Source organism: Ranitomeya variabilis, chromosome 4 (genome assembly GCF_051348905.1).
Source record: "Ranitomeya variabilis isolate aRanVar5 chromosome 4, aRanVar5.hap1, whole genome shotgun sequence".
NCBI classification, from domain to species: Eukaryota; Metazoa; Chordata; class Amphibia; order Anura; family Dendrobatidae; genus Ranitomeya; species Ranitomeya variabilis.
The window spans coordinates 483,223,017-483,367,195 of record NC_135235.1 but is presented as its reverse complement, the minus strand read 5'-3'; the positions used below and the strand labels follow the sequence as shown (position 1 = coordinate 483,367,195).

The following is a 144,179-nucleotide window of genomic DNA, read 5'->3' as shown; positions in this document are numbered from 1 at the left end:
AAACTGTTGTACTATACCGTAGGCGAGTCCATACATTACACACATATAATTGTCCCAATTCCTAGGGTATTACCAGGTAACAAGCAGCTGGTTTAGAAAGGCACGCCAGTAGGTAGATTTATAGAAAGTATTGTATGTACAAATTATTTAGGCCCCACGCTGTGCAGCATAAGGGTCTCAGCTTCCCGGCTGAATATCTGTATAATGTTTTGAATGTTTTCTATTTTCTGTTTGAGTCATCCACATAACTAAGTAAAATAATTACAGTAAGTGAACTGTGCTGAAGTCAGTTTTTTCAATCGTGTTTTCGCTGTATTCTGAGGAACACACCCCGGTACACGACTTACAACTTGGCGGCAGGATACAGTGATCGTTATGGATAGAGCACGGTGGAATGCAATTCCCCGATGTCGGCTCAGGGCCCAGTTCAAGTTGCCCCAGCCCAGCTTGACCCAGCACAGCTTAGCCAACCAGCACCAGTGTCGCCTGTAAGGCCTGCCTTCGCGGTGTCATCCTTCCAGCAGGGATCTGTTCATCACATGCCAAGTTCGACAGTAGTAGCATGGGCCTTCAGGATTGGATGGAGAGGGTTCGGAATGTGGTCAAGGTGTGTAACCTCACCCTGGAGTTACAAGCAGAGGTAGCTCTGAATGTGCTATAGGTTAATGCCAGGCGGACATTGATTCTGGTTAAATCATCCACATAACTAAGTAAAATAATTAAAGTGAGTGAACTGTGTAGGAGTCGTTTTTCTCTCCAGTTAATTAGCTATATCCTGAGGAACACACCCTGGTACATTACTTACACACCATCCAACATAACGGAGGCCCTAAGTATATAACATTTCATGGAACATTGCAGCCTTTCCATTTTAATAGCTATGGATAGTTATATAAGGAGTCTGCTTTTTGATTACTTTATATATGCTGAAAATCAACTGATATTTACTTACCCAACTTTGGATTGTAAGCTTGTACTGTGGATAAGTAGCGCCATCTAGCATCAGGATGGTAAATAACACATGTAGATGTGTGTTACACAGGAAAGATTGCCTTCCCAGTATAAATGAGCATACTGCCTGCAGATCATTTTGCATGTTCAATGTTACTTTAATTACCTACTGTTCTGGTTGCAGTATCTTTCTGGTTCTCAATACTTCAGCACTCAGGAATTCTGTAATATTTTGGGCCAGCTGCATTAGTAAGGCCGGTTTCACATTTGCGGTTGTGTCCACAGCGTTTCTTCCGCAAATATCCGCATGCGTTGTGTATTCCTATATTTAACATTAGAGACGCATGCGTCTGTGATCGGTTGCTTTTTGCCGCGTTTGACGACGCATGCGTCGTTTCGTCGTCTGCGGTTTGTCGCGGAAATGCTACATTTTTAGAGGCGTCAATTTGCCGCCTAGAAACGTATGCGGTCGATTGCGTAAGGAATGCGCCAAAAAAACGCATTGCTGTCTATGTGAACGCATGCGTTTACCAGCACATGCGTTTGCTTGCATTCGTGAACGCATGCGTTGCACCAGAAAAAAACATGTCTAGACACTGAAAAGCCACCCCCACATACAAGGTGATAAAGGGAGGGAGTGGACATTTGCAGGTCACTACTCAGCAGACAGCCAAGCAGAGCAGACGGACCACAGCACCTTGGAGCAAACAAGCCTCTGAACAATGTGAATATATCCTAGCCAATGCCTTCATTTTCTATTTTCTGTCTCTACATGTCCTAATTTCTGCCATTTCTTTCTGCATGCATGCATCAGAATGTCTTCTTCTGATGAGGAGCAACGTCCTGGGCCTTCTGAAGTAGAACATGTCAGTGAAGTGAGTACTCACCTCCTCAGATTGGTAAGTATTCACTGTCACATCTACACATATGACAATTTTTGTTTTTCATTTTTTTAGAGCACTTCTTCTACTGCGGCAGAGACTGGGAAGGAGCAGCGGAGTCACGGTCGGGTGGCAAGGTGTACGTATACAAGGCTGACTGTTTACTGTATCCTCACTGTAGTATTCTTGAATCTTCCTTTCTTTACATTCCTATTTCTTTACATTTTTCTTCTGGAATCCTTTTGTATCTTGACTTTCCTTATTCATGCCATTTCTCAGCCTCTGTTTTCTTTCTTTTCTTCTTTTCCTTATGTTAATGTATCCAACATTAATGTCTTTATTTAATTTTTAGGTTCCAGAATGGGATGAAGACCTAATAGAAAATGACCTCCTCATCTACCTGGTCCAGGAGCGAGTCCCGTTGTGGGACACCCGGGTTCCACAGCACTCGGACAATGTGACAATCCGGCGCCTATGGAATGAGATGGCCAAAGAGATGTGGGATGGCTGGGAAAACGCCCCCTTCTCCATCTTTCGCGATTTCTGTATTGCTCCCAAGCAAACGCACAGGCAAGAAACAGCTTGATACTTAAATCCAGGTTGAAATAAAAGCTCTCCATGCGAAGATCCATCATGACACAGGATACCGGAGCAAAATCTGAAGATTTCAGCTGTTCAAGTGTCTATATAAAGATATCCAATAATACACGCCCTCTGTAGTCCCATTGGCGGTGTCTGGTTATCTAGATTTTTCTCCTGTAAAATTTGTCACCATGCGCACCAAAAACGTAAACGCAGGAAAAAACGCATTGAGAAGCGTACAAACGCGGCGTTTTTTTAACCGCATGCGTTCCCGTATGCGTCTAAAAAACACAGCGTTTGGACGTGTTTCTATGCGTTTTTTCCTGCACTTGCGCATGCAGATTAAACGCTGCGGATTCTAACGCAAATGTGAAACTAGCCTTAACTGTTGAGATATTAGATCAGAACATTACTATTTAGTAGCAAATTAACAAAACGGCTGACATATTAAGCCCTTATAGTGTTATCATATGGGTTAATTACAGTGTCTTGCGAAAGTATTCGGCTCCCTGAAACTTTTCAACCTTTTCCCACATTTGCTTCAAACATAAAGATAACAAATGTAAATTTTTGGTGAAGAATCAACAAGTGGAACACAATTGTGAAGATGAACAAAATTTATTGGTTATTATTGGAGCTACCCAGCATTTTTTTGGGGGGGGAAAGCTGTGGTACTCCAGTAGGCTGTTACAGTCTGTCGGTTTAGTATATTGATCCGTTATAAGTAGGCCCGAGTCGTCCTTGATAACCAAGGTGTCCAGAAAGTTTATCTGTTTTGAATCTTCTGTCATAGTGAAGTCAAGACCTGGCCATGATGTTCTGAGGATCTGGAAGGTTTTTAAGGATTCCCGTGAACCACCCCAGATACAAAAGATATCGTCAATGTACCTCTTCTACATCAAGACATTGGCGTGGAAGAGGTCATTGACATATAAAATGCTCTCCTCGAAGTAAGCCATGTAGCAATTTGCATACGGCGGTGCGGCGTTCGAGCCCATTGCTCTTTCCTTCGTCTGCACATAGTAAGTGTTCTGAAAAAGGAAGAAGTTCCGAGTTTGTATTAAAAAAGAAAGGTCACAACAGAGATCTATTTGGTCATTGTCCATTCTAGAAGTGGTAAGAAGACGTTGTACAGAGTTGACACCCTCTGTGTGGGATATGGATGTATAGAGGTCCTTGATGTCAAAAGTCACCAAAATAGCCTGTTTGGGGATCTCATGAAACGCTCCTGTATCTAGGAGGAAGGAAGATGCCTGTTTGATAAGTGGTGTTGAGACTTTTTTCAAATATACTGAAATGGGTGATAAGACAGAATCAGTTGATGCAACAGTAGGTCTTCCCGGGGGATTTTGTAGGCTCTTGTGGATTTTTGGAAGAATATAAAATACCGGTGTTATTGGGGATTTTTTTGTGAGAAAATCACAGGTTTTCACGTCTAATACCCCTATGTTAGTGAATTTAGTTAATACCTCCTTGATAAGGTTTTGTGTTGTACAGGTGGGGTCGCCAGGGAGTATGGCGTATACTGTTGTATCTCCTAATTGTTGGTAGACCTCTTGTGTGTATGTGGATCTATCCATGGCCACTGTGGCTCCACCCTTGTCTGCCGGTTTGATAATTAAATCTCTATCCTCTTGAAGCGATTTTAGTGCTTGTCTGTCCAGGGGGGGAAAGATTGGGAGGGTAATGGAGTTTACCCCTGTCTATGTCCTTTCTCAAGTTGTGAAAAGAATCTTCTATAAAACCGATAAAGGTTTCTAGTGCATAGGACCCTGGTGGTGGTCTGTAGTGGCTTTTATTCTTCAAACCTAAGCTATCTGACGTAAGGAGTTTGGCGTTAGTTTATGTGGTTGTACGTATTTCAGGAGTGTCATGCTCCGCAAAGGGAAGCTTCAGTCTAAGTCATCTATAGAACATTTGTAGGTCTATATCTAAATTGAAAGTATTATATTTGTAGCTAGGGCAGAAAGAAAGGCCTTTTTGAAGTAACCGGTACTCAGCTATCCCCAAGGATTTGGAAGAAATGTTTATCACTAGGGGATTAGTACCTGGGATTGGGTCACACGTATGTAGTCCATGTACCTGTGCGTGCCGCTTCCCTTCTTACCTTCTCCTTCTTCTTACCGGTCGCCTCTGCTCTCCTTAAAAACAGCCTCGGTTGGGGTGTCTGTCTGGTCTCTCCAGTCTTTGCATTGGTTGCCCATCCGATACAAAGATCAATGAAAGCTTTGTGTTCTTAGGCCAGAGTCACACTTAACGTATAAGAAAATCGGTCCGATTTTGACAGACGAGAATCGCACAAATGTTCTCCGAACAGTGATCCGTGTGAAATCCGTTTGCTATGCAATGATGCGATTTCCTCTCATCAAGTAATCGTGTGACATCCGTATGGCATCCGTATGCAATGCAATTTTTCTGCATACCATGCGATTTTAACATAAGCTTTTACATACAGTTCATTTTCCCACGCTCCAAAGTTAAGAGTGGGTCAGGCTGTGAGGCAGCGCAGCATCAGTGACGTCAGCGCTAGACACTGATGCTGCCACAGGCAGCTTCTCATTCATTCATCAGTGGTTGTAAACTATATATCCCCAGATATGGATTACGGCGTGGAACTGAACACCGGACAAGTATGGTATATTGTTGTTTTTTTATTTTTTCTTTATTACAGAAGAATGAGATCGTTGCATGGATTAGCAGAATAATAAAGATGGCAGATTGTGTTTAGTGTCTTATTTCATTAAAAGACGTTATTCTGGCTGTATTTATTTAACCCTTTACCAACTCTAGGATTAGTAATTTATAGGTGTCTTATTGACACCTCTCCATTACTAAGCCGGGCTTGATGTCACCTTACAATACAAAGGTGACATCAACCCCCAACTATTACCCCATATGCCACTACAGGGCAGTGGGAAGAGAGTGGCTAAGTGCCAGAATTGGCCAGGAGGGGGCAATAACCATGGTCTCTTCCTAGGCTATGAATATCAGCCCGCAGCGGTCTGCATAGCCTTTTCTGGCTATTAATTATAGGGGACCCCCATGTCATTTTTTTGGGAGCCCCCCTATTTTAATAGCCAGTAAAGGCTAAATATACAGCTCCAGGCTGATATTCATAGCCTGGGAAGATCCATGGGTATTATCCCCTTCTTAAGCTATAAACATCTGCCCCCAGTCACTGGCTTTCCCTCTCTGGGGAAGAAAATTGCGCAGAAGCCCACACCGTTTTTTTACCCCAAAAATAATCTTTTATTTAATACATACAAGTCCCATAATTTGCACACACACTATACTAATTGTATTGGTCACACATCTATATATCAAACTATTCAGCATGGATTTACTGTATGTAAACCATGTCTCCTATCCTGTTGGCTCCTGCATTGATTTTACAGAAGCCAACAAACAAATTACTGGCTATTCTTCCATCTATATCTCTATGCAATATGAATATATATATATATATATATATATATATATATATACACACACGAGTATCACTGACATTATATATATACTGCTCAAAAAAAATCAAGGGAACACTAGAATCCCACATCCTAAATATCACTGAATGAAATATTCCAGTTGTAAATCTTTATTTATTACATAGTGGAATGTGTTGAGAACAATAAAACCTAAAAATTATCAACGTAAATCACAACTAATATCCCACGGAGGTCTGGAGTTGGAATGATGCTCAAAATCAAAGTGGAAAATGAAGTTACAGGCTGATCCAACTTCACTGGAAATGCCTCAAGCCAAAGAAATGATGCTCAGTAGTGTGTGTGGCCTCCACGTGCCTGTATGACCTCCCTACAATACCTGGGCATGCTCCTGATGAGCTGGTGGATGGTCTTCTGAGGGATCTCCTCCCAAACCTGGACTAAAGCATCTGTCTATTCCTGGACAGTCTGTGGTGCAACGTGACGTTGGTGGATGGTGTGAGACATGATGTCCCAGATGTGTTCAATCGGATTCAGGTTTGGGGAATGGGCGGTCCAGTCCATAGCTTCAATGCCGTCATCTTGCAGGAACTGCTGACACTCCAGCCACATGAGGTCTGGCATTGTCCTGCATTAGGAGAAACACAGGGCCAACTGCACCAGCATATGGTCTCACAATGGGTCTGAGGATCTCATCTCGGTACCCAATGGCAGTCAGGCTACCCCTGGCGAGCACATGGAGGTCTGTGCGGCCCTCCAAAGAAATGCCACCCCACACCATTACTGAACCACTGCCAAACCGGTCATGCTGAAGGATGTTGCAGGCAGATCACTCTCCATGGCGTCTCCAGACTCTGTCACATGCTCTGTGTGAACCTGCTTTCATCTGTGAAGAGCACAGGGCGTCAGTGGCAAATTTGCCAATCCTGGTGTTCTGTGGCAAATGCCAAGCATCCTGCATGGTGTTGGGCTGTGAGCACAACCCCCATCTGTGGACGTCGGGCACTCAGACCATCCTCATGGAGTCAGTTTGTAACCATTTGTGCAGACACATGCACATTTGTGGCCAGCTGAGGTCATTTTGCAGGGCTCTGGCAGTGCTCCTCCTGTTCCTCCTTGCAGAAAGACTGAGGTAGCGGACCTGCTGCTGGGTTGTTGCTTTCCTATGGCCCCCTCCATGTCTCCTGGTAGTGCCTCCAGTCTCTGAACACTACGCTGACAGACACAGCAAACCTTTGTAGAGGTACAACACGGCACTCGTACTATCATGCGAGTTAAGTTATCAAGTAGGGCATCCAGCCCAAAGCAATCCAAACAATAGAAGAACTTGGCATTCAAAAAGAACTTTAGCGTGGATAGTTATTTATTAAATGTGCATCCATAGAGACAAAAGTTGAACGTTTTCGGTCCACATCCGGACTTTCATCAGAACAAGTACACTGGTATACTGGCAAATACATATATCCTGTCCAAACTGGTTCCAAACAGAGTTTTCAAAAATTGACTGTGTGTGGACTGTGTGAAATAACACATTAAAGGAACGTTTTGTGTTTGAACTTTGTGGGTCACTGCCTCTTCACTGGGTACGGTGCTACCAGTGCACTACAATACATATAATATAGATAGATATAGATAGAAAAAATAGGAACAGCACCAGACCAGATACCTTATTGCGTGCACACTTCCCTGACCAGCAGTCAAATGGCCTCCCAGACAATAAGCAAAAAAAGGGAAACAGCACAAAAGGATATAAAAAGTGGACTTTAATGCCCAGTGGCGTGGCAACGCTTCGAATAAAAGAAATGAAAAAGGATTTTTTCTATCCGAAACGTTGCCACGCCACTGGGCATTATAGTCCACTTTTTATATCTTTTTTGTGCCGTTTCCCTATATATATGTATATATATATATATATATATATATATATATATATATATATATATATATATATACATACACATACACAGTACAGACCCAAATTTTGGACACCCCTTCTCATTTAAAGATTTTTCTGTATTTTCATGACTATGAAAATTGTCAATTTACACTGAAGGCATCAAAACTATGAATTAACACATGTGGAATTATATACTGAACAAAAACGTGTGAAACAACTGAAATTATGTCTTATATTCTAGGTTCTTCAAAGTAGCCACCTTTTGCTTTGATGATTGCTTTGCACACTCTTGGCATTCTCTTGATGAGCTTCAAGAGCTAGTCACCGGGAACGGTCTTCCAAAAATCTTGAAGGAGTTCCCAGAGACGCTTAGCACTTGTTGGCCCTTTTGCCTTCACTCTGTGGTCCAGCTCACCCCAAACCATCTCGATTGGGTTCAGGTCTGGTGACTGTGGAGGCCAAGTCATCTGGCGTAGCACCCCATCACTCTCCTTCTTGGTCAAATAGCCCTTACACAGCGTGGAGGTGTGTTTGGGGTCATTGTCCTGTTGAAAAAGAAATGATGGTCCAACTAAACACAAACCGGATGGAATAGCATGCCGCTGCAAGATGCTGTGGTATATCTATGCTGATGACATGCAAATCTACATCTCTGGACCAGATATCACCACCCTACTAACCAGAATCCCTCAATGTCTGTCCGCTATTTCATCCTTCTTCTCCGCTAGATTTCTAAACTTAACATAGACAAAATAGAATTCATCATCTTTCCCCCAATCTCACGCGACCCCCCCAACAAACCTATCCATTACAGAAAACGGCAGCCCACTCTCCCCAGTCCCACAAGCTCGCTGCCTTGGGGTAATCCTTGACACTGATCTCTCCTTCAAACCACATATCCAAGCCCTTTCCACTTCCTGCCGCCTTCAACCGTACATTCCTAAACCAAGAATCTGCAAAAACACTAGTCCATGCCCTCATCATCTCTCGCCTTGACAACTAACCTCCTGCTCTGTGGCCTCCCCTCTAACACTCTCGCACCCCTCCAATCTATTCTAAACTCTGCTGCCCGACTAATCCACCTGTCCGCCCCTAAAACTATTCCCCAGCCTCTCCCCTGTCAACCCTTTCACTGGCTCCCCATTACCAAGAGACTCCAGTACAAAACCCTAACCATGACATACAAAGCCATCCACAACCTGTCTCCTCCATACATCTGTGACCTCGTCTCCAAGTACTTTTCTGCACACAACCTCCGATCCTCACAAGATCACCTTCTCTACTCCCCTCTTATCTCCTCTTCCCACAATCGCATACAAGATTTCTCTCGCGCATCACCCCTACTCTGGAACTCTCTACCACAACATATCAGACTCTCACCTACCATCGAAAGCTTCAAAAAGAACCTGAAGACCCACCTCTTCCGACAAGCCTATAACCTGCAGTAACCACCGATCGACCAAACCGCTGCACGACCAGCTCTACCCTCACCTACTGTATCCTCACCCATCCCTTGTAGATTGTGAGCCCTCGCGGGCAGTGTCCTCTCTCCTCCTGTACCAGTTGCGACCTGTATTGTTTAAGATTATTGTACTTGTTTTTATTATGTATACCCCCTCACATGTAAAGCGCCATGGAATAAATGGCGCTATATTAACTATGTATATATATACACACACACCCCCCTAATCTATGTGTATATGTATTCTATATATTCTATTCTAACCTGTTTACCGTACACCACACATGAATTGCCGGCTTTTCAAAGGACACCGGTGCGTATTTCTCGCAAGTCACACTGGTGGTCCATGCGGTGTGTGATTTTTTTTCTCGCACCCATAGACTGCATTGGAGAGTCTCCGCCGATATACACTGCAAATCGCAGCATGCTGCGATTTCACTTGCACGCATAATACGGCCGAGAAAAAAAAAAAAAAACGGTGATGGGAGCAGTCCCATAGATTAACATCAGTCCGAGTGCTATCGATTTTTCCCCACATAGCATTCCTCGCTAGTGTGACTCCGGCCTTAACCACAAAGCACTTGATGGTTCAGCACCTCCCTTGTCTCAGTCCAGCACCTACCTTGCCCTCCGTTCTGTAAATGATGTAAAATTAAAATGCTCAATCTGAACATCCCAATCCCATCTCTAAGACTTCTTGCGTGCTGCGCCAATTCCCAGGATAATTCAATTCCCAATACCCACACTTTCAAGCATGGCCTGAAAACTTTTTTTGGGGGGACAGATCTATCGCCCCACCTCACTTGTCTAGCTATCCCTGTTTTACCCACAGAAATTTTTCTTCAAAATCATGACCATTGTAGCATCAGTTAACACACCGTCCATGTATTTAATAAACCTGTGTATCTGTACTGTACACATATTGGCTGGTGACCAGTTCATGCAGCATTATGTGCATACTAGTGATGAGCAAGTGTACTCGTTGCTCGGGTTTTCCCGAGCACGCTCGGGTGACCTCCGAGTATTTATGACTGCTCGGAGATTTAGTTTTCATCGCGGCAGCTGAATGATTTACAGCTACTAGCCTGCTTGATTACATGTGGGGATTCCCTAGCAACCAGGCAACCCCCACATGTACTCTGCCTAGCTAGTAGCTGTAAATCATTCAGCTGCCGCAATGAAAACTAAATCTCCGAGCAGTCATAAATACTCGGAGGGCCCCTGAGCGTGCTCGGGAAAACCCAAGCAACGAGTACACTCACTCATCACTAGTGCATATCCTATTATATTATGGTTATATTGCACAATATAAGCACATTTTATCATTTACCTTTTGTGTCTCCCCTATTTCCCCATAGATTGCAAGCTTGTGAGTTATCGTGTATACGCTGACCTGAGTATAAGCCGAGGCACCTAATTTTGCCACAAAAAACTGGGAAAACGTATTAACTCGGGTATGCATCGTCTCCTCATCCATATTCTGGTATGCATGGTTCCTCATGCCCATCCTTGTCTGCATAGTTCCTCATCCCTTTCCTTGTATGCATGGCCCCTATGAGAAAAGCATTAACAAAAAAAAACAAATAAAAACAAGATTTTTGGTTGCTTACCGTAAAATCTGTTTCTCGGAGCCTTCATTGGGGGACACAGGAACCATGGGGTGTATGCTGCTGCCACTAGGAGGCTGACACTATGCAAAGAAAAAAGTTAGTTCCTCCTCTGCAGTGTACACCCCACAGACAGGAAGTAGGATATTCAGTTAGTGAGAAAGCAGTAGGAGAAGCAACGTGTAAAGGAGAAAGAATAATATTCTAATAATAATAATCTTTATTTATATAGCGCCAACAAATTCCGCAGCGCTTTACAGTTTAACAGTTTCAAACACTCAAAGAGTGTTCCAAAAACTCAAACAGTATAACACAATAAACAGAGCTGTTCAACTTGGGAGGGTGCTGTGTCCCCCAATGAAGGCTCCGAGAAACAGATTTTACGGTAAGCAACCAAAAATCCTGTTTTCTCTATCGCCTCATTGGGGGACACAGGAACCATGGGACTTCCCAAAGCAGTCCCTGGGGTGGGAACAGCAGAAAAACTCCATTCAGGTCGGAGGACTCACCACTGCCGCCTGCAAGATCCTTCCGCCTAGGCTGGCAACTGCCGAAGCGTAGGTATGGTGCTTATATCATTTGGCAAATGAGTGAACGGAACACCAGGTTGCAGCCTAGCAAAGTTGTAGGGCAGATGCCCCATGGTGTACCGCCCAGGAGGCGCCCATTGCCCGGGGCAGAGTGAGTCTTAATCCCAGGAGGAGTCACTCTGTTCTTGACCCGGTAAAGCCTCCAGAATGGCAGGTCTGATCCAGAGAACAATCATAACCTTGGAGGCCAGCAGGCCTCTTGGCGTACAGTCTGGAATGACAAAAAGATGGTCCGTCTTCCTAAAGAAGGCGGTCCTAGACAAAAAGATCCTCACCGCCCTGACCAGGTCTAGCCTGTTCAGCGAACGCCCCAGAGAATCGGTCGGAGCAGGACAAAAGGTGGGAAGGACAATCTTATTCAAGTAAAAGGAGGACACCGCCCTGGGAAGAAAAGGCGATGAAGGCCGTAAAACTACCCTATCCTGGTGAAGAACCAAGAAATGGGGCGACAGGAGAGAGCCACCAACTCCGAGGCGCGCCTAATGGAGGAGATAACCCCCCAGAAACGCCACCTTGTAGGACAGAACAGACAGTGAGGCCTCATGGGGAGGTTCAAGGGGGGAACCCCACTGAGCCTCCAGATCAAGATTGAGGTCCCAGGGATCCACGGGAGTCTGGTACGGGAGAGCCGCATGCGCCACTTCTTGAAGAAAAGTTCTGATCTGAGAACAGGACGGATATAAATCTTTGTACCGTGATAGCCAGTAGCTAAGGACTTCTGAAAGGGACTTCAGAAAAAGAATAGAAAGGGTTGGTATCTGACCCTTTAGAGAACTAAGGGCAAGGCCAGCATCAAGTCCTGCCTAGAGAAAACGGCCAAAATGGAAGGTTTCAATGGCAAAACTGTTAAATTGAGCCACCAAGAACTCTGTGGCAGATGGGTCCTTGGTACAGAAGATCTGGCCTGTCTGGGGGCCTCCAGCGGGAGTCTGCGAGGAGATGGACGATCTCAGCGAACCAGAACCTTCTGGGCCAATCTAGTGTGGTCAGAATGACCGGCACCCCCTCCGCATTGATCTTCAACAGCCTGGGAAGAAAGGGAAGGGAGGAACAGATAGGGAAGTACAAATTGCGACCCAGGAATGGTCAAAGTATCGGTATCCACAACAAGAGGATCGCAGACGTGGAAAAACAGTGAAACCTTCCTAAGCAATCGGGACGCCAGGAGATCCGCATCTGGAGTTCCCCATCAAAGGCAAATTTGAAGGAAGACCTCCTGAAGCAGGGACCATTCTCCTGCCGCAAGGCCCTCGTGGCAGAGAAAACACTGCGGCCTAGTTGTCCACGCCGGGGATATGCACTGCGGATAGTGCCGAAACCATAGCCTCTGTCCAGAGGAGGATCTTGGATACCTCCGCCATTGCCAAGAGACTCTGATTCCCTCCCTGGTGATTGACATATGCCACAGCCGAGGCATTGGACGTCTGGATTCTGACTGGCAGACCTCTGAGAAGCCTTTCCCAGTGACTCAGGGATAGAAGAATGGTCCCTATCTCAAGGGTGTCAATCGGCAGAGAGGACTCTTGCTCCAACCAACGCCCCCTTCACTGATGGATGGCGAGAAACCGCGCCCCAGCTGGGAAGGCTGGTGACCATCGTGACCACCTGCCTTGGGAGGACCGGATCTGGGGAATGAGAGGGGATGACAGCCACCAGTTGAGAGGCTATTAGAATCGGACGGAAAGCCGGATCGGAGGATCTAGAGAGAGCACAGACGTGTCCCACTGAGAAAGGATGGCCTGCTGAAGTGGTCTCAAGTGGAACAGCGCAAAAGGGAACGCTTCCGATGCTGTCACCATGCGTCACAGGACCGTCATTGCTGAACGGAAGGAAGGTAGCCGAGGGTCCTGCAGAGAGCGAACTCCGTATGGAGAATTGCCCGCTTCTCCTCGAGAAGAAAAACCCCCGACTGATGGGTGTCGAACAACATGCCTAAGAGGACGAGACGCTGACTCGGAACAAGACAAGACTTTGTTCTGTTGGCCAGCCACCAGAAACGGGACAGGGAGGCCATAAATGTAGCCATGATCTTTATGAAGACACTGGGAGCGGTCGCAAGACCGAGCGCAGGGCGACAAACTGGAAATGACTCTTCTGCGTTGCGAAACGCAGGAAAAACTCAGGTGTGGGACATGGAGCAAGGCATCTTGGATATCCATGGAGCACAGGAATTCCTGTGGCTCCATGGAAGCCAGGACTGAACAGAGGAACTTCATCCTGAAATGCTGCAGGCGGAACCTTCTCTTCACTAACTTCAGAGACAGGATGGGTCGAACTGCGCCGCTCTTCTTCGGCACTACAAGCAGGTTTGAATAGAAACCTGTGAAGCGTACCTGCTGTGGGACGGAAATGATAACCTTCGAACAAAGAAGGAAGGTAATGGACACAAAGAAACTGGGATCAGAGGAGGATTTTTTAGAGGGCAGGATTCGAAGAAGCGATTCCGGGGCCGCGAAGCGAACCCTACCTTGCATCCAGAGGATACCACCTCCATGATCTAAGCATCCTCCACCGAGGCCAGCCAAACATCCCTGAAAAAAACAGGAGACGCCCGCCCAAACTGGAAGAAACGCTTGGCCCTTAGCACGAGTTATGCCGAGGAAGATCTGCCAGGTCTAGGCCTGGTGGACTGTTATGATCCAGTGACCTAGGAGCCGCATGAGAAACGTTCTCAGGAGTAAGTGGTATCTGTACTGACCGCGAACCCTAAACTGACACTGCAACTAGAAGTAGCCGTGGGGTGTGCCTGACCCGTCCTAGACACCTCGACACAGCCGGAGGACTAAATACCACTTTGTGCATTATACGTCTGCACTAAGCACTCAGCACTTTACAATTGTCAGCTGGTATATGTATTGTGTGATTCATTTGATCACGGTTTACCATTCATCATGTGGAGAGCGTTTACCATGTTATCTTTCATAAAATGATCAGTGCTGTTCATTCATTATTTTGTTTTGTGATGCACATATATTATTTTGGTTCAGTATTTTATGCACACATAGATCATTTACTTTTTTGCTATTCACCATATTTGATAGCTTGCATTAGCATTGGTCATTCAGGCGGGTGCATTTATTTTCATGTATTTATAGTATGCACTGGACACTTTATTAGCATTTGCTAGTTGGCACTTTTTGTAGCATCATTTTGCACATATAACCACCACCACCACCATAGCCACCCAATCATCCTGATCAGCAGACACAAAGCATCTCAAATAAGTTTCCAAAGTCTGATTAGTTCGCTCGGTCTGGCCATTTGTCTGCGGATGAAATGCGGAAGAAAAAGACAAATCAATGCCCAGCCTAGCACAAAAGGCCCGCCAAAACCTAGAAACAAACTGGGAACCTCTGTCGGACACAATATTCTCCGGAATACCATGCAAACGAACCACATGCTGGAAAAACAACGGAACCAAATCAGAAGAGGAAGGCAATTTAGGCAAAGGTACCAAATGAACCATCTTAGAGAGAATCGGTCACAAACGACCCAGATAACCGACATCCTCTGGGAAACCGGAAGATCTGGAATAAAATCCATAGAAATATGCGTCCAGGGCCTCTCAGGGACCGGCAAAGGCAAAAGCAACCCGCTAGCACGGGAACAACAAGGCTTGGCCCGCGCACAAGTCCCACAGGACTGCACAAAAGAACGCACATCACGCGACAAAGAAGGCCACCAAAAGGACCTACCAACCAAATCTCTGGTACCAAAAATACCAGGATGGCCTGCCAACACAGAACAATGAACCTCAGAAATCACTCTACTAGTCCATCTGTCAGGAACAAACAGTTTGCCCACTGGACAACGGTCAGGTTTGTCAGCCTGAAATTCCTGCAGAACCCGTCGCAAATCAGGGGAAATGGCCGAAAGGACCACCCCTTCCTTCAGAATGCCGACCGGTTCCAGTACCTCAGGAGAATCAGGCAAAAAACTCCTAGAGAGGGCATCAGCCTTAATATTCTTAGAACCTGGAAGATACGAGACCACGAAATCAAAACGGGAGAAAAACAAGGACCATCGAGCCTGTCTAGGATTCAGCCGTCTGGCAGACTCGAGGTAAATTAGATTTTTATGATCGGTCAAGACCACAATACGGTGCTTGGCTCCCTCAAGCCAATGTCGCCATTCCTCAAACGCCCACTTCATAGCCAACAACTCCCGATTGCCGACATCATAATTGGGTTCAGCAGGCGAAAACTTACGAGAAAAGAAGGCACACGGTTTCATCAAGGAACCAACAGAATTCCTCTGAGACAAAACGGCCCCTGCCCCAATCTCTGAAGCGTCAACCTCAACCTGAAACGGAAGAGAAACATCCGGCTGACGCAACACAGGGGCAGAAGTAAATCGGCGCTTAAGCTCCTGAAAGGCAGAGACAGCCACAGAGGACCAATTCGCTACATCAGTGCCTTTCTTCATCAAATTGGTCAGGGGTTTAACCACACTGGAGAAGTTAGCAATGAAACGGCGATAAAAATTAGCAAAGCCCAAAAATTTCTGAAGGCTCTTCACGGATGTGGGCTGAATCCAATCATGAATGGCCTGAACCTTAACCGGATCCATCTCTATAGATGAAGGAGAAAAAATGAAGCCCAAAAAAGAAACCTTCTGCACTCCAAAGAGACACTTAGACCCCTCCACAAACAAGGCATTATCACGAAGGATCTGAAATACCATCCTGACCTGTTTCACATGAGACTCCCAATCATCGGAAAAAATCAAGATATCATCCAAATATACAATCATGAATTTATCAAGATAACTCCAGAAGATATCATGCATGAAGGACTGAAAAACAGATGGAGCATTAGAGAGTCCGAATGGCATCACAAGGTATTCAAAATGGCCTTCGGGCGTATTAAACGCAGTTTTCCATTCATCACCCTGCTTAATACGAACAAGATTATATGCCCCACGAAGGTCAATCTTAGTAAACCAACTAGCCCCCTTAATCCTGGCAAACAAATCGGAAAGCAAAGGCAAAGGGTATTGAAACTTGACCGTGATCTTATTCAAGAGGCGATAATCAATACAGGGTCTCAAGGAGCCATCCTACTTAGCAACAAAAAAGAATCCCGCTCCCAATGGTGAAGAAGATGGCCGAATATGCCCCTTCTCCAAAGACTCCTTAACATAACTCCGCATGGCGGTATGTTCCGGCACAGACAGGTTGAAAAGTCGGCCCTTGGGAAACTTACAGCCTGGAATCAAGTCAATAGCACAATCACAGTCCCTATGCGGTGGAAGGGAACTGGACTTGGGCTCATCGAATACATCCTGAAAATCAGACAAAAACTCTGGAACCTCAGAAGAGGTGGAAGAGGAGATTGACATCAAAGGAACGTCACTATGAACCCCCTGACAACCCCAACTAGTCACAGACATAGACTTCCAATCCAACACAGGATTATGTATCTGCAACCATGGAAAACCCAGCACAATAGCATCATGCAAATTATGCAACACCAGAAAACGACAATCTTCCTGATGGGCTGGCGCCATGCACATGGTCACCTGTGTCCAAAACTGGGGTTTATTTTTAGCCAAAGGTGTAGCATCAATGCCCCTTAAAGGAATAGGGTTCTGCAAAGACTGCAAGGGGAAACCACAACGCTGGCAAATTCAAAGTCCATTAGATTCAAAGCGACGCCTGAATCCACAAACGCCATGACAGAGAATGTTGACAATGAGCAGATCAAGGTCACAGATAACAGAAATTTAGGTTGTACAGTACTGATGGTAACTGTACTAGTGATTCTCCTTGTACACTTAGGGCAGACTGAAATGACATGAGAAGCATCGCCACAATAAAAACACAACCTATTCTGACGTCTGAATCCTTGTTGTTCCGTTCTAGACAGAATCCTATCACACTGCATAGGCTCAGGCATCTGCTCTGAGGACAATGCCACAGCGCGCACAGTTCTGCGCTCCCGCAAGCGCCGATCAATCTGAATGGCCAGAGACATAGAATCACTCAGACCAACAGGCGTGGGAAACCCCACCATAACATCTTTAACAGATTCAGAAAGACCCTTTCTGAAAATTGCAGCCAAAGCTTCATCATTCCATTTAGTCAGCACAGACCATTTTCTAAATTTCTGACAATACAATTCTGCCGCTTCTTGACCCTGAGACAGGGCCAACAAGGTCTTTTCCGCTTGATCCACAGAATTTGGTTCATCATATAATAACCCTAGAGCCTGAAAAAAGGCGTCTACATTAAGCAAGGCCGGATTCCCAGATTCCAGTGAAAATGCCCAATCCTGAGGGTCACCATGCAACAGGGAGATGACAATTTTAACCTGTTGAATGGGATCACCAGAGGAACGAGGTTTCAGAGTAAAAAACAGTTTACAGTTGTTTTTAAAACTCAAAAATTTGGACCTGTCCCCAAAAAACAAATCAGGAGTAGGAATCCTAGGCTCTAAAAGCGGAGTCTGAACAACATAATCCGAAAGACCCTGTACCCTAGCAGCAAGCTTGTCTACACGAGAAACTAATCCCTGAACATCCATGCTAGCACAAGTCTCCTCAGTCACCCAGAGGAAAAGAGGGAAGGAAAGAAAAAACAGGCTACAGAAAAAAAAATGGCTCAACACCTGTCTTCCATTCTTCTGAGATGCATTTAACTCATTGTTGGCCAGTTGTACTGTTATGATCCGGTGACCTAGGAGCCGCATGAGAGATGTTCTCAGGAGAAAGTGGTATCTGTACTGACCGCGAACCCTAAACTGACACCGCAACTAGAAGTAGCCGTGGGGTGTGCCTGACCCGTCCTAGACACCTCGACACAGCCGGAGGACTAAATACCCCTATAGGTGGAAATGGGAATTCTATCTTGCCTCAGAGCAGAGCCCCCAAAGGATAGACAGCCCCCCACAAATATTGACTGTGAGTATAAGAGGAAAGACACACGCAGACAGAAAAACAAAATTTAGCAAAAGAGGCACTTCTAGCTAAATAGAAAAGGATAGGACAGAATTCTAAGCGGTCAGTATTAAAATGCTAAAAATATTCACAGCAGAAAATACAAATATACTACATCTAACTAAAGACATAGCAAGTATATCTGCAACTCCTGAGAATCCAGCATGACTGAAAAATCCAGACAAGTCTAAGCTGGACAAAAACACAAATGAATTGCACTGAATTACAAGCACACTGCATGTGTGCACAGAGACAAAAAAACAGACACTTATCTTAGATGAATTGGCAGCAGAGCATGAGGAACCAGAGAGAGAAGCAATCCCTCCAAGAACAATGGACAACTGGCACTGACTAATGAATCCAGCAGCCCTAAATACCCCAGTCAGGCCTGCAATCAGGAGGAACACCTGACCATGATTGCAAGCCAGGGACAGCTGCAATACCACCAACAACCACCAGAGGGAACCCAAGAACAGAATTCACAACAGTGGACCAAGCATGGGAGTCGTGGGAATGCCGGGAAGGGGTTGACTTAAAGGAAGCCTTTTCTCTAGCCAGACGAGATCGCGGTCTGTGTTAGCTAGAGGAATCTTCCGACGCAGCAAAACAGCAAAAGGACAAAGGGAACTCGTGCCTCCCGTGGCGTCCTTAATAATTTGTTCCAGCATGTAGCCAAAGAAACGGGCCCCCTGGAAGGGGAGGCTGGTAAGGGAATTCTTGAAGACAAGTCCACCTGCCGTGTGTAGAGCCGAATATTCAGTCGGATGGCCACCATATTGCTGGACACATGAGCTGCACAAGCCGCGCATCTAGGGAGGCAGATACCAAATATTTCTCTGCATAGGAAATCTGGTCCATCAGGTCGGCTAGCTCCCCCAGAGGAGCTCCAGCTGGGGTGCTCTTACAAGGCTGTTTGGTCCATCTAGCTATGGTCCTTGAGACCCAGGTAGAGGCAATGGCCGAGGCACAAAGTAGAAGCAGCCGTTTCAAAGGCTGATTTATCCAGCGATTCTATAATTGTATCCTTGGAACCCATGAGGGAAGTGCAGGGGCCAAGTTGGTAGACAGTCTGGGAACTGACGAGTCCAGAATTGCCCGCTTCCTGCCGAGGAATCAGTCCAGTTAGCAATGAGCTCAGGGGAGAAGGAATATAGGATGCCGAGATGCTTCCCTGTCTGAAAGCATCTGGTATGGTTCGCCTCTCCCCTGGCAAGTACCACCACAGATTCAGTGTGTGGGGCAAAGACCTTGGAAGGTAGTTTGACAGTCTAAATGAAACCGCCTATTCTGCGGGTTCCGTAGAGGTATCCATGATGCTTAAGGTCTGGTTGATCGCAACAATAAGGTTATGTACCTGTAGTGAAACCAAGTCTGAAACTTCCTCTGCAAACATGACCGAGGACGCCTGTCTCTCTCTCTCTCTCTCTCTCTCTCTCTCGAGAGAGAGAGAGAGAGAGAGGAGGATCAGGAAGAGGGATCTCACCATTCCAGACCAGAGGGCAAGATGAAGCGGGAAAGAAAAGTGTCAGACGTCCATGGAGCCGATAGTGGACGTCCTCATCTCCTCCAACCAACAGGCTCTGGAGGGCGAGTGGGTGGGGGATGGAGCTGGGACCGAACTTCTAAGCACGCTTGTGTGCTAGGATCATGGTCCTGCTGTCGGATCTATGAGGATATGGGGTGGCAGTACATACCGTACTCATCGTCCATAATGTGGGATTACAGGTGTGACTGTTCACCCTGTATCCCTCCTAAAAAAAGGAACCTAGAATTCCGCTCCTGTCTGGATCTCTTGTGGCCTGAGTTGAAAAGGCCGGATGGAGAATCCTGTGACCCACTAGCAACTGCGGTCAGGCACGGACACCAGGATCGTGACATCCTGGTGAGGTCCGCCCCAGACTGAGACAGAAGGAAAGACCACCCAGGGATAGGGGTCTCGGTCTCACCCGGGGTAGGGACTCCTGGACGGGGAGTTGCTGCAGCTGACAAGCGGAAGCAGGAGGACAGGAACGCTCTCCTTTTAGGATTAGGCCTGGGAGCAGACCCACTAAATGATGCCCAAAGGTTAGGGGAACAGGAGAGGGGAGTAATAGACTGCATTGCAGAGCTACTCACAGCCATAGTAGAGTCCTGTAGACTGCTCCCGGCTGTAGCTGCGACCGGCATCATGGCACAGGTCCAGGGCACCAGCAGGAGACGGCGACCTAAGGAGGATGCAGGGGACCCAGCCGGAGAGAGCGTGCGCTGGGGAAAAAGGACCCGCTCTCAGGGGGGGGGGCGGATTAGCCACCGGGTCTGGAGGAGCAAGATGGCGGCAATCCCAGGGTGACTGGGTAGGATAAGAGTAGTGGGCGGAGCCAGCGCCCTGCGCAGGAGGAGATAGGGAGAGTGACGGGCGGGAATAAAGCCCCCCCGAAGAAAAAGGAAATGGGCGGAGTGGTGCCGCCGGAAGTAGGCCCGGGCAGAAGCCGGGCCCTAAATTAGATGCCGGGACCGCCGGAGAGGGCCGCTGCGCTGAAGAACGAGCGGTGCTGCCGGCGTTAAGGAACAGCACGACTGCCGCCAAGGTCGCCACGCTGGACGACAGAGGAAGTAGGCAGCGGGGCTGCCTGTAGAGACCGCAGCGCTGGAGCGAGGAGGCAGAGCGGCCGCCTGCCGCCGGAGTACAAAGCAGCGTGGCTGCAAAAGTCCCCACGCCGGAGGAAGATAGGGCAGCCCCCCGGAACAAGGAGGCGGAAGCTAACTGGGACGGGTGGGGGAAATACTCACCTCAAAACTCCCACGCCATCCATTACTAACCTTAAACCGAGAAAGGTGTCAGACGTCCATGGAGCTGATGGTGGACGTCCTCGTCTCCTCCAACCGACAGGCTCTGGTAGGCGAGTGGGTGGGGGACGGAGCTAGGACCGAACTTCTAAGCACGCTTGTGTGCTAGGATCATGGTCCTGCTGTCGGATCTATGAGGATACGGGGTGGCAGTACACGCCGTACTCAGTCCATAATGTGGGATTACAGGTGTGACTGTTCACCCTGTATCCCTCCGGAAAACCTGAAAGAAAACGACGCACATTGAGGTAGATAAGGGTCTAATGAAAGACCCGTGTCCACCTCCTACTGACACTAAGCTAAACTGAATATCCTACTTCCTGTCGGTGGGGTGTACACTGCAGAGGAGGAGCTAACTTTTTTCTTTGCATAGTGTCAGCCTCCTAGTGGCAGCAGCATACAACACATGGTTCCTGTGTCCCCCAATGAGGCGATAAAGAAAACATCCTACTTCCCTTCCCTGTGCACCCTTGCTGCATCTTGTTTCGGTGCCAGCAGCTCCTGCGACCGAACAATCACTTGTCTCTACTCATTAAGGTTATGAATATTCTCTCCTCTCCATCCCTATGGGAGTGGAGAGGGGTGAATATTCATAACTCTTAAGTAGCGCCCGACAGCTGCTGGAAGCCGGCGGCTGTGGCTGACACTGTGCATGCTATAAGAGTGCAAATAATATTCATTTCTCTTTAGCAGCGGGCACAGGCTTTAATAGCAGCCTCCGGCTCCTGTGACCCACTGATCCGTCGCTTCCCCTCCCCCGCCGTCTTCTGGGACAATGACTCGAGTATAAGCTGGGGGGGCATTTTCAGCACAAAAAAATGTGCTGACAAACTGTTTATGCACGAGTATACACCGTATATTTATTCTGCAATGTCTATTGTCTGTACAAGTCCCTTTTAAAATTGTAAAGTGCTGCAAAAGCGCCAACAGCTATAAAAATTCTAATTATATTAGCAATTTCAAGAGTGCCACATCCCTATGTAAGACTTGTAACAATTTTGGACTTTACAAAATCAGTTACCATATATACTTGTGTATAAGTCGACCCGAGTATAACTCGAGGCACCTAATTTTTCCCTCAAAAAACTTGGAAACAAACTTTTTGACCTGAGTATAAGCTGGGTATGCATTCTCCCCTAATCCCATCCTTGTATGCATGGGCTTCTCATCCCCATCCTTGTATGCATGGGCTCCTCATCCCCATCCCTGCATGCATGGGCTCCTCATCCCCATCCTTGCATGCATGGGCTCCTCATCCCCATCCTTGCATGCATGGGCTCCTCATCCCCATCCCTGCACGCATGGGCTTCTCATCCCCATCCTTGGATGCATGGGCTCCTCATCCCCATCCTTGCATGCATGGGCTCCTCATCCCCATCCTTGCATGCATGGGCTCCTCATTCCCATCCTTTATGTCACGATTCACACCGTGACCGTCACCCCTACGTCACGGATTGGGGTGACTTTAGGCCAACAGACAGCTATCACATGTGCAGGGGGGCTTATCTTAGGTATCCCTCCACTGCTACAATGTGATGAAAAAAAAAACACACACAAGGCTATTGACCTCTTAGTTTACAGCAGGGGCTTATTTTAGGTATCCCACTGCTCTTCAATAGACCACGGACTGCAGGGATTTGTGTATATCCCGCTTACAGTTCCACTCAACACTTGCAGCTCTCTGGCGCCCCCCTTTCTGTCAGGTCAGATTAGGTACTGCACCTAGGGTAATTAGTCGCCAGAAAGGCTGCCTGCTATGTACTGGCTATTGGGCACGCTGCAGTGACGCGATAAACTACTCCCGCTCAGGCAGGAACAATAATTATCAACGCCGCAGTCACTACAACACCCAAAGGCCTGCACACGGTATTGCTGCCACCAGCTTCGATTAACCGGGTCCGAAGCTAACCCAACACAGAAGCATAATTCCCTTCAAGAGACAGGGTACGTTTTAGAGCAGGAGAACGAATCTAGTATTAATTATTATACTCCATAAAGTTTAGGCAGTGCTTTATCAAAATATTTTATAAAGATGTTACAAAAAGAGACAATTGCAAATATGTACAAGGTAATTATAACATAAAAGGATTAAAGGAGAAAAGATAACACTCACATGTTCTCAGAGCATTGCAGGCAACCAGGCTAGTGGAGTTCCCATACGTCCCAGTGCATTAGGACTTGCTCAGGGATCTTCAGGTAAAAAACTGAACTGCCTGCTGGAAGCCTGCCAGAAACTTATAACCTGCAGCCTGTGACATCACAGAACGGGCTGGCTTATCCAGACCCTCCTCTCTCTTCAGTCTGAGTAATTCAACCTTAAATTTGTCTAATTTCTATAACTCCGCTACAAAACATGTCATAGTCATAAAAAACCCAGCATTCATCTCATATTAACGTTGGCATTCTAATGAGATCAAATATGTCCTATGTGTGATGCCTAATTACAGAGAAATCCCTACTTCTTTACCAGATGGAGTTAGAAGCCCGTGTTAAAGTGATGGATAGATGCTCCGATGGACTTTAAGAATATGCATTTTCCTGTTCCTATCTTAATTGGTTTGCCTAATATCTTACCAAAACAGAACAAAGGACTTTCATGGATTCTGGAAGTTTCTCTACCAGTTTAAGCTCGTACAACTGTCTATGCAGCTACGTTTAGTGGTCGTAAACATTCTTTTGGGACGGGTATGAGGGATTTGGGAGCTGAAAGTCAGGAATTTGCAGCTACCAGCCATAAAAGCTGTTGCAGAATCACTCCAAGAAGGGGGGCTTAGCCCACAGCAGGCTAGCAAGAGAAACTAAACTTATATGATATTTCATACAATATCGTGACACTTGTATACGTGGTTCCTCATCCTCATCCTTGTATGTCAGGCCACCATGAGAAAAGCATAAAAAAAAATATCCTACTTCCCTTCCTTTTGCATCCTCGCAGCATCTCGTTCCGGCTTCCAGAGGCTCTTCTGTCCGGGCGATCACGTGTTCCCACTCATTGTTATTCACCTCTCTCCAGCCTATGAGAGTGGAGAGAGGTGAATATTCATTACCTTAATGAGCGGGCACCCCTTAGAGTCCCGGTAGCTGCTGGAAGCCGCACTTGCACCTTCACTGAAATGATGAGTCATCGGTGACCATGGTTTCAGGGACTGGGCTAGTCCCTCATATGTGACTGATGTGCACAATAGCAGCACACACTTTTTCCAGCTCAGATCAGTAGCAACGAGCAGACAACAGATCACAATGTCAGGGCACATGGTAAGTCGAAGGGCACACACGGTGCATTAATTTTGTGCAAAGTGAAAAATGGTCTCTCTTTCTGTCTAGCAGTTCTTGCAAATATTTAAAAAATAAAAAAAAAAAAAAACACAAAAAGTCACAACTTTTTCAATTTGCGACTTATTGAAAAGCCACGAATGATGGAATCAGGTGAAAACATCTGGAAACTAAACTTTGTTCACTGTGGCAAACTTAAAGGAAAAAAAACAACAAAACAACAAACATAACAGTAAAATGTAATTAGCGTAAAGAAAAAAAAAAGGTGCAAGACAACAGAAACAATACAAAAGAATAGGTGCAAATGCAGCAATGAATTGTGTCCCATGTATTTCTAGTAATTTCCAGGGCCAGTGAAATTCACTAATATCCGGTCATGAAATACATGAATCCATAGATGTGTACTCACACTTGGGCATAATATTAATCAATATGCTTTCTACAATGTATCTGTGTTTAAGTCATTCGTTTTATTCTTATGACACGGTCTTAAATAAAAAAAACAAACAGACGGTTGATCATATTTAGATATTTTATTAAGCATTTCTATGAAAAATAGAAAAACAAAATTGGATACTACAAAATAAAAAAAACAACAACACCACTTGATTATTCTAGCAGTCTACTTTATAGGTCCAGTGCCCGATCAGAGTATAAAGTGAACTTGCATAATACAAATGCTAAATACAGCGGCACATTACAATAAATGGATATATGAACAAACGGAAAAGGGCAAGAACCATACGGATAGATTTCTAATGACTGCAAGGAATAGTAAGTACGATTATATTTATTTCTAACGTTAATTTAGTAGCAAAAAAAGGCACAAAGCATTTCCAAGGAGAGAGAGTGCAGAAAATATGGCATATGCAGAAAATATTAGTCTCATTACCTTGGAGCTCAATAAAAAGGCACATATTACAAGCCAATGCATACAATAAAGTGTAACCTAAGCCTCAGAGCATAGGATTAAGAAAAAGGCACCAGCTAACCACTATATTCAGGCAGGATACAAGCAATTCTATGTTGCTCAGTCCAATAAATTGAGATATACCAATATCAGTCCAGTTGCTAGATTTTGTGTACCTCTACATGAAAGTGTTAAACGAACAAGCTTTTGTGAGCACCATATCTCGGATGGGCCAGTCATAGACCAGTCATCTTATTTTTCAGCCATTTTTCAGACCCCTTAACTAACCTGAAGGATATAGTTTCAGTTCACAACCCTGTAGTTCAGCATGCAGATTTGGTTTAGGTAGAGAGTAGTGATGAGCGAATAGCATTGTTGCTCGGGTCTCCCGGAGCACGCTCGGGTGATCTCTGAGTATTTGTTAGTGCTCGGAGATTTAGTTTTCCTCGCCTCAGCTGCATGATTTACAGCTGCTAGCCAGGCTGAATACATGTGAGGAATGCCTGTTTGTTAGGGAATTCCCACATGTATTCAGCCTGTCCAGCAGCCGTAAATCATGTAGCTGAGGCGACAAAAACAATCTCCGAGCACTACAAAATACTCGGAGATCACCCGAGCATGCTCGGGGAGACCCAAGCAACAATGCTATTTCGCTCATCACTAGTAAAGAGACATTTTGTAGAGATGTCATGCATGTTTTAGGATAGACTCATAACTAGAAAGTCAATATGTGATCATCAGCCATTACAAAATCTAAAAATGTATGGAATGAAATATGGAAATGGGGTTTTGGTCAATTAAATTGGTGTCTGTCATAGATTGTTGGAATACCCCTACCCCCCCATAGATGGAAAACTCTTACTTTCATTTCTGAGTGCATCTGCACAACTACCCCTCTGCCACCACAAATGATGCCCCCTGGATCATATCGGAGGATGAACTTCAATAGATGAGGTTTTTGGTCTTCTGCAGCCAAGGAATGATGACATGTCTAACCTCTATTATGTAGGAGTAGCTGGAGCATGAGATGCATTTACTAAAACAGCTCTCTCAGCATTGTGATGGGCAATGTCCCTCACTGGTTGTGTCATATTCATTATGTACCATAATTGTTACTTCTAACTAGTGATGGACGAATGTGCTCAGATAACCTCTTAGCCAAGCATGCTCGGTCCTTGGTGTGCCAGTATATTATGGTCGTGTCCCTGAAGCTGCATGATTCGCAGCTGTTAGACAGCCTCAACACGTGTGGGGATTCCTTAACAAACAGGCAATCCCGGCATGTGTTGGGTCTAACAGCTGTGAATCGTGCAGCTCCAGGGACGCGAACATAATATACGAGCACACCCAGATGCTCGGATAACACGTTATCTGGGCATGTTCGCTCATCGCTAGTCCTAACCCATGGTGTAGAGTAGGAATGCTGAGAAAAGGTTTTAACCTGTCCAGGATATAAGTTTCATTGTAGCCATTAGTGGATATAAACCATGAATTAGCCTCAACTTCCTCTGCGTGGAAATACACCCAAAGCCACCCAAATGATACCCTTTACCAAAAGGAAAGCAAAATAGGCAAAACCCCGCAGCTTCAGTGGTATTGTAAGTAGGAAAGTCCATTAAATGAAGATTGTCCTGCCACTACAGAACTTGAGTGACAAAATAACAGGCAATACCCTGAGAAAAGTCTTAATACGGATGATGAATGTAAGCAAATTCTGTATGGTAACTTCTGGTTGTAGCAGCACATTTCATGTGGGGTCATCCATATTCTTATGCAGTTTTCTGCTGTGGAGGATTCACGGGGGGCATTCCCAAAAACTTGAAATAAGAGACCAGTTGTTTAGGGATCTCGGCGAGTACCGCTTGAGTTAGGGCTTCACGTGGGGCCTGTAAAAGCAGGGGAAAAAAAAGTGACAGGTTTATATGGACAGGTAGGTACAGTATATGAAAGTATCAAAGTAAAAATGAATCCACTGCCCTATACAGTTTGCACCTCATATCGGAGATGGTCTGACTGTCCAACTGCCGGCCACAGAAGGTGGGCTTATAAAAAAAATGCCATTTCCATTTGGCCACAGTCACACGTTCAGTATTTCACATCAGTATTTGTAAGCCAAAACCAGCTACCAGCCAGGGCTCAAATACTGAGGACTACGTAACAGAAACGCATCAAATAGAGGACTATAGCGGAGCTACAGTAACCGCACATAAAACATGTTTTATCAAAACTACAGCAAAAAGCCAGGTAAGAGACACATGGCTGGAATCTGGGATCTCCATTGTATGCTGCCCTCATATTGTGAAGCATAAACCGGTTATCAGATGGTCTTCAAATTGTGGACGTCACACTTAGAAAACATATTTATAAAATTTATATGCAACGACTTATTTAACCTCTCAGTGACCGGTCCACATTTTTTAAATCTGTCCAATGTCAGTTTGTGGTAACAACTCTGGAATGCTTCAACAAATCCCAGCGATTTCGAGGGTGTTTTTGTGTGGCACATTATAAATTTATGATAATGGTAAATTTAGGTTGACATATTTTGTGTCTATTTATAAAAAATATCAGAAATTTGACAAAAATGTAAACAAAAACAAAAAAAATAGCAATTTTCAAACTCACAGCCCCCACGAGGAAGCCCACGTGAAACGTGCTATGGGGCTGCGGGCATGGAACCCGGAATGGAGACTATGGCTAAGACCTTGTGCTAAAGCAGCAGCCATAGATACTACCTACTATTACCACTTTTCCTTCCTGAGACTCTTCGTATGAGCTCCTGAATTATTATTACTAAGCTGGGACGGTGTGACATTCATTTGTCTACTGTACTATCTGTTGATTATTTCAATTCGCGCATGCGTATTCCCGCTAAACACTAGCGTTTTCCAAGCGATCTGTAGCATCGCTTGGAAAACTGATTGACAGATTGGTCACACTTGTCAAACAGTGACAAGTGTGACCAACTTTTTACTATTGATGCTGCCTATGCAGCATCAATAGTAAAAAGATTTAGTGTTAAAAATAAAAATAATAAATCGTGATATTCTCACCTTCTGGCGGCCCCCGCAGCGTTCCCGCTCATCGCGATGCTCCCGTTCCCAATAATGCCTAGCGGCAATGACCTCAGATGACATAGCGGTGTCACGAGACCCACATCATCACAGGTCATTGCCGCAAAGCATCACTGGGAAAGGAAGAATAGCGAGGAGAAGGAACGCTGCGAGGGACGCCGGAAGGTGAGAATATCACGATTTATTATTTTAACTTTTTTTTTTTTTTTTAACAATTATATGGTTCCCAGGGCCTGGAGGAGAGTGTGTATGTGTATTTTGTTTATTCTGATGATAAATATTGAGGATTTTATTTTACAGTTACTCTGTCTTCCTGGTCCCACAATAGAGTATGTGGAGATACTGACCTCTGGTGGTTTTTTCTGCACTGTTTGCATTTTATTGTTGCTCCATTAGTATTCTATTTTATTATTAATGTAATGTTTGCACATGCACTTTACATATACATTTTTGATTGGATTTTTGTATTTTGAGCATCATTCTGTAACACGATATTTTTTAACTCATGTATGAAGTTTGGGCACCACATGTATTAAAATTGTGTTTATGGATTTCTATTCACATAATTTTGAATCTGAGGGTATCCCACATATATATTCGTTTAACTCTCTGTTACGGAAATCCCGCGTCACTGACTGTCGCGGACGGCTGGTGCGACCAATCAGCGACAGGCGCAGTCTGGCCATGAATTGGCGCGGGATTTGAACCACACTTCGCTGATTGGTCGCACCCGGTGCGGGATTTAAATAAACTACATACATATTCTAGAATACCCGATGCGTTAGAATCGGGCCACCATCTAGTGTGAGTGGGTGAGAGTGTGAGTGTGTGAGAGTGTGAGTGTGAGTGTGAGTGTGAGTGTGAGTGTGAGTGTGAGTGTGTGTGTGTGTGTGTGTGTGTGTGTGTGTGTGTGTGTGTGCGCGTGTATATATACACATACATATACACACTGGATTCTGGCGTTCCTGTAACAACATACAGATAATTGTTTTTAATTTGTTATTTTCATTATAGATATTTTTTTGATCTCATTGTTTTTAACCTGGTATTTAATAAAAATTATACGACATAATATTGAAATCATTTTTTGGACTTTCTGGTCAGTCATTTTTCTTCTTTTGCAGTTATTGGATGTGGTATTTCGACTGTCCTATTTATTAGATCCAGTTCCCAGTAATACATATGGTTCACAATAGGTGATATAATTTGTGTCTCACTTGTGTCACTGATTCATGTTAATTAATATTTTAAAACAGACCACACATGAACTCATGTGCCCAGTCCAAAAAAGGGGGAAAAAAATATCCATCCTGTCATATTTTAGTCGGTAATTGCAGATGAGACCATTTTGAACTATGGCAGTGATAAAATAAAATAACACACATGGAAGATCTCCATTGTGGATACATATGGTCATGTGAATGGAGCCAGAGCACTACCACATCCTGAAAATACTAACAGCGAATTCATTCCAAATACTGGAGCGAAGATAGAAAATCTCAACTTACATTTTGGAATTGTCGGAATGGCACAAACTGGACAATGTCTCTGGCAGCAGGCTCCCCGCTGGAAGATTTCAGGACCCCGTTGTCTCCATCAAGAAATTCCATGGCTTTAAAATCTGCACTTCCTACACCAATGATGATGATCGACAAAGGAAGCTTAGAGGCTTGCACAATGGCATTTCTGGTGTCATTAAGATCAGTGATCTCTCCATCAGTGATGATTAAGAGTACAAAGTATTGCTGGAAAGGATAAAAAAAAAAAAAAAAAAAAAAAAGCAAATCATACATTTAATGGCACAATATTAAAAAAATTATATTAAAAAAGAAAAAAAAAAAAAAAAGTATTTTGTACTAATTGACTACATACAGCAGAAGCGGTAAAGGTATTGTTTATGTAGCATTTGACTACTGCCCCCAGTGATTGTTCATCAGAGTCTGGGGTCTTAATTTAATTTGGAGGTCTGAGTATTGTGTCTAAATAAAGCTTAAAGGGAACCTGTCATCAGAAATAACCCTATTAACCTGTAGATATGGGGTTAATATGCAGGTTAACAGCGTTATGATGCTGTCCGGTGCCTGCACGCAGCCGAATTAAGCTGGGAGAAAATCATCTTTATCCTCCCCGTCAGCATTCGGTTTTCAGTCATGGAGGCGGGGCGACGCTGGTTCAGTGACCTCTGAGTACACAGAACAGCCGCTGTAACTGCGCCCCCGACCCTGACTGACACCGGCCGTACATTGGGGCTAAGCTTTCAGTCAGGGCCGGGGGCGCAGTTACAGGGGGCGTTCTGTGTATTCAGAGCGGTCACTGAACCGACACCGCTCTGCCCTATGACAAACCTGAATGCTGGTGGGGAGAATAAAAATAATTTTCTCTCCACTGAGTTCAGCTCCATGAAAGCACTGGACAGCATCATAACACTGTTAGCTTGCAGATTAACCCCATATCTACAGGTTATTGGGGTTATTTCTGGAGACCGGTACCATTTAAGGGTTTGGACTCATTTTGAATTACTTCTGCTAGAGATAAAGATAATAATTTTAACATTGGTGTCTGTGTTAAGTCCTTTCCCTTTGCTAAAATGTTAAATATGTCCAATTGTTGCTCCTGAAAGACAACAAACCATCCACTCCTTGTTTATAAAGGAACAGGTGCATTCTATTCAGCAATAGGACAACCCACAGCTTTTTCGGAGGACTTGAGTCTATCATATCTTCCACATAAATTTGAGTACGTAAAGTTGCATGCAAAGTGACAAAGTCAAAACTGCTTTCTTTCTCCTGAAACAGCAGCATCTTGCCTGGTACAGCAGTCACCCTGGTTCATGTGCTGTATCTGACATCACCTCTCATCTGAACATTAGCGGTACAGCTATTGAAAACGATGGGTTCGATTCATTAAGACTGGCGTGGTTCTTAATGTGGGGCCATTCATGTAGAGGCGATTCATGAAGAGGCGTACGCCAACTCATGAATCAGGAGCACAGGACAAGTGGCATATACCTGTGTGGACCTTTCCACAAGTCCTACTCCAGTCCTTGCCAAAAGAAGATTTGTGGTGTAGTGAACGTGGCCATTCGTCATGAATTTGACAAGTAGCGGTCGCCACACCTCCGTCCAGCCCCAGCCCCACCCACTTCGGCAGAGCTGGGAGAAACTGCCAACAGTCACAAAATTTAAGAGTTGTTTCTAAATTTTGGAGACTTTTCAGAGCTTTTATCCCAGAATTCTGGACCTGAAAAGGCTTTGATGAATCGGGCCCTTTGGATTTTCTCAGATAATCCCTTTAAAAGCACAACAAACATTTTTCTAGCAATGTTATCGTATACTCACAGATGCAGTTTTCTGCTGTGCCCCAGCAGCCGCAAACCTGGTCACATGGTTGATAATTGGAGAGAAGTTTGTTGGGCCGTACAGACGGACCTGCGGCAAAGCTTGGCGGTATGCATCTACAATGCCTTGTATACCTGATGACAAACGCAGTATAAATCAACATCCTCAGTGGAAAATATTTCTACATCTTTCACCCGCAAATGTGCAGTTGGAAGAGGTTTATGCTCCTATAGGTGTCTGAAAGAAAAAATACTAAACCTACACTGAACTCTTAGCATATTGTTCCATAGTAGCATAGCTGGAAGCCTTTGAGCCCCAGAGGAAGCTTTTCCCAATCTCCATTTCCCCCAAATGATGAGCCAATTTGATCCCAAGCACAACGCTGGGCGGATATTGCGGATGCAAGCAAAAAAAAAAAAGCTGCTTTTGGCGATGCAGTCATACTCCACGCGACACTCCTGGTCACATAATTGACCATGTCCTTCCTCAGACATTTTTTGTCCTTCAGACAATCAGTAAATTTGTATTTCTAGCCTGAAGTATCGATTCAAATAATTGTGGCATAATGCTTACTGGCATCTTACCTGCACAATAAGGATTGCTGGGGTTGAAGTTTAGGGCGAACTCATGAGATACCTGAAAGTTAAAACAGATGTTAGTCAATGTAATAACTCAAAGGACAAAACGAGTATTATTGGTGGGACTTTGTATTACTGCGCACGGAATCCTCTGTATAAAAAAAAAAAAAAAAAAAACTCAAACTGGGGAGATTTCTCAATTTCATCTTAAATTGTCTAACATTTCTGGTGAGCCCTAAAATATTGCAGTTTTTTTCTCCGTGGCTTATGGCTGCTGTACTTTAAACAAATATTTTGGAACACAAAAAGAAGACACGCACTAGTAATAAATATGCCACTTTTCCATTTTTTTGGTGCAAGATGTTGTAACAACCATTAACATTTAGGACTCATTTGTATAGAACACAAGAATAATTATCGGCAGCACCAGAGAACGGGCCAAGGATGTATCGCTCTCGCTCTTTAAGCCTATGGGCTTTATGGAAAAATAAAAATACAAGAGCGCTATTATGCTTTCCTTCACCTACAATGTACATAGACTGTGTTAAAGAGCATAACTCGCTACTCGTCCTGCTGTCCTCTTCATCCCGCAGTCATCTGACTTGCCTCCAATAGCAGGGAATGCCCGAATGTTATAAAAGATCAATGGCCAACATACCCTTTAAGTGAATATTATAGTACAAGACGGATACATGGTACTTTCAGTTAGAATATATGTAGTGTGAAAAATAAAGCAAAATTACTACAACCCTCTTACCTGCCAGTTTGGTGGGACCTGGGCTCCAAATCCAAAAGCTGGAAACTGTTTGTCTCTGTAAGCAGGAATTATTACATAACATCTTAAGATCACAGAAAACTAGTTCAAGTGCAAAAAAGGGTCAATATATGGAAGAATATAATCCCAGGTGGACCCTTCTGTTCTGCAGATGCACATTTACAAAGCTGGGCTCTACATGGTAATAAGTACCTTGGTAATCACAACCAGTTTACTGTTACATGGCAGTCAGACATAAAAAAGGATCTAATTAATCGGATAATATCACAGCTAGTGGAGAGCCATGTCATAATATTAACCCCTTCACGCCACGGCTATTATCCGTTTTTTTTTTTTATTCCTCCTTTCCTTCTATCAATATAGCCATGTTAGGGCTTGCCTGTTGCGGGACAACTTGTACTTTTGAATGACAATTTATTCTACCACATAGTGTATTGGAAAAGGGGAAAAAATTCCAAGTACACTGAAGTTGCAAAAAATGTGCAATTTCACAATCTTATTTATTTTATTTACCAGGTTTACCATTTGGTAAAATTGAGGTGGCTATATTTTTTCCCCAAGTCAGTACGAGTACTCAGATACCATACATAGTTCATTTTTTATTTAAGTGGTGGAAGAAAAAAATCCAAAATTTGTATGAAAAAAAGTTTGTTTATAGCCATTTTCCGAAACTCGTAGAGTTTACGTTCTTCGGACTTTTTGCGGCTTGAGAGGACATTTTTATTGATGCTACTTTGAGGTAGATACAATGTTTAGATTGCCCCCCCCCCCAAAAAAAAATGTAGTGTTTAAAAAAAAATTTTGTTACGCCGTTTACAGATGGCATCAATTTATTTTATATTTTGATAGATCAGACATTTCTGAATGTAGCAATACTTAACTTTATTTAATAGCCCCTTTAGGAGCTGAGATCATCCAATCACTTGCACTATACATAGCAGTGCTTCAGTCCAGCTATGTTTAGCAGAAATCACAATCTCCTATGAACGTTGCCTACAAACCGGTGTAACAGGCCAGATTATACCCCCAGGCCAGACTATACCCGGGGTTAAAGTGGCCTAGGCTAGATTATACCCCGGGTATACTTTGGCCTAGGCCAAACTATACCCCGGGGTATAAAATAGCCTAGGCCAAAGTATACCCCTCCAGGCCAGATTATACCCCCCAGGGTAAGCTGAGGGAAAGCTGCTCATTCTTCTAGGTCACAGCTCCCCCTCCCATCGGGCACTGCTCCTTTTCAAGCTCCTCCACCTCTGGTGACGCCAGGGATCTCCCTTTCTAAGCCCCACCCCCTCCCTATAGTCACATGTGACATGAAATCTTCAGCCCTGCTCGTGCCAGCTCGTTGTCTTGGCGCCTTGGATATGCTTGGAAAAGGGCTTTGTATACCTAGGGGGCACTGACGAGCACTGAGGGGTGGGTGGGGAACCCCTTTACTGGTTGCTATGGGATATAGCATGATCACTCTATCCTAGCAACACCTTGGATACGCTTGGAAAAGGGGTTTATCTATCTTGGGGGCACCATTGCAGCACTGCGGGTGGGTGGGGAAACCTTTTACTGGTTGCTATGGGGATTGCCCCAGATAATTGCATTGCATGATAAGTGACTTATAGCTAATGAGAAATTATTGCCCCCCCTCCCACCGCTAGGTGGTGCTGGCTCTGCTTCTACAAGCTCCAACGGCACTAGCCAGGTGCCGCTCTCCTCTATGGCGCCTGGCTGTGACGTCGGCGCATGGAGAGGCAGCGCCACCTAGCGGCAGGAGGGGGACCCCGTCTACCAGGAGACGGGCAGCGGCGGTTAGCGAGGGGGGGTAATCGGGCAGCCCCCCTAAGGTAACTATAAAATGGGGGGGTATTTGTAATGCATATGCATTACAAATACCCCCCTTTACAACTACTTTTGCCATGGGCAAAAGTTTTGTATAGTGGGAGGTACTCTTTAAGAATTGTCAGTTTGGTTTCTCAATAAAATGTTGAAGCATTAAGTAATTCTTGTGTATATCACTCAATGCAAATGATTTCATTGGGGTATAATATGAGCTGAGAGGTATAAATTGGGCTAGGCAACTTTAACCCCAGATTAGTTACATAATCTGGCCTGGAGGGGTATAGTTTGGCCTAGGCTATTTTACACCCCGGGGTATAGTTTGGCCTAGGCCAGTTTATGCCCGGGTATACTCTGGCATAGACCAAATTATACCCGGGGTTAATCTGGGACAGGGTTACTTTGGCCTGTTACACCGAGGAACCCTTTTACTGGTTGCTATGGGATTTTACATGACCACTTTATCCTAGCAATGCCTTGTATATGCTTGGAAAAGGGGTTTATCTACCTTGGGGGCACCCTGCTTGCTATAGGGTTTTACATGGTGTAAGTACCTTAGATTGATCATTTGAAATCGCTTAGCAACCAGGAAAAGAGTTCCCCAGCCTCCATGCAATGCTGCGACAGTGCCCCCAAGGTAGATAAGCCCCTTTTCCAAGCGTATCCAAGGCGTTGCTAGGATAAAGTGGCCATGTAAAATCCCATAGCAACCAGTAAAAGGGTTCCCCGGCTTCCCCGCAGTGCTGTGAGGGTGCCCCCAAGGTAGATAAACCCCTTTTCCAACCGTATCCAGGGCGTTGCTAGGATAAAGTGGCCATGTAAAATCCCATAGCAACCAGTAAAAGGGATCCCCACCCACCCCGCAGTGCTGTGAGGGTGTCCTCCAAGGTAGATTAACCCCTTTTCCAAGCGTATACAAGGCGTTGCTAGGATAAATTGGTCATGTAAAATCCCATAGCAACCAGTAAAAGGGTTCCCCGGCTTCCCCGCAGTGCTGTGAGGGTGCCCCCAAGGTAGATAAACCCCTTTTCCAACCGTATCCAGGGCGTTGCTAGGATAAAGTGGCCATGTAAAATCCCATAGCAACCAGTAAAAGGGATCCCCACCCACCCCGCAGTGCTGTGAGGGTGTCCTCCAAGGTAGATTAACCCCTTTTCCAAGCGTATACAAGGCGTTGCTAGGATAAATTGGTCATGTAAAATCCCATAGCAACCAGTAAAAGGGTTCCCCGGCTTCCCCGCAGTGCTGTGAGGGTGCCCCCAAGGTAGATAAACCCCTTTTCCAACCGTATCCAGGGCGTTGCTAGGATAAAGTGGCCATGTAAAATCCCATAGCAACCAGTAAAAGGGATCCCCACCCACCCCGCAGTGCTGTGAGGGTGCCCCCAAGGTAGATTAACCCCTTTTCCAAGCGTATACAAGGCGTTGCTAGGATAAATTGGTCATGTAAAATCCCATAGCAACCAGTAAAAGGGTTCCCCGGCTTCCCCGCAGTGCTGTGAGGGTGCCCCCCAAGGTAGATAAACCCCTTTTCCAACCGTATCCAGGGCGTTGCTAGGATAAAGTGGCCATGTAAAATCCCATAGCAACCAGTAAAAGGCTATAGTCTGGCCTGAGGGTATAGTGTGGCCTGTTATAGTTTGGCCTAGGCTGTTTTACATCCTTAGGTATAGTTTGGCCTAGGCCAAAATATACCCAGGGTTAAATGTAGCCTAGGCCACTTTAACCCTGGGGGGTATAATGTGGCCTGGAGGGGTATAGTTTGGCCTAGGCTATTTTACACCCCGGGGTATAGTTTGGCCTAGGCCATTTTATGCCTGGGTATAGTTTGGCCTAGGCCAGTTTATACCCCGGGGTATACTCTGGCCTAGGCCAAATTATACCCGGGGTTAATCTGGGACGGGGTTACTTTGGCCTGTTACACCGGCATTCACAGGAGTATCATAACGACAGGCACAGGGCTCTTCTGCAAACCCCCAGCTGTCATGACAACCCATCGGTGTCCCACGGTAACATGACAGGAGTGCCGATGGGTGGGGTTGATGAAGCACTTTGTGCCGTGTTAAAATCAGGCTGTCAGAGATTGACAAAGGGATTTAACTTGTTCACAGCTGCGGGTGGCACGCCGATACACCCACAGCTGTTAAAAGCACATGACATCTGATTAAATCAGCTGTCACGTGTGCGGGAAAAAAATGGTGGTTCGACGTGTGAGCCCACATTAAAGGCAGGGACACGACATGACGTAAATATACGCCATGTGTCGTGAAAGGGTTAATATTTTCATTTTCTTCGACATACAAGAGATACATTTTTAGTGAAAATTGCTTTCTTGCGTGGACATAGACGAATCATTGGGAATAGGAGAGACTCTTACGTGTCATAGTCCTGGACCACGTTACCCACGCACCATATTGCGGTAAGATATTCATTGACACCATTTGGGCTGATGTAGTGTAAGGAGTCGGGTGATTTGGGATCTCCATTGGAGCCAGTGAAATCAATTCCTACCTGAAAGCATTAAAAAAAAAAAAAACACATGTAAATGCTGAGAAAATGTTTAAATATCTTAAAGTTATACAAAGAAAACTATATACCAGGTTGGTATGATTATTCCTAAGGACAAGAGTAGGGATGATTCTGGGACAAATAAAAATTCAGACCCTCTTTAACCTTGTCCAACTCGTTTCTAGGCCTCATACGCACACCAGTGTTTTGTGCAGCATCCGTACTTAATAGGTAAAACCAGGGGTGGATGATACAAAAATAAACCACACAACAGGGATATCTTTCCACTCAACGTGCTATCAGTACGTTTCATTCCTAGTTTTGGCATTTTTTTTCCTTTGGCACTCAAAAATGTTGCCACCACAAGTTAAAGTCTGTAGTAAATATACTGTAACGTCAGCTACATATAGATGTTTTGCTGCTGTTTTTTTCCCCCAAAATACGGCCCATGCTGTACAAAGACTTAAAAATGACCTTTGTCAATATCAGGGCGAGGGGGCAATCAATTCTAAATGTATTTCTTTGTGATAGATTTCTCCAGTTATCTGACAAGTCTGTTTATAATGGCATCTATGATGCAGTGTCAGTTCCTTTGGGCTTCATCCAGCAGTATGTGGTTTGTTACTTCTGATACGGATATGACCGTAGCCTTCGAGGCAGCCTCCGGCATCAGTTTAATGGAAGTGGTCGCTGCAGCTGAGCTTTCATGCCAATTATAATGTGTGAAGTCACTTACTGTAAAGTTGATCTGGCAGCCACCCATCACATAATCCAGGAAGGAATACTCTACATCAATCTAGAAGACAAAATAAAAAAAGAGGCGAAAACAGAATGACACAATAAAACTTTGTACAAGGCATTACACTACATCTGTACAACACGTAACATTATAGCAGATGAATTATTGCTGGCTAATCACGCAATATTTTTTAAAAGGAAATCAGTCAGCCCTGGCCGTGTAACCCAAGCACATATCCTTGTGGGGGATATATAGACCCCCAACCCCATCAAAAAAAGAGAAAACGCACCTTAAGTGGTCTGATTGCTGCATTCATCTTGTAGAGACAGAAGTTAAATAAAAATATGCCTATAAGGATGCTCAATGAACTCTTCTCTGCACACAGTACTCGCTTCATGTAAGCCAACTATGCCAATTACCAGTAGGAGAAGCAGTGGCAAGCAAAGATCAGTGGGCTGAACAGGGCGCAGAGTCTCTTGGCCAGACCCAGGGTGCATCCAGCACTCTAATTTGCATATGTGATTAACCCCTTAACATCCGATGATGTGTAGTGTCCGTCATTGGATGCCTCCCTTTTGGTGCGGGCTCCGGTGATGAGCAAACACCTTTTCCGGCACATGACAGCTGATCTGATCAGCTGACATGTGCCCCTAACTGCCGTGGGTGGAATCGCAATCCACCCGTTGCTGTTAACATGTTAAATGCCGCTGTCAAACTGACAGCGGCATTTAACATGCACGCACAGGAAGCACGTCATTAACCACGCCCATCAGCAACCGTGTCACATGACCACAGGTCGCAGATGGGTTGGCATGATAACCCGGGGTCTGCAGGAGACCCCTGTGGTTGTCATAGCCGGATAGCTATAAGCGCCGCCCAGCAGTTGGCGCTCATAGCAACTGAGCATTTCAGCTGCATAGAGCAAGGCTGTAGCCCTGCTGTATGTAGCACAAGCAAGATGATCGCAGCTTCCAGTCTCCCACGGAGACTATTGAAGCAAGTAAAAAAAAAAAAAAAGTTTAAAAATATTTAAAAAATATAAAATGTTCAAATCACCCCCCTTTCGCACCATTCAAATAAAACAATTAAAAAAATCAAATATACACATATTTGGTATTGCAGAGATCAGAATCGCCCAATCTATGAAAAGAATTAATCCGATCGGTAAACAGGGTACTGAGAAAAAAATCAAAACGCCAATGACATTTTTATCGTCACTGCAACATTGCAATAAAATGCAGGTGGCAGGTCAGTTTTAGCATTTAGTGAACATAGTAAAAAAAAAAAAAAATCCAAAAAACAATTATGGAATTGCACTTTTTTTTAAATTTCACTGCAATTGGAATTTTTTTCACATTTTCCAGTACACGATATGGTAAAATCAATGGTGCCACTCAAAAGTACAACTCATCCTGCAGAAAACAAGCCCTCACATGGCCATATTGACGGAAAAATAAAAAAAAGTTATGGCTGTGGGAAGAATGGAGCGAAAAACATGGAAACGCAAAAACGGAAACAGCCCTGGTCCTTAAGGGGTTAAAGAACTGCAGTTTCTGCAGAATGGAGTGATCAATAAGTGCTTCTGAAATCCACCTGAAAAAAATCTAACAAGACACTCAAAAGAATGAACAGATTCATTTTTATGTAACCACTACTTGACTTATACTTCTATTGTTCATATGCTCAGATCATTTGAGCGTTTTCGCTGCTTCAGGTTTCCGACACGTGGATAAATGAAGGGAGCGAACCCTTCTACAGGCATTTTCTGCTCTGATGACACTCGATGCTGTACTATGCAAGTCAGCGGGAAGGACTTCAGCATTTGTGGTGCAAAAAAAGGCTAGCAGTGTCTGCATTGTTCTATGGAGCGTAAAGAGCAGAAAAGAGCAAACACACCGGCTGTGAAAAACATGTACTCAAAGTGGCCAAAACATGCTTCAGGTTTGCAATAACTGAAAAAAAGCGATTCTTGAAGCATTTTCCACTTGAAAAATTGATGTTTATCAAGAATTGATATATATTTTTTAATCACTTGAAGAAGACTCCAGGATGTTTGAGTCGAAACGCGTTGTTTTATCCTGTAACTCCTAAATAAATGATTATATTTGACATCCACGAGAATCTTGTGACTGAAGCGCCGACAGCTATCTGGGTGTTTTTCGGTCTATTGAATATACATTAAAAGTGAGGGGAACTTGTCAAATGTGTTAAAATCAACTTCAGTGTGGAGTATCGGATGTTACTCTGCCATCTTTAAGCCCCAAATATCTCCTTAGTTTATCAGGCATCTAAAGTAACTTACTTTGCAAGTCTTGACCCGAACAATCCCAGAGTTTTTATAACCCTTCTTCTTCTGCTTCTTCTGGGGATTAATACATTCAAATTCCACCTACACATAAAAAGGATGTTAATGATTAAAAAGTCACTGACAACTAGAAGAAGCTCCGTAAAGGTAAATTACAACATGCAAAAACAGAAGAGCAGCACCATACACCTATAGAGCACTCATATCTGCATGATTAAGTCAAAGTCTTCGATTAAGAGAAATAGTTTGTTCACTGGCCCCATAGCAAAAAAAAAAAAAATAAAGTGAAGTTATTATCAGGAAGTTATGAGTAAAAACATTGAAGAGAGCTCACCGGAGAACCTCCTCCTGCTTTCTGCAGCTGAGACATGTTAGTCTCAAATATCCCTATTAAGTCATGAGAGCCATCGCTATCATAATCAGTACAGTGCACCTAGAGGAAGAGAGGTAGGCAGTGAGAAAGGTTATCGGGCTCACCGCTTGCTCCTGAGCTCCCAGCAGCTTGGATGTCACGCACTCGAATTCTCCTATGAGATCAGAGCTGGAGCTGTCATCATGATCGCTAACTGAGACCTGACATTAAAACACAGCAGTGAGCCAAGCTACACATTTCATTGTCATTTTGTTTTACCTTCAGAATGTTTTACTTCTATAGCATAGTATTCAGTCTATGAAAATGCTAACTTTTTTTTTTTTAGGGCTCATGCAGAAGGCCATTTTAATGCTTTGCTTTGTATGAAGATAAAGTAAGGCTTCCAAAAATGCTTTTAATATATTATAGCGCTAAGCTTTCTAACAGAAGCATATGGATATCTTATCTGTTGGATCCCATATGAATCTGACAAAAATCATTAGACCCCGAATATACATAGGTATGGTCCCCTAAAAGCGTTTACTTTAGGGGAAGAATCTCTCTATTAGAGTTGAGCAAATTTTTGAAAATTCGGTTTGGATTACGATCAGCAGCAAATATTGAATTTGCGATATTCACCGAACACAGCTGAATGTCATTGGAGTCAGTGGGAGTTGAAATGACCCAATATGTTCAGACCCGATCTTCAAACAAATTCGGCACGAATATGGCAAATTCAGACTCGGTGATCATTTCCGAACAAATTCGCTCACCTCAAATCTGTCACACAAAGCCTGTATGGCAATGCACGGAGAGTGGCTCCATACTAAAGGTGCATAAGCCCCAACTAGAAATGAACACTGAATAACATATGCAAGTTTCTTCTTTGAGCAGAGCTGTACATTTTCCTTACACCCCCCCCACCCCCCTTAAACAATACAGTTTGTACTAGCAAAGAAAATTATTCCTCAATGAAAATTGAAACAAAACATTGGAACTAATAAATTTGATCAGCATTTGATAACAGTATTTCAGTACTAAATAAAAGACAAAACTTGAGAAAGAACAAAAAAAAATAAAAATCTATGATTCAGATCATCAAAAGGTTTACCCCAGCCTGGCATAAAACACTTTGAAAAGTCGCAAAATTTTTGAGCAGCAATTTTAAAACACATTGCATTTTCTCTCTAGTTTTGGGAAGCCCCATCAGAATGGATGGAGCTGGCATGGGGAGTGGCTATTCCTATGCATCAAGTTTTTCAAAAGTAGTGATGCTTCTTACACCAGAAGTATTACTCCAGTCCCTGACAAGAGAGGCATTTCATGGCAAGGCGTAGGGCACACCGCTGATAAGATGCACCAAATTCATTAAGAATCGCATGTCACTTAATAAATTCAGCCCAACCTTTTCCTACACGCCCATTATTAAAACTGGCATGTATAAGTCTTAATGAATCACGGCCTATGTTTTTAGTACATTTAAATGAATAAAATTTGAATTCCGATTATTACAGAAAATCAGGCTCATCCGAGAGTTTTGAGGTCGAACATGCTTTCCCAATTAATCCTCATTGCTTGGGAGCTATGGGTCACATTTTTGGATGAATTGTCATTCTGAAATGCTTATGTGACACCCCCTCCTATCAGAATGTTCAGTTCTGAGAATTAATTAACTTTGGTGAAATGCCCAAACACTACCGAGTATTCAGAGTTCTTACTTTGATGGGCTTGTTCAAGTCCCCGCCACATAAGCTCTGCAGGGGGACGCTGAACTTCTTCCAGCAGGGATTGAGGTTGTTCTTGATAACCTGTTGCAAATCGGAGATAAATTATACATGGAGCACATTTTAGCAATACACAAATTTGGCAGAGAAAATTGCAATAAGAATTGCATATCAGCAAGGATAAGATTAGTAAGTTTCCCTACACGAAAGGCAACGTGTGAGGATTTATTTTCTGATCATTGGCATCTCTAGCTGCCATGGGGAAGAGATTATCACTGCAGGAAGGACACCTGGCATCCCCAGAAAACAGAAGAATTTAAAAATGGAAGATCATGGTCAGACAGGCTTTTTCCCCAGATGAGGTTTCCTATTTAGTGATGAGCGAGTATACTCGTTACTTGAGTTTCTCCGAGCACGCTCGGGTGGTCTCCGAGTATTTGTTAGTGCTCGGAGATTTAGTTTGTGTCCCCAAAGCTGCATTATTTGCAGCTGCTAGGCAGCTTGAATACATGTGGGGGTTGCCTGGTTGCTATTCATAAACTAAATCTCCGAGCATGCCGAAATACTCAGATCACCTGAGCATGATCGGAGAAACTCGAGTAACGAGCATACTCGCCCATGACTCTTCCTATTGTATGGTGGCCATTCAGATGATTTAAAGTGAGTAAGTCAGTAGGATAAACCCTCCTAAGTTGTCTATATGGGCATGTAGGTCAGACTCTCTGGGAAATCTGTGTCCAGCCCATAGATCTTAACAGCTCATTTGCATATTACAAAAAATGTGGATTTCTCAGGAATAAGACATCAGATCGCAAATATCAAGGTATAATTTGGGTCACGTTTTTATGACCTGCCTGTCCATATAGATAAATTGGGATAGTTGATCCGTCTAACAGACTGCCTAAAATTACATGAGAAGGTCAAACACTTGAAACTATGGCTTAAAGAAGGGGGTACCAGATAGGAGATCTTACCCTCTATGACACCCATATGTTATCTTAATAAGGCCATACCAACCAGGTAATAAATATCTATTGATATCTGCAAGCAGTAATAACATTGGAAGTAAGTAGGCAGACATGTTACTGTACCTCAGATCGGTAAGCCAACTGCCAGGAGCCATCATCTCCTTGCCTAAATAATTCCAGAAATGGATCAGATTTGCCAAGAAAATCCTAAAGCGGGTCAAGGTAAAAAAAAAAAAAAATAAATAAAATAATTCAAATAAATAATTTAAAAAACTGGTAGCATACTAATTTCCAAACTATGAATGTATAAAATACACCAGGATACCACCGTGGTGGCAACGTTATTGTAATGTGATGAAATAGAAGGAAAGAAGCTGTCCAGGACTAACGTACCAATAGCAGATAGCATAGGTCATCAATACGAGATTGCTGGGTCTTACACCTGACACCCCAACCAATCAGCTAATATTTGCTCCGGCAGAAGGCCGGATATAAGCAATGTAGAAGAATGGAATATCACAGCTCCGTAAAATATTTAGGAGCCGCTACCAAGTACTGCAGTTTACAATGTTCCACTCTGTACATAAATAGACCAGATTGCCCCAGCACAAATATCAGTTGAGCAATGGCAGTGCCAGTGATCTAATATGGATGACTTATTCTATGGATAGACCTTTAACAGATTAGTATGGAAGAATGGGGATGGAGACTGAGGGAAAACAAGCAAGTAGGAAGGTATGTATATAAATGATTGGCCCCTCCGTGAAGCATCGGGGACCCGTACTTGGTTTCAGTCATTCAGGGCTGACAGTCAATTAATAACAATGACTTTACAACTTCCTAGCTTATTATTCTTCATCTCACCTTTTTATCTAGATTTCTAGCTTCCACTTCAAGATTTACAACTCGAGTGTCCTTAATTTCTTCAGCACTGATCTAGTAGAAATAAAAGGGAAAAGCTAGATTTTTAGCCCATATGAAGAAAAAAAAAATAAAGACAAGAGAGTGCATACACACAACTAAAATACACTGCTCAAAAAAAATAAAGGGAACACAAACAGAATATAACTCCAAGTACATGAAACTTCTGTGAAATCAAACTGTCCACTTAGGAAGCAACACTGTTTGCCAATCAATTTCACATGCTGTTGTGCAAATGGAATAGACAACAGATGGAAATTATTGGCAATTATCAAGACACGGTTCTGCAGATGTGGACCACAGTGGTTCTGCAGGTGGGGACCACAGACCACATCTCAGTACCAATGCTTTCTGGCTGATGTTTTGGTCACTTTTGAATGCTGGTTGTGCTTTCACACTCGTGGTAGCATGAGACGGACTCTACAACCCACACAAGTGGCTCAGGTAGTGCAGCTCATCCAGGATGGCACATCAATGCGAGCTGTGGTGAGGTTTGCTGTGTGTCAGCGTAGTGTCCAGAGGCTGGAGGCGCTACCAGGAGACAGGCTAGTACACCAGGAGACGTGGAGGGGGCCGCAGGAGGGCAACAACTCAGCAGCAGGACCGCTACCTCAGCCTTTGTGCAAGGAGGAACAGGAGGTTAACTGCCAGAGCCCTGCAAAATGACCTCCAGCAGGCCGCAAATGTGCATGTGTCTGCACAAACTGTTAGAAACAGACTCCATGAGGATGGTCTGAGTGCCCGACGTCCACAGATTGGGGTTGTGCTCACAGCCCAACACCGTGCAGGACACTTGGCATTTGCCACAGAACCCCAGGAATGGCCAATTCACCACTGGTGCCCTGGGCTCTTCACAGATGAAAGCAGGTTCACACTGAGCACGTGACAGTCTGGAGACGCCGTTGAGAGTGATCTGCTGCCTGCAACTTCCTTCAGCATGACTGATTTGGCAGTGGGTCAGTAATGGTGTGGGGTGGCATTTCTTTGGAGAGCCGCACAGCCCTCCATGTGCTCGCCAAAGGTAGCCTGACTGCCATTAGGTACCGAGAGGAGATCCTAAGATCCCTTGTGAGACCATATGCTAGCGCGGTTGGCCCTGGATTCCTCCTACTGCAGGACAATGACAGACCTCATGTGGCTGGAGTGAGTCTGCAGTTCCTGCAAGAAGAAGGCATTGAAGCTATGGACTGGCCCGCCCGTGCCCCAGACATGAATCCGATTGAACACATCTGGGACATCATGTCTCGCACCATCCACCAAAGTCACATTGCGCCACAGACTGTCCAGGAGTTGACGGATGCTTTAGGCCAGGTCTGGGAGATCGCTCAGGAGACCATCCGCCGCCTCATCAGGAGCATGCCCAGGCGGGAGGTCATACAGGCACTTGGTGGACACACACACTCCTGAACATCATTTCCTTGTCTTGAGGCATTTACGCTGAAGTTGATCAGCCTGCAATTTGATTTTCCACTTTGATTTTAAGAATCATTCCAAATTCAGACCTCCATGGGATATTAATTTTGATTTGCATTGATCATTTTTAGTGTATTATTCTTCTCAACGCATTCCACTATGTAATGAATAAAGATTTGCAACTGGACTATTTAATTCAGTGATATCTAGGATGTGGGATTTTATAGTGTTCCCTTTTTTTTTTTTTGAGCAGTGTATATTACTGGAGGATTTACACATTTTATGCTTTTCCCCCATTTTGCTCTTATGCATTAGTCCCTCGGCACATTTGCTGAACGCGGTTTCTCTTACACAAACAAGGAATATATGAAAAATCACAGGTGATGTAAGCCAACTTGCAATTTTCATTTAAAATAGGCCTTTGAGGAAAGTATTTTATTCCCATTTAGTTTTTAACCTCAAAGTTCCTTAAATTATTAAGATGCACTCCAGTGAGATAACATGAGGAAAATACTGGGACATCGGCCAAAAATAAGGGCTGCAATAAAAGCACATAAAAGACTCAGCCATTATCTGTGGCTACTTAGATTAACAGGCTTGCAAGTACAAATGTCTAAACTTACAGTTATTGTTCCCTTCCCGGCAGGCTTTCCCTTCTTCAGCTCCAGTGGCCCCTTAAACTTACGATTGGACACAATCTAAAAGTACATTACAAAAACAGGCTTCAGGTATGCCTAATAATCAATAATTTTCACCAAAATTATATTTCTTCTTTATAAAGGGTGATTATATTATTATGAATTATCTAGATTGAAAAGAGTGATTAAATATGTACATATATGGTAACCTACAGTACTGTGCAAAAGTTTTAGACAGGTGTGTAAAAAATGCTGCAAAATAAGAATGCTTTAAAAAAATAGACCTGCTAATAGTTTATTTTTATAAATTAACAAAATGTTAAATAAATAAAAACACCCAAGTTAAAATAATTGGTGTGACTACCCTTTGTCTTCAAAAATAGTAGTTACTCACCGATAACGGTGTTTCTCTGAGCCCATGACGGCACCACGGAGAGAGAGGGATCCGCCCACCAAGGACAGGAACCTACAGATAAAAAGGCGGTACCTCTCTCCCGCATCAGTTTGTTTACAGAGCATAAAGGGAACATCAGGTTAACGATCACAAATGTTTCAACATGACTAAACCTTAATAAAAGATACCGCGTGCTTAATGATTATATACATAACTAAACATTGTAAGAATGTGCACACCCACGCGTGAGGGAGGGAATGTACGGGTGCCGTCATGGGCTCAGAGAAACACCGTTATCGGTGAGTAACTACTATTTTCTCTGTCCCCCATGACGGCACCACGGAGAGAATTGCAGAGACTGTCTACATTAGGGAGGGACTACCGCTTCCAGAACCCTTCTACCAAAGGTAAGGTCTGAAGAAGAATTTAAGTCCAACCGATAGTGCCTAAAGAAAGTTGAGGGTGAAGACCAAGTAGCAGCTCTACATATCTGGTCTATTGTCGCTCCGGCTCTCTCTGCCCAGGAAGCCGCCATCGCTCTAGTTGAATGAGCTTTAACTTCCCCTGGAGCTGGCATCCCACTTGAAGTATAGGCGAGGTTGATGGCATCCCTGATCCACCTTGCCAATGTACCCTTGGAGGCCTTCTTGCCTTTCCGAGGGCCCTGAAAACACACAAAGAGAGAACCTTCCTCTCTACACTCCCTAGTAGCCTCCAGGTAATGGATGAGACACCTTCTAACATCCAATGTGTGTAGTGATTTTTCCCCCTCGTTTTTAGGGTTAGGACAAAAGGAGGGAAGAGAGACTCTTGGGACCTATGGAACCGGGAGGCCACTTTTGGCAAGTATGCCGGATCAGTTTTTAACACCACCCTGTCCTCCAATATTTGCGTGAAGGGTGGCCCGGCTGACAAGGCTTGTATGTCGCTAATTCTTCGGGCTGAAGTGAGGGCTACCAAAAGGGAGGTCTTAAAGGATAGAATCTTTAAGGGAAGTTCTTTTAAGGGCTCAAAGGGTGCTTTGGTAAGGGCCGTGAGAACTAGATTTAAGTCCCACTGTGGGGCTCTACGTGAGGGTAGAGGCCTAGATCTTTCTGCCGCCTTAATGAATCTGGAAACCCAACGATTCTTTGCTAGATTGTAATTAAACAGTGCCCCCAGTGCGGCAATATGAACCTTCAGTGTATTAGTGGCTAGGCCTTTTTCCAGCCCATTTTGCAGAAATTCTAACACCAATTTGAGAGGGATTCCTTCGGAGACTTTAGCCCCTGAGGAAGAGAGAAATTTCTTCCAGATTTTACCATACTGCCTAGTAGTTGTTAATTTTCTACTTTTTAAGAGGGTTGACACTAGACCTTGAGAAAAGCCTTTCTCTATCAGTAACCCCCTCTCAAATTCCAAGCTGTCATGTGTAACCTCGCTACCTGCGGGTGTGATACTGGACCCTGGAATAGGAGATTGGGCAGGTCTGGGAGTATCCAAGGGTCTGTTATGGACATCCTTCTGGCCCAGGAAAACCAAGTTCTCTTCGGCCAGTAAGGGGCAATCAATATCACCCGGGCGCTGTCCTCCCTTATTTTCCTCAGAACCGCTGGTATCAGTGTGATAGGGGGAAATGCATAAGCCAGTTTGTGCTTCCAAGGAATCATGAAAGCATCCAGTGCCACCGGGTTCCCTGCTGGGTTTATGGAACAAAAGGTGGTCACCTTCCGATTTAGATTGTTCGCGAAGAGATCTATTGTCGGAACCCCCCACATCTCCGTTATCCGATTGAATATGGTCTGGTTCAGTTCCCATTCCCCCTGTTTTAGGCAGACCCGACTTAGGTAGTCTGCCTTGAAATTGTCCACCCCTTTTATGTGAAGTGCCGTCAAGGATGCTAAATTTTCCTCGGCCATCTGTAAGATTGAATGTGTGACTTCCATCAGCGGTTGAGAGTGTGTTCCCCCCTGATGGTTTATGTAGGCCACTACCACTCTGTTGTCTGAAAACAGTCTTACATGATGTGAGTGAAGGGGTTTTTGGAATTCTGTAAGAGCGAATTTTACTGCCAGTAACTCCCTCATGTTGGAGGATGTTTCTTTTACGTCGTCTGACCATGTCCCCTGAACCACTAGATCGTGTAGGTGAGCCCCCCAGCCGAAGGGACTTGCGTCTGTGGTTACCACCTTTGACACTGGGATCATCCATGGTAGACCGCGGCCCAAGTTGCTGTCTTTTGTCCACCAATCTAGCGAGAGAATTGTGTTTGATGAGAAGGTGAACAGACTTTCTAAATTTCCCTTCAGGGAAATTTCTTCCGCTAATGTCTGCCATTGCAGTTCCCTTGTATGTGACTGGGCCCATTGGACGGCAGAAATGCAGGCTGTCATGGACCCGAGGAGAGACATTGCCTCTCGAAGTGATATAGAGGGGAGATCTCTTGCCCTGGACACTAACCCCACCATCTTTTGGATCTTTTCTTGGGGTAGGCGACATTCCTGGGAGATGGAATCCAACGTGATCGCCAGGTACTCCTGAATTTGACTCGGTATTAGTCTGGACTTCTTCAGATTCAGGAGCCACCCCAAGCTTTCCAAAGAGTCCATAACTAACTGTAGCTGGTTTTTGCAATGTTGGGGAGAGTTGCCTATTATCAGGAAATCGTCCAGGTATGGGACGATTAGGGTGTTTTGTTTCCTCAGGTCTGCCATGACTTCCGCTATCAATTTGGTAAATACCCTTGGGGCTATTGCGAGACCGAATGGTAGGGCTGTAAACTGATAATGCTTTACCATCCCTCCTATTTCGATTGCCACCCTGAGGAATTTTTGTAAGTCTTTGTGAATGGGGACGTGGTAGTATGCGTCCTTTAAGTCGAGCACTACCATGAAACAATGCGGAAACAACATTTTGACTGCTGTCTTTATTGTTTCCATTTTGAAAGGTTCCACAATCAGGTGTTTAAGTTTTTTAAATTGATAATTGTCCTGAAAGACCCGTCTGGTTTTCTCCTGAGAAAAATCGGAGAGTAGAACCCTCTCCCTTTTTCCTGGAGGGGAACCTCCCGAAGAACCCCTTTGTTCAATAATGTTGAGACTTCCTGTTCCAGAGCTATCCGTTCCTGCGGAGAAGCTCTCTGAGATGTCACCAGGAAGGACGGCTGAGGGAACGTAAGAAATTTGAATTTCAGTCCCGATTGTACCAAGTCCAGAATCCAGGCACTGCTGGTTATCTTTTCCCAGGCTGAGAGGAATAGGGACAATCTTCCTCCCACCTGGGGCAAAAGTTCATTGTGAGGGTTTTTTGGGATCGGTGGGGCTTTTGTTGAAAATAAACCCTTTACTCTTAGGGTACCGTCACACAGTACCATTTTGATCGCTACGACGGTACGATTCGTGACGTTCTAGCGATATCGTTACGATATCGCAGTGTCTGACACGCAGCAGCGATCAGGGATCCTGCTGAGAATCGTACGTCGTAGCAGATCGTATGGAACTTTCTTTCGTCGCTTGATCACCCGCTGACATCGCTGGATCGTTGTGTGTGACAGCGATCCAGCGATGTGTTCGCTTGTAACCAGGGTAAACATCGGGTAACTAAGCGCAGGGCCGCGCTTAGTAACCCGATGTTTACCGTGGTTACCAGCGTAAACGTAAAAAAAACAAACAGTACATACTTACATTCCGGTGTCTGTCCCCGGCGTCTCAGCTTCTCTCCACTGTGTGAGCATCTGCCAGCCGGAAAGCGAGCACAGCGGTGACGTCTAACGTCACCGCTGTGCTTTCCGGCTATGGCGCTTACACAGTGGAGAGAAGCAGAACGCCGGGGACAGACACCGGAATGTAAGTATGTACTGTTTGTTTTTTTTACGTTTACGCTGGTAACCACGGTAAACATCGGGTTACTAAGCGCGGCCCTGCGCTTAGTTACCCGATGTTTACCCTGGTTACCGGGGACTTCGGCATCGCTCCAGCGCCGTGATTGCAACGTGTGACCGCAGTCTACGACGCTGGAGCGATAATCATACGATCGCTGCGACGTCACGGATCGTGCCGTCGTAGCGATTAAAATGGTACTGTGTGACGGTACCCTTATTCTTTTTATCTTCCCATCTGTCCTGTGGCCTAGGGGGCTTCCTACGGAAGAATTTGTTACTCCGAAAAGGACGTTTGTAAGATGGGTATTGTAGGACGGGAAAGGACTTCTTTTTGTCCCCTGCCTTTTCCAAAATATCATCCAGAGTAGAGCCGAAAAGAAATTCTCCCTCACAAGGAATATTACAAAGTTTTGCCTTTGTCTGGAGGTCTCCGGGCCAACATTTGAGCCAGAGGGCTCTTCTGGCTGCATTGGAGAACACCGCTGACCTGGCCGAAAGCCTGATGGAGTCTGCCGACGCATCGGCCAGAAAAGCGGCTGCCCCTTTCATTACTGGTAGAGTATTTAGTATACTGTCTCTGGATGTCTTATCCTTGAGCTGGGATTCCAGCTGGTCAAGCCACACCATAAGGGAGCGGGAAGTGCAAGCTGCGGCCACCGCTGGTTTTAGACTCCCCCTGCTGCTTCCCAGGAACTTTTCAGGAAAGCATCCGCTTTTTTATCCATGGGATCCTTTAAGACCCCCATGTCTTCAAAAGGTAGGGCAAACTTTTTTGACGCTTTAGCGATTGCAACGTCTAATTTGGGTGCTTTCTCCCAAAAGGAGCATGCAGGGTTTTCAAAAGGGTATTTCCTTTTGGGTGTAAGCAGGGCCTTTCTTAAAGGTTTTTTCCATTCTTTATTTATTAAGGCTTGTATTTTATCCTTAAGGGGAAACACCCTTCTTTTTTTCTGCTCCAGTCCACCGAACATGATATCTTGGACTGATTTTTTAGTGTGGGAATCGGCAAGCCCCATGGTACTTCTGACCGCTTTAATTAGGGAGTCCGTTTCTTCTAATGGGAAACAACTACGACCTCCCTGAGAAGAGGATGATGAAGAGGATGATGAAGAATCAGAGGAATTTGAACTAATCTCCCCACTATCCGAGTCACTAGGGTCAGATATAGGGGCTTTTTGTTTAATTTTTTTACGTTTTTTACCCTCCTGGAGAGACTTAAATGTATCTTCCACCTGAGTTTTAATTAGTGTTTTGAGTTCTGTGGCGAACCCTGGAAGCCCTTCACAGAGAGTCTCTTCCATACAGGATTTACATAATCTCTTTTCCCAGGAGGCAGGTAAATCTTCTTTACAAAGTGCGCAGATCCTATGTTTGGTTTTCCCTGCGCTCTTCCTTCCCTAAAACAACAAGAGAAAGGTAGGCTCTATTAGCCGGAGCATTCACGGAGATCACTCACCACCTGGTGTACCCTCAGTACCGGCTGTGGATGGTCCGTATCAACAGTATGGTGCTCCTTTGATCCGGATGCAGCACTCGAATTTTTGCTGCGCTGAGATCCAGAACGTGCTCCCGCTCCACGCCGTTGGACATGAGAGGTCCCTTGCCCCTGCTGCCGGCGTTTCTGCTGCTGCTGCTGCTGCGGTGCCTGCGGTTGCTGCGCTGGTGAGCCCTGCAATTCGGGGTCACTCATAGTTGCAGGGGAACGCTGGCCGTACTCCATTAGAGCAACTAGCCAGGGAGACAGGCCCCATTTAAATATCCTGCGCGCCGATTTCCACGCGCTTCCCGACGCTTACAGTGCGCATGCGCGAATCCCGGCATGCACCGCGTTGTCCCAGCAAGCCCTGCGCCGCCCAGAATGCCCTGCTTCGCCCAGCAGGCATTGCGGCACCCGCGCATGCGCGTTGCAAATCCGGAAGTCCGACACCATGCCTGATGCTTCCGGGTGCGCCGTTCCAGCGCGCATTGCCGCGCCGTGCTCCACCTATGGAGGGACCCCTCACAGTGGCGTGCGGGTGTGTGCCATCTGGAATCCCCACGTGGTGAGGATTCCTCTAGGAGCCGCAGCGCTGCTGCTGCAGTCCCCCGCTCACCCTAGAGACCTACTGATCCCAGCGGTGGCGCTTCGGGTGGCCCAGCCTAGCCGAGGCAGGGAACCCCCGCTGCCTGAACCGGTCTGACTGGCCCCGGAATCCAACGACGATCTGAGGTAAGATCTGCTGCAGGTCCCGTCAAGGACAGGAAACCAAAACTGATGCGGGAGAGAGGTACCGCCTTTTTATCTGTAGGTTCCTGTCCTTGGTGGGCGGATCCCCTCTCTCCGTGGTGCCGTCATGGGGGACAGAGAAACGGCATCAATTTCGCTTGTAGGCAGTTTAATTAAAATCGGCATGCAGATTGTTCCAAACATCTTGGGATCTTCTGTGGATGTCAGCTTGGGCCACTGTCTCAATGTAATCCTAGGCAGATCGGTGATCTTGAGATCAGCGTTCTATGTGACATATCATTTCCAGGACTCCTTGTTTTGTTTTGCTGAAGATAGTTTTGAGCCGTTGCCTAGCTGCTGAATAAACCTGAAGACAATCAGAAAACCTTCCTGATGGAGAATAAGTATCTGCCTCTATTTCTCAGCATTGAAGATACAATTATTTTTGACCAAATACCCAATTCCATTTACTAAAATACAGCACCAAACTTACAAAGAACCTTCACAATCCTTCAATGATGCCTGTAGGCATTCATTATTGTACCACTCTCTGGCCCTTTGGTGAGCAAATTGCCTTCTGTTGTACCATGGCTTTTTTTCCTCCATGAAGACCACACCTGGGCAGACTTCTCAGAACAATAGCAGGGTATGGCTGGGTCCCACTAGTTTCTGCCAGTACTAAGCTAACGGCACTGCTGGACATTTTTAATTTTGAATGGAAGCAAGCACGAAGTGTCTTTCATTAGTTGCATCAAGTTTCCCTTGCTGACTACTGCATCTATGGTCCATAACGTTGACCATTTCTTGGCGTTTCTTGAAAAGAGCTTGAACATCACATCTTGAAACCTCAGTCTGTTTGGAAATCTTAGCCCAGGAGAGACCAATATGATTCAGCATTGTGAATGACTTATAACATGAAAAGGTCTCATCACAACCTTAAATTTGTATCTGTTCTTCAACCAGTTCAACGTACATATGAAACTGATGATCACTATCATCTACTTAGTATAAGGCCGGGATCACACATACGCGAGATACGTCCGAGTCTCGCAGGTGAAAACCCAGCTCTGGTGCCGGCACTCCGGGGCGGAGCGTGCAGCTCCATGTATTGCTGTGCGGCTGCACGCTCCGGAGTGCCGGCGCCAGAGCTGGGTTTTCACCTGCGAGACTCGGACGTATCTCGCGTATGTGTGATCCCGGCCTAATTGGTTACTCCTACACCTGACTGTAATCCTATACAACTGTACCTTAGGGAATTGATAGTTTGTTTGTTTTTTTTCCTTCAAAAGAGGTGGTCAAGCCAAATATAGATTTTATATCAATTTCTCTTTTGCTCACTTTTATGCTTTGTTAATTGATAAAAATAAACTATTAACACTGCAATATCTCTAAAGGCATTCTTACGTTGCAGCATTTTTTCTACACCTGCCTAAATTCTTTGCAGAGTACTGTAGCAAATCCATTTCTTGTGTACATCTTGTCCACAGATTAAAGTCTTATGTTTGTACATCATCTTGGACAGGGTTGCCAGCTTGAATTTTATTTTATTCTTGACATCTTAAAAAAAAAAAAATTTACAGGCAGCCAACATTTTTTTTTTCATTCAGAACTTGGAAAGCTAGAATTAACTAAGATTTTAAGCAGTCACTGTAAAATAATTACAATCAATCTGTACAAACTTCACCTTCACAAATATAAAGACTAGTGATGAGCGAATATACTCGTTACTCGAGATTTCTCGAGCACGCTCGGGGGTCCTCCGAGTATTTTTTTAGTGCTCAGAGTTTTAGTTTTTCGTGCCGCAGCTGAATGATTTACATCTGTTAGCCAGCATCAGTACATGTGGGGATTCGCCAGCAACCAGGCAACCCCCACATGTACTTATGCTGGCTATCAGATGTAAATCATTCAGCTGCAGCAAGAAAAACTAAAACTTCGAGCACTAAAAAATACTCGGAGGACCCCCGAGCGTGCTCGAGAAATCTCGAATAACGAGTATATTCGCTCATCACTAATAAAAGACATCAATATTTTTTTTTTTATATAGTGGAGGAAAAAAAAAAAAAAAAAGTGCTTTATTTTTATGGACATCCAGGACTTTCTGGGACGTTTCTCAACCCCGATATTGGGGCATATAAAAACACAAGCAATTAAAGAGAATCTGTCACTAGATTCTTGCTCCCTGAATCACTAGCAACATGAGATAACCAGGCTGTGCGAGTGTGCACATGTAGGAGAGACTGGTCAGAGACCTAGAGCGGGGCAGAGAGAAACAGGCAAAGGAGGAGTTCTGCCGGACTAATCAGGTTGCACACGGTGTTCCCCAGCCGGCTTTAAAAACTAGGTTTTCTCGGAAACAGAAGATCATGGAAATGGAAGATCATTTCAGACACACAAACCTGGCTGTAATTGCGCCCCATGATTGAGGCAGAATGAATATACTGACAGGTTCCTTTTAAAGAAGTGTTATAATTTTGACAAAGGTTATCCTTAAGATCCGAATAGTTTAGCAATTTTCCAGTATACTATGGCCCTGATTCATCAAGACTGATAATTTTTGGGCTGGTCTTGACGAGGGGGTGGTGTGGGGTCAGACACTTCTGAGTCAGGTAGAAGTGATGGTCTCTTCATTAATCAGGACCATCCGATGAGTAGCGTGCGCCTCCGTGTGGCACGCCAGAAGTCTTACGCCAGAAATCTTATCCAGGCAGGGTCTGAAGTAAGGAACATTGCCATCGCCCCCCATCCTGCCCATTTTGATTGAGTTGGGAGAAAATGGTCATGAAAAGTTAAATATTTTGATGCTTTCCAAAGAAATTTACATCAGAGTTTTGGCAAAATTGCTTTCATAAATTTGAGCTTATGCCTATGTCAAATCTACATGTTTTTTCAAGATTTCTGCTTGTAGTTATTCTATATGAAATTTCCTCACTTTCTTCCAGTGAATAAAAATAGTGTCTTCATGTCAGACACAAACGCACCGCTCAATGCAAACCGTACCATTAGCCAACCTGTAACGAATCAAGCATCTGTGAGATGTTCAATTGACCAGGGCATTTTGATCCACTGAATAACAGTCTTAAAAGAGATCTTGAAAATAGTGAGCAATTAACACTCAAAGTATAGTGGAAAACTGTACCATTAACCCCTTAACGACCAGAGGTATTTTTGCTTTTGCATTTTTTGCTCCCCTACTTCCCAGAGCCATAACTTTTTAAATTTTTGGCCATGTGAGGGCTTGTTTATTGCGGGACGAGCTGTACTTTTGAACTACATCATTGGTTTTAACGTATCGTGTACTGGAAAACACTAAAGAAATTGAAAGTAATTTACTCATTCACCCTGGGTCCAGAGCTAAGGCAGAGTCTCCACCAATGGCTGCTCCCAGTGTCAATTATTGCATACAGCATACTTCTCTGCAGCCAATCAACAAGCCAAAATGGCTCTGAGTGTTTCATGCCTCCTAGTTTGATAGGGCCACTGAGCTCTCTGATTGGCTGCAGCACTGTCGACGTGACATCCGCGCAACAGACAATCACAGATACCAGGAGCAGCGATAAGGACTGCTTGCTGGACCCGGGGAGGGGGAATAAAATATATATATATATTTTTTTTTTTTTTTTAACATGTCAATGTGATAATACAGACTGCATACTTTATTGGCTAGCTCTATTAACTGATGAGAATGGTGTAGTTACTTTTACAATCCATGTCAAAATGGTTGTTTAATCTCGATTTTTAAGATGAGCATTTTAGGAATCCACCTATAGAATGAGCTGTGAGAGATCTCAACAGGTAGGAAGTACACTGAGGAGCTGTCAACCAGGCTAGGTGGGTGGAGACAGAGTTAAACTTTTATATATGATTATAGAGTCATTCTGACTTGGATTTTCAAAGTAAAAACAGCATCTTCTATAGATCTGAGAGATCTATTTAATAATGTGCACAATTTGTTTTGTGAAATCTGGTGAAAGAACCATTTGAAATCCATTAGAAACACAGCACAAAATAAAAAAGTCCATAAATTGTGCAAGCTACACACCATGATATTTAATTATACATTTATACACTACTACATACTTGACCAAGAGTACACTCAAAGCCTCCAAGATAATCATCATCATTCAGGTCCACCGACTTGTTGTCAATGTCATACACGCCGAACTTGATGCTCTGCACTTTCTCAAAGTAGTAATCAATGACCGGCTTTGTGGAGAACTCTGGACTCTGACAGTTCTTCACCTTCTCTGTTCGAGCCAACTAGAGTGAAAAGAATAGAATGTGACAATTAAAAATCTGAGCCAATCCTCTTGGCTGGCTTAAAATGTAGAACTTGTTGCTAGATTCTCGCAGTGGGAAAACAAATGAATAAAATGAAATTAATAAATTGAAGAAAATTATAGTGACCCCCCCCAAAAAAAAACACACACAATTGCATATATTCTTTTGCTAAAGACATTTTCAATAAGTTTCCACTAAACATGGTCCTACTTGGTGAATGTGTGCACATCGAGAACTGTCAGTCACCAACATGGATTATCCCATTTATTACCAAATCCAGAATAAGCAGGGACTTAAATTAATAATATACAAGTTACGGTACATTGGTATATAAACTTGAGGGAAATATTCAATATGTTCAGTTCTATTACTTGGTGCTCATAGATTGGACAGCATGTCCAAGCGAACAGGTTCGTTTTATGAAAAATGTAAAATTTACTGTACCTCTGACCATTTTCCATCACCAATGCTTTGCAGAACTACACATAAGGGATCAGATTTGGATCCAATATCCTTATCCAAAAGGTCTGAGCAAGAAATGGACAGCTGGATCTTGGTGACACACTGAGCCATCTGTAAAAGGAACAGCATTGTTGTAAATGAGGACTACACATAAAATACTAAGCTGATAAAAGCAGTAAAATATATACATGACTGCAGTGAACTAGAAGAGAGCCCCATCTATTATGATGGCTGGTGAGCTGCTGCACATTAACCAAATCCATGGTTTGGTTAGATTGATGCGTGCAATCCTCCCAACACCAACTTTCATCTCTCCGCAAGGAGAAAACTTTACCCTTTAGACCTGATGCCATAACATTACGTGGTAAGGATATCCCTTCAAAAGAATGACAAAGCCAGCCGTTTCCTAGACTAAAATGGCCAACAGCAGGCAAGAAAGACATGTAAAAGACTGATGTGCCAAGTTCACTTACGCCAGTCGAATATCAAAAACTGTAATAGAAAGCCAAATTGGCAGACCAATTCAATACAAAGAAAATGAACACTCGCTTTCAAACTGCAGTAATACTGATTCAAAGACAAGACCGGTCACAAAGAAGCTCTCTTACCCTATAAAGTCAAATGTGCCATCTACCGTACTGAGAATGGGACAGTTTTATATGAATAATTGCAGAAGTACCAGTTTCCGTAAAACAAGCTGGCAGAAGCTGCATAACAATAGGTTTAGTGTGTAATATAATAGACTACGTGTCCCCAAGTACTTGCATATAAAAACCTGATTATTCATCAAACAGAGAAATATATAATCTGCTATCAATTCATATGCATGATCAAAATGAAAAAGTTCAGGTGTTTTTTTATTTTGCACAGGTCAATCTCCTAGTTTTGGTTCAGGACATAGCCCACCACATCCAATATCAGCATCTTTCTACTAGATATTACCAGAAACCATAAAAAAGTGATTTTCACAGAAGGTGTGGAGCAGGACACCACTCCTGTACCTGCATTGATGGAGCTCAACATTGTAAGATATTTAAAATTTATGTTTTTGGGATCTGAAAATAATTTGAATCTCACTAACCTAAAAAAAAAATAAAAAAATTTAGGTTTCAGTTTTTGCGCATATAACTTTAGCCTCCTTGCACTACAAAGCCTAACCAATTCTAGTTTAATTGCAGTCTGTAGTTACTGTATCTGACAGTACATTGGTAATTGATTAAGGAGAGTTTCACATGTCTGACATTCATGGCCTGAGTATCGTATTTACCATGCGTGGGATTTCCTGACCTAAACTCAACAGCTTCATAAGCATACATGGAGGTTTTTCAATTTTGATCAGAAGACCCATGGTCAACTTGATCCTATTGGTCCAGTCTCTGACCCTTAATGATGGACGTGTGAAACCAAACCCTTCTAAATTTTTCCTGAATATGTTCAATTTCATAAAAAGTAGTATAGTAATAGGGGTGCACAAGGGTTATAAAAATCCAAGTGCTTCGTGCTAAAAATCTAATTTGCCTTGATTAAAGGTATAGAACAGGGAACAATCTTTTCCCGCGTTTAAAGAAAGCCTAGTTATGACCTCGAGTGGAAAATTTTTATTCATATACGAAAGACGCGAACAAATTATTGGGTGCACTTCCTAACTTAAAAAATGTAAAAATGTATTTAGAAACAAAAAAATTGAGGAAGAACCTCTTTCCTAAGCCATAAATTGGCACTGCGTTACAATCCACATAGCAGGCATGATAACAAATAGAGCCATGTAAATGTGGTGGGTATCAGACACAAGTATGAATGGACACTATGGAATACTATATAAAAAAATATCAGCAAGAGATTTGTGCAGTAAAGTGCCATGTGCATAGTCATCAGGTAAATTGGCTAATAGAAAAAGCATGATATGGGATTGAGAACCACACGCGTATCGCCACAGGAGGCGGCTTCCTCTGGTGTGATATCCACCACATTAAATGGCTCTATTAGTTATCATGCCTGTTATAAGTTGTATTCCAGTGCCAATTTTTGGCCTAAGAAACAGCTACTAACAAAATATGCACAATTTTAAATGATTTTATTTGTCTAGTCTAGGCTTGTTTGTAATCATAGGTCAAAATGTCATGCTCAAAAAGGTCAGTACTGTTCACCCCATGGAAACCTAGGAATGTAGTACATCATAGATACAAATGGAAGGACAGGTTTTGATGGTAAGAGAAGCATTACTAGCCCACTGTAACTGCCCTGCTCGTCCTAAAATATGTGATGATGAGATACAAACCACATGACAGCAAGCTCAGTCAGTTATCTTCTCCCAGCACATTCCCCTACCATGACTCATGTTCACAAACTAAGCCTAACTCCGCTTTTATATTTGGTTGATGAGAAGAGAAAGAAAACCAACTGGACAGGATTATGGCAAATATCTATGAGTACAAGGTTAACGGTGATAATAAAGAGGGGATTCACAATGGAAATCAGTGACATGACCCTAGACAAGGGGTAGGCCAGGGCCGGACTGGGACTAAAATTCAGCCCTGGCATTTGAAGTCACACAGGCCCACTTGTCACATGGTGACTGTATAATATCTTTGTACACTTGTAGGCTACAAAAAGTAAGGGGAGTGTAACACGACTATATAACATAATTACAGCTGTATCCAGCATTACAGCTTAGTCCCCATAGAAAGTAATACAGCACAGCCCCCATAGACTATAATACAGCACAGCCCCCATAGAATGTAATACAACACAGCCCCCATAGAATGTAATACAACACAGCCCCCATAGAATGTAATGCAGCACAGCCCCCATAGAATGTAATGCAGCACAGCCCCCATAGAATGTAATACAGCACAGCCCCTATAGAATGTAATACAGCACAGCCCCATAGAATGTAATACAGCACAGCCCCCATAGAATGTAATGCAGCCAGCCCCATAGAATTTAATGCAGCACAGCTCCCATAGAATGTAATGCAGCACAGCCCCATAGAATGTAATGCAGCACAGCCCCATAGAATGTAATGCAGCACAGCCCCCATAGAATCTAATACAGCCAGCCCCCATAGAATGTAATGCTGCACAACCCCCATAGAATGTAATGCAGCACAGCCCCCATAGAATGTAATGCAGCACAGCCCCCATAGAATGTAATACAGCACAGCCCCCATAGAATGTAATACAGCCAGCCCCCATAGAATGTAATGCAGCACAGGCCCATGGAATGGAATGCAGCCAGCCCCATAGAATATAATGCAGCACAGGCCCATAGAATGGAATGCAGCCAGCTCCATAGAATATAATGCAGCACAGCCCCATAGAATGGAATGCAGCCAGCCCCATAGAATATAATGCAGCACAGGCCCATGGAATGGAATGCAGCCAGCCCCACAGAATATAATGCAGCACAGGCCCATGGAATGGAATGCAGCCAGCCCCACAGAATATAATGCAGCACAGGCCCATAGAATGGAATGCAGCCAGCCCCATAGAATATAATGCAGCACAGGCCCATGGAATGGAATGCAGCCAGCCCCATAGAATATAATGCAGCACAGGCCCATGGAATGGAATGCAGCCAGCCCCATAGAATATAATGCAGCACAGGCCCATGGAATGGAATGCAGCCAGCCCCATAGAATATAATGCAGCACAGGCCCATGGAATGGAATGCAGCCAGCCCCATAGAATATAATGCAGCACAGGCCCATGGAATGGAATGCAGCCAGCCCCATAGAATATAATGCAGCACAGGCCCATGGAATGGAATGCAGCCAGCCCCATAGAATATAATGCAGCACAGGCCCATGGAATGGAATGCAGCCAGCCCCATAGAATATAATGCAGCACAGGCCCATGGAATGGAATGCAGCCAGCCCCATAGAATATAATGCAGCTGCCCGATGGCCAGTCCGGCCCTGGGGTAGGCAATTAATTTTCCTGAGGGACCACATGAGAAACCGTGACTGTTGTGAAGGGCCGAACCAATAGGCTAAAATTAAAGGTCAATATTAATACCAACATATAATTATGAATATAATATTTATAATTAATATTATCACTCAATATTGAGTAGAATTAAGTATGCCGACATTACCCTATATAGCGTTTGAACCTGAATGCAGCCTCTTCTATATACAGTTAGGTCCATATATATTTGGACAGAGACAACATTTTTCTGATTTTGGTTATAGACATTACCACAATGAATTTTAAACAAAACAATTCAGATGCAGTTGAAGTTCAGACTTTCAGCTTTCATTTGAGGGTATCAACATTAAAATTGGATGAAGGGTTTAGGAGTTTCAGCTCCTTAACATGTGCCACCCTATTTGTAAAGGGACCAAAAGTAATTGAACAGATTAAATAATTTTAAATAAAATATTCATTTTTAGTACTTGGTTGAAAACCCTTTGTTGGCAATGACTGCCTGAAGTCTTGAACTCATGGACATCACCAGACGCTGTGTTTCCTCCTTTGTGATGCTCTGCCAGGCCTTCACTGCGGTGATTTTCAGTTGCTGTTTGTTTGTGGGCCTTTCTGTCAGAAGTTTAGTCTTTAACAAGTGAAATGCATGCTCAATTGGGCTGAGATCAGGTGACTGACTTGGCCATTCAAGAATATTCCACTTCTTTGCTTTAATAAACTCCTGGGTTGCTTTGGCTTTATGTTTTGGGTCATTGTCCATCTGTAGTATGAAGTGACAACCAATCAGTTTGGCTGCATTTGGCTGGATCTGAGCACACAGTATGGCTCTGAATACCTCAGAATTCATTCGGCTGCTTCTGTCCTGTGTCACATCATCAATAAACACTAGTGACCCAGTGCCACAGGCAGCCATGCATGCCCAAGCCATCACACTGCCTCCACCGTGTTTTACAGATGATGTGGTATGCTTTGGATCATGAGCTGTACAACGCCTTCGCCATACTTTTCTCTTTCCATCATTCTGGTAGAGGTTGATCTTTATTTCATCTGTCCAAAGAATGTTATTCCAGAACTGTGCTGGCTTTTTTAGATGTTTTTTTTTTAGCAAAGTCCAGTCTAGCCTTTTTATTCTTGATGCTTATGAGTGGTGTTGTGAATTTGGATTCTGGGCTCCCCCGGTGGCTACTGGTGGAATTGAACTGGTGTCTTCATCTTCTCTGTTCACCTGTTCCCATCAAGATGTGGGAGTCGCTATATAACCTTGCTGCTCTGTTAGTTTCTTGCCGGTCAACAATGTTATCAGAAGCCTCTCTGTGCTTGTTCCTGCTCCTAGACAACTACTAGATAAGTTGGACTCTTGTCCATGTTTGTTTTTGCATTTTTGTTCCAGTTCACAGCTGTAGTTTCGTTACTGTGTCTGGAAAGCTCTTGTGAACAGGAATTGCCACTCTGGTGTTATGAGTTAATGCCAGAGTTTTAAAGTAATTTCTGGATGGTGTTTTTGATAGGGTTTTCAGCTGACCATGAAAGTGTCCTTTCTGTCTTCTGCTATGTAGTAAGTGGACCTCAAATTTGCTAAACCTATTTTCATACTACGTTTGTTATTTCATCTCAACTCACCGCCAATACATGTGGGGGGCCTCTGTCTCCTTTCGGGGTATTTCTCTAGAGGTGAGCTAGGACTAATATTTTCCTCTGCTAGCTTTATTTAGTCCTCCGGCTGGTGCTGGGCATCTAGAATCAACGTAGGCATGCTACCCGGCCACTGCTAGTTGTGCGTTAGGTTTAGTTCATGGTCAGCTCAGTTCCCATCTTCCAAGAGCTAGTTCCTATATATGCTTATGCTATGTTCTCTTGCCATTGAGATCATGACAGAGTGGCTTGCACCGTGCAGTGAACCCTCTGTATTTACTTTTATGCAGTTTTCTCTTTATGGTAGATTTGGATATTGATACGCCTACCTCCTGGAGAGTGTTCTTCACTTGGTTGGCTGTTGTGAAGGGGTTTCTCTTCACCGCGGAGATTATTCTGCGATCATCCACCACTGTTGTCTTCCATGGGCGCCCAGGTCTTTTTGCATTGATGAGTTCACCAGTGCTTTCCATCTTTCTCAGGATGTACCAAACTGTAGATTTTGCCACTCCTAATATTGTAGCAATTTCTCGGACGGTTTTTTTCTGTTTTTACAGCTTAAGGGTGGCTTGTTTTACCTTCATGGAGAGCTCCTTTGACCGCATGTTTACTTCACAGCAAAACCTTCCAAATGCAAGCACCACACCTCAAATCAACTCCAGGCCTTTTATCTGCTTAATTGAGAATGACATAACGAAGGAATTGCCCACACCTGTCCATGAAATAGCCTTGGAGTCAATTGTCCAATTACTTTTGGTCCCTTTAAAAACAGGGTGGCACATGTTCAGGAGCTGATACTTCTAAACCCTTCATCCAATTTTAATGTTGATACCCTCAAATGAAAGCTGAAAGTCTGAACTTCAACTGCATCTGAATTGTTTTGTTTAAAATTCATTGTGGTAATATCTATAACCAAAATTAGAAAAATGTTGTCTGTCCAAATATACAGTACAGACCAAATGTTTGGACACACCTTCTCATTTAAATATTTTTCTGTATTTCCATGACTATGAAAATTGTAAATTCACACTGAAGGCATCAAAACTATAAATTAACACATGTGGAATTATATACTTAACAAAAAAGTGTGAAACAACTGAAAATATATCTTATATTCTAGGTCCTTCAAAGTAGCCACCTTTTGCTTTGATGACTGCTTTGCACACTCTTGGCATTCTCTTGATGAGCTTCAAGAGGTAGTCACCGGAATGGTCTTCCATCAATCTTGAAGGAGTTCCCTGAGATGCTTAGCACTTGTTGGTCCTTTTGACTTCACTCTGCGGTCCAGCTCACCCCAAACTAATCTCGATTGGGTTCACGTCTGGTGACTGTGGAGGCCAGGTCATCCGGCATAGCACCCCATCACTCTCCTTCTTGGTCAAATAGCCCTTACACAGCCTGGAGGTGTGTTTGGGGTCATTGTTCTGTTGAAAAATAAATGATGGTCCAACTAAACGCAAACTGGATGGAATAGCATGCCGCTGCAAGATGCTGTGGTAGCCATGCTGGTTCAGTATGCTTTCAATTTTGAATAAATCCCCACAGTGTCACCAGTAAAGCACCCTCACACCATCACACCTCCTCCATGCTTCACGGTGGGAACCAGGCATGTAGAGACCCTCCGTTCACCTTTTCTGCGTTGCGCAAAGACACGGTGGTTGGAACCAAAGATCTCATATTTGGACTCATCAGACCAAAGCACAGATTTCCACTGGTCTAATGTCCATTCCTTGTGTTCTTTAGCCCAAACAAGTCTCTTCTGCTATTCATTCTTACAGTGCATTGCACGCAGTAGCACCTGTAAGTACATCCCTACACCCTAATTGCACCATATATTTATTTAGCTACTCCCAAATTACTTGAACCACTATTTCAGCTCTCCCAACAGTGGCATCAACTAGCAGGATTTCCAGATCAAGCTACGCATGTCAGATCTTTTTGCAGCAAACAAGTGAGTACTGGATCATTACATATCATATATATTTTTTGGGACTATTCACCCTGCTACCTCTCAGTTCAGCTAGCGCGGCGATTATCTCACTTTATCTACTAGTCTTTTTTCTCTTCTGCTTGTTGCCTGTCCTTAGCAGTGGTTTCCTAGCAGCCACATTACCATGAAGGCCTGCTGCACAGTCTCCTCTTAACAGTTGTTGTAGAGATGTGTCTGCTGCTAGAACTCTGTGTGGCATTGACCTGGTCTCTAATCTGAGCTGCTGTTAACCTGCTTTTTCTGAGGCTTGTGACTCAGATAAACTTATCCTCAGAAGCAGAGGTGACTCTTGGTCTTCCTTTGCTGGGGCGGTCCTCATGTGAGCCAGTTTCTTTGTAGTGCTTGATGGTTTTTGCCACTGCACTTGAGGACAGTTTCAAAGTTTTCCCAATTTTACGGACTGACTGACCTTGATTTCTTTAAGTAAAGATGGCTACTCGTTTTTCTTTACTTAGAATTTGTATTATGGCATGAAAAAAGCGGCTAACAGTCTATTCAGTAGGACTATCAGCTGTGTATCAACCAGACTTCTGCTCAACACAATTGATGGTCCCAACCCCATTTATAAGGCAATAAATCCCCCTTATTAAACCTGACAGGGCACACTTGTGAAGTGAAAACCATTTTAGGTGACTACCTCTTGAACTCATCAAGAGAATGCCAAGAGTGTGCAAAGCAGTCAAAGTAAAAGGTGGCTACTTTGAAGAACCTAGAATATAAGACATATTTTCAGTTATTTCACACTTTTTTGTTAAGTATATAATTCCACATGTGTCAATTCATAGTTTTGATGCCTTCAGTGTGAATTTACAATTTTCATAGTCATGAAAATACTGAAAAATCTTTAAAAGATAAGGTGTGTCCAAACTTTTGGTCTCTACTGTATATGGACCTAACTGTATATATCATATGAGGCCCACACAGCCTCCCCATTTCCAGAGTAAGACCCCCATATCCTCCCCATGTCCAGAGTAAGACCCCCATAGCCTCCCCATGTCCACAGTAAGACCCTCTTAGCCTCCTCATGTGCAGCCAAACATCCCATATACATAACTAAAAAAAAATACATAAAAAAAAAAACAAACAAAACACAAACCACTCACCTTGCTCCCATTCCCGGCACTCTGCTTCTGCTCCTGTCTTGATGTCTCTGGTGCGCTGACTCTCTGCAGTACACAGCTGACGCGATGAAATAACAATCACATCAGCTGTTTCACACGCTGATTGGTGGATGAAGTGGCCTGAGGCTCTTTCTCCACCAATGCAGTCCACATGGATATATCGTATTTTTTGGACTATAAGAAGAACCTAGGTTTTAGAGGAGGAAATTAGGAAAAAAAATATTGAAGCTAAAAAATGTGGTCAATTCTGTACTCAATATCCCCTATACTGGTATATATGGTCATCTCATCGCCATCCTGATACACATGGCCTATCCATCCCTACCCTGGTATGTATGGCCCCATCACCCCTATATTAGTGTGAATGAATCCCTCATCCCTATCCTGGTATGTATGGCCCCCTCATCTCTATACTGGTATGCATGACCCCCTCATCGCTATCCTGGTAGAAATGGTCCCTCTCATCCCTAACCTGGCAGGAATGATCGCTCTCATCCCTACCCTAGTATGCATGGCACGATCCCTATCCTGGTATGCAGGGTCCCCCCCCCCCATCTTGTCCTAGCATGCATGGCTCCATCCCTATCCTGGTATGCAGGGCCCCCATCTCGTACTAGTATGCATGACCCAATCCCTAACCTGGTATGCAGGGCCCCTATCTCATCCAAGTATGCATGGCCCCCATACTTATTCTGGTATGCATGGCCCCCATCCTTATCATGGTATGCAGGGCCCCTCCATCACCTTCTAGTATGCATGGCCCATCCCTATTCTAGTATGATTAGCCCCACCCCGGTCCTAGCATGTATACCCCCGTTCTTATAATTGGTCCCCATCCTGGTATGCATGGCCCCATCAGAAAACATTAAAAAAAAAAAAAAAAATGTCACTTTCCTTGCGCTCCCTGCAGCATCCTGCTCCATTGCCAGCAGCTGCTTTATGCTTGTAAGCAGCCCAAGGCAGGGACGTCATGCGCTGCTCACAAGCAGAGGACAGCTGCCGGGAATACTCACTGCTCTGCACGCCGGGACTTTGTGCACAGAGAGCAGTGAGTATTCATTGCTCTTCAGTAGTGCGCAGTGTCAGACGGAGACTTTCTGTTACTGCCGGCGGTCATGTATGCCGCTACTTAAGAACAATGAATACTCATGGCTCTCTGCACACAGTCCCAGCGTGCAGAGCAGTGAGTATTCTGCATATAGCAGCTATTGACAAAGGAGAAGGATGCTGCAAGGGAACTCCGGGAAGGTAAGTGTTAATTTTTTTTAAAAAATGTTTTCTGATGGGGCCATGCATACCAGGATGGGGGTGGGGGTCAATCATAAGGATGGGGCCATGCAAACCGGGACTGGGGTTGGGGGCCAATTATACTAAAACTCTATTAAAGATAAATGAATATTCACTGGCCTACACGCCCATGGGCATGGAATGCCATGAATATTCATTTCTCTTTAGCAGCGGGCACAGGAGTTAGCTGCAGCATCGAGTTTCAGCCTCCTGTGACATGCTGCTTCGCCGATGCCGCCCCCCCCCCCTCTTACCCACCACGGTAGACAGCGAGCAGGTACAGTGCAGACTGCGTGCCATTGTTTTCAGCCCTCGGCTGTCTCAGACCATAGACAGGACTGAGACAGCCAGAGGGCAGGATGTGGCCCGCAGGCCACACTTGGCCCAGGTCTGCCCTAGAGTCATAATGGCTCTTTCCTTGCACAGCCTCATGTATCAATACTAAGAACTTCACCCTTCATTTCTATCAAGTTGAAACACATGCTCATTAAATAACTGGAAGCAAGGAAAGATTGAAAAATTCCTCTTCTTGAGTCCTGTGTCCCTGAAAATACACAGTATAAATTCTTAATAAGTTATAAGAATTTTAAGTATCACTTTTTTTTTTCCCCATTTTACAGCCACATACATCTATGCTGTAATCTACACACTTTAGAACGTAGGGCCCATGGTCCGTTTTTCCCCCCCCATTTTGATGCGACAGTTCCGGCTTTTGATGCAAATCTCTATTTACACAGCCCTCTTTCAATATTAAATTACGTTATCCTATAACAATGACAATATTAGATACCACAGGGAATGAAAAACTTAATGTGTATAGTCATGCATTAAAAAAGTAGGCTCTCGATCACCCAAAAAGTGCGAAGTTAGGTCTTTCCTCGCTGTGCCATTGAAAGTAGAGCAGCCTTGTACTCGCTTCTATTTTAAACTAGTAAATTAAAGGACTGGCTACATCATTTATATTTACAACCACATGGACACAAAAAAAAAAAAAAAATGCAATCACATGAATACCCATGCTGGCAACTCCAATATGTAGAGTTAACGAGGCTATTATTCATTTATTTTTTTTACAGTAGATCTGCACAGGCTTTGATTGGCCCACCAAGAAGCCAGTGAATCCTTTTTGGGGCTTTGAACCAACAAGCGAGTATCTCTTTTAATTCTCTCCATATAGTTTGTCATAAAGCTCGCCTTCGAGCAACGCACAACTGTAGCAATGACATCCAGTCTCCCTTCCTATATTGCACAGCCCTAGCCACTATTAGAGGAAGGATGTCTGCATCATGCAGCTACTGATCCTGCAGCCCCAAGCAACTTCTGTACGCAGTCATTACTGAAAGGATGGCTGACACATTGGAGGACACATTTACTTTGAATACCTGCTAATAAGTGGAGAAGGCCAGCAACTAGAGGCACCTGACAAATTTTTTCCATCTATTTGAAGCCATAATACACCCTATTGGAGTCCGCATATGAAATACGGTAGGTAAGTATTTTATATACAAGTGCAAAAAAGTTTCAGGCAGGTGTGGAAAAATTTTATTTCAAATGAACATATTTAATGAACATATTACAAGAAAACCGCATAAAATGTACTTTATTGGTAACATTTAATTAATCACATTTTCATATGTAGTATATTGTCTGCGTTTTCCTAGAACTTTCCATAGGTTTGCGTACACGTTTGTTGAGGCAGTAGACATAACATTTGGTTATGAGGTATTGTTTTTTTGTCATATATGGAAAAATGCTGCAAAAGTAAAAATGCTTTAAAAAAATAAAAAAAACAAGCTGTTAATAGTTTGTATTTTGAATTATGGTAATAAAAATAAAGTGATTGAAAGAACAAGAGAAATCAAAATTTGGAGTGACCCCTACTTTGCCTTCAAAACAGCATCAATTCTTCTAGGTCTCTTGCATAAAGTAAGGAATCTTGTAAGATTATAGGCAGGAGAATGAGTTACCAATTATCCTAAACAAGTGCGCGTGATCATCATTTTCATATTTAGGTTGAAGGATAGTCCATAACTGGAATAGCTGTGCAGGAGGCTTAAAACTGGAACCATGAACAGCCAAACTCTGATTCAAACGTGAAGTTATAGAAGACAGTTTCAGATCATACACTTTGGCAAGACAAAGCACAGCAACAAGGATCAGGGTAGTTATACTGCACCAGCACGGTGTCTCTCAGGTAAAGATCTTAAAGTAAGCTGGGCTTTCAAACTTTGTTCAAGCTTTTCTCAAGAAGCGCCCCCCCCAAAAAAAAAATAAAATTAAACATTGAGGACTCTAGACACATCATTCTTACTTCCCTTTGAAATTGGAAGATGTCCAGCAGTGCCACCAGCACAGAGCTGGAAGCAACCAGTGGGACCCAGCTACATACATCTACTGTTCGGAGGAGTCTGACTAGAAGTGGTCTTCATGGAAGAAATGCGACTTCTTTCCTTGACAGAGTTTTGCCAGAGTGTCTCAACTAGTCACAAAACATAGGAACTATGGTGCACAAAAATATCAGCAGCTGCTGTAACAGATGGCAGTTTGTTTGCAGAAGTGCTGGAGAAGGGAACAATAATGGAGCTTCTGCAGGAAACAATGAAGCCTTGTTGCAGCTTTTCCCTTTTCCTTGAGCCACACAACAAAAGAAAAAAAAAATAAAACAATGGATTTTCTACTTCCCTTTGGTCAGATTCCAGTTCACAAAATAAATAAATGGGTTTTCCACCATTTTTTCCATATTGAAAAGTACCGGTAACTATGCAAATAGCCTCTTCAGAGAGGTGGAGAATAGGAACTCCAGTGCCACCTATTGGAAGTAGCAAGAGTGGCTGCCAATTCTCTTCTAGTCCCCTGCCAGTCTCTTTGCTTCCTCTTCTGGTGAGAGAACAATTACTGACTACAGAGGTCACTTGCCATCCCTTTTAGAGAAAAAGGCTACAGAGACCTAGGCATCTCTTGGAGAGAAACCGTAAGGATCAAAGGATATTATTTTAACACCATGTTGGGTCATTTTCTTCAACTTAAAAGATAAAGTAGCTGGCCCTTTTAATGAAGGTTAATCAAACAATGATATGTGCCCCAAATGATGGCATTTATATACAAACCTTCTAATAACTATTGCCGTGGGAAAGGATATGGTGGTGGGAATGCCAAGTCCTAAGATGAACAACAATTGCACCTAACAATAGGGTGGTACCCCCCACAGTCACTTCTACTGGTGAACCCTAAACGCCATTCGGGCAGACAAACTATTGGACCCAATTAGGTAACACGGATCAAAGAGCTCCAAGGTGGCTAGAAACTTCAAATGATAAAAGAGTTAGGCCTCTGTCACACTTCTGTCTTCCAAATCTGCACAGGATCCGTCAAGACGTTGAAATGATAGATCCTGTGCAGATTGTGGAAAACGTGTGCATAGGCAGCATCAATAGTAAAAAGAGAAAGAGAGCGAGAGAGAATTTCCCAGACAGGAAATTCTTCCACGCATGCTCTCTTTGAAAAGACAGGACCTGTCGCTGGATTCCTACTTTTCACAGGCAGCGACGCATCCTGCGCCCATAGGCTACTATTATAGCCAGTGACGGGCAGCGCAGGATGCGTCGCTGACCGATTTTCCGACGTGCAGAAAAAACGTTCCTCTGAACGTTTTCTCTGCCTGACGGGTCGTTTTTTATGCAGGATCCAGTGAAAGACGGATGAAACGGATGGCTACCTGTCACAATCCGTCGCTAATACAAGTCTATGAGAAAATGCAGGATTCTGCAAATTTTTTTACAGGATCCTGCATTCTCAAAAATCGACGGATTGTGACGGGAGCTGAAAGATGGAAGTGTGAAAGAGGCCTTACACTGACGGATTCCAGAGAGAGGGAACATCAGATCATATTATGGTAACATAACTGGACACAGCAATTTAACATTACCCGAGACAACTGCTCGGCTGGCAGATCACCCCCGCTCTCTCAATAACACAACTATTCGGTTACAAATAATTGTACTCTAGCTTATAAAGGTCAAATGGGTTAACTGCAGACATCATTGGATGCCATTTCAGCCTCCATAATTACAAATTTCTATTTCCTCCTTTTACCTTGAGGCAGAGGTGGATTTACCATTTGTGCAACCTGTGCAGCGGCTCAAAGGGTCCAGAAGGTAAGGGGCCACTTACACCTCCAAAGCAGATGGAATTGTGCATCATGATGAGCTATCGAATTGCAGAGGGCCTTTATATTGTTCTTGCACACTGGCTCTCTTCTTTGTGCCACTGGTTGAGGCATATTCTTTCCACTTCTAATTTAGTTTTTAAACTGTCCTATTTAAGGGAAGCTGTCAGGTCCCCCATGCGCTCCACCCCAGCAGCATTCACATATGTGACTAAATTCCCTGTCTAATTATCCCTGTATAAAGTTACCGCTGTCTCCAAAATCATATCTTCCCTCTATCTGAAACTGAACCTGTCAAAAACTGAACTCCTTGTTAGGGTTGAGCGACTTTAACTTTTGTAGGATCGAGTCGGGTTTTGCGAAACCCGACTTTGTCAAAAGTCGAGTCAAATCATCCAATTATCGCGCAAAGTCAGGGATCGACCGGAACACGAAACCCAATGTAAGTCAATGGGGGAGCAAACAGTCTCTCTCTCTCTCTTCCCTGCAAAGCAAAGGTTGTGTTGGACTGTAGAAATCGCTACATCCCAAACGGTAAGATGGCGGTTTTACCCCCTGTGACGCCGCAGAAAACAAGCCGGAACCTATGTCATCACGCTGCCCACACTCCTTCATTGGCTGAAAAATGGCGGGAAAAGCGTCATATGAAATGCGACTTTGGCGCGAAGATCGCCGACCGCATGGCTAATCCCACAGTGGGATCGGGTCGGGTTTCATTTTTTTGAAAATGTCCGATCCGTTTCGCTCAACCCTACTCCTTGTGTTTCCTCCCTCTAATAACCTATCTATGCCTGACATTGCCATTCCCATGTGTGGTTCTACCATTACTCCCCAGCAACATGCCGGCTCTCTTGGGGTCATACTTGTTCAGAGTTTTCATACACCCCCCATATCCGATCACTGGCTCCCTCATATTATCTGCACTAGTGATGAGCGAATATACTCGTTGCTCGGGTTTTCCCGAGTATTTGTTAGTGTTCAGAGATTTAGTTTTTGTTGACACAACTGCATGATTTACAGCGACTAGCCAGCCTGAGTACATGTGGGGTTTGCCTGGTTGCTTGGGAATCCCAACATGTAATAAGCTGTCTAATAGCCGCAAATCATGCAACTGTGGCAAGGAAAACAATCTCCGAGCAGTCACAAATACTCGGAGACCACCCCAGCGTGCTCAGGAAAACCCGAGCAATGAGTATATTCACTCATCACTATTCTGCACCTTAAAACATTTATAAAATTTGATCTTTTCTTACTTTCGACTATGCAAAACTCTTACTGTTGCTGTTATTCATTCTCGTCTGGACTATTGTAACTCTCTATTAATCGGCCTCCCTCTTATCAAACTCTCCCCTCTCCAATCTGTCTTGAATGCTGCAGCCAGGATCATATTCCTCACCAACCATTACACAGATGCCTCTACCTTGTGCCAGTCATTACACTGGTTACCCATACACTCCAGAATTCAGTATAAACTTATTACCCTCACCCACAAAGAACTCCACGGATCAGCACCACCCTACATCTCCTCCCTGGTCTCAGTCTACCACCCTACCCTTGCCCTCCATTCTGATAATGACCTGAATTAACATCCTCAATAATCATAACCTCCCACTCCCGTCTCCAAGACTTCTCACGTGCTGCCCCAATTCTTTGGAATACACTACCCAGGATAATTTGATTAATCCCCAATACGCACAGTTTTAAGCGTGCCCTAAAAAGGCATTTCTTCAGGACTGGCCTACTGCCTCAACAAATCTATTACACTATCCCTATGTTGCCCATCCAAAATTTTCACCATAACTAGGTTCCTCGTATCATATTCTAACACGCTTAATGCATTTAATAGCCCTGTGTCTGTACTTTTACATATTCTGGCTGATAACCGGCTCATGTACCATTACAAGATCACCCGATTTCTTACATTATGGCTGGTCAGAACAATGAAAGTAATTGTTACCATCCACCTTTCGTGTTATCCCCATTACCTCATAGATTGTAAGCTTGTGAATAGGTCCCCCATTCCTCTTGGCATCTGTTGATTTACGGTATGTGTTTATTGTTATACTATAATGTCTTATTGTCTGTACAAGTCCCCTCTAGAATGTAAAGTGCTGCGGAATATGTTGGTGGTATAGAAATAAATTTAGTATACTTTATTAAAGTTATTCAGTTGAATCAATGTTTTAAACAAAAACATGTATAAAGGTCTGCTTTTCCTATGACAATTATGGCTTTAACTAGTGGATAGGGTGTTAGTTTCGCCAGACTAGTCGACCCGCTTTCCACACTTGTGGGTGTGATAACATAATTTACGAGACCCGACTTCATCACCAGCTCATGCAAATCTCACGCGGCTCATTTCGCCTCAGTAGCTGGGTGTACTTTACCAGTTTCAGAGGCACACCGACATGACCGGAGACAGTCTTCTCAACTCCATGTCATGCGCAGTGCGACTTTCAAGCTAAGAAGCGCACACCCAGTTACAGAGGAGCAGAAAGGCTGCTTAAATTAGATGCATGTATACGCAAGATGTGCAGGAGCTGGCAATGATGCCGGCTTGTGCAAATTATGTTATTAGGCCCACAGGAACATGATAACATGGATAGATGGTCATCTAGTCTGGGGAAATTAATGCCCCATTGACCAATTTAAAAAACAAAAACACCGGATTACGTACCGGTAATGCTCTTTTATAGAGCCACGACAGCACCCACTGAGAGAGGGGATCCGCCCCTAGGAACAGGAAACCCTACGGAGAGATAAAAGGGGCGGTCCCCCTCGCTCCCACAGTTTGGGTTACAGAGATTGCGAGGAACCGCCCACAAGTTTTAGTAGGTCATTCTATATTAACATTTCATCTTTGACTTAATCACGTATATTTACAAGAACCAATCACCCTTATCAGTGCTCATATGTAAACTAATATATAAGGGAGGGAAGTGAAGGGGTGCTGTCGTGGCTCTATAAAAGAGCATTACCGGTACGTAATCCGGTGTTTTCTCTTCGCCACGACAGCACCCACTGAGAGACTTTCAGAGATAGCTATTTGGGGGGGATTATCGTGTTAAGAACTAATCTACCGAAACACAAATCAGTGGAAGCAGATAGATCTAATCTATAGTGACTATAGAAGGTAATAGGCGAAGACCAGGTTGCGGCCTTACATATGAGTTCTATTGGAACCTCTGCTCGCTCTGCCCAGGATGATGCTATTGCCCGGGTTGAGTGTGCCTTTACAGTCTCGGGTGGATCTTCCCCTTTAGATGAATAGGCCAGGTATATCGTCTCCCGAATCCATCGAGATAATGTGCCTTTTGTGACACCAGCTCCTTTCCTTTGACCCTGGAAGGAAACAAAGAGAGCCCTGCTCTTCCTCCAGGCGCTAGTCCTGTCTAAGTAAGTCATTACAGCCCTTTTCACATCTAAGGTATGGTATTTCTCCTCTTCCTGATTTGTAGGATTATCATAAAAAGTAGGAAGAAGAATTTCTTGAGATCTATGAAACTTAGTACATCTCTTAGGTAGGTAGGAAGGGTCTGTTTTCAGGACGATTCTATCTGGAAATATGGACAGAAAGGGAGGATCCACTGATAGTGCCTGCATGTCACTTACCCTTCTTGCCGATACTAATGCGACAAGAAGAGTAGTTTTGAGAGTAACGTGTTTAATGTGAGCTGAGTGTAGTGGCTCAAATGGGTGACCTGTCAAGGCCTCAAGGACTAGATTAACATCCCAAGGCGGTATGCGGGGAATCTGAACTGGTTCTGACCTCTGGCAGGCTGAAATAAATCTAGTTATCCACCTATCACCCGCTACATTGTGACTATACAATGCCCCTAGAGCAGAGACTTGTACTTTTAAGGTATTAACTGAAAGACCTAAGTCACGTCCTTTCTGGAGAAATTCTAAAATGTTAAGTATAGGAATTTCGTTTGACAAGGCCAATGGATAAAGACTTAGAAACTTCCTCCATACTCTTACATATATAGAAGTAGTGGATCTTTTCCTACTTAATAATAGAGTATTAATTACTTGATCAGAGAAACCCCTTAATTTCAACAATTGCCTCTCAAATTCCAGGCTGTCAACCGTAGACCCTTCACATGAGGGTGGTTGAATGGCCCCTGGAAAAGAAGATCCTGATCCTCTGGGAGAATCCATGGATCTGCGATGGACATAGCTCTGAGCAGGGAGAACCATGGTCTCTTTGGCCAAAATGGGGCAATCAAGATTATATTGGCTTTGTCCTCTCTTATCTTCCTGATTACTGTTGGTAGAAGTATCAGAGGAGGAAAGGCATACGCTTTCTGAAATGTCCAGGGTACCTGGAGAGCATCGAGAAAATCGGGTTTGTCGGATTGGAACATTGAAGCGAACTTTTTTAATTGCCTGTTGTCTCTTGTAGCGAAGAGATCTACCTCTGGTAAACCCCATTTTACGGTTATCATTTTGAAGATTCGATGATTTAAAACCCACTCCCCTTGGTGGAGGGTATGGCGACTGAGGAAGTCCGCTTTTGAATTGTTCACTCCTCTGACATGTAGTGCTGATAGAGACAGTAGATGTTTCTCGGCTATAGTTAGGATGTCTTCGGCTATAGACATGAGTGTTCCTGATCTTGTTCCTCCTTGATGATTGATATACGCTACTGATGTCATGTTGTCTGACAGAATCCTTGTATGTGTTCCGTGTAGCTGCGGAAGGAATTCACAAAGAGCGTGATGGATAGCTTTCAGCTCTCTTATATTAGACGAGTCGTCTGACTCCGTAACCGACCATAGACCTTGGGCTACCTGATCTCTCATATGTGCTCCCCAACCACTAGGACTGGCATCCGTGAATATTGTGTTTGAAGGTTTAACTACCCAGGGGACCCCACTAACCAAGTGATCTGGTTCTAGCCACCAGGATAGAGATTTAATTACGTCTTCAGAAAGGGAAATTTTACCGTCTAGATGACCTTGTAATTTTATTTCCTCATGTAAAATTGCATATTGTAAACACCTTGAATGAAATTGGGCCCATGGTACTGCTGGGATACATGACGTGAAGGAGCCAAGGAGGGACATGCCTTGTCTTAAAGATATTAGAGGTTTATCTATTACCGACTGTACCTTATTTCTTATTGTCAATTGCTTGGATTGTGGTAAGAAACATTTTTGGCTTATGGAGTCTATTATAATCCCCAAGAATGTTTGTCGAGTAGTTGGAAGAAGTCTAGACTTTTCCCAATTCACCAACCACCCTAGCCTCTGCAGGGACGAGACCATATTACACAATCGTTGGTGACATTGTGACGGGGAACTTCCTACCACTAAAAGATCATCAAGGTACGGAATTATGAGGGTATCTTTTACTCTTAGGTATGACATTACTTCCGACATTAACTTAGTGAATACCCTTGGAGCTATTGATAGTCCAAAGGGCATTGCTGTATACTGAAAGTGTCGTATACGTCCATTCAACACAATCGCCACGCGGAGATATTGTTGATGTTCTATAAAAATTGGCAGATGGTAATACGCATCTTTTAGGTCGAGTACCATCATAAAACAATGGGGAGACAACAGTTTTATGGTGGATCGGATAGACTCCATTTTAAAGGTTTGATTCTGCAAAAAGGTGTTCAATTTTTTAAGGTTCAATATGGTTCTGAAAGATCCATCTGGCTTTGGGATTAAAAATAGAGGGGAATAGAACCCCTTTTTTTGCTGAAGAAATGGGACTTCCACCAAAACCCCTTTGGCTAGAAGGTTCAATACCTCCTGCTCCAAAGCCTCCTGCTGTAACTGGGTTTTTAAAGAAGTCAATAGAAATGAGTCCGGCGGGACTCGGAAAAATTTTAATTTTAGGCCGAAGGCGATGATACTATTTGCCCAAATGTTCGAAGTTATTTTCTGCCATTGATCTGAGAAGGAAGACAATCTACCTCCGACAGGCAGATCTGTTCTAACGGGGTTTTTCCTCAGTTTTGTAAGGGCGCTTCCCAAAAAGTGCTCCTCTCTGTCTGGTGTCTCTAGTGGCCCAGCGATCTTGGCTCTTGAAATCCTTCCTCTTGTTAAACATGGGCTTTCGGAACGCCCTCCTATAAGATGGAAGGTAATTATTATTAGGGAAGCCCTTTTTCCTCTCCCCTGCTTTGGTCAGGATCTCGTCCAGCTTAGTACCAAATAGGTACTCACCCTGACATGGAAGACCACACAATTTGGATTTTGTCTGGGGATCGCCTTTCCAGCCCTTAAGCCACAGGGCTCTACGTGCTGCATTAGTCAGCCCCGCCGACTTGGCCGCTAATCGTATTGAGTCAGCAGATGAGTCTGCCAGGAAGGCTGTAGCACCCCTAATTAAAGGTATAGAGGCTCTCAACTTGTCTCTAGAGAGACCGTTTTTAAGTCCTTCTTCCAAGTCATTTAGCCAGACTAGCATGGACCTAGCGGTGCATGTAGCTGACACAGCCGGTTTTAGGGCTCCCGCACAAGATTCCCACGCTCTTTTAAGGAGAGAGTCGGCTTTGCGGTCCAAAGGATCTTGTAGTGAACCTGAATCCTCCACAGGTAGCAGGGATTTTTTAGATGTGGAAGCCACTGCTGCGTCTACTTTCGGGGCTTTTGACCAGGTCGAGAATTCCTCATCATTAAAGGGATAACGTCTCTTTGAAGATGGTGGTAGTCCCCTCTGCCCCTGGCTTTCCCACTCTTTTTTAATTAAATTTTTAACTGCTGCTATTACCGGAAAGGAGGGTCTTTTCCTTTCGGACAGCCCAGCGAACATTATGTCCTGCTGTGTTTTAGGGGTCTTAGAATCCTCGATGCCCATAGTGTTACAGACGGATTTCACCAGGTTATCTATACTGTCGGTGGGGAAGCACGTATCTTGATCCTCATCCGAGGAAACATAATCCCTAGAAACATCCGAATCTGCATTCTCTAATTCGGAAGATTGGTCAGATATGGGTGAAACATACTCTCTTGTCCCCTTAGGACGCGTTTCTTTTCCCGAACTATGCAGGGCTTGTAGTTCTTCTCTAATCAACACTCTAATGTCCTCAGATTTAACCGAGGCCTCTTCCCGTAAGGTGGAATCAATGCATGGTTTACAAAGTTTCTTTGTGTAACTATCCGGAAGGGGCTGAAGACATATCGCACACTGTTTGTGTTTCGTTTTTTCAGTACATTTTGCCTAGAGTGTTAGAGAAGAGGGGACAGCAATCAGCTTAATAGGGTAGATGTACACTCACCCCAGTGAAGCGTCTGTGAAGGTACCGGCTGACGGGGAGGAGACTGCAGAGGCTTGCTCTTTTTAGAAGATCCACTCCGCTTGGAGCGGCTGCTGCTGCTGGCATGGCTGCGAGGAGTAGTTGCGGTGGCCTCAATAGAAGACATCGCAGGGTCCTGTGCCGAATCCATATTGGACGCCGGAGCGTTACCGCCGGCGTCCTTTTCACATGGGGGCCGCCATCTTCTTCCTGTTGAACCCGGAAGTGCTAATCACTTCCGGGTCGCGGCCATATTCCATATGCCCGCGCTGTCACCGGCACCAGCGCCGGCGCCGTCTCCTCCCTCTCCTCGGAAGCTTTTCAGCTTATACTTCCGGGGGGCATACTGGGGCTCCACGCCGTATAAGCGCTCGCCGAGGACGGCGCAGCGTTCCCCATTACAGCGCTAACTCCCCGCAGACGTTCCGGATGACTTTCTGTGAGCCAGCCACCTTCCAGCCCTGGCCTCACAGCGTCTGCCAGCAGAGGGGGGAAGCTGACACCAGGACCCCCGACGCTGCTTCCAGCTCTGGAGCCCTTGCCGTCCTCACAGGTAAACCGCGCAAGCGGCATCCAGGCTAGGCATCCTCTTCTCCGTGGATTTCCCATAGGAACAGGAAACCAAACTGTGGGAGCGAGGGGGACCGCCCCTTTTATCTCTCCGTAGGGTTTCCTGTTCCTAGGGGCGGATCCCCTCTCTCAGTGGGTGCTGTCGTGGCGAAGAGAAAAAAGAAAAAGAAAAACACATTTATAACATAGTATAATTCGGCAATTTTCAAACTTTTTATTTTTTATGCACTTAAACGAAAGAGTCATGTCACACAACATTTCCCATATGTCTACTTTACATCAGCACAATTTTTTAAACAATTTTTTTTGTTAAGTTAGAAGGGTTAAAAGTTGACCAGCAATTTAATTTTTCCAACACAATGTATTTATTTTTGTAAAGAACCACCTCACATTTAAAGTGACAGAAAATACCCAAAAGTTACACCATTTTAAAAACTGCACCCCTCAAGGTGCTCACAGCCACATCAAGAAGGAGAGGAAGGAAAAAAAAAGAAAAAACAACCACAAACCATTTACTCGGTTTTTTTTCCCCACAAAATTTTTACTTTAGACCCAACTTTTTTTTTTATTTTCACAAGTTTAACAGGAGAAAATGGACCCCAAAATTTGTTGATCTCCTGATCATGGCAATACGCCATGTCATAAAAAAAAAAATCTACTGTTTGGGCACACGGCAGGACTCGGAAGGGAAGGAGCACAGTTTTGACTTTTTGAACACAAAGTTGGCTAGAATTGTGAGCGGATGCAATATTGCGTTTGGAGAGCCCCTGATGTGGCTAAACATCCCCCAAGAAATTTATACAGATGTGTGGTGAGCACCTTTAGCTCCCAGGTGCTTCACAGAAATTTCTAAAGCTGAACCGTAAAAACATATAAAACACACATTCTTTCCCAAAAATGTTTTTTTGTTTAGCCCGCCAATTATTTTATTTTCACAAAGGTAACATGAGAAAATGGACTCCAAAATTTGTTCTACAACTTCTCCAGAGTACGCTCACACCCTATATGTGGGAGAAAACTACTGTTTGGGCTCATGGCAGAGCTCGGAAGGGAAGGAGTGACATTTTGGAATGCAGACTTCGATGGAATGGTCTGCAGTCGTCATGTCGTGTTTGTAGAACACCTGAAGTGCTTAAACAGTGGAAAACCCCAGTAAGTGACCCTATAATGGAATTGATCTGGTGTTTCCTGGTATGTGAATTTTATAATGTTGTGGCATACGTGAGTAGTGTAAAGTGAATCAAGTTGGCATACGTGTGCAGTGTAGAGTATGCCAGATTGGTATATGTGAGTTTTACAAGTCAGAAATTAATTTAGTAGTTCATGGATATGTGTTGTAGAGTTTAAAGAATTGTTTTTTGTTTTGTTTGTTTTTTTTTTACACAGGACAGGTTTGTCGGGGCAGGTGTCGCATTGATAAGTGGTGTTATTGCGTATCCCCATCTGTAACGCACTCTACACCTCTTTTGCGACCTTTCTTCCTTTTCTCCAGTGAGGTCATCTAAACAACAATGTTGGCCTTGTACAGTCTCACACGTCCACAGATTTCCGGTACTGGAAGAAACGGTACCAGAGCTATCCGTCTCCGTGTGTGCACATAGGCCATCCGTTTGTCATCCATGTGCTATCCGTGTGTCCGTGTTTATCGTCTGTGTGCTATCCATGTGTCCGTATTTTGAAACAATGTGTTTCAATTTGAACCCTATGACTTTAAAAAAAAGCACACGGGCGGCATCCGTGTGCGGTACGTGTTTACATGCACCCATTGACTTTAATGGGTCCGTGTGATCTGTGCAGTCCCACGAACACCGACATGTCACCCTGTTTTTCCGTGTGTGTGTGTGCGTGTAACATTTATGTCAAAGAAAAAAAAAAGAATTTAGAGAAAGGTAAAAAAAAAAAAAATTGTAAAATTAAAAAAACAAAAAAAAAACACTTTACTAAAATGGACATTTGTATATATATATATATAAAAAAAAAAAATTACTGAGCATTAACAACTGACACTAACCCTAACTAGATTAATTAAAAAAAATACTGTAGTAGTCGCCGATTACTACAATATATGTTTGCTGTCCCTAATCTAGTCACATCAACTGAATTTTTTTTTTTTTTTTTTTTTATTATTCTTTTTGCACACAAGATACAAAAAAACAAACAAAAACAAACAAAACTCACCATCGGAGGGATGTGTTGCTGATCAGCGCTCAGCAGCTGTAGAACACATAAAAAAAAAAATGCCTCCTCCAAGATGGCGCCACCGGCATCTGTGCAGTAGCATCTATCGGATCGACGATTGCTGCTACTGTACATGCGGCACCATCTTGCTAGAGGAAAAAAATTGTCTCCACTAAGATGGCACCTGCGATGCTTGCGCAGTAACATCCATCGGTGATTCGATAGATGCGTCTGCGCAGGCGGGGTTATCTTGGAGAAGGTAATTTTTTTTTCTCTCCAGCATAATGCCGCCGCCAGCGCCTGCATAGTAGCAGCTATCGGATCGCCGATAGTTACTACTGCACAGCCATCACCATTTTCAGACTGATTTTTTTATTTTTTTTATTTATTTATGTATACCATCAAAAACAATAACTAAATTCACACTATAGATGCGATCCTGCTGCAGAACAGGCGCCACCTCTGGCACTTGCCTGTAGAAAGTGATTTTTTTCTTTTTTAAATGTATACAGTGGGTACCAAAAGTATTCAGACCCCTTTAAATTTTTCACCCTTTGTTTCATTGCAGCCATTTGGTAAATTCAAAAAAAGTTGTTTTTTTTTCTCATTAATGTAGACTCTGCACTGATCACTGGTCAGGTTACTGAGACCCTCTCGCCCCCACAGGCTGCCCTGCAGCATGAGCATATCATTAAGGCTGCTTTCACACTAGCATCGTACGACGCACGTCGCAATGCGTCGTTATGGAGAAAAAAACGCATTCTGCAAAATTGCCTGCAGGATGCGTTTTTTCTCCATAGACTTACATTAGCGAAGCATTGCAATGGATTGCCACACGTTGCATCCGTCGTGCGTACATGTAACTTTTTTTGTCCGTCGTGTCTGCCTTTTCCGACCGCGCATGCGCGGCCGGAACTCCGCCCCCGCCTCCCCGGACATCACAGTGGGGCAGCGGATGCGTTGAATAACTGCATCCGCTGCCCCCGTTGTGGTTTTTGCACAGTATGCGTCGCTACATCGGCACGTCGCATTGCAACGTGCGTCGTACGACACTAGTGTGAAAGTAGCCTAACTGAACACTACAAATAAAGATTAAACAACAACCACAAGACGGATTTCAACACCAGGTATCATTTTAATCAGTATAATGGCGCCGACCTGACACTGTCTGTAGGTTATGAGCACAATCCTGCTGACAGGTTCCCTTTAAAGGGAACCTGTCGCCCCCAAAATTGAAGGTGAGCTAAGCCCACCGGCATCAGGGGCTTATCTACAGCATTCTGTAATGTATCCTGAAAGATGAGAAAAAGAGGTTAGATTATACTCACCCAGGGGCGGTCCCGCTGCAGGCCGGTCCGATGGGCGTCGCGATCCGGTCCGCTGGGAAAGGTCAGAGAGGCCCTGTGCACTGCAGTACTTTGCTTTGCCCTCAACAGGGCAGACAAAGTACGCCTGCGCCGGAGCGTGAAGACAAGAAGATGACGTCATCCTATGAAGATAGGAGGCCCCGGACCGGACCGCGATGCCCATCGGCCGGACCACCCCCCCCAGGTGAGTATAATCTAACCTCTTTCTCATCTTTCAGGTTACATCGGGGGCTTATCTACAGCATTACAGAATACTGGAATGCTGTAGATAAGCCCCTGATGCCGGTGGGCTTAGCTCATCTTTGATTTTGGGGGTGACAGGTTCCCTTTAACCCTAGAATGCGTGACCATAGAAATCTACACTATTACGTACCTGGGGCCTTTGAGGCCTGTTTTCAAATAACATGGAATAACTCAAAAAAATGTTTTTTTCAAAGTTATTTGAAAGTAAGCATGCATTCCCACTAGCTCTGGGGTCCGCCTGGATGGGATTTCGTAATGGATCTGACCTCCTGGTGACCCCGGCTAAGGCTGGTAGAACGCGTACCTGGGGCCTCGCAGGCCTGTCAGGTTACTTTTTTATTATTTTCTGTAAAACTACTTTAGTTACAATTTTGAAACTCTAGGTATTCCTCAGCTATATAGTTGTTAGTAATTTCCAGTTGTTCGTATATTTTTATGTTATAGGCATTTCGTATAGCAACGCTTTTTTTGTGACTACCCCATATTCACGTACCTGGGGCCTTTTAGGCCTGTGTGCAAATAACATGGAATAACTCAAATAAAAATACTTTTCAAAGTTTATTTTAAATTTGCAAAGTAAGGATGCATTCCCACTAGCGCTGGGGTCCACCAGGAGGGGATCCGTAATGGATCTGACCTCCTGGTGACCTCAGCTAAGGCAGGTGGAATCCCGGCATTCCATCAGCCTTAGCTGGAGTTACCAGGAGGTCAGATCCATTATGGATCCCATTCTGGTGAACCCCAGCGCTACTTGGAACATAGCCTAAGATGTGTATAATTCCCCAAAAAAATTATGTACATAAAACAACAAAAATGTAACTAAACGGGCACGCCCAATATATTCACTCAGTACAATTTTTTATGATGGATACATTTTTTCTTATAAAAAGTTTTTACATAAAGTCTGTAGCAAACTTGGTGCAGGAATATTTATTTTCCACTTTACATATTCCCCCGACAATTCTTGCATATTATTTTTTCTTCAGAATGTTCCCTGCATACATTTTGTCCGCAAGTAGAACAGAAACGCTCCGATTTTCTTTCTTTCTTTGCTGGACAAATATAGCAGCGCTTTCTTTTTTTCTCTTTGCTCTGGCTGTTCCTGAAAGCATATTCCACATCGGATCATTGCCTCTGTAATTTGCCTTGATAAGCATTTTGTGCTGCTTCTCTCTAGCATAGTAGGCATCAAAAGTTCATAACAAAGTTCTGTCAAAAATATACGTCTATTGTCCTTCCTGTTGGCATGGAATTCTGGATTAGTTTGACAATAAACAATATAGCTATTGAGGGATGACACATCAAGGATATTGGAAAAAAGGGCAACAGGCCAACGTTTAGTCTGCCTTTTACACGAATATTCAGTAATCATTTCGTCCATCTTGTCGACACCTCCTTTTGTCTTATTATAATGAAGTATAATTTCAGGTTTTTGTTTCCTGTCATTGGTGTCAATACTTTCATCGTGATGCATTGTGCTCAGTAATATCACAGATTTTTCTTTCTTGGCTTTATAGGACACCATTGTTGCCTCATTGCAGAAACCGAACACACTCTCGTAGATTGGTCGCTGTGCATTGTGCTTCATTATTGGTGGAATTTCGCGGCGGTTTGGTCTCATTGTACCAAGTGTTAGTTGTTTCGGAAGCAAAAAATTGGCCAGTTCTAAATTAGTAAAATAATTATCCATAGTGATATTTTTTCCAGAATGGAAAATTGGTAAAGCTAGTGTTTTCACTATGTTGGAACATAGATCTTTCTGGACTGGAGCGTCAGCTTCTTTTCCACAGTAAATCATGCCATTCATCCCATAATAAGTTGCTGAATCGCACATCCAGAAAATTTTTATGCCGTATTTAGCTGGCTTACTGGGCATATATTGGATAAATTTGCAACGTCCCCTAAAGGCAAGAAGTTGTTCGTCCACTGTCACATATTCGCTAGAATTGTAAAGTTTGTAACAGTTCTTGATAAAAAGATTCCATTACTTCTTCATCATCTGAGGAATCGCTGGACGATGAAGTTGATACATTAGCTGGTGGAATATACTCTTCATCCGACAAAGAAATGTCACTGTCTTCATCACTATTGAAAATAATCGCCTCAATTTCTTGGACAGTCAATCCCCTTGATGTAGACTGTGCCATTGTAATCTTAGATGTGAGTAAACTAAAATGAAAAGTAAAAAATAAAGATTACAATCAGGCTTGTGCACTATACACTGTGCGTGCTAAGACTTTGTTAGTGTTTGTGTGCTTAGGGTAAAGTACAGCCCCCCTACTCTTACCTTCAACAGATCACTTTCTTGTAAGTGCAGTAGAAGCCTCTGGTTTTGGAGCTCAGAAAGGTTCTTTGTTACAGACCAAAGAAAGCTGACTTCTTCCTCCAAAGTCTCTCCAGCAACTAGGATTTAGGACTAAAGGACCTGTACTGACATCATAATCACGTTACTTTGTGAGGGGAAACTCCCTTCCAGGATCACATTACCATGTCAGGCAGAATCCACACTCTTCCCAGCAACAGCCATCGACCAATAGTCATAAAGACTGAGTCATAAGTTCTTCCCCAACAACAGTACAGACAAAAAGACTGAGGAGTACATGTAAACCAAAGCAGGCCTCAAAGGCCCCAGGTACGTGAATCTGGGGTAGTCACAAAAAAAGCGTTGCTATACGAGATGCCTATAACATAAAAATATATGAACAACTGGATATTACTAACAACTATATACCTGAGGATTACCTTGAGTTTCAAAATTCTAACTAATGTAGTTTTACAGATAATAGAAAACAAGTAACCTAGCAGGCCTGCGAGGCCCCAGGTATGCGTTCTAGGGTTAATGTGATACCACTTCATGTCATGTACTGTACACAAGTATAAGTTTGTACCTACAATATTAGGAGACAGGAAGATTTATGTGCAGTCTTACATGTGTACAAGAATATAGTTGTATATCCACATACGCCACATTTGTGTGAAGGACTTTGAGATAGAGAAACGCAACAATTTTGTGCACTGTGACACTTAATCTTTGCATCTCCTAAATATTGAGTGGAGTAAAAAAGAACATCTTTGCTCATAAGTTAAGGTTGGCACAATTCTCATTTGCAAGCTTTTGTTATTCAGGAGGCCGCACAGTGACACCATATGTTGGGTTTCTCTGATAGGGTTGTTTTCTCTCTGCAGGGTACACACAGAATCGGAGGCATATACTAGTACAGTAATGTTTCAAACAAGCCTCTGGGTGCCCCATTTATGGCTCCATACAAGTAGGGCCATGTGCATGATGTAGCAAAAGTAGCAATAGTTAATATGCTTAATGGTAGAAATACTTCAGCTGGCACAAGTGGTAATTAGTATCCACAATAATACTTTGATATGAACAGAAATATTATATATGAGTCAAAACTTTTCTGGTCCAATAATTATGGACATCTGAGTGTAGGAACCAATATATCGCATAGCAACTGGAAGAAGCTGCTGCTTACTCTGTAGATTAACATGAAATTACTTGAAAATCAAAATTAGAATGGAAAAAAAAAAATACAAAAATGTATGTGCAGCCTTAGCCTTATCCAGCATACACAGGCCCATTTGTCGCGGCCCAGACTATTCTCCTTACCCCAGCTTTAAAGCCTCAAATATGTCTATGAGAAGGTCAAGCTCAGGTCAAGAGACCTACAGACAGTCCGTGCTCTAACCATGACACGCGAATGTGTGAATACAGAGTCAGGCTGCCGTCACACAAGCAGTATTTGGTCAGTATTTTACCTCAGTATTTGCAAGCCAAAACCAGGAGTGTGTGATAAATGCAGAAGTGGTGCAGATGTTTCTATTATACTTTTCCTCTAATTGTTCTTCTCCTGGTTTTGGCTTACAAATACTGCTAGTGTGATGACAGCCTAAAAATGTATACACACTAAAATAGGAAGCATCCACCTAAGGCCTCACGTGTATATATTTTTTTAAGCGGACATGTGAAGGGGGCCTAATGTTTTATGGGGGCTTCCAGACTCCCAGATGGAGGTGGATTTGTAGCTATAAAAGCCAATATTAGAGGTGCCATGCAGCACCTTCCTCTGCTCTGCTTATACAGGACAAATTAAAATCCTAATGTGGGTGGAGTTGAGAGATAACTGCTTGGCCAGCCAGTATTCAAGATATATGGGCACCTTAAGAGGTTGTATCTTCTGCCTGATGGTTCTAGTAGACATGGTAAGGGCTCTAATATCCCATGGCATCAGTAGAAACTGGTATATAATTAAACGGCGGTTTCTGAGAATTTATGCTACTGTGACAATGTGCAAGATAACCTGCGGAACTGTTGGCCAATCATAAATCAACACAAGCCTCATTCATACATTAAGGCTATGTTCACACTTTGCGGGTTTTGCCGCGGATCCGCAGCGGATTTGACACTGCAGATCCGCAGCAGTTTTCCATGCAGGGTAAAGTACAATGTTACCCTATGGAAAACAAAACCCGCTGTGGACATGCTGCGGATTTCCGCGGAAAAAGCCGCGCGGCTTTTCTGCGGGAAAAAAAGAAGGAGCATGTCACTTCTTGGTGCAGAATCGCAGCGATTCTGCACCCATAGAAATGCATTGATCCGCTAACTTCCCGCATGGGGCTGTGCCCACGTTGCAGGAAGTTAAGCGGATAATGTGCCGATGGTACCCGGGGTGGAGGAGAGGAGACTCTCCTCCAGGCCCTGGGAACCATATTATAGTGTAAAAAAAAAAGAATTAAAATAAAAAATAATGCTATACTCACCTCTCAGAGCTGCCCGCGGCGTCCGGTCTCAGTTGCTGTGCCGAACAGGACCTGTGGTGACGTCGCGGTCACATGACCGTGACGTCACAAAGGTCCTTGTCGGCACAGCCGCTTGCAGCGCCGAGGAGATCGCGACGTCAGAGGGTGAGTATAAGGCCAATTTTTATTATTTTTATCATTACTATTGATGCTGCATATTGCTGCATATGCAGCATCAATAGTACAGGAGTAATCCCGCAGCGGAAACCGCGGAACAAACCGCGATAAATCTGCAGGGATAACCGCAGCAGTTTTGCCCTGCAGATTTATCAATTCCGCTGCGGGATTAACCCGCAGAGGAACCCGCAAAGTGTGAACGTGGCCAAAGAAAGACATAAAATATTTGTAGAATAAAATTGGCCGTGATGTTTATTTTTGGGTAACTTTGTAAAACAAACAGCATATTACCAAAAAAATGAATCAGATACAAGTCCAGAACACTCCAAAATCCAATAAACAATCAACCCAGAGACTGGGCGATTTTCCCAAAAGCCTCGAAACGAGGCCCCCCCCCAAAACACAGCCATTTTTCCACCATATTTTGAAGATTCAGATTAAAAATATCGAGGCCAATGCTAGATAAATGAACCATATCCTGGCGATAAAGCCCAGGTAAGAAACCTTCCAGGTCGATGTGCCTATAGGAAAATCGATTAACGAATGGTAAAAATTTTTCCATGCTTCTATTAACCCTTTTACGTATTTTGTCTAAAAATCTGGATTCAGGTGTATTCCACACAAGCCTGGGAACAATCTCGGAAAAAACAAAACCCGGATATGGAAAAGATTGCCTGAGACTCAACATCTGCTCGCATGATAGCAAGCAAATTCAGGGTTTTCAATTTGCCCTGATCATTCCCGCCCAAATGAAAAACAACCAAATCCGGGAACGGGAACGGAAACTGATTAAAACACTTCTTAAATTCTAAAACAAAATTATACCATCTCAATCCATGAACGCCATGCCAAAAGATTTGAACCATAGAGAGATCGAAGGACAATTTTTCTGAATAAGACCGTAGGGAAGCTCTCTTCTGAGCCCGAAAAATAAGTGTCCGATGATCCAAACTATGGTTGGACCTGAAAATAAATTAGAAATTAGTAATCATATAAATTATGCTGAACATATAATTTAAACCTCCCTGAGTCCCATCTGCCTGTTTGATTTGAGAGTTGCAAAGGCCGGCCCTAGAAGCCTCGGTGGCGGCTCCAATTCTAAAGGAATGAGATGTGATCTTGAGATGTTCCTTCCCTAAAACCTTCAAGCACCTCCTTAAGATAAAATTAAATTGAAAAACTGTAGCTGGTGAACCATCCTTGTGCATAAATAATGGACCATCCGCCTTTGGTCTGACAAGCAACCAATTTTTAATGTTCAAAACTGGAAAAATTATAGGGTCAGAAAACGAAACGATCTTCAGACTTGACCCCCTGGCTAATTGATCCGTTTTAGATTTTTTAATGTATAAAATGATAAAACTATCATATAATTTTAAATCCGAAAGCATCAGACCAGAGGGCTGTGACTTTTTAGAAGACACTAACTCTCCTATGCGGAGTGCCCAAAAAAATGATAAACAGAATGCCGCGTAAAATAATAAGACCTCCTCTGAATTTAAACAAACTTGGCGCAAAGCCAAGCAGAGGTCCTTCAAAAGAGGCAAAGAAATTGGGCGTCTATTGTCCGGCTGAAAAGTATTCCTCCTAAATCCTTTCAAAAACTGCTTAATCGGAAAAAGGGACATCAAGAACGTCTCCCTGAAAAGTCGAAGAAAAAATGAAACACCCGCTAAATATTTAGTGACAGCAGAATAAGACAAGCCTCTTACAATTAAAGACTCTGCAAACTTTAACCGGAAATTGGGATGGCTATCTTAGGATTGAAAACATGAAAATTACAAAAATTAAGCCATAAATTCCATGCAGCCGAATAGCTGGCCCATGATCTTGCAGATAAAGATTTCTCGATAAAATGAGGGATCAGATTGAAATCACATCCCAAATTGATTGGGGGGCAAGGAGTCTCTTCCGGATCCGCATCGGGCACCTGAAAACGAAAAATTGACCAATGACGTTCACAAAGGGCATCAGTTGCAGAAATCAGTTTGCTTCTGCCAGAGCTCGCCTTCAGCCAAATGTAAAATTTAAGACAAACCAAAACCAGCTGTCTGAAAATACTAGCAGCCCATTTGTTTTTTCATGACAAGGTGTTGACGGAAAAAAAAGTCACTCCTTGATTAAGAGATAAAATAACGATTCTAGAGTTTTGAATGAGTGAACCCCAAATCGAGATATCTAAAAAAAAAAATGGAAAAAATTCCAAAACCATCAAATTGCTAGTTACCCCACCGATAACAGAAGAATTAGGCTATTGTTCCACAACCGGAAAGACTCCGAACTGAGAAAAGAAACGGAAAACCATCAGAGGAAACAAAAGGAGATTGCCAGCATGATTTACCATTAAATTCAGAAAGGAAAGAAAGCCAAATTTTGGCATCTTCCTTCAATTCAGCACTAATTCTGATGTGGGCGTTTGGAGAAGAAAAGCCTTTTGTAGCATCATAAAGGCGCCGGGAAAATGCCCGACCAATAGGTATAATTCTTAAGGCGAAATTAAGTAACCCCAAAAAAAGACTGCAGTTCTTTAAGGGTAGTTTTCTGGTTGTCAAGAAAATTATTCAAAGCAATGCGCAATTTAACAACTTTCTCCTCCGGAAGCCTGCATTCCATTGCAGAAGAGTCTAAAGTAACACCCAAAAATTCAATTGATTGTGACGGCAGAACTGTCTTTTCGTGAGCAATTGGGACACCAAAGTGCCTGCACATGCTAATAAAAGTATTCAACGTATGCAGACACTTTGAAGAAGATGGGGGACCTACAAAAAGGAAGTCATCTAAGTAATGTAAAATGCCAACATCAGAAGAATGTGACTCTAAAAACCTCAGCGCAAAAAGGAGGAGAAGGTCTCAAAATAAAAACATGACAAAGAAAAACCCATGGGTAAACATTTAATCGCAGAAAAAAAAAAAAAACTGTCTTCGAAATGAAAACCCAATGAAGAAAATCCGTCCGGATGCACCAGGGAGGAGCCTAAAAACGGAATTAATGTCAGATTTTGACATTAGCGCATCCTGACCAAATTGTCTTAGGATGTCTATAGCCCCATCAAAAGATGAATACGTGACCAAACAAGTCGATTTGTCAACTTCATCGTTCAAAGAAGAACCAAGGAGGATAGGACAGGTGATGAATAAGGCGAAAAGAACCAACATCTTTCTTTGGGACGACACCCAGTGGGGAAATTCTAAAATTAGGAAATGGAGGAGAAGCAAAAGGACCAGCCACCCTACCCATAACTAACTCACCCAATATTTTCTCTCTAACCACTTCCGGATGAGCAAAAACCGAATGTAAATTCTTAATTTTGCAGCCAGAACCCTGGAATGGAGGAATGAAAAAAACATTTAAAAAACCATTGAAAAGTAAAATTACTGATCATTTGACCTGGATATTGGTTTAGCCATGAAACCTTTCTTTCCACCATCACAGGGGTCTGGGCCCTTCCCTTTTCGTTAGCATCTTTTGATAAGGACTGAGCTGTTTGTTTTTTTAAAACATTTAGATGCAGGGTGTGAGTTTCCACAAAAGGAACACTCATGACCAGGGCCGTATTTAGAGTTTCTGCTGCCCTAGGCACTTTTAGTGCTGCCTCCCCCTTTGGTGAGTATGACACTATTGGCAGTGACTTTGGCAAGAATCGCTGATGTGAAAGTCGCCTTTTGCAGCAGATCGGGCAGTTTTTCTGCATCTGCCGCGTAACGGATCACTTACGGCAACACTGCGTTCGGCCTCATTCATTCCCTATGGGATTTGCAGCACTTGCCATGATCTGGCAAATGCGGTACCATACCTCCCAACTTGTGAAGAAGGGAAGGAGGTATAAAGTTTGCGGCGCGCGTAGTGCGCCGTGGCAAATTTTAGACCACGCCTCTGACCACACCCATTTCACAACTAGTCACACCCATACCCACGTCCCAACCACAGCCATTTAGCACTGCTGATCACACTTTTATATACATTATAAACAAAAAAAAAAAATATGGCCACAGTGCTCCATACTGTATAATGGCCAGACATGATGCTCAATACTGTATAACGGCCACCACATGATGCTCCATACTGTATAATGGCCACACATGATGCTCCATAATGTATAATCCGTCCCTCATACTTACCTGTTCCTCACCGCCCGGCCGCGCCGACATCCCTCTGGCTCTGTCCCGACTCCCGGCGCAGCAACTTCTTCCTGCGTGAGCGGTCATGTGATACCGCTCATTAAGGTCATGAATATGCGCATATTCATGACCTTAATGAGCAGTACCACGTGACTGCTCATTCAGTAGCGCTGCAGAAGCCGAGACTAGGCATCGCTGGAGCAGGGTAAGTATCGTCTTCAAGGAGGGTGGGTGGGAGGCGGGCGGCCGGGGGGGGGGGGGGCGGGGGAGAGGGTAGGCGGGGTCGGTCGGGAGAGGGAAGGCGGGGTCGGTCGGGAGGTAACCCAGCTTTTATTTTAAAAAAAACAAAAAACCTTGCTCAGGTGCCGCCCCCAGCATTGTCCCCGCCCTAGGCACGTGCCTAGTGGCAAATACGGCCCTGCTCATGACGGAACCTACAATTACTACTCCACTTATAAATTGAATCATTAAAAGCAAGGCAAAAGCCATTCTTAGGGAGGGATTTGGCAGGTAATCTGTTAGAAAAATGTCTTTGTAGAATCATCAAATTAATCCATAAACCAACATCCTTGCTACTCCAGTGGACCTCTGGATGGACTGCTAGCTTTTGGCGGAAAGCTTCATCATAATTAAGACAAGCGAATCCGCCAAAATTAAGGTAGGCTTATAGAATGATATCAACGTGCTGGAATAGCTTGCTACATAAATGAGGAGATTTTTCGCCAAGAACTGCTGAGTATATAGAAAAGGCCTGAATCCAATTATTGAAAGATTTAATTGAGCCACGTTTAGTGTCATCGGAATCAGGTTTGTCATCCTTCCTAACCATCTTACCCAGCTGTTCTCTGCAAGGAAGTAGGGAAAATAAATTAATGATTGTTCCATATAAGCTCTTTTGTAGCAGAGCCTAAATGGAAGCCTAAATGGGAAAGCTCGCACGTTAAGAGCTTCCTTAAAAGTATTTCTATTAGGCAAAGAGACCACAGGAGAATCGATAGTTAAATCAAAAGCAGGAACTGGAGGGGAAGCAGATTTAACCCCTTAAGCCCCGAGGGTGGTTTGCACGTTAATGACGGGGCCAATTTTTACAATTCTGGCCACTGTCCCTTTATGAGGTTATAACTCTGGAACGCTTCAACGGATCTTGGCAATTCTGAAATTTTTTTCTCATGACATACTGTACTTCATGATAGTGGTAAAATTTCTTCGATATAACTTGCGTTTATTTGTGAAAAAAATGGAAATTTGGCGAAATTTTTGAAAATTTCGCAATTTTCCAACTTTGAATTTTTATGCCCTTAAATCACAGAGATGTCACACAAAATACTTAATAAGTAACATTTCCCACATGTCTACTTTACATCAGCACAATTTTGGAACCCAAACTTTTTTTTGTTAGGGAGTTATAAGGGTTAAAAGTTGACCACCACCATTTTTTTTTTTAGGGACCACATCTCATTTGAAGTCATTTTGAGGGGTCTATGATAGAAAATACCCAAGTGTGACACCATTCTAAAAACTGCACCCCTCAAGGTGCTCAAAACCACATTCAAGAAGTTTATTAACCCTTCAGGTGTTTCACAGGAATTTTTGGAATGTTTAAATAAAAATTAACATTTAACTTTTTTTCACACAAAATTTATTTTAGCTCCAATTTGTTTTCTTTTACCAACGGTAACAGGAGAAAATGGACCCCAAAAGTTGTTGTGCAATTTGTCCTGAGTACGCTGATACCCCATATGTGGGGGTAAACCACTGTTTGGGCGCATGGCAGAGCTTGGAAGGGAAGGAGCGCCGTTTGACTTTTCAATGCAAAATTGACTGGAATTGAGATGGGACACCATGTCGTGTTTGGAGAGCCCCTGATGTGCCTAAACATTAAAACCCCCCACAAGTGACACCATTTTGGAAAGTAGACCCCCTAAGGAACTTATATAGATGTGTTTTGAGAGCTTTGAGCCCCCAAGTGTTTCACTACAGTTTATAACGCAGAGCCGTGAAAATAAACACTTTTTTTTTTCTCTTCACAAAAATGATTTTTTAGCCCCCAGTATTGTATTTTCCCAAGGGTAACAGGAGAAATTGAACCCCAAAAGTTGTTGTCCAATTTGTCCTGAGTACGCATATACCCCATATGTGGGGAGGAACCACTGTTTGGGCGCATGGCAGAGCTCGGAAGGGAAGGAGCGCCATTTGGAATGCAGACTGAGATGGATTGGTCTGCAGGCGTCACGTTACATTTGCAGAGCCCCTGATGTACCCAAACAGTAGAAACCCCCATAAGTGACCCCATATTGAAAACTAGACATCCCAAGGAACTTAGATGTGTTGAGAACTTTGAACCCCAAATGTTTCACTACAGTTTACAATGCAGAGCCGTGAAAATAAAAAATCTTTTTTTCCCCACAAAAATGATTTTTAGCCCCCCAAATTTTTATTTTCCCAAGGGTAACAAGAGAACTTGGACCCCAAAAGTTGTTGTCAAATTTGTCCCGAGTACGCTGATACCCCATATGTTGGGGTAAACCCCTGTTTGGGCGCACGGGAGAGCTAGGAAGGGAAGGAGCACTGTTTTACTTTTTCAACGCAGAATTGGCTGGAATTGAGATCGGACGCCATGTCGCGTTTGGAGAGCCCCTGATGTGCCTGAACAGTGGAAACTCCCCAATTCTACCTGAAACCCTAATCCAAACACACCACTAACCCTAATCCCAATGGTAACCCTAACCATACCCCTAACTCTAATCCCAACCCTAATCCCAACCGTAAATGTAATGCAAACCCTAACCCTATCTTTAGCCCCAACCCTAACCCTAACTTTAGCCCCAACCCTAACCCTAACTTTAGCCCCAACCCTAACCCTAACTGGAAAATGGAAATAAATACACATTTTTAATTTTATTATTTTTCCCTAACTAAGGGGGTGATGAAGGGGTTTGATTTACTTTTATAGCTTTTTTTATAGTGGATTTTTATGATTGGCAGCTGTCACACACTAAAAGACGCTTTTTATAGCAAAAAAGGTTTTGCGTCTTCACATTTTGAGACCTATAATTTTTCCATAGTTTGGTCCACAGAGTCATGTGAGGTCTTGTTTTTTGCGGGACGAGTTGACGTTTTTATTGGTAACATTTTCGGGCACGTGACATTTTTTGATCGCTTTTTATTCCGATTTTTGTGAGGCAGAATGACCAAAAAACAGCTATTCATGAATTTCTTTTTTTTTTGGGGGGGGGGGGCGTTTATACCGTTCCACGTTTGGTAAAATTGATAAAGCAGTTTCATTCTTTGGGTCAGTACGATTACAGCGATACCTGATTTATATCATTTTTTTATGTTTTGGTGCTTTTATACGATAAAAACTTTTTTATAGAAAAAATAATTATTTTGGCATCGCTTTATTCTGAGGACCATAACTTTATTTTTTCGCTGATGATGCTGTTTTTTGCGGGACAAGACGTTTTCAGCGGTACCATGGTCATTTATATCCGTCTTTTTGATTGCGTGTTATTCCACTTTATGTTTGGCAGTATGATAATAAAGCGTTTTTTGCCTCTTTTTTTTTTTACGGTGTTCACTGAAGGGGTTAACTAGTGGGACAGTTTTATAGGTCGGGTCATTTACGGACGCGGCGATACTAAATATGTGTACTATTGTTTTTTTATTTAGATAAAGAAATATATTTATATATATATATATTTTTTTTACTTTGTCCCGGGGGGACATCACAGATCGCTGATCTGACAGTTTGCACAGCAATCTGACTTACAGCGCTGCAGGCTTACCAGCGCCTGCTCTGAGCAGGCGCTTGGTAAGCCACCTCCCTGCAGGACCCAGATGCAGTTCCGCGGCCATTTTGGATCCGGGGCCTGCAGGGAGAGGAGGTAAGAGACGCTCGGAGCAACACGATCACATCGCGTTGCTCCGAGGGTCTCAGGGAAGCACACAGGGAGCCCCCTCCCTGCGCGATGCTTCCCTATACCGCCGGAACACTGTGATCATGCTTGTTCGCAGTGTGCCGGGGGTTAATGTGCCGGGGGCGGTCCGTGACCGCTTCTGGCACATAGCTGACACTCGGCCGCGCCCCCCCCCCCGTGAGCGCGGCCGATCGCATATGACGTACTATCCCGTCACTGGGAATTAAGTCCCAGGTCACCTTGACGGGATAGTATGTCATATGGGATTAAGGGGTTAAATGCCTCACCTAGGGCCTCGGAAAGCACATTCTTTATGTGTTTGAGATCAGAATTGGACATAGACAATGGTACATGAATGTTCGCACCCCTTCCAGACCTTCTATCCTCGATTGGTGATTCAGGAATGTAGCCTGCGCTCAAGCCCTCCATGTTAGGCGAGCGCACCTGCATGGCGATGGGAGGCGGTTCCTCAGCATCCACGGTTTGACGTGGTGGAATCCCTGAGGGGGCTGAAGCATTGGAGCTTGATGCCGCTGAAGAAGCAGACAGGGTATTTGAATTTGGCGTTGCAGACGCGGCCCTTTTACGGCCACGGTGCTTGCCTGGCCTGTCGGCGGTTCTTGATGACGTTGCCGGCAAATCTTCAAGCCGCTGATGGAAGTCTCGAGTCGGGCTGCGGGACTTCGATTCCTGCTGAGGACGGCTGGCACGAGACGATGATGATGAAGGCGAGTAAACGGTCCGGGGCTTACTTCTTCTAACACCGCCGCGAGAACTCGGCGGTGATACCGGAGGTGGACCCAGCTGAGGAGGCGAAGGGCATGGGTCTGAAGGCGGAGGAAAAGCTTCCGGATCTGCCGTGACAGGTTTTACAGCGAGGCAGCTCCTCAGCCATTCCGCTCCATCCAGGTACGGACTGGGGATGTAATTCAGCCCTGGCATTTGAAATCACACAGGCATATGTCATCCCCGTGCCCATGAACCAGATGGGATATATCACCAATATTACCCTGGATGGAGGTAAGGAAGATTTACTACAAGACCAATATTTCTAATGATACCCGTGGCCTGCTGGGGTAAGTGACAGAGTCAGCGACTTCGTGTTCCGTCACAACTCTTAACAGTATGAGTGTCTTGAGGACACCGATTCTGTTAACAATGTAGCAGACAAGGCAGCCCATGACCAGACAGGCCCTTCTGGCACTTGCCAAAATTGCCAGTCCGGCCTTGGCTCCATGCTCTACCCCGGCTCTTGCCAAGATCTGCTGCAGAAGATTCTCCATAATGATGGTATCTTCTTTTCTTCGGCAGGTACCTCAGAATGGCTCAAAATAGCCAGAACCAGCCTTTAAATACTTCAGCAACAGCCCAGCAACGCGCTGTCAACCAATTAACAACCGTTACAGCGCCAAAACAAACTGGATAAAACCAGAATATCCTACTCAAAAGAAAATAAATAATTTGCCCAGAGATTACCCTTCAACTTAAAGCTATAAAAACTGTCCAGTAAGATTATTCAGAGTCTGTGTGACCATGTGACCCCCTTTTATTTCCTACACATTGTAAGGGGGGCTACCACTCTGCAAGTGCCTTCTGGCCCTACATTTATTACATTAGCCATTATTACTAGGCATCTCACATGGTCACAACCCTAAGTGAACTTGTGCCAAACACATTCACATATTGCACACCTGCCTCAGAAAACAGGTTTGACTACTCCGCATTGCTGTTACTTTGTTTATTACAATAGAGAAGAAAAAAAAAAGGTTGCGTTTTGACAGAAGTTCTGAGTTCTCAGTAGCCGGTTATGTTCAGAAGTCACTTTACAAAACAGCAAAACCGTGTAAATATTATTAATGGGGTTGTCTGAAACTAGTATTGATTTTCATCCTAAATCTCTATTTATTTTAATATACCGTCAGTCTTTTTAATACAGTTTAATTAAAAAGTCAATACTGTTCCCTATCTTACTGACTTGTTTAATTTCTATGCATTACCATTTTAGTGGCGCTTGATTTGATAAGCCCCAGTGCATGCTGCCAAGCAGGGAGTCATCAGGGGAAGGGGCTGAGGTGTCACTGCTGCAGCCAGTGACGGCCCTTTCAGGGGCTGGGCTAGTCCCTACTGTACTGAGCATGCATTGGTTGTCAATTCTGAGATAACGACATACAGGCTCCCTAAGGGTATGTGTCCACGTTCAGGATTGCATCAGGATTTGGTCAGGATTTTTCATCAGTTTTTGTAAGCCAAAACCAGGAGTGGAACAATTAGAGGAAAAGTATAACAGAAACATATGCACCACTTCAGCATTTATCACCCACTCCTGGTTTTGGCTTACAAATACTGATGAAAAATCCTGACCAAATCCTGATGCAATCCTGAACGTGGACACATACCCTTATTCTTCTCAGTGCACTGGGACAATGAGAGGCTACAAAGAGGGTCCCTCGCTGTGGAGGACTTGTCCTACATGATGCCACCGACTCACCAATATAAATGCCTACTGTGCAATGCCCAAATTCTCCTATGGAGGCAAAACAGGAAAACTGAACACTAATAACTGCCAGGTTTCCACACAGATTACAGTACACTGAGGCCTACTCCAATGGGGGAAGCTACTGCAACATGACAGGACATGCACTGAAGAAATTATTAGTATTTGGTCACACATGCTTTCAGAATCTGCTGAATCTTGCCCTTAGGTCCTTCCATCTTGCACCATTTAAAATTAATACATTATTCTGTAGAAAAAGAAATACATGCAGCCGCACGCTCCGGTCCTGAGTGCCAGAGGCAGTGCTGGGGATCGATGCGCGAGTTTCTCGCATTGCACTCGCAAGTGTGACCCCGGCCTTAACCTGCAGATGTGTTAATTTGCAGGTAAATAATATTAGTAACCTGTCTGGCGCTGGTACTTAGCCAAACGTTGCGAGTAGAAAAGGAACTATATCCCCCACCACCACCACCCTCGGCAGCGTTTGGGTTTCAGTCACAGATGCGGGTTTAGTGGCGGCTGTAACCGCGCCCTCGGCCCTGTCTGACACTGGCACTCCATTGGGGTCAGTCAGGGACAGGGCGCGGTTCTAGCCGTCACTGAACCCGCATCCGTGACTGAAACCTAAACGCTGCCAAGGGGAACACAGTTCATTTTCTCCCTGCAGTTTACAGGCAGGTTTATACCGCTAGTAGCCTGCAGATTTACCCCATAACTGCAGGATAATAGCATTTACTTCAGGAAATAGGTTCCCTTTAAAGAGGAGTCACGGTTATAGGTTTTTGCCTACTAAACATTTGTCCAGCAGTTAAAGAGCACGAAAGGCTTAAAACATGGCATAAAGCAATACAACACACACAAAAAAGCCATACAGAAACAGTCTGGTTTTATGCAATCCAACCTATTAGCAAAGGAAACTGTATTTGAAAGACGAAGAAAATTCCTTCCACGTGTACCAAACATCTTAATGCAATACCCAGGAGGAAGTGTAGTGTGAGGTATGCTTCTCTCACCCGAGTACCTCTTATCTATGCATCTATCGTGCCTCCTGATGAACCATATGGATGGGGAAACGCGTCGAGGCGACATTCCCTACATAGGATAAGTCTGTTTGCTTTATTTCCTTCCCTTGGTTGTGTATATTTTATTTGTATGCATTTCTAATACTGGGAAACACTTCCTCTTGGGTTTTGCATTGATTGCATTAAGATGTGTTTGTTACCCATGGAAGGAACCTTCTTCACCCCACAAGGACACTGTGCCTGTGGAGTTGTTGTGAATCTAAAGGTACCTTCACACTAAACAACTTTACAACGAGAACGACAACGATCCGTGACGTTGCAGCGTCCTGGATAGCGATCTCGTTGTGTTTGACACGCAGCAGCGATCAGGATCCTGCTGTGATATCGCTGGTCGGAGCTAGAAGTCCAGAACTTTATTTGGTCGTCAGATCGGCGTTTATCGTCGTGTTTGACAGCAAAAGCAACGATGTCAGCAATGTTTTACATGGAGCTAACGACCTGTGAGAACGATAAGTGAGTCGCCGTTACGTCACTGGATCGCTCCTGCATCGTTGTGGAGCTGCTGTGTTTGACATCTCTACAGCGACCTAAACAGCGACGCTGCAGCGATCGGCTCGTTGTCTATATCGCTGCAGCGTCGCTGAGTGTGACGGTACCTTAAGGACTTATTTTAAATAAGCTTTACATCATCTGTAGTATACCTGAGGGTTTACAAATTTCCTGGTTATAAAAGATTTTCCCTAAATTATCACTGCATTATAATTGTATCTATTATTCAATGCTTATCTCTGAATCTACATGTGTTCTCACCTGTTTAGTACAGGGAGTATCAAGGAGAGCTGGGGACAGCCACCATTGAGTGGGGACGCCAAATGATCGTTCTTTAGGGTACCAACCTCCACAGCTAGGTAGTGATTAGTTAGGGTAAAACCAGGGTCTTATTAGGTTAATCATTATGTGCTATCAGTCTATGTGTCCTATTAGAATTTTTTCATTTAATTGTTGTTCATCTCTACATTATTTAGGTCTTACACACCGGGGTGTTTTGTTTTTTTTTGTTTGTTGTTTTTTTAAATTAAGAATAAATATATATTTTAAGGGATTATACGGGTCACAAATTTATTGTTTTTCTCTAGTCTTTTTTTTTGCAAATTACTGAGATATGGCCAATGTCTGTATGTCCCGTAAGTAAATCTACTATTCTTAGCAAAGTGGACCTAAACTCTTCAATAAGATAGTCTTCATGAATAAGCCTAAATTTACATACAAGGGAGAAGGGGACTATATCTTAAAAGGGAACCTGTTAGCAGGATTGTGCACAGTAACCTACAGACAGTGTCAGGTCAGCGCCATTATACTGATTACAATGATACCTGGTGATGATCTGTCTTGTGGTTATTGTTTAATCTTTATTTTCAGGTTTGAGTTAATTATATGCCGATGTTCTGGCCTGGCCTGTGTGGGGTCTTCATGTGGTGCTCTGCTTAGCTATTCATGTAACATAGTAACTTAGTTATTAAGGTTGAAGGAAGACTTTAAGTCCATCTAGTTCAACCCATAGCCTAACCTAACATGCCCTAACATGTTGATCCAGAGGAAGGCAAAAAAAAACCATGTGGCAAACAGTAAGCTCCACATTGGGGAAAAAAAATTCCTTCCCGACTCCACATACGGCAATCAGACTAGTTCCCTGGATCAACGCCCTATCAAGGAAAGTAGTGTACATAACCTGTAACATTATACTTTTCAAGAAAGGCATCCAGTCCCCTCTTAACCCCTTCACCCCCGGAGCTTTTTCCGTTTTTCCATTTTCGTTTTTCGCTACCCTCCTTCCCAGAGCCATAACTTTTTTATTTTTCCGTCAATTTGGCCATGTGAGGGCTTATTTTTTGCGGGACGAGTTGTACTTTTGAACGACATCATTGGTTTTAGCATGTCGTGTACTAGAAAACGGGAAAAAAATTCCAAGTGCAGTGAAATTGCAAAAAAAGTGCAATCCCACACTTGTTTTTTGCTTGCCTATTTTGCTAGGTTCACTAAATGCTAAAACTGACCTGCCATTATGATTCTCCAGGTCACTACGAGTTTATAGACACCTAACATGACTAGGTTATTTTTCACCTAAGTGGTGAAAAAAAATTCCAAACTTTGCAAAAAACAAAACAAAACAAAATTGCGCCATTTTCCGATACTCGTAGCGTCTCCATTTTTCGTGATCTGGGGTCAGGTGAGGGCTTATTTTTTGCGTGCCGAGCTGGCGTTTTTAATGATAGCATTTTGGTGTAGATACGCTCTTTTGATCGCCCGTTATTGCATTTTAATGCAATGTCGTGGCGACCAAAAAAACGTAAATCTGGCGTTTCGAATTTTTTTCTCATTACGCCATTTAGCGATCAGGTTAATGCTTTTTTTTTATTGATAGATCGGGCGATTCTGAACGCGGCGATACCAAATATGTGTAGGTTGGGTTTTTTTTTTATTGATTTATTTTGATTGGGGCGAAAGGGGGGTGATTTAAACTTTTATATTTTTTTTATTTTTTTCACATTTTTAAAAACTTTTTTTTTTTACTTTTGCCATGCTTCTATAGCCTCCATGGGAGGCTAGAAGCAGGCACAGCCCGATCGGCTCTGCTATGCAGCAGTGATCATAAGATCGCTGCTACACAGCAGATTTGCAGGTGTGCTGTGAGCGCCGACCACAGGGTGGCGCTCACAGCCACCGGCAATCAGTAACCATAGAGGTCTCAAGGACCTCTATGGTTACCTTCCTGACACATCGCCGACCCCCGATCATGTGACGGGGGTCGGTGATGCGCTCATATCCGGCCGCACGGCCGGATGCGGTAGTTAAATGCCGCTGTCTGAGTTTGACAGCGGCATTTAACTAGTTAATAGCGGCGGGTGATCGCGATTTCACCCGCCGCTATTGCGCGCACATGTCAGCTGTAAAAAACAGCTGACATGTCGCGACTTTGATGTGCGCTCACCGCCGGAGCGCACATCAAAGCGGGGGTCCCGACATGTGACGTACTATACCGTCACATGTCGGGAAGGGGTTAAATTTAAGTAAAGAATCACTCATTACAACATTATACGGCAGAAAGTTCCATAGTCTCACTGCTCTTACAGTAAAGAATCTGCATCTGTTATTATGCTTAAACCTTCTTTCCTCCAAACGTAGAGGATTCCCCCTTGTCCCTGTCTCAGGTCTATGATTAAAAAGATCATCAGAAAGGTCTTTGTACTGTACCCCTCATGTATTTATACATTAACCCCTTTACCCCCAAGGGTTGTTTGCACGTTAATGACCGGGCCAATTTTTACAATTCTGACCACTGTCCCTTTATGAGGTTATAACTCTGGAACGCTTCAACGGATCCCAGTGATTCTGACACTGTTTTCTCGTGACATATTGTACTTCATTATAGTGGTAACATTTCTTTGATATTACCTGCGTTTATTTGGGAAAAAAACGGAAATTTGGCAAAAATTTTGAAAATTTCGCAATTTTCCAACTTTGAATTTTTATACAATTAAATCACAGAGATATGTCACACAAAATACTTAATAAGTAACATTTCCCACATATGTACTTTACATCAGCACAATTTTGGAACTAACGTTTTTTTGTTAGGGAGTTATAAAGGTTAAAAGTTGACCAGCAATTTCTCATTTTTACAACACCATTTTTTTTTTTTAGGGACATCTCATTTGAAATCATTTTGAGGGGTCTATATGATGGAAAATACCCAAGTGTGACACCATTCTAAAAACTGCACCCCTCAAGGTGCTCAAAACCACATTCAAGAAGTTTATTAACCCTTCAGGTGTTTCACAGGAATTTTTGGAATGTTTAAATAAAAATTAACATTTAACTTTTTTTTTTTTTTTAACACAAAAAATTTACTTCAGCTCCAATTTGTTCTATTTTACAAAGGGTAACAGGAGAAAATGGACCCCAAAAGTTGTTGTACAATTTGTCCTGAGTATGCCGATACCCCATATGTGGGGGTAAACCACTGTTTGGGCGCATGGCGGAGCTCGGAAGCGAAGGAGCGCCATTTGACTTTCAATGCAAAATTGACTGGAATTCAGATGGGACGCCATGTTGTGTTTGGAGAGCCCCCGATTACCTAAACATTGAAACCCCCCACAAGTGACACCATTTTGGAAAGTAGACCCCCTAAGGAACTCATCTAGATGTGTTGTGAGAGCTTTGAACCCCCAAGTGTTTCACTACAGTTTATAACGCAGAGCCGTGAAAATAAAAAAAAAATTTTCCCCCACAAAAATTATTTTTTAGCCCCCAGTTTTGTATTTTCCCAAGAGTAACAGGAGAAATTGGACCCCAAAAGTTGTTGTCCAATGTGTCCTGAGTACGCCGATACCCCATATGTTGGGGTAAACCCCTGCTTGTGCGCACGGGAGAGCTCGGAAGGGAAGGAGCACTGTTACTTTTTCAACGCAGAATTGGCTGGAATTGAGATTGGACGCAATGTCGCATTTGGAGAGCCCCTGATGTGCCTAAACAGTGGAAACCCCCCAATTATAACTGAAACCCTAATCCAAACACACCCCTAACCCTAATTTCAAATGTAATCCTAACCACACCCCTAACCCTATTCCCAACTGTAACTGTAATCCAAACCCTAACCCTAACTCTAGCCCCAACCCTAACTCTAGCCCCAACCCTAACCCTAACTCTAGCCCTAACCCTAACGGGAAAATGGAAATAAATACATTTTTTAATTTTTCGTAACTAAGGGGGTGATGAAGGGGGGGTTTGATTTACTATTTATAGCGGGTTTTCTAGCGGATTTTTATGATTGGCAGCCGTCACACACTAAAAGACGCTTTTTATTGCAAAAAAAATGTTTTTTGTGTTACCACATTTTGAGTGCTATAATTTTTCCATATTTTGGTCCACAGAGTCATGTGAGGTCTTGTTTTTTGCGGGACGAGTTGACGTTTTTATTGGTAACATTTTCGGGCACGGGAGATATTTTGATCGCTTTTTATTCCGATTTTTGTGAGGCAGAATGACCAAAAACCAGCTATTCATGAATTTCTTTTGGGGGAGGGGCGCTTATACCATTCCGCGTTTGGTAAAATGGATAAAGCAGTTTTATTCTTCGGGTCAGTACGATTACAGCGATACCTCATTTATATCATTTTTTTTATATTTTGGCGCTTTTATACGATAAAAACTATTTTATAGAAAAAATAATTATTTTTGCATCGCTTTATTCTGAGGACTATAACTTTTTTATTTTTTCGCTGATGATGCTGTATGGCAGCTTGTTTTTTGCGGGACAAGATGACGTTTTCAGCGGTACCATGGCTATTTATATCTGTCTTTTTGATCGCGTGTTATTCCACTTTTTGTTCGGCGGTATGATAATAAAGAGTTGTTATTTGCCTCTTTTTTTACGGTGTTCACTGAAGGGGTTAACTAGTGGGACAGTTTTATAGGTTGGGTCATTACGATACTAAATATGTACTTTTATTGTTTTTTATTTTTATTTAGCTAAAAGGAATGTATTTATTGGAACATTTTTTTTATTATTATTATTTTAGGAATTTTTTTTTTTATTTTTTTACACATGTAATTTTTTTTTTTTTTTTTTACTTTGCCCCAGAGGGGGACATCACAGTGAAGTGACAGATCGCCGATCTGACACTTTACTGTGCACTGTGTCAGATCGGCGATCAAACAGCACAGCAGGGAGGCTTCCCGGCGCCTGTGAAGCCACCTCCCTGCAGGACCTGGATGCAGCCCCGTGGCCATTTTGGATCCGGGTACTGCAGGGAGGAGACGCTCGGTACAAGGTGAGCACATCGCCTTGTACCGATCGTCTCAGGGAAGCCCGCAGGGAGCCCCCTCCCTGCGCGATGCTTCCCTGTACCGCCGGAACACTGCAACCATGTTTGATCGCAGTGTGCCGGGGGTTAATGTGCCGGATGTCAGCTGCGATAGTCAGAGTTTTAGAATTAAGCACATAGTTATACATCTTATTACTTCTACCCAAGTGCCAGACCTTACATTTATCCCCATCAAAGCTCATTTGCCATTTATCAGCCCAAGCTTCTAGTTTACATAAATCATTCCGTAATATAAAATTGTCCTCCTCTGTATTGATTACCCTGCAGAGTTTAGTGTCATCTGCAAATATTGAAATTCCACTCTGTATGCCCCCTATAAGAGCATTAATAATTATGTTAAAAAGAGGGCCCAATACTGACCCCTGTGGTACCCCACTGCTAACCGTGACCCAGTCCGAGTGTGCTCCATTAATAACCACCCTTTGTTTCCTATCCCTGAGCCAGCTCTTAACCCACTTACACATATTTTCCCCTATCCCCATTATTCTCATTTTATGTATCAACCTTTTGTGTGGCACCGTATCAAAAGCTTTTGAAAAGTCCATATACACTACGTCCACTGGGTTCCCTTGGTCCAGTCCGTAACTTACCTCTTCATAGAAATTGATCAGATTGGTCTGACAGGAACGGTCCCTAGTAAACCCATGTTGATATTGGGTCATGAGGTTATTCCTCTTCAGATACTCCAGCATAGCATCCCTTAGAATACCCTCCAGGATTTTACCCACAGTAGAGGTTAAGCTTACTGGCCTATAATTTCCGAGTTCAGTTTTTGTCCCCTTTTTGAATATTGGCACCACATTTCCTATACGCCAGACCTGTGGTACAGACCCCGTTATTATGGACTCTTTAAAGATTAAAAATAATGGTCTATCAATGACTGTACTTAATTCCTGCAGTACTCGGGGGTGGATCCCATCCGGGCCCGGAGATTTGTCAATTTTAGTCATGTTTAGACGACGGCCATAATTCCTGCTGTGTTAAGCAGGTGACATTTAATGGGGAATTTTTATCACTAGTCATTTTGTCTGCTATGGAATTTTCTTGTGTAAATACTGATGAAAAAAAGAGTCTTTTGCATATTGGCTTTTTCCTCATCCACCATTTCACCCAGACTATTTTTAAGGGGGCCAACACTAAAATAGTAAGAAACTAAAAAATTAACGTAGTTAAAGAATATTTTGGGATTATTTTTACTCTCTCTGGCAATGAGTCTCTGTCTCAATCTTAGCTGCCTTGATTTGGTTTTTACAGAATTTATTTAATTTTCTATATTTATTTAATGCCTCATCACTACCCACTTCCTTTAATTCTCTAAATGCTTTCTTTTTGTCCCTTATTGCGCCCCTTACAGCTCTATTTAGCCATATTGGTTTCCTCCTATTTCTAGTATGTTTATTCCCATACGGTATATACTGTGCACAGGTCCTATCCAGGGTGCTAATAAACGTCTCCCATTTTCTTTGTGTATTTTTATGTCTCAGGATATTGTCCCAGTTAATTGCACCAAGATCATCTCTCATCCGTTGGAAATTTGCCCTCCTGAAGTTTAGTGTCCTTGTCACCCCTCTACTATACATCTTAATAAAGGATACACGAAAACTTATTATTTTGTGATCACTATTCCCCAAGTGACCCCCAACCCTTATATTTGCTATGCGGTCTGACCTGTTGGTTAATATTAGGTCTAGCAGTGCCCCCCTTCTTGTTGGGTCCTGAACCAGTTGTAAAAGGTAATTGTCTCTCATAGTTGTCAAAAACCGATTACCTTTGCTGGAACTGCAGATTTCCATTCCTCAATCTATTCCAGGGTAGTTGATGTCCCCCATAATAATGACTTCTCCTTGAGTCGCAGCTTCATCTATTTGCTTTACGAGGATATTCTCTGTTGCTTCCATTATTTTTGGAGATTTATAACAAACCCCTATCAGTAATTTATTATTTTTTCCCCCTCCCCTTATCTCCACCCACAGGGACTCCACATTTTCATTAGATTCACCTATATTATCATGCAGGATGGGTTTTAAGGAGGATTTTACATATAGACACACACCTCCCCCTCGCTTATCTGTTCAGTCATTTCTAAACAGACTATAGCCCTGCAAGTTAACAGTCCAGTCATGGCTCTCATCCAGCCATGTTTCAGATATCCCCACCATGTCATAATTATGTTCCAACAACATTAATTCTAATTCATCCATTTTGTTGGCGAGGCTTCTGGCATTAGTATACATACATTTTATGTATCTCTCTGCATCTCTATTCTTTCTTAAATTATTAATTGATCTAACCCCACCCCCCATGCCACTGCCACCCCCAACTTCCTTATTTGTGCCCAGGTCTCCATCTGCACTAATACCCTCCCCCCCAATCCCTAGTTTAAACACTCCTCCAACCTTCTAGCCATTTTCTCCCCCAGCACAGCTGCCCCTTCCCCATTGAGGTGCAGCCCGTCCCTAGCGTAGAACCTGTAGCCCACTGAGAAGTCGGCCCTGTTCTGCAGGAACCCAAACCCCTCCTTCCTACACCAATTCTTGAGCCACTTATTAACCTCCCTAATCTGCCGTTGCCTCTCTGGCGTGGCACAGGCAGTATTTCGGAAAATACCACCTTGGAGCTCTTTGCTTTCAGCTTGCAGTCTAATTCCCTGAAATCATTTTTAAGGACCTTCCGCCTACCTCTAACTTTGTCATTTGTGCCAATGTGCACCATGACCGCTGGGTCCTCACCAGCCCCTCCCAGTAATCTGTCCACCCGATCAGCGATGTGTCGGACTCGAGCGCCAGGTAGGCAGCACACCGTTCGACGATCCCTGTCTTTGTGACAGATTGCCCTATCTGTTCCCCTAATAATTGAGTCCCCCACTACCAGCACTTGTCTGGCCTGCCCTGCTCTCCTATTTCCCTCCTTACTGGAGCAGTCACTCCTCCGGCTTTCAGAGGACATGCCTGGCTGCAGCAGTGCTACCCCTGTACTGGCACCCCCCTCATCTGCCAAATTAGCAAACTTATTGGGGTGTGCCAGATCAGTACTAGCCTCCCTGGCACTCTTCCCTCTACCCCGCTTTCTAACTGTCACCCAGCTTGCTACTTCACTGTCCTACAACTCCGTCTTACCATCCCCCCCCTCATCTATCCCATTGAGCGTCTGCTCAGTGAGCAGAAGGCTCCTTTCCATATTGTCTATGGATCTCAGTGTTGCCAGCTGCACATTTAGATCCAGAATCTGGGCTTCCAAATGCAAAACATGCTCACATCTCGCACAGCAGTATGCAACCTCGACCGGCTGATCGAGGACTGCATACATGTGGCAAGATGTGCACTGGATGGCATTAACAATAGTGGAGCACATTTCCTAATGGGGATTGCACCAGACAGAAACGTTAAATAAAAAATAAATGCAAAGTATTAACAAAACACAGACAGCAATTCAGTAATTCCTCCCTTGGAAACTCCCTGAATCCAAAGTCACTGAAACTCAGGTCACACACACACACACACACTCAGGTCACACACACACACACACACACACACTCAGGTCACACACACACACACACTCAGGTCACACACACACACACACACACACTCAGGTCACACACACACACACACACACACACACACTCAGGTCACACACACACACACACACACTCAGGTCACACACACACACACACACTCAGGTCACACACACACACACACTCAGGTCACACACACACACTCAGGTCACACACACACACACACACACTCAGGTCACACACACACACACACTCAGGTCACACACACACACACACTCAGGTCACACACACACACACACTCAGGTCACACACACACACACACTCAGGTCACACACACACACACACACTCAGGTCACACACACACACACACTCAGGTCACACACACACACTCTCAGGTCACACACACACACTCAGGTCACACACACACACACACTCAGGTCACACACACACACACACTCAGGTCACACACACACACACACTCAGGTCACACTCGCTAAGCTGAAGATTTAGGCTATGTTCACACTTTGCGGGTTTTGCCGCGGATCCGCAGCGGATTTGACACTGCAGATCCGCAGCAATTTTCCATGCAGGGTAAAGTACAATGTTACCCTATGGAAAACAAAACCCGCTGTGCACATGCTGCGGATTTCCGCGGAAAAGGCCGCGCGGCTTTTCTGCGGAAAAAAAGAAGGAGCATGTCACTTCTTGGTGCAGAATCGCAGCGGTTCTGCACACATAGAAATGCATTGATCCGCTCACTTTCCGCATGGGGCTGTGCCCACGTTGCGGGAAGTTAAGCGGATAATGTGCCGATGGTACCCGGGGTGGAGGAGAGGAGACTCTCCTCCAGGCCCTGGGAACCATATTTTGGTGTAAAAAAAGAATTAAAATAAAAAATAATGCTATACTCACCTCTCTGCGCTGCCCGCGGCGTCCGGTCTCAGTTGCTGTGCCGAACAGGACCTGTGGTGACGTCGTGGTCACATGACCGTGACGTCACGAAGGTCCTTGTCGGCACAGCCGCTTGCAGCGCCGGGGAGATCGCGACGTCAGAGGGTGAGTATAGCCAATTTTTATTATTTTTTACATTACTATTGATGCTGCATATTGCTGCATATGCAGCATCAATAGTATAGGAGTAATCCCGCAGCGGAAACCGCGGAACAAACCGCGATAAATCTGCAGGGATAACCGCAGCGGTTTTGCCCTGCAGATTTATCAATTCCGCTGCGGGATTAACCCGCAGAGGAACCCGCACCGTGTGAACGTGGACTTAAAGATTTATTTTTTCTTTCCCTTCAGCAGCAATCCACCTTGCTGTTCAATGCACTTCCAAAATGTATGGCTTCTGACAGGTCACCGATTCCTCACTGACCTGCCCCCTAGTTTACACAATGAAATAATATATATAATCTTGGGAAAAAAAAAACCTTCTGCAGACAGGCCCCGGTCGTGGCCCCTGCACTGCAGCATGTTTGCATATGTAATGAATTACATATATGTTTCTGTTATCCTGAAGTTCATCACAAAAAAGAAGTCCACAGCTATCAGTGGTGCCATCTTGTAGAAGGATTTTTTTTTTCTTCCTCCAGTAAGATGGGTCATCCCGGTTGACTTACATAGTAACATAGTAACATAGTTATTAAAGTTGAAGGAAGGCTAAGTCCATCTAGATCTTTTTTATTGCGCCCCCCCAACATTGTTTTCAGAAAATAAAAAGACAAAATCACAGCTATACTGCAATGTACTTTCTAACCCTAAACTGTAAAAAGTGTCTTTAATTATATTGTGTGCAAGTATTAATTTGATCCAGACAAGTCAAAGGTCCTGAGAATTGGGAATTTACCACGACTGTCTATTTTCTGAGGCGCAGAATATCTTTCCCTCCTGAGCAAACTGCCATACATTCCTGAAATATTTTACCAAACACATATTCTGGCATAAAGTAAGGGTACCGTCACACAGTGCCATTTTCATCGCTACGACGGCACGATCCGTGACGTCGCAGCGTCGTATGATTATCGCTCCAGCGTCGTAGACTGCGGTCACACGTTGCAATCACGGCGCTGGAGCGATGCCGAAGTCCCCGGGTAACCAGGGTAAACATCGGGTTACTAAGCGCAGGGCCACGCTTAGTAACCCGATGTTTACCCTGGTTACCAGCGTAAACGTAAAAAAAACAAACAGTACATACTTACATTCCGGTGTCTGTCCTCCGGCGTTCTGCTTCTCTCCACTGTGTAAGCACCATAGCCGGAAAGCAGAGCGGTGACGTCACCGCTGTGCTCGCTTTCCGGCCGGCAGGCGCTCACAGTGCAGAGAAGCTGAGACGCCGGAGGACAGACACCGGAATGTGAGTATGTACTGTTTGTTTTTTTTTACGTTTATGCTGGTAACCAGGGTAAACATCGGGTTACTAAGCGCGGCCCTGCGCTTAGTTACCCGATGTTTACCCTGGTTACAAGCGAACACATCGCTGGATCGGTGTCACACACAACGATCCAGCGATGTCAGCGGGTGATCAAGCGACGAAAGAAAGTTCCAAACGATCTGCTACGACGTACGATTCTCAGCAGGATCCCTGATCGCTGCTGCGTGTCAGACACTGCGATATCGTAACGATATCGCTAGAACGTCACGAATCGTACCGTCGTAGCGATCAAAATGGCACTGTGTGATGGTACCCTAAGTTACACAGTCCTTTTAGACAATGTTCACATGTCAGTTTATTCTTTCGGTTTGTCTGTACCACTTAGATCAGGCCAAAAAAAATCCAAGTTTCAAATGGAGTCAGAGAAGCCGCATTAAGTTCCATGGGGTCCATCTGACTATTAGTTGGCTTCAGTTAGACCATTAAATTGCACCCAAAAACTGGTGTAAGGCAATAATAAAGTGGGTGCACATTAAGACTATATAATCAAGCAAAGCAAACTATAATTCACACTTCATCAAAACGGTCAACACATACCACTGACTAATTGATCAATACAGTCGGGAAAGTGCGAGAAGTCAAATATAACCTTTATTGCTATCAATTAAAGATTAATATAGGTCAGGCATGTATTTTTACAAGTTTTTTTTATTAAAAAAAAAATAAAAATCATTACTCTCCATGCAGCAGGTATTCCTGCTTCATTAACGCTGTTTGATAGCTAGCCCTAAAACAGTTCCCCTGATGAATCTTTACACAAAACGCACCTCAAGACAGATTTAAAGGGTGTTTGGAGACATTTTCACATTGCAGACCTGACTTAGGCAGCTCAATGATGCCCCCTGATATCATTTGGACCTACATTCCTATAATGAATATGGGAGTTTTTGATATTGCAAATTTCCAGCAGCCATTAAATACTTTGGATTACTTGCATTTTTTGTTATTGCATTATAGAGCACATTTGCTTTGTTTTGATTTTTTTGTCTCTTTTTGGGGTGTCATTCTTTCAGTAAGGCTACTTTCACACTAGCGTCGGGAACAACCCATCGCTGTGCGTCGGGCCGACGTTCCCGACGCTAGCGTGGTCTCCGCCGCACAACGGGGGCAGCGGATGCATTTTTCCCACGCATCGGAACACACGCATCGGAAAAAGCGGACCGTCGGGAGCAAAAAACGTTACATGTAACGTTTTTTTCTCCCGACGGTCCGCTACCACACGCCCAAGCGTCGCAAAACGGACGCGACGTTTGGCAATGCGTCGCAAATGCGTCGCTAATGTTAGTCTATGACGAAAAAACGTATCCAGAAAGAACTTTTGCTGGATGCGTATTTTCGGCAAAACGACGCATTTGCGACGTATTGCAGTTAACGCTAGTGTGAAAGTAGCCTAAAGGATCCTGGTATTTGGCTTTGACAAAACTTTATTGATACAGTCATGTGCAGTTTACATGCGTTTTTAGTGCATTTCAGCAGCTGAAACACTCCAAAGACTCATATGCATTTCTACAGGGAAAGTCTACGGCTACACATAAAACAGCGTACCTGCAAGGGAAATTGGCGTGTTGTGGATTTCAAACACACATTGAAGAAAAAAATACACAATTGCAAATGTAAAAACAGCTTGGGAAGTTGAATTGGTCACTCAGACATTTCCAGGGCATTGAGTTGGTCAGCCATTGTTGTTTGCTTTCACGCACTGGTCAGCCATTGTTGTTTGCTTTCACGCACTGGTCAGCCATTGTTGTTTGCTTTCACGCACTTTTCAGCCAGTGTTGTTTGCTTTCACGCACTGGTCAGCCAGTGTTGTTTGCTTTCACGCACTGGTCAGCCAGTGTTGTTTGCTTTCACGCACTGGTCAGCCAGTGTTGTTTGCTTTCACGCACTGGTCAGCCAGTGTTGTTTGCTTTCACGCACTGGTCAGCCAGTGTTGTTTGCTTTCACGCACTGGTCAGCCAGTGTTGTTTGCTTTCACGCACTGGTCAGCCATTGTTGTTTGCTTTCACGCACTGGTCAGCCATTGTTGTTTGCTTTCACGCACTGGTCAGCCATTGTTGTTTGCTTTCACGCACTGGTCAGCCATTGTTGTTTGCTTTCACGCACTGGTCAGCCATTGCTGTTTGCTTTCACGCACTGGTCAGCCATTGCTGTTTGCTTTCACGCACTGGTCAGCCATTGCTGTTTGCTTTCACGCACTGGTCAGCCATTGAGATGCTCAGGCTTTGTTTACTTTATCTCAACTTTTACATGATATCCCTAAATGTAATTAAACTGTACTAATACTAACAGCCATACTCATGTAAGGACACAAGACATTTTGGTATAAACTTGGGGCGTGGGGGGGTAATCACACAAATAAGTTGGTTTTACATCCTGGTGTACCTGTTTTTTTTTTTTTTACTGATGGCAATGTTTTTTGCTGCTTTTATGCTCTCCAATTGCTTTCTATGGGTGAAAAAAAACAATAAATGAAGTGACGTGCTGCAGCAGTAGAAAAAAAAAAAGTGTACATGATATTTCTGAAATCTCAGTTTTTGCTGCTAGTGTACAAAGCAGCTTTTAATTTGCATAAAAATTAAATAAAAACTCCACGTGAACATAGCTTAAGATGCTACATATTTGGCACAGCGAAATGGTGGGAACGTAACCTAAAGCGACCACTGGGGAACTCCTGATGCCCTTACACCTTTGTACTATGGATGGGAGTGGTGGGGGAGACTCCTTTTTTGAATTCCGGTACTATATTACACGTGTCGGATTCACGCTTTTGCTAAGGAGTCATTATATTCAGTTTGCTGCTGCCGTAATAGATGACTTGGTGCGACATAATAGGAGCTATATTTTGCAACTTTTAGCAGTGACTGAATTATTTTATTGGATAGTAGTAAATGTTATACCTTACTTCTCATACTCTGCTGGCTAGAAGCATTTTACGTCTCTCGACACCCCCTTTCTAGACACTTTGGGGGATGTGTCTAGTGTGGATCGCTCATCTCTTCTTGGTACTAATAAGAAATCTGACTAAATTGACTTGCTCCAAAGACTACACCAGAATTCTGCAGCACCAATAGTAATAGTGAACGAGGCCAAGGTTCTTAGGGAAGTGCGCTAATTAACAACTGAGCACAGCACAATGCCGACCAGCTGGAAGTTAATAGCAAGAATGTTACAAAACTCCATTTATCAGACTATAGCAAACAAAGCAGAACATGAAATCAGTCCAAAAAGAGCAGGATTAGATGGAAGTCAGGCTGGGGGCTGCAGGCCTATGAAAGCAAACACCATGTAGAACAATGCAGAGATCATTACACTAAGAATCCAATGAGTTTTCTTACCTTACAGCCAGAGATTGCACAAATCTACCACACTGCTGCTTCTGCAAGGGGTGAGGCACCTTCCTCTCTGGAAGAGGCGGTTTCTGGTGGCCGGACAGTAATGGGTGCTTGCACTGTCAGTCACACCCTGGCTACACCCTCCTGCAGGCCTGAAGCACAGCACTGACTGTATGGCAGCTACTGCTCAGCCCCACAACACAGGCTGACCTTAGGGACGTGTCACACTGCAAAACTATCTCTGCAACTATTTTAGAGTTGTCATTTTGCAATAATGAAACAAAAATGCATCTTGCAACCAGCGACAGAAAATCCTAGACATTTGGAAATATTTGTCGCAATCACAATGCAAAGCTATAGGAACTCATTAGTTGCAAACCCAATATCGCCATGTAGCCCCAGCCATGTGCCCACGTTGCAGAATGCAGAATTTTCTTGAGCAAAACCGGACTCCCTGAGCAGAAAATCCACTTGCGGGTTTTTTTTTTGCTTTTTTCTCGCTTTTTTTTGCGCTTTTTTTCCAGAGCTTCCCAATGCATTAACCCCTTCATGACCTTGGGATTTTCCATTTTTCCGTATTCCTTTTTCGCTCCCCTCCTTCCCAGAGCCATAACATTTTTATTTTTCCGTCAATACGGCCATGTGAGGGCTTATTTTTTGCAAAACAAGTTGTACTTTTGAATGACATCATTGGTTTTAGCATGTTGTGTACTAGAGAACGGGAAAAAAATTCCAAGTGCGGTGAAATAGCAAAAAAAAGTGCAGTCCCACACTTGTTTTTTGGTTGGCTTTTTTGCTAGGTTCAATAAATGCTAAAACTGACCTGCCATTATGATTCTCCAGGTCAGTACGAGTTCATAGACACCTAACATGACTAGGTTATTTTTTATCTAAGTAGTGAAAAAAAAATTCCAAACTTTGCTTAAAAAAAAAAAAAAAAAAAAAAAAAAATTGCGCCATTTTCCGATACTCGTAGTGTCTCCATTTTTCATGATCTGGGGTCGGTTGAGGGCTTATTTTTTTGCGTGCCGAGCTGGCGTTTTTAATGATACCATTTTGGTGCAAATATGTTCTTTTGATCGCGCATTATTGCATTTTAATGCAATGTTGCGGCGACCAAAAAAACGTAATTCCGGTGTTTCGGATTTTTTTGTCGCTACGCCTTTTAGAGATCAGGTTAATGCTTTTTTTATTGATAGATCAGGCAATTCTGATACCAAATATGTGTAGGTTTGATTATTTTTAATTGATTTATTTTGAATGGGGCGAAAGGGGGGTGATTTAAACTTTTTTATTTATTTATTTATTTTTTCACATTTTTTTTACTTTTTTCTTTTACTATTGCAATGCTTCAATATCCTCCATGGGAGGCTAGAACCTGGCACAACTCGATCGCCTCTGCTACATAGCAGCGATCATCAGATCAGATATGCAGCAGAAATGCAGGTGTGCTATGAGCGCCGACCACAGGGTGGCGCTCACAGCTACCAGCGATCAGTAACCATAGAGGTCTCAAGGACCTCTATGGTTACTCTGCAGAAGCATCGCTGACCCCCGATCATGTGACGGGGGTTAGCGATGCGCTCATTTCCGGCCGGAAGCACTGGTTAAATGCCGCTGTCTGCGTTTGACAGCGGCATTTAACTAGTTAATAGCAGCGGGTGAATCGTGATTTCACCCGCCGCTATTGCAGGCACATGTTAGCTCTTCAAAACAGCTGACATGTCCCGGCTTTGATGCGGGCTCACCGCCGGAGCCCTGCATCAAAGCGGGGGTTCTGACCTCAGACGTACTATCCCGTCCCGAGGTCAGAAAGGGGTTAATATAGTGGCAAAAACGAGAAAAATCTGCAAAATTAATGAACGTGCTGCATTTTTTTCCACGAAAAAACACAGCATGGGCACAAAAATTGTGGAATGCATTAAAATGATGGAATGCTTAATGTAAGTGTTTTTTAAGAGTTTTTGCAGCGGAAAACAACTGCAAAAAAATGCTAAGGGTATGTGTCCACGGGCCGTATTACATCCGGAATAGCTGCGGATTGAATGCTGCGACAATGTCCGTTTACCTTGCGGCGCCGCTGCGCCGCCACAAGTTAAAACAAAGGGCCCTATGTGTGGGGTGCGATGATTCTGGATGTGTTCATTGCATCGCGTCTACAGAAGGGGGCGGAGCGAGTTTTCCGCTCAGTCCAAAGCGCCGGCCATCCTGAACGTGGGCACATAACCTTAATGTCACAACGCGCGCTAGAGTTTTTACCTGTTAGACCCTAAGGCTACATTCACACAATGAGCTTTTATCACATTTTGCCGATGCATGTTTTCCCCGAGACAAAAACACAGCATCTTAGGCTGCGTGTCCACGATCAGGATGGCCGGCGGTATCGCCGGAGCGGCGAAGCCGCTTGGCGCTAAGCCCCGCCCCCTTTCTGGGACGCGATGATGCCGGATGTGTACTGTACACATCCGGGATCATCGTACCCCTCGCCATAGGGCCCTGTGATATTACCAGCGGCGACGGAGCGTCGCCGCAGGTAGCACGGACATGCTGCGATCTGAAAAGACGCGCAGCATGTCCGGAGTCGCAGGCCCGCCGCGTGCGGGTTTCCACGCATAGTGGACACGGGATTTCAAAAAATCCCCTCCACTATGCTGGAACATCTGGACGCTGCGTGTTTGACGCTGCAGCGTCAAACAAGCAGCGATTACTTACCGTGGACACACACCCAAACAGTTCTAGCAAATTGGGATTTATAGAAATTTCATGCCCCATGTGCCTCTTTTTAAGGCCGGAGACACACTGGTGCGAGAGACGGCCGAGTCTCGCTGGTTAAAAGCAAGCTGTGGCACCTGCACTCCGGAGCGGAGCGTGCGGCTCCATAGCAATACATGGAGCTGCACGCTCAGCTCCGGAATGCAGGTGCCACAGCTTGCTTTTAACCAGCGAGACTCGGCCGTCTCTCGCACCAGTGTGTCTCCGGCCTAAAGCACCATAAACTGACCCGCAGTGCGTGTTTCAAATCCACAACATGTCAATTTCTATTGCGAATACGCTGAATTTTCTGTGCAGATTTTCCCCATAGACTTACATTCGATGCAGAAAATCCATAGCAAAAAAAAGACACATGCGTTTTTAGTATGTTTCCGCTTGGGAAACACATAAAAACACTTGTAATCCACACCTACATATAGCAAAGTTTTGTCAAAGCAAAAAAAACAAGAAGTATCAAAAACAAAGCAGTTTTATTAACCCCTATAGCAGTGTTCCCCAACTCCGGTCCTCAAGAGCCACCAACAGGTCATGTTTTCAGGATTTCCTTAGTATTGCACAGGTGACGGAATTATTGCCTCTGAAGGAGATGCAATTATCACCTGTGCAATACTAAGGAAATATTGAAAACATGACCTGTTGGGGAACACTGCCCTATAGGTATGTAATCGGTCACCTCTCCCTGTTTGATTGCCGTTCTGGCTCTGAGCCTGCATGTTTTCCGGCACAGAAGATCGCAGCTTCAAGTCTCCTATGGACTATTGAAGCAAGTACGGTAAAAAGTATAAAAAATGTCTTTAAAAATCTAAAAAAAGTGAAAAAAAATATAGAAGTTAGAATAACCCCCCTTTTGCCCCATTCAAAATAAAACAATAATAAAAAATACATATATTTGGTGTCACCGCTTTCAGTAACACCCGATCTATCAAAATACAAAATACAAAAATAATTAATCCAATCGGTTAACAACATAACGAGAAAATAAAGTAAGAATTATGTTTTTTTGGTAGCCGTAACATGCAATAAAATGCAATAACATGCGATCAAAAGATTGTATCTACCCCAAAATGGTACCAATAAAAATGTCAGCTCGGCAAGCAAAAAATAAGCTATCGCCCAGCCCCAGATCCCGAAAAATGGAGACACTACAGGTCTCGGAAAATGGAGAATTACAATGGCAAATTAGTTTTAGCCTCGTAAAAAAACACTATCGTGGAATTGCCCTTTTTTTGCAATTTCACCACACTTGGAATTTTCCCGTTTTCCACTATATGGTAAAATCAATGGTGTCGTTCAAAAGTACAACTCATCCTGCAAAAAATTAAGGCTCTGGGAAGAAGGGGAGCAAAAAAACGAAAACGCAAAAATGGAAAATCCCAATGTGGTCAAGGGGTTAAAGCCCAACACATCAAACACAGTGAAAATGAAAAAACGCAAGTAACATAATTTAGAAAATAGATGCAGAAATGGTACAGAAATTCTGCAACATCAAAAACATAAGAAGAATTACTATGATAATCCAAAATTAGTATTTTAACAGAAAACTAAACCAAAACTAATTTAATAATGTCTTTATTTCAAAATTAGGAATAACAAACCAACACAACCCCTAAAATAAACCCTTCTACATAGGAATGGGTTTAAAATTGGCCTATATGTTCATGGGCAAAAAGGTGGGATAGCCAACTAACCTCTGATATCTACGCGTCCCTAGGGTGCTCCCTGCCTGTCTGCGGAGGTTGGCACCCTCTTGGACGCAATGTGGCGCCCCCGCTCCTCGGCGGCTGACCCTATATGCCCTACGGGTCCCTAATGGGTGGATATTATGGACACAACGCACTTGCCCACACCTAGGGCCCAACTTCATACGAACACACAAAAAAAGCCAAATGATATTTCACTATAGTGTCTCAATAACCAAGACTTATAAAATGCCTCAATTAAAAGCTAGATAAGGTAATGTATGGCACCCCTGACCGTGTGCTCTAAGCCTTCTTCACTGGCTATCACGCCCTTACACATCCCTAACCGGACGGCCCTGCCTGACAGCGGAGGTTGGCACCCTCTTGAGCGCAAAATGGCGCCCCCGCTCCTCGGCGGCTGTCCCTTCAAGCCCTAGGCAGATCCCTGCAAAAAAAATGGAGATACTACAGGGAAGTGCCTATGGGGCTATACTAGTGGGCTACAGTGGAAGTATGATTATATGACGACTTAAGCAAGGAAAATGCAAAGTGAATTAGCCACAATATTTATAAGCCATCCATCATATCTGTCTATGGCTTATCACGCAGAGTGACCAAGGAGATATAATAACCTCCATTTTCCAAAAGCACACACGTGTGAGATCTTGCAGTGATATTTTACACTTTATAAACCTTATATTTTCCAATATCGATTTTATCTTAGAGTACACACATGGTGAAAAATCAATAATAAAAAACCTGATACACTTATCTGTGTTCAGATCTCGCCTCTACGCGTTTCCCCCCCATGATATGGTTCCTCAGGAGGCATATGGGAAAAAAAAAAGAACCGTGTGATCCAACCACATCGGAGATATGCTGTGCCTGGTTGCAGGTGCCATCAAAAACATACTAAAAGCTCATTGTGGGAACGTAGCCTAGTTCAGGAATGCATGTTATTAAATCACACAAAATTCCTTATATCTAATTTATTAATTGCAGAATTTCAGTGTGGATTTTCCCGAAGGAGACTGTTGCTTAGGCCGGTTTCACACGTCAGTGGCTCCGGTACGTGAGGTGTCAGTTTCCTCACGTACCGGAGACACTGACACACGTAGACCCATTAAAATCAATGCATCTGTGCAGATGTCATTGATTTTTTGCGGACCGTGTCTCCGTGTGCCAAACACGGAGACATGTCAGTGTTCGTGGGAGCGCACAGATTACACGGACCCATTAAAGTCAATGGGTCCGTGTAAAACACGGACCGCACACGGACGTTCTCCGTGTGCAGTCCCTGTGCCGTGCAGGAGACAGCGCTACAGTAAGCGCTGTCCCCCCCACATGGTGCTGAAGCCGCCATTCATATCTTCCCTGCAGCAGCGTTTGCTGCATAGAAGATATGAATAATAGTGTTTAAAAGAAAGATCTATCTGTCCACCGCCCTCCCACCCCCTGTGCGCCCACCCCCCCCCCCCGCCCCCTGTGCGCCCCCCGCTGAAAATACTCACCCGCCTCCCTCGCATTGTCCTGTCCTGGCCGCACCTTCTACTGTATGCGGTCACGTGGGGCCGCCGATTAGAGTCATGAATATGCGGCTCCACCTCCCATAGGGGTGGAGCCGCCTATTCATGACTGTAAATGAGCGGCCCCACGTGACCGCATACAGTAGAAGGCGCGGCCAGGACAGGAAGCAGCGACAGCCAATGAGGGAGGCGGGTGAGTATTTTCAGAACAGCGGGGGGGCGCACAGGGGGTGGGGGGGCGCACAGGGGGTGGGGGACAGATAGATCTTTCTTTTAAACACTATTATTCATATCTTCTATGCAGCAAACGCTGCTGCAGGGAAGATATGAATCGCGGATTCAGCACCAGATGCTGGTACGTGTGGTACCCAGCACGGTGCGTGTGGTACCCAGTGGGCACACGGGCAGCACACGTGTGCCACACTGATGTACACCAGAAACGTAGGGGCACACGGACACGGATAATTCCGGTACCGATTGTTTCCGGTACCGGAATTATCTGGACGTGTGAGACTGGCCTTAGATATAGGTTTATACTAGACAGTGTGCCCACGATGGGTGAGTCAAAAACACAGTGTCTTAGGCTACGTATGTGTCCCACGATGAGCATTTGGTAAGTTTTTGATGTTGCAGAATTTCTGCAACATTTCCTCACCTATTATTTAAATTAAGTAACTTGCAGTTTTTCTTTGCGTTTTTGTGTGCATTTTTTTACACGCGTTTTTATCGCCTTTTCGACGCTGGGTTTTGTCTCTTTTTGGTGTGTCATGCTTTAAATAAAGCTATTTTGTTTTTGATACTTCCCGCTTTTTTGCTTTGACAAAGCTTTGATTTGTTTAGGTGTGGATTACATGTGTTTTTGATAAGCTTAAAATTCACAACATGTCAATCACTGGAGAGGGATCTCAAAATGCATGAATACAAGCACACGCTGGTAGAAGAACTACTAACGGATTTCCCACCGGACAGCGAAAGCTCAGTGGAACAACAAGGTGGCGGAGGAAGTCGCCAACACAGCTGGGGCACCACCAGCACCTCGGAAGGCAGGATTAGCATTGCTGAAATGTGGAAAAGATTTATAAGCACTCTACAACATCATGGCACCACCATCTGATACGGTCCGTATTAGCAGGAGGCAGCATTACAACAACATGGTGGAAGACTACCTGTCTACGCGTCTCCATGTCCTAACAGATGGGTCTGTCCCATTTAACTTCTGGGTCCCAAATTTGGCCTGAGATTGCCCTTTATGCTTTGGAGGTGCTGGCCTGCTCTGCGGCAAGTGTACTGTCAGAAAGAGTGTTTAGCACTCCATGGTCTGTGGGTGAAATTTGTAAGCTGCTTCTTAGCGGTTACTCTGCCCCATAGACTGTAGATGAAATTTGTTAGCTGTATCTTAGCGGTTACTCTGCCCCATGGTCTGTGGATGAAGTTTGTTAACTGCATCTTAGGGGGCGCTCTGCTCCAAGGTGTGTGGGTGAAATTTTGAAGCTGTTTTTTAAGCTGTTTCTTAGGCGGTACTCTGCCCCATGGTCTGTGGGTGAAATTTGCTAGCTGCATCTTAGGGGGTACTCTGCCCCATGGTCTCTGGGTGAAATTTGTAAGCTGTTTTAAGCTGCTTCTTAGGGGGTACTCTGCCCCATGGTCCGTGGGTGAAATGTGTAAGCTGCTTCTTAGGGGGTACTCTGCCCCATGGTCTGAGGGTGAAATTTGTAAGCTGCTTCTTAGGGGGTACTCTGCCCCATGGTCTGAGGGTGAAATTTGTAAGCTGCTTCTTAGGGGGTACTCTGCCCCATGGTCTGAGGGTGAAATTTGCAAGCTGCTTCTTAGGGGGTATTCTGCCCCATGGTCTGTGGGTGAAATTTGCAAGCTGCTAATGTACAGGTACGCTGCCTCATGCTCTGTGGGTGACATTTTTAACTGGACTGGATGTAGCTCAGTCTCTGTGAGGGCACTGTTAACACTTTTATGTTATTTACTTTCCTATTTTTTAAATTACTTCTATGGTGACAGAACCCCTTTAAGTAATTTCCCTATTCACATTTTTTTTTTGCAGGGCAATTGTCCAGCTCTTACACTGTTTTACTTCCTTTTGCAGCCAACTAGCCCTCATTATTACCATTTTGCAGCCATTTTAACCCCTTTCTGCTATCTGACATACTATCCTGTCGAGGTGACTTTGGACTTAATTCCGGGATAGTACGTCATAGGCGATCAGCCGTGCTCACGGGGGGAGCGCGGCTGATCAAAGATCAACTGATTATTACAGCTGACATCACAGACCGCTCCCAGAACTTTAACCCCCGGAACACTGCGATCAACCATGATCGCAGCGTTCTGGTGGCATACGGAAGCATCGCGCAGGGAGGGGGCTCCCTGAGTGCTTCCCTGAGACCCTCGGAACAACGCGATGTGATCGCGTTGTTCCGAGCAACTCCTCCGTCCTCCTCCCTGCAGGCCCCGGATCCAAGATGGCTGCAGGGGTCCTTCCAGGTCCTGCAGGGAGGTGGCTTGCAAGCGCCTGCTGAGAGCAGGCGCCGGCAAGCCTCTTGCACTGTATGTCAGATTGCTGATCTGACACAGTGCTTTGCAAAGTGTCAGATCAGAGATATGACACTATACAATAATGTTGCACCCTGGGACAAAGTAAAAAAAAAAGAAAAAAAGGCCTAAATAAATAAAAAAATATATATAATGTTATAAAACTGTGCCACTAGTTAACCCCTTCAGTGAACACCGTTAAAGAATAAAATAAAAAACGAGGCAAAAAACAATGCTTTATCATCATACTGCCAAACAAAAAGTGTAATAACACATGATCAAAAAGACGGATATAAATAAACATGGTACCGCTGAAAACGTCATCTTGTCCCGCAAAAAAGGAGCTGCCATACAGCATCATCAGCAAAAATAAAAAAGTTATAGCCCTCAGAATAAAGCGATGTAAAAATAATTATTTTTTATATAAAATAGTTTTTATCGTATAAAAGCCCCAGAGCATAAAAAAATGATATAAATGAGGTATCGCTGTAGTAGTACTGAATAAAACTGCTGTATCAATTTTACCAAACGCGGAACGGTATAAACGCCCCCCCCAAAAGAAATTCATGAATTGCTGTTTTTTGTTCATTCTGCCTAACAAAAATCGGAATAAAAAGCGATCAAAAAATGTCATGTGCCCAAAAATGGTACCAATAAAAACATCAACTCGTTCCGCATAAAACTAGACCTCACATGACTCTGTGGACCAAAATATGGAAAAATTATAGCTCTCAAAATGGGGTAACGCAAAAACTATTTTTTGCAATAAAAAGCGTCTTTTAGTGTGTGACAGCTGCGAAACATAAAAACCCGCTATAAATAGTAAATCAAATCCCCCTTTATCACCGCCTTTGTTAGGGAAAAATAATAAAATAAAAAAATGTATTTATTTCTATTTTCCAATTAGGGTTAGGCTAAAGTTAGGGTTAGGGTTGGGGCTAAAGTTAGGGTTAGGATTACATTTATGGTTGGGATTAGGGTTAGGGGGTGTCAGGGTTAGGGGTGTGGTTAGGGTTATGGTTGGGATTAGGGTTAGGGGTGTGTTGAAGTTAGGGGTGTGGTTAGCATTTTGATTGGGGTTAGGGGTGTGTTGGGGTTAGGGGTGTGGTTAGGGTTGGGATTAGGGTTAGGGGCGTGTTCGGGTTAGGGGTGTGGTTAGGATTAGGGATAGGGGTGTGTTGGGGTTAGGGTTGGAGTTAGAATTGGGGGGTTTCCACTGTTTAGGCACATGAGGGGCTCTCCAAATGCGACGTCTTTTTCAATGCAGAATTGTCTGGAATTGAGATCAGAGTGCTCCTTTCCTTCCGAGCTCTGCCGTGCGCCCATACAGTGGTTCCCCCCACATATGGGGTATCTGCATACTCAGGACAAATTGTACAACAACTTTTGGGGTCCAATTTCTCCAGTTACCCTTGGTAAAATAAAAAAATTGGATCTGAATTAAATTTTTTGTGAAAAAAAGTTAAATGTTCATTGTTTTTTAAACATTCCAAAAGTTCCTGTGAAACACCTCAAGGGTTAATAAGCTTCTTGAATGTGATTTTAAGCACCTTGAGGGGTGCAGTTTTTAGAATGGTGTCACACTTGGGTATTTTCTATCATATAGACCCCTCAAAGTGACTTCAAATGTGATGTGGTCCCTAAAAAAAAAATGGTGTTGTAAAAATGAGAAATTGCTGGTCAACTTTTAACCATTATAACTCCCTAACAAAAAAAAATGTTGGTTCCAAAATTGTGCTGATGTATAGTAGACATGTGGGAAATGTTACTTATTAAGTATTTTGTGTGACATATCTCTGTGATTTAAGGGTGTGAAAATTCAAAGTTGGAAAATTTCGCAATTTTCCAACCAAATTTCCATTTTTTTTACAAATAAAAGCAAGTAATGTCAAGGAAATTTTACTACTAACATGAAATACAATATGTCACGAGAAAACAATGTCAGAATCAACGGGATCCATGCAAGCGTTCCAGAGTTATAACATCATAAAAGGGACGGTGGTCAGAATTGTAAAAATTGGCCCTGTCATTAACATGCAAGCCACCCTTGGGGGTTAAGGGGTTAAAGCATCGAAGTTCAGGTCTCTATTGACTTCTTTTGGGTTCGGGTCTGAGGTCAAGTTCGGACCTGAAGCAAACTTTTTACTGTATGTTCGTCGAACCCAGCAAACCCGAACATCCACAGGTTTGCGCATCTTTAACCCCTCTGTGACCTTAGACATACTATCCCGTCGAGGTGACCTGGGCCTATCTGACCCTCGACGGGATAGTACGTCATAGCCGATCGGCCGCGCTCACGGGGGGAGCGCGGCCGATCGCGGCCGGGTGTCAGCTGACTATCGCAGCTGACATCCGGCACTATGTGCCAAGAGTGGTCACGGACCGCCCCCGGCACATTAACCCCCGGCACACCGCGATCAAACATGATCGCGGTGTGCCGGTGGTACAGGGAAGCATCGCGCAGGGAGGGGGCTCCCTGCGGGCTTCCCTGAGACCCCCGCAGCAACGCGATGTGATCGCGTTGCTCCGAGGGTCTCCTACCTCCTTCCTCGCTGCAGGTCCCGGATCCAAGATGGCCGTGGCATCCGGGTCCTGCAGGGAGGGAGGTGGCTTACCGAGTGCCTGCTCAGAGCAGGCGCTGGTAAGCCTGCAGCACTGTGAGTCAGATCGGTGATCGGACAGAGTGCTTTGCAAACTGTCAGATCATCGATCTGTGATGTCCCCCCCTGGGACAAAGTATAAAAGTAAAAAAAAAAATTTCCACATGTGTAAAAAAAAATTAAAAAAAAAAATTCCTAAATAAAGAAAACAAAAAAAAAATATTATTCCCATAAATATATTTCTTTATCAAAATAATAAAAAAAACAATAAAAGTACACATATTTAGTATCGCCACGTCCGTAACGACCCCACCTATAAAACTATATCACTAGTTAACCCCTTCAGTGAACACCTTAGGGGAAAAAAAAAAAACGAGGCAAAAAACAATGCTTTATTATCATACCGCCAAACAAAAAGTGGAATAACACGCGATCAAAAAGACAGATATAAATAACCATGGTACCGCTGAAAACATCATCTTGTCCCGCAAAAAACGAGCCGCCATACAGCGTCATCAAAGAAAAAATAAAGTTATAGTCCTCGGAATAAAGCGATGCCAAAATAATTATTTATTCTATAAAATAGTTTTTATCGTATAAAAGCGCCAAAACATAAAAAAATGATATAAATGAGGTATCGCTGTAATCGTACTGAACCGAAGAATAAAACTGCTTTATCAATTTTACCAAACGTGGAACGGTATAAACGCCTCCCCCAAAAGAAATTCATGAATAGCTGTTTTTTTGTCCTTCTGCCTCACAAAAATCGGAATAAAAAACTATCAAAAACTGTCACGTGTCCGAAAATGTTACCATTAAAAACGTCAACTCGTCCCGCAAAAAACAAGACCTCACATGACTCTCTGGACCAAAATATGGAAAAATTATAGGTCTCAAAATGTGGAGATGCAAAATCTTTTTTGCTATAAAAAGCGTCTTTTAGTGTGTGACAGCTGCCAATCATAAAAATCTGCTATAAAAAATGCTATAAAAGTAAATCAAACCCCCCCTTCATCACCCCCTTAGTTAGGGAAAAATAATAAAATTAAAAAAATGTATTTATTTCCATTTTCCCGTTAGGGTTAGGGCTAGGGTTAGGGTTAGGGCTAGGGTTAGGGCTAGGGTTAGGGTTAGGGCTAGGGTTAGGGCTAGGGTTAGGGCTAGGGTTGGAGCTAAAGTTAGGGTTGGGGCTAAAGATAGGGTTAGGGTTGGGGCTAAAGTTAGGGTTTGGATTACATTTACGGTTGGGATTAGAGTTAGGGGTGTGTCAGGGTTAGGGGTGTGGTTAGGGTTACCGTTGGGATTAGGGCTAGGGGTCTGTTTGGATTAGGGTTTCAGTTAGAATTGGGGAGTTTCCACTGTTTAGGCACATCAGGGGCTCTCCAAACGCGACATGGCGTCCGATCTCAATTCCAGCCAATTCTGCATTGAAAAAGTAAAACAGTGCTCCTTCCATTCCGAGCTTTCCTGTGTGCCCAAACAGGGGTTTACCCCAACATATGGGGCATCAGCGTACTCGGGACAAATTGGACAACAACGTTTGGGGTCCAAGTTCTCTTGTTACCCTTGGGAAAATATAAATTCGGGGGGCTAAAAATCATTTTTGTGGGAAAAAAAAGGATTTTTCATTTTCACGGCTCTGCGTTATAAACTGTAGTGAAATACTTGGGGGTTCAAAGTTCTCACAACACATCTAGATAAGTTCCTTGGGAGGTCTAGTTTCCAATATGGGGTCACTTGTGGGGGGTTTCTACTGTTTGGGTACATCAGGGGCTCTGCAAATGCAACGTGAGGCCTGCAGACCAATCCATCTAAGTCTGCATTCCAAATGGCGCTCCTTCCCTTCCGAGCTCTGCCATGCGCCCAAACAGTGGTTCCCCCCCACATATGGGGTATCAGCGTACTCAGGACAATTTGGACAACAAATTTTGCAGTCCAATTTATCCTGTTACCCTTGGGAAAATACAAAACCGGGGGCTAAAAAAAATCATTTTTGTGGAAAAAAATATTTTTTATTTTCACGGCACTGCGTTATAAACTGTAGTAAAACACTTGGGGGTTCAAAGTTCTCACAACACATCTAGATAAGTTCCTTGGGAGGTCTAGTTTCCAATATGGGGTCACTTGTGGGGGGTTTCTACTGTTTGGGTACATCAGGGGCTCTGCAAATGCAACGTGATGCCTGTAGACCAATCCATCTAAGTCTGCATTCGAAATGGCGTTCCTTCCCTTCCGAGCTCTGCCATGCGCCCAAACAGTGGTTCCCCCCCACATATGGGGTATCAGCGTACTCAGGACAAATTGGACAACAACTTTTGCAGTCCAATTTATCCTGTTACCCTTGGGAAAATACAAAACCGGGGGCTAAAAAAAATCATTTTTGTGGAAAAAAATATTTTTTATTTTCACGGCACTGCGTTATAAACTGTAGTAAAACACTTGGGGGTTCAAAGTTCTCACAACACATCTAGATAAGTTCCTTGGGAGGTCTAGTTTCCAATATGGGGTCACTTGTGGGGGGTTTCTACTGTTTGGGTACATCAGGGGCTCTGCAAATGCAACGTGATGCCTGTAGACCAATCCATCTAAGTCTGCATTCGAAATGGCGTTCCTTCCCTTCCGAGCTCTGCCATGCGCCCAAACAGTGGTTCCCCCCCACATATGGGGTATCAGCGTACTCAGGACAAATTGGACAACAACTCTTGGGGTCCAATTTATCCTGTTACCCTTGTGAAAATACAAAACTGGGGGCTAAAAAATCATTTTTGCGGAAAAAAAAATATTTTATATTTTCACGGCTCTGCGTTATAAACTGTAGTGAAACACTTGGGGGATCAAAGCTCTCAATACACATCTAGATAAGTTCCTTAGGGGATCTACTCTCCAAAATGGTGTCACTTGTGGGGGGGTTTCAATGTTTAGGCACGTCAGGGGCTCTCCAAACGCGACATGGCGTCCCATCTTAATTCCAGTCAATTTTGCATTGAAAAGTCAAATGGCGCTCCTTCCCTTCCGAGCTCTGCCATGCGCCCAGTCGTTTACCCCCACATATGGGGTATCGGCGTACTCAGGACAAATTGCACAACAACTTTTGTGGTCTAATTTCTTCTCTTACCCTTGGGAAAATAAAAAATTGGGGGCAAAAAGATAATTTTTGTGAAAAAAATATGATTTTTTATTTTTACGGCTCTGCATTATAAACTTCTGTGAAGCACTTAATGGGTCAAAGTGCTCACCACACATCTAGATAAGTTCCTTAAGGGGTCTACTTTGCAAAACGGTGTCACTTGTGGGGGGTTTCAATGTTTAGGCACATCAGGGGCTCTCCAAACGCAACATGGCGTTCCATCTCAATTCCAGTCAATTTTGCATTGAAAAGTCAAATGGCGCTCCTTCCCTTCCGAGCTCTGCGGTGTGCCCAAACAGTATTTTACCCCCACATATGGGGTATCAGCGTACTCAGCACAAATTGTACAACAACTTTTGGGGTCCATTTTCTCCTGTTACCCTTGGTAAAATAAAACAAATTGGAGCTGAAATAAATTTTGTGTAAAAAAAAAATGTAAATGTTAATTTTTATTTAAACATTCCAAAAATTCCTGTGAAACACCTGAAGGGTTAATAAATTTCTTGAATGTGGTTTTGAGCACCCTGAGGGGTGCAGTTTTTAGAATGGTGTCACACTTGGGTATTTTCTGTCATATAGACCCCTCAAAATGACTTCAAATGAGATGTGGTCCCTAAAAAAAAAATGGTGTTGTAAAAATGAGAAATTGCTGGTCAACTTTTAACCCTTATAACTCCCTAACAAAAAAAAGTTTTGGTTCCTAAATTGTGCTGATGTAAAGTAGACATGTGGGAAATGTTGCCTATTAAGTATTTTGTGTGACATATCTCTGTGATTTAAGGGCATAAAAATTCAAAGTTGGAAAATTGCGAAATTTTCAAAATTTTCGCCAAATTTCCATTTTTTTCACAAATAAACGCAAGTTATATCGAAGGAATTTTACCACTATCATGAAGTACAATATGTCACGAGAAAACAGTGTGAGAATCACCAAGATCCGTTGAAGCGTTCCAGAGTTATAACCTCATAAAGGGACAGTGGTCAGAATTGTAAAAATTGGCCCGGTCATTAACGTGCAAACCACCCTTGGGGGTGAAGGGGTTAATGGTAAGGAGTGAAATTCTTGGTGGATATCTGCAGCATAAATTGACACATATAGACGAGAGTTTGTTACATTTTATCCAAAATGCTGCCACTGTAATATATTTATCCTTTTCTTTCTGAAAAACTCAAGGAAGTTTTTTCGGACAGTAGTAGCAATTGACCCACTAAAATCCAGCCCATCTTGAAGTGTGCCATTTATGGATGGAAGTGATTGCACCCTTGAAATTGTTCCAGAAAATGAGGTATTTTTCACAGAAAGCTATTGTAATTATACAAATGCTTATTTCCTTTGTGTGTATTAAAACACAACAAGAAATAGAAAAAAAGGCTAATTGGACATAATTTTACACAAAACCCCTAAAGTGGTTAAGACAGAATTGTTGGCATCCTAAACTTAATGTTTAGTTGCAGTTATTTATTCCAAAGGGTGTGCAATCAGTCGCTACCTATGACCATCAACAAGCTTCATACACCTCTCAGCTGGAATTTTGAACCACTCTTTTTTTGCAAACTGCTTCCGATGTCTCATATTTGAAAGGATGCCTTCTACCAACAGCAATTTTAAGATCTCACCCCTAAATAAAGGGGATTTAGATCTGGACTCATTGTTGGCCATTTAAGAACTCTCCAGCACTTTTTCATCCATTTCTGGGTGCTTCTTGAAGTATGTTTGGGGTCATTGTCCTGCTGGAAGACCCATGTCCTAGGACGCAAACCCAGCTTTCTGACACTGACCACAACATTGCAACCCAAAGTCCTTTGGTAATCTTCATATTTCGTGGTACCTTGCACCCAGTGGCAGAGACCGCAAAACAACCCAAAACATCTTTGGACCTTCAGCACATCTGACTGTGACTTTTATATCTGTGTGTCAGCACTGGGGTTCTCCTGAGTCTCCTGAAATAGCATTTTATTTCATTCAAATGTGGACACTGAGGCTGCTGTCACACGCTCAGTATTTGGTCAGTATTTGACATCAGTATTTGTAAGCCAAAACCAGGAGTGGGTGATAAATGCAGAAGTGATGCATATGTTTCTATTATACTTTTCCTCTATTTGTTCCACTCCTGGTTTTGGCTTACAGATACTGATGTAAAGTACTGGCCAAATACTGCTAGTGTGACGGCAGCCTGACACTGCACCCTGAGCCCGCAGGACAGCTTGAATTGGTTTGGAACTTGATTGTGGCTATTTATTTACCATTTGGACTATACTGCGTTGCAACCTTTCATCATTTTTTCTCTGCCATCCACGTCCAGGTAGACTAGCTACAATGCCATGGGTTGTAAACTTCTTGATTATGTTGCATACCGTGGACAAAGGAGCATCAAGATCTATGGAGATGGACTTGTAACCTTGAGATTGTTGATATTTTTCATTTTGGTTCTGAAGTCCTCAGACAGATCTCTTCTCCTCTTTCTGTTCTCCATGCCTAATGTGGCACACGCAGACACACAATGCAAATATTGACTCAACGGCTCCTCTTTTTATCTGGTTTCAGGTGTGATTTTCATATTGCCCACAGCTGCTACTTACCACAGGCAAGTTTGAACGAGCATCACATGCTTGAAACAAAGTTGGTTATCCACAATTTTGGAAGGGTGCCAACAATTTGAGGTTTTGTGTGAAATTATGTCCAATTTGCCTTTTTTTTCCACTTGCTTTTTTTGTGTTGTTCCAATTACACACAAAGGAAAAAAACATGTGTTTAACAAAACGTGTAATTGCAATTTTCTGGAAGAAAAGCTTCATTTTTTGGAACAATTTCAAGAGTGCCAACACTTTCAGTTATGATTGTATGTGTTTTTTAACAGTATAAAACATTAAAAATATATAGAATTTTAATAGTATAAAATATTAAAAGTAATTTAAAAAGCTTCGATATGTTTAACTTTTCAACACTAGGGGGAGCAGCTGCTGCAATTTGCCTTCAAAACGTAATATACTGCTAGCTTGCATTATGACTGCAGTAGTAAGTGTGGGCGGGATCAACTTGCATGTATGTGATGTCATTCCTTCCCTCCCCAACTGGGTGCTTGCAAAACAATAAAGTAGGATGAGGTTTAGGAACACAGAGCAGAGACATGTTGTTGGTGACTGCAATGTAATACTGAGATGTGGACAGTGTCACCAAGGACTGCTGGCAATGTCGGCACAGTGCTGCGCTGCACATAGACATGATAGAATTATATACGCAAACTGTATTGCACATGGGTAGGATTAGATGCATGGCCCTGCAGACTGTCACACATTAAAGGATTTCATACATGGACTGTGTTGCACATGATAGGAATAAATCCATCGACTGTATCACAAATTATAGGATTAGATACATAGATCAGTAGACTGTATCACGTATGGTGGGCTTAGATTCATGGCTGATCAGACTGTACCACACATGGTGGACTTAGATACCCAGCTCATTAGACTGTATTACACATGGTGGGCAGATACACTGCTCAGCGGACTGTATCACACACAGTGGACTTAGATACACAGCCCAGTGGACTGCATCAGACACTGTGGGCTTAACTCCCTAAATAAATCCAGTCAGCACTCTACAGGTACGGTACTCCTGTCCAGGGCCGCCATCAGGGCATTACAGCCATGACTGGCGTACGGGGCCCGGTGGGCAGAGGGGGCCCGCATCGGGCCCCGTCTTATCTGCTCACCGGGCCCCCCCTGCAGGCGCTGCGGCACACTATTGACGTGCGGGCCCGCGCCCGCACATCAATAGTTAACAGCCGCCAGCCAGTCGGAGGCTGGCAGCTGAGTTGAGCCGCAGTGCGCATGTCGCCGGCATCTGACGTCATTGTCAGCCGCCGGCAAGCGCGTGCTTCACCTGCGCGGAGGGAGTGAGCTTCGCCCGCCGCAGGAGCACGGCCAGGTAAGAACTCGTGTTTTTTTTTTTTTTGAGAGCGGCGATCCAGGGGGCCCCGGGGCAGAATGCTGGACACGCTGGGGCAGAATGCTGGACACGCTGGGGCAGAATGCTGGACACGCTGGGGCAGAATGCTGGACACGCTGGGGCAGAGATGGTGGACACAGGGGCAGAATGCTGGACATGCTGGGGCAGAATGCTGGACACGCTGGGGCAGAATGCTGGACATGCTGGGGCAGAGATGCTGGACACAGGGGCAGAATGCTGGACACGCTGGGGCAGAGATGCTGGACGCAGGGGCAGAGATGCTGGACACGCTGGGGCAGAATGCTGGACACGCTGGGGCAGAATGCTGGACACGCTGGGGCAGAGATGGTGGACACGCTGGGGCAGAATGCTGGACACGCTAGGGCAGAGATGCTGGCCACAGGGGCAGAATGCTGGACACGCTGGGGCAGAATGCTGGACACGCTGGGGCAGAGATGTTGGCTACAGGGGCAGAATGCTGGACACGCTGGGGCAGAGATGCTGGTCACAGGGGCAGAATGCTGGCCACAGGGGCAGAATGCTGGACACGCTGGTGTAGAGATGCTGGACACAGGGGCAGAATGCTGGACACGAGGGGCAGAATGCTGGACACGAGGGGCAGAATGCTGGACACGGGGAAAGACTGTGAGACATGGGGGCAGAATGCTGGACACGGGGGCAGAATGCGGGACACGGGGCAGAATGCGGGACACGAGGGGCAGACTATGAGACACGGGCAGAATGCTGGATACAGGGGCAGAATGCTGGATACAGGGGCAGAATGCTGGACACAGGGACAGAATGCTGGACACCAGGGCAGAATGGAGATACAGGGCATGACTGGAGACAGATGGGGCAGAATGGAGACACAGGGGGCATGATTGGAGACATGGGGGCATTATTGGAGCCATAGGGGGCAGAATGGAGATACGGGCACGATTGGAGGCACGGAGCAGAATGGAGATACACGGTATGATTGGAGACACGGGGCAGAATGAAAGACATGGGGCAGGATTGGAGACAGATCGTGCAGGATCATGGGACAGGATGGATACGATGGAGACTGATGGGGTAGGATGGATACTCATGAGGGCAGGATGGGTGAACATATGGCTGAAGCCAGGAATGAGACACACGGGGCCAGGGTGGGGGATATTATTATTACCATAGGGGCTAATTAAGGGATATTATTACTGCAGTGATGTATTTATTTTATTTTTTGAGGACACTGTTTTAAAGGGCACCTGTCACCCCGTTTTTTCAGTATGAGATAAAAATACTGTTAAATAGGGCCTGAGCTGTGCATTACAACAGTGTATTTTGTGGACCCCGATTCCCCACCTATGCTGCCAAAATACGTTACCAAAGTAGCCGTTTTCGCCTGTCAATCAGGCTGGTCTGGTCAGATGGGCGTGGTGTCTTCCCCCAGATCTTGCTTAGTTTTCCGTTGGTGGCGTAGTGGTTTGCGCATGCCCAAGGTCCCGAATCCACTGCACAGGGGAGTTAAAAGAGCGCGATGTGCACTATTTCATTGGTGATCGGTGGGGGCGGCCATCTTCCTTTGGCCACGCGTGCGCAGAAGCGGTGCTCTGCTGGCCGCGGCTTCAGGAAAATGGCCGCGGGATGCCGCACGTGCGCAGATGGAGATCGCGGCGGCCATTTTCCTGAAGCAGAGTTTGCAGTTTCCTGAAGCCGCGGCCAGCAGAGCACCGCTTCTTCTGCGCACGCGCGGCCAAAGGAAGATGGCCGCCCCCACCGATCACCAATGAAATAGTGCACATCGCGCTCTTTTAACTCCCCTGTGCAGTGGATTCGGGACCTTGGGCATGCGCAAACCACTACGCAACCAACGGAAAACTAAGCAAGATCTGGGGGAAGACACCACGCCCATCTGACCAGACCAGCCTGATTGACAGGCGAAAACGGCTACTTTGGTAACGTATTTTGGCAGCATAGGTGGGGAATCGGGGTCCACAAAATACACTGTTGTAATGCACAGCTCAGGCCCTATTTAACAGTATTTTTATCTCATACTGAAAAAACGGGGGTGACATGTGCCCTTTAAATGGGGGGGGGCGGTCCTGTTACTGTGTAGAGTGACACTATGTTGCCTCTTTTTCTTCATGTAGTGTAATGTAGAAGTTGGAAAAAATTAAGTAATGTGTTCTGCAAGCGGAGCTCGAGATAACTGTGTTATTTCCTGCAGAGACAAGTCCTGGCTGGATGAAGTGATGGCGGTCTGTGCTAGATGAAAGAAGGACTTCACCTAGAGACGTCACTGGTGAGTCAGTGTGTTACCTATACACTGACACTATACACTGTATACTATATACAGAGATCCTGTGTATAATGTCACCGGTGATCACTGTATAACCTGTACACAGACACTGCATACTAAGTACACATCTCCTGTGTATAATGGCACTTATGGTGATATTAGTATTGTGGGTTTTTTTTATTACTGATCAGTATTGTATTCAGTCACTATGTGGTGGTAATATGTGGTCTGGTCATGGTGCGGTGGTATTTGTTCCTTGTATGTGACATTATTCGGTCACTTTGTGGTGGTAATATGTGGTCTGGTCATGGTGTTGTATTTGTTCCTTGTATGTGATATTATTGGTCATTTTAAAAATTGAAAAATTAAAAATATACCTAAATTGTATTGCATATTTGAACAAATATTTAGTAGGTTACAGTAGAGTAGGGCCCGGCCAAAAGTGTCTACCGTGTTATGGTGGTGGCTTAAAAAAATCTTTTGGCCAAAACAAAAGCTGCTGGCTATATGTGTGATCTGGTGATGGGAACTGTTAATGTGTAATAGGTGAGAAGTAGAGTTTTTCCAAGAGAGAGCGGTGGGACTGTGGACAGTTCGAGGGGTGGAGCCTGGGCAGAGTCTCAAGGGGGCCCCCAAAATTTTGCAAGTATGGGGCTCCGAAATTTCTAGTGGCAGCCCTGCTCCTGTCAATGAATGGCATCTCTCTTGTAAGCAATAGTAAAAATGATTGATGATGAGATGGAATAAACCTTGAAAACTGCTTCAATATACATGAATGCCACTCTGCTTACATGATGGGCTTAGATACATAAATCAGCCGACTGTATCACAGATGATTGGCTTTGACACATGACTCAGCTGACTGTATCACACATGATGGGCTAAGATAGCACTTTTTTTTGCAATTTCATCACACTTGGAATTTTTTTCCCATTTTCTAGTACAAGACATGGTAAAACCAATGGTGTCTTTTAAAAGTACAACTTGTCCTGCAAAAAATAAGCCCTCACATAGCCATATTGACGGACAAATAAAAAAAGTTATGGCTCTGGGAAGGAGGGGAGCGAAAAACGAAAACGCAAAAAGAGCTGCATCTTGAAGGGGTTAACCCTTCAGGTGCTTCACAGGAATTTTTGGAATGTGGAAGAAAAAAATAAACATTTACTTTTCTTTCATGAAAAATTTCATTTAGACCTAATTTTTTTTACTTTTGCAAGAGTACCAGGAGAAAATAGACCATACATTTTGTTGTGCAATTTTTCCTGAGCATGTTGATACCCCCATATGTGGGGGAAATCTACTGTTTGGGCACACGGCAGGGCTCAAAAGGAAAGGAGCGCCATTTGACTTTTTGAATGCAAAATTTGCTGGAATAATTAGCGGATGCCATGTCGCGTTTGGAGAGCCCTTGATGTGCCTAAACAGTGAAAACCCCCCACAAATGACACCATTTTGGAAACTAGACCCCTTAGAGAACTTATCTAGATGAGTATTGAACACCTTGAACCCCCAGCTGCTTCACAGAAGTTTATAACGTTAAGCCGTGAAAAAAAAATCACATTTTTCCCAGATAAATCATTTTTAGCTCGAAATTTTGCATTTTCATAAGGGAAACAAGAGAAATTGCTCCACACAATTTGTTGTGCAATTTCTCCTGAGTGCACAGATACCCAATATGTGGAGGAAAATAACTGTTTGTATGCACGGCAGGGCTTGGAAGGGAAGGAGCGCTGTTTGATTTTTTGAATGTAAAATATGCTGGAATAATTAGCTGTCATAAGCGCGTTTGGAGAGCCCCTGATGGGCCTAAACAGTGAAACCCCCACAAGTGACACCATTTTGGAAACTAGACCCCTTAGGGAACTTATCTAGATGTATATTGAGCACCTTGAACCCACAGGTGCTTCACAGAAGATTATACCGTAGAGCCGTGGAAATAAAAAAAATCAAATTTTTCAAAAATAAATCTTTTTTAGCTCCATATTTATCATTTTCATAATGACAACAGGTGAAATTGCTCCATACAATTTGTTGTGCAATTTCTCCTGAGTACGCCGATATATGTGGGGGAATACTACTGTGTGTGCACGGCAGAGCTTGGAAGGGAAGGAGCGCCATTTGACTTTTCGAATGTAACATTTACTGGAATAATTAGCGGATGCCATGTAGCGTTTGGAGAACCCCTGATGTGCCTAAACAGTGGAAACTCCCATCAAGTGACCACATTTTGGAAATTATAACCCTTTGGGAATTTATCTACAGATGTAGTGACGATTTTGACTCCATGGGTATGTTCCAGAAACAAGTAGCCAGTGGATGTTGCCGAGTGAAAATTGCAAACTGCCGCTGTAATGACCAGGACGTTGCAGTCATCAGTACATTATGCCCAGCTCATGCTTTTGGAGACACGCTACTGTAAATTAGGCGAGCTTTCATCACTACAGAAGTGCCAAACATGTGGGCGCTAAATGTTGTTTAGGCACATTGGGGCTCAGACAGGAGGGGGCAATTGGATTTGGGAGCGCATAATTTGCTGACTTTCTTTTGGGGAGCGTGAAGCTATTTAGCTTTTCCAGAGCCTTTGTGCTACCAATGAGGTGGAAGCCCCCTATATTTCCGTTAGCAGTTGACGGATCTGAGTGAGGACTTGCTTTTTTTGTGTTGAGTTGAAGCTTTTATTGGGAACATTTTACATAATGTTAGGGATCACATTTATCCGTCGCTCTACGATGAGCACTTACTTTGGGGTTTCCATCTAAATTTCCGAGTGACGTGACAGCTGAAACCCCCGAGGGATCCATTCTCTACAGTGCCTAGCGAAAGTATTCGGCCCCCTGGAACTTTTCAACCTTTTCCCACATATCATGGTGAAGAATCAATAACAAGTGGAACACAATTGTGAAGTTGAATGAATTTTATTGGATATTTTGAATTTATGTGGAAATTCAAAAACTGAAAAGTGGGGCGTGCAATATTATTTGGCCCCTTTACTTTCAGTGCAGCAAACTCACTCCAGAAGTTCATTGTGGATCTCTGAATGATCCAATGTTGTTCTAAATGCCTAATGATGATAAATATAATCCACCTGTGCGTAATCAAGTCTCCGTATAAATGCACCTGCTCTGTGATAGTCTCAGGGTTCTGTTTGAAGCACAGAGAGCATCATGAAGACCAAGGAACACAAAAGGCAGGTCCGTGATACTGTTGTAGAGAAGTTTAAAGCCAAATTTGGATACAAAATGATTTCCAAAACTTTAAACATCCCAAGGAGCACTGTGCAAGCGATCATATTGAAATGGAAGGAGTATGATACCACTGCAAATCTACCAAGACCCGGCCGTCCCTCTAAACGTTCATCTCAAACAAGGAGAAGACTGATCAGAGATGCAGCCAAGAGGCCCACGATCACTCTGGATGAACTGCAGAGATCTACAGCTGAGGTGGGACAGTCTGTCCATAGGACAACAATCAGTCGTACACTGCACAAATCTGGCCTTTATGGAAGAGTGGCAAGAAGAAAGCCATTTCTCAAATATATCCATAAAAAGTGTTGATTAAAGTTTGCAACAAGCCACCTGGGAGGCACACCAAACATGTGGACAATGCCAAACGATATGTTTGATGTAAAGGCAACACAGCTCATCACCCTGAACACACCATCCCCACTGTCAAACATGGTCAGGGAAGATGGTTAAAATTCATGGGAAGGTGGATGGGGCCAAATACAGGAACATTCTTGAAGAAAACCTGTTGGAGTCTGCAAAAGACCTGAGACTGGGACGGAGAATTGTCTTCCAACAAGACAATCCCAAACATAAAGCAAAATCTACAATGGAATGGTTCACAAATAAAGGTATCCAGGTGTTAGAATGGCCAAGTCAAAGTCCAGACCTCAATCCAAACTAGAATCTGTAGAAAGAGCTGAAAACGATCTCCATCAAACCTCACTGAGCTCGAGCTGTTTGCCAACGAAGAATGAGCAAGAATTTCAGTCTCTCGATGTACAAAACTGATAGAGACATACCCCAAGCGACTTGCAGCTGTAATCGCAGCAAAAGGTGGCGCAACAAAGTATTAAGTTAAAGGGGCCGAATAATATTGCACGCCCCACTTTTCAGTTTTTGAAATTCCACAAAAATTTAAAATAACCAATAAATTTCGTTCAACTTCACAATTGTGTTCCACTTGTTGATTCTTCACCAAAAATTAACATTTGGTATCTTTATGTTTGAATTATGATATGTGAAAAGGTTGAAAAGTTCCAGGGGGACGAATACTTTCACAAGGCACTGTATGATGAGGCAGCAGATTTACTCTGGACTCCATCTGGCCTCTGTTCAGTGGTGTCCTTTTCAGAAGTACACAAAACTGTGGCCAACCGCACTTTTATGCAATCTTAAAAAGACAGACACTGCTGATCACAGGTCCTATGGCACCCACTGTGCCTCCATCTGCTTCATTATAGGGAATCTTCCTCTGGGGGTTCTGTCTGAATCACATATTTCGTAGATTTACACAGAAACCCTGGTGTAAAAATATTTTTACAAATTCTAACATTTTTTTTAACTTTTTTATATTGTCCCAGGATGGGACATCACTATATAATGTTAGATCGCTGATCTGACACTTTGCACTGCTGAGGATCAGATCAGTGATCTGACAGGCAGGGCAGGAGGCATGCCGGCGCCTGCTCTCAGCAGGTGCTCACAAGCCACCTCTCTGCAGGACCCGGAAGGACCCATTTTGGTGCCGGGGGTCTCCATGGAGACCATCAGGCCAACGTGATCGTATCGCGATGTCCTTCTGAAGGCAGCACGGTGGCTCAGTGGATAGCACTGCAGCCTTGCAGCACTGGAGTCCTGGGTTCAAACCCCACCAAGGACAACATCTGCAAAGAGTTTGTATGTTCTCCCCGTGTTTGCGTGGGTTTCCTCCGGGTTCTCCGGTTTCCTCCCCCATTCCAAAGACATACTGATAAGGAATTTAGATTGTGAGCCCCATTGGGGACAGTGATGATAATGTGTGCAAACTGTGAAGCACTGCGGAATATGTTAGCGCTATATAAAAATAAAGATTATTATTATTATAAGAGCGCAGTGAGCCATCCTCCCTGCACGATGCTTCTGTATGCCACTGTCACTACTGACTGCAGCATCAGAGGGCTTAAATGCCCGCGATCGGTGCTAGCACCTATCGTGGGCATTGCTGTGGGGTGTTAGCTGTCACACACAGCTACTACCCGAACCCGATCGCCACAGCACTCAGCCTGAGGCCGCGCAATTGGTGCGCTGTACTAGTACTACTGTGTGCGGGAACGCACCTCCCGCGGAGCATTACTAGTACGGTGCATGTCAAGAAGGGGTTAAAATAAATGATTACATAATCAATAATTATTAATGCAAAAATATAAATCGCGAAATATTTCCTTTAAAGATGACCTATGACTTGTAAGGTAAACACAAAAATGGACAGAAGATTAAATTATAAGACTTGTATCGATCATATACACCACATGCGGTCAAGTGGTGTAAATCATTAAATGCACCACATGCAACAAATCATATGTGGGGTGTACCACACGTAAATTAAAAAAGTATATCAGAACATCTCACAGATATAAATTGCATATCTAATACCAATCGCAGCATTTCTCATGCATCAAGACACTTTATATCACAGCAAAATAGAGATACTACCTCAATGCAGGTCTTTGGAATAGAGTGAGTAGCCGAAAATCCAAGGGGCAGTGAAATCAGAAAGCGTCTTATGGACAGGGAAGCATTTTGGATGCTCAACCTAGATACCTGCTGTCCCAACGGTCTAAATCTAAAACAGGAACTGATGTTTCATTACTTATGTTGAATCTCCTGTTTAGTTCACATGTACTTATTTTGTTTATATTCTGGTAATTTTTTTTATCAATATCTGTTTATGTGCGCGTCTCACATTTATTATCATGTGGTGTTTTTATTCAATCATGACACTTTGTAACATCCCTGCCAGCATCACTGTATGGCTTCCCATCTCCCCTCTTACTCACCACTCTGGGCCATGCTGTGAGTTCTGTCCTCTGTTGGCTCCATGCTCTTGGCCTCATGTCCTTGCTTGCTGCATACTTCCTGGCTGTATGCTTAGGGCGGCGGCCCCAGCACTTGCTGTTTCTTATAGAGACTATGTGTGCATCTTCCTAAGGTGTCCCTTGCCAATTGCCAAGAGGCATCAGGTACTTAAGGCATTCCCACCCCTAGGGGGATGCCTGAGCAACATTCTCAGTCAGTGTCTTGCTGCTGAGTTGCCAGGTCCTGTCCTGTTTTCCGCCTTCTCTGGGGGCTGCATACCCAGACCTGTTACTGTGCTTTGTGTGTCTTGTTTCCCGCCTCCCTGAGGGATACATACCCAGGCCTAAATCCTTGTCCTGTACTTGTTCCCATGTCTGTCCCTGTCTGAACTCTGGTCTATACCTGTACCTGTTTGTATCCTTGTTTGTTTGCCTTTCCCACTCAGCTGTGCGTACCCTTGTGTCCACTCCCTCTACTCTGCTCGCCGCCACCTGCAGCTCTGTGCCTCTCTGCTCTGCTCACTGCAACCTGCGGCTCTGCCCTTTTCTTCCCTGCTCGCCGCAACCTGTGGCTCTGCCCTGTTCTGCTCTGCTCACTGCAACCTGCGGCTCTGCGCCTCCCTGCTCTTCTTGTGGCAACCTGCGGCTCTGCTCTGTTCTGCTCTGCTTGCTGCAACCTGCTGCTCTGCGCCTCTCTGCTCGCCGCAACATGCAGCTCTGCTCTGGTTGCCTCCCTGCTTTGGTCGCCGCAACCTGCGACTCTGCTCTGCTCGCCGCCACCTGCAGCTCTGCACCTCTCTGCTCGTCGCAACCTGCGGCTCTGCTCTGCTTTGCTCACAGCATTTTGTGGTTCTGCTCTACTCCCGTCTCGCCTCTTGCGGTTTAGCGCTGCTCTCCGCATCCTGCGACTTTGCTCTGCTCCCGCACCATGCCCTGTGTGTCCTTGTCCTTCTAGTCTGAACTGGTTCCTAACAGTTCCTGTCCCTCCAGTCTGAACTGGTTCCTAACAGTTCCTGTCCCTCCAGTCTGAACTGGTTCTTACCTGTTCCCTACTCATACCTGGCTGTGTTCCTGCCCTATATGTTACCATCACAATTCCTTCAGTGTGTTCCTTGCCCTACCGCCTTCCAGAGTGCCAGCCGTTCCCGCCTGCCTGCCAGAGTTCCAGCCGTGCCCGCCTGCCTGAATGCCAGCCGTGCCCGCCAGAGTACTAGTAGTGCCCGTCTGTACTAGCCTGCACTTGTCTATAGACTTTCATTCCCAATGGGATCAGCTGCTATGGCCAGTAGTGTTGAGCATTCCGATACCGCAAGTATCGGGTATCGGCCGATACTTGCGGTATCGGAATTCCGATACCGAGATCCGATACTTTTGTGGTATCGGGAATCGGAATCGGAAGTTCCCAGTGTATGGTTCCCAGGGTCTGAAGGAGAGGAAACTCTCCTTCAGGCCCTGGGATCCATATCCATGTAAAAAATAAAGAATTAAAATAAAAAATATTGATATACTCACCTCTCCGGAGGCCCCTGGACATCACCGCTGGTAACCGGCAGCCTGCTTTGTTTAAAATGAGCGCGTTCAGAATTCTAGGAATTTAGGACCTGAGAATTACGTCACGGCTTGTGATTGGTCGCGTGGCGGTCACATGAGCGGCACGCAACCAATCAGAAGCCGTGACGTCATGGAAGGCCCTAAACGCGCTCATTTTAAGCAAAGAAGGCTGCCGGTTACCAGCGGTGATGTCCAGGGGCCTCCGGAGAGGTGAGTATATCAATATTTTTTATTTTAATTCTTTATTTTACACAGTAATATGGATCCCAGGGCCTGAAGGAGAGTTTCCTCTCCTTCAGACCCTGGGAACCATCAGGATACCTTCCGATACTTGGTGTCCCATTGACTTGTATTGGTATCGGGTATCGGTATCGGCGATATCCGATACTTTTCGGGTATCGGCCGATACTATCCGATACCGATACTTTCAAGTATCGGACGGTATCGCTCAACACTAATGGCCAGACACCACCCTGGAGTGGTACCTGGCAGCTACCTGCCGCACAAGCCTGTCCTCACCACTAGAGGCTCCAGTGAACACCAAAGTAGCTGCTTAGTCACGCCCCTCCAGGGTAGTCTGGTTTGTGGCACAGTGGGGCCACAACCCTTGCTCACGCCTCCCAGTTTGGGCGCGAACGTTACAGTTTGCTCAGGTCATGGTCCCCGTTGAGTCTCATGAGCCTTCGCTCTCAGAGCAAGATTAACTTTTTTTCTTGCCAGTATGAGCAACCGAAATTTTTTTTTACTTGATCTGAAATCCTGACTATCGCTGCACCAGATCAAATCATAGTCTTAGATGAGATATTTAATCAACTTGCGACTTATGAAAAGCTCCTCTCAACTGCTCCACCCAGATACTATGGGGATCCCAAGGAGTGCCAGGAGTTCCTGGAGCACTGCTTGCTTTACATAAAATGGAATGCTTCAGATTTTCCCTCCGATCGGGCCAAGGTGGGATTCCTAATGTCCTACCTAGCAGGAGATGCTTTGAGATTGATC

The 144,179-nt window shown here is 44.0% G+C and overlaps 1 protein-coding gene across 4 annotated transcripts; it reads right to left on the bottom strand.

The window, feature by feature from the left end:
- Positions 1-24,966: 24,966 nt before the first annotated feature.
- Positions 24,967-115,293, bottom strand: CPNE1 (copine 1). Of its 4 annotated transcripts, none has more exons than XM_077251903.1 (16): positions 115,100-115,293; positions 57,705-57,833; positions 57,060-57,239; positions 46,506-46,580; positions 44,413-44,484; positions 43,672-43,755; positions 42,575-42,664; positions 40,982-41,077; positions 40,502-40,588; positions 38,197-38,256; positions 37,330-37,463; positions 33,106-33,160; positions 32,355-32,406; positions 31,771-31,904; positions 29,941-30,177; positions 24,967-27,244 (listed from the first exon to the last, which is right to left on the bottom strand). In XM_077251903.1, the coding sequence occupies exons 2-16, from the start codon at positions 57,831-57,833 to the stop codon at positions 27,128-27,130; spliced, it is 1,602 nt and encodes a 533-aa protein (XP_077108018.1). In that variant the 5' UTR covers positions 115,100-115,293; the 3' UTR covers positions 24,967-27,127. The 4 variants fall into 4 exon arrangements, with proteins under 4 accessions (XP_077108018.1, XP_077108017.1, XP_077108016.1 ...); XM_077251902.1 differs by lacking the exon at positions 40,982-41,077 and adding an exon at positions 40,839-40,937 and having other exon boundaries at positions 115,100-115,238; XM_077251901.1 differs by lacking the exon at positions 115,100-115,293 and adding an exon at positions 89,211-89,233.
- Between the last annotated feature and the right edge of the window lie 28,886 nt (positions 115,294-144,179).

Coding starts and splice junctions, on each gene's coding strand:
- CPNE1 (XM_077251900.1), bottom strand. Junction 57,240..57,704: donor GTGATGGAAAATGGTCAGAG/GTACAGTAAATT, acceptor TTTTCACTCTAG/TTGGCTCGAACAGAGAAGGT. Junction 32,407..33,105: donor AGGTCCCACCAAACTGGCAG/GTAAGAGGGTTG, acceptor TTTAACTTTCAG/GTATCTCATGAGTTCGCCCT.